This window comes from Acipenser ruthenus, chromosome 1 (assembly GCF_902713425.1).
Source record: "Acipenser ruthenus chromosome 1, fAciRut3.2 maternal haplotype, whole genome shotgun sequence".
Lineage (NCBI taxonomy): Eukaryota > Metazoa > Chordata > Actinopteri > Acipenseriformes > Acipenseridae > Acipenser > Acipenser ruthenus.
This window is the reverse complement of record NC_081189.1, coordinates 62,402,175-62,515,510: the sequence shown is the minus strand read 5'-3', so window position 1 is coordinate 62,515,510 and position 113,336 is coordinate 62,402,175. Positions and strand designations below refer to the sequence as shown.

At 36.8% G+C, this 113,336-nt stretch overlaps 1 protein-coding gene across 7 annotated transcripts; it reads right to left on the bottom strand.

Moving 5' to 3' along the window:
* Positions 1-13,172: 13,172 nt before the first annotated feature.
* LOC117420672 (protocadherin Fat 1-like) lies at positions 13,173-88,267 on the bottom strand. Of its 7 annotated transcripts, none has more exons than XM_059027175.1 (29): positions 86,380-86,533; positions 80,540-83,831; positions 67,048-67,362; positions 53,609-53,670; positions 51,417-51,746; positions 50,998-51,208; positions 50,566-50,634; positions 49,963-50,102; positions 41,659-41,934; positions 41,277-41,487; positions 36,633-40,700; positions 32,806-33,002; positions 32,394-32,547; positions 29,852-30,085; positions 29,008-29,397; positions 28,655-28,869; positions 28,036-28,173; positions 27,719-27,862; positions 27,350-27,547; positions 25,422-26,223; positions 25,193-25,324; positions 24,580-24,737; positions 23,149-23,611; positions 22,670-22,823; positions 22,124-22,234; positions 21,361-21,995; positions 18,545-18,682; positions 16,608-16,643; positions 13,173-14,577 (listed from the first exon to the last, which is right to left on the bottom strand). In XM_059027175.1, exons 2-29 carry the CDS (start codon positions 83,799-83,801, stop codon positions 13,967-13,969), a joined length of 13,854 nt encoding a protein of 4,617 aa, XP_058883158.1. In that variant the 5' UTR covers positions 83,802-83,831; positions 86,380-86,533; the 3' UTR covers positions 13,173-13,966. The 7 variants fall into 7 exon arrangements, with proteins under 7 accessions (XP_058883158.1, XP_058883131.1, XP_033890086.3 ...); XM_059027169.1 differs by lacking the exon at positions 50,566-50,634 and adding an exon at positions 18,182-18,240 and having other exon boundaries at positions 14,475-14,577; positions 86,380-86,534; XM_059027148.1 differs by lacking the exons at positions 50,566-50,634; positions 86,380-86,533 and adding an exon at positions 88,156-88,267.
* Between the last annotated feature and the right edge of the window lie 25,069 nt (positions 88,268-113,336).

Here is a 113,336-nt window from a genome sequence, read left to right as displayed (position 1 = left end):
TCTAACTTGTGAAACTTTGTTCTTGTAACTTGTAAGGTATGAATAGTTGACAAATAGTGTTATTCAACATTGCCACGCTCTAATAAATAAAACTGCTAAGCTATATTTAAACTAATGATTATAGTTTTCAATCTGAATGCTTTCAGAAAAAAATGAAAGTATACACCTTGGCTAACTAATATGACTCTATTCATGTAAGATATGAAAACCTATAAGGACGTGCCGCTGTAGTTCTCCCAGCGTTATCACCCCTATAAACGCATCCTTACCTATCTTGTCCCTAGCTTCGTTGGACAGTTCCAGGTATGCCTTCTGTATTAACATGGTTATATCATTGCCCAGTGCCCCCAATGACTTACCCGGTCATCTCTGTTGCTCCTTCAGCCGTGTCACTTGTGTGAAACTCGATGCGGCCTGTCCAAATTGTTGTTCCACCGCAGCTGCCAGCTTGGTGTAGTTGGTCCTGTCCCCCATTGGTAGAGTTAAGATGCAGCTCTGTACCTCTCCATCTAGCGCAGCGAACAATTGGCCTCCCTTCTCGGCCTCCGTCCACTGGTTCACTAGTGCAATCGCTTCAAAAGCAGTCTGGAAAGCCTCCCAGTTGCCCCGTCCATCAAACCGGTTTGTTTTGATGCGCAGACATAACGTCACCGGTGCACCCCACGTGGTCATTGCCGGCCACGCCACCTTTTTGGCCATCCCCGGCCTCGCGTAGGGAGCCTCCCCCACCTCAGAGTCACTTTGAGCGGCCGCAGCCAGCACCCTCAGGATCTCTTCAATCTGGCGTTGGGCCTCTTTGCACTGACAGCGGACCAAGCGCTCCAACTCAACCGTCTGGCAGCTCCTTAGCCTCGGCAACCCCCGTCGCTCCTGTCCGGACTTGGCGCTGCCACACTGCCCCCCCCCCCCCTTGCTATCTGGCATTTGGCTCAACTCCATAAGGCAGTTTATCTCGGCCCGTACCAGGTCTTCTAGCTACAGGTGTATATAAAGGGTGATCACAGATGTTAGAATTAATGAAGGTGAAGATGCTGTGCAGTGTGGTGTTTTTTTTTGTTTGTTGTTTTGCAATGGTTATAAATAAAATGCGCATGAGCGCTTAAGCTGTAAGCTTCTGGTCTCTGAGTCTCTTTACCGACGCTACCAGGTCACATATGGTGTCAAAGCGGGATAGCGGCCCTGGAGACTCAGAGACAGGTTTGTTTGAGAAAAAAATGAGAATGGAAAAAGGAAGCCAGATGGATGAAGCACTTCTGTGGTGCCTCGCCTATGCAGAGCCCAGGCACTACAACAGGTGCTGCCCCTTTCGAGGCCTCATGTTTGTGCCTCATCTGCGCGGAGTGGGGGCACTTTGTGCTCAACTGCTCCCTCCAAGAAGAGGAGTGCCCAGCACCGCCGCCCTTGCCAGAGTGCTCAGCACCACCGCCACTGCAGGAGTGCCCCGCGCTGCTGTCAGCATTTCCACTGCCAGCGTTGCCACTGCCAGAGTACCCCTCACTCCTGCCAGCTGCACGTCCAGAGGGGCCAGCGTTGCTGCCAGCTTTGTGGCTGCCAGCATTTCCGTGCTATCATTGCCGCTGCCAGCATTCTTTCAATAATTGTGAATTATTTGGACATACTGTCTGGAAAATTAATGAACAACTTACTTTGGTATATTTTCTCTGCTTTGTTTTACATTAAAAGCTATTCTAAAGACCAGCATCATTGGACAGAAAATGTGAACAGTGTAGCTACAAGGCAAAAAAGGAATCTTTACCTTAAAATATCTGGTGATGAACAAAATATGTGTATTTCAGCAACTTCCATATATTTAACACTGTTTATTTGAGCCATATAAAATATTTATTACATATATTATTCTTTATTGTACATGTGATTCAGACCAGCATGTTTCATGTTCAACAGCCTCCATTCTCACACATTATTGGTACATTGTTTTTCCTGCTGTGCTGGAAAACAGCAAGGACAGCATGTGGCTCTTCAAACTCTCCAGGCTATAGTGTTTCACCTGAGAATGCGAATCACCTGAATCAGAGTTACAGATAACACTGCATAGAAAATGTAATGAACTAGAGTCAGGATTATAATAAAAACAAATGCTTTTAAATATACAGTAAGTATCCCCACCATCACTTATATTGCCCTCATATCTTTAAAGAATGGACAACCAAGCAAAGATGCAGTGCATATTTGTAAAATATGTCTAGAAGAGGAAGACAGATCAGCAAACATTTACAGGATGGGTCTTAAGAATGTATTCCAACTCAAGGGATATTCAATTCTCAAACATTGCCAAAAGACCTAAACAGCATGTCGGCAACGCAACAAATTAATCTACTAAGATCAAACAGCAATCATAACATCTTTGCTGGAAATCCACAATGAACAGAGCAATTGTACCCAGTACCAGCATCTGAAATATACACTTGAAGTAACAAGGATCCAAATATAAATTAAACTAACCGGAACCAACCTCCAGCACTAGAGACCCAACAGAATAGCAAGACAGAATATGCAAAACAAATTGGACACATTCACCACAGTAGTACTAATAATAGACAAACATGACAAAGATAAGTTTGTTAATGATTTTCACATTTACCACAACTAAAAACTAAAAACGGGAACCTAGACTAAGAATGAAGAAACAGAACTGCTCAAGAAAATGTAAAAGAGAGAGATGGTGATCCTCCATTCTTTAAATTGTCCTACCTGCCCACAAGTTCATAACACTGCAACAATCAGAAGCAGGATTAGGATCAAGTGGTTTGTTTGACACTTTCTGACCACTCACTCCAGATCAACCACTGTAACAAAAGACATATCTTTCTACAGTAATATAGACAAAGAGAAGGAGATGTGATACCTTTTATTGGACTAACTAAACAATAATTAAACACAAGCTTTCAAGACCTCAAATTTCTCTTCTTCAGGTGAAAGTAGGAAAGAGAGATTGATGTTTACATTCAAAGGTGGCATCAGAACTTTAACAAAGAGAACCCGTTTTGAATCGTTTTGAATAAAAATGTAAAAATTGTAACAGTAAATGGTAATATAGGGAAATAAATAATAGCGAAAACCTAACCTGTCCCAGATTATCATCCAATACCAACAGATGCAAAACCTGTCCCCATATCTCTACACAGAATACCATCCTCACAACACAAGGGGAACTGGAGCTAAAATGATAATTTATCTGCAGATCCAAAAACATAATCTACATGATTAAATGTAGCAAATGCTCCAATGGGAGCTACATAGAGAAACCAAACAACATCTTCGGACAAGGATGAGTCTACACAGACACACCATCAGCAATAAAATTACCAGCACTCCTACTGGCAACCATTTCAACATACCGAACCATTCTCTGCATGATCTGATGGTTCCTGCACTAAAGGGCAATTTCAAGAACACACACAGGACAGGAGAACTTGGGAACTTAAATGTATAAAATTTCTGGACAAAAAACAAGACTCAATAGGGATACTACCTCATTACAATTTATAATACTTTGCATATATGTGCATTTGTATGTATGTGTATATATATATATATATATATATATATATATATATATATATATATATATATATATATATATATATATATACTTCTGGGGTGGTTAAAGACCCTTGGCTTATGCCTCGGTTCTTATCACCACCCCAGGCGTGGTATATATCATGGGAATCGCACAGCCCGTTGTGGTTTATACCTTACATATGTATGTGTGTGTGTGTATATACATATATATATATATATATATTATTTACACTGTTTTATTTATTATTATTTTTTATTGTATGTATTGATCTCATTTTATAGTATCATTTCTTTCCCTATATTAGTATTTACTGTTACAATTTTTACATTTTATTATTATAATTTATTTATTTATTTTGGTCTTTGTTATTGTCATTGTTTATTACGCAGCCACTCATTCTGTTTTCTTTTTCCCCAGCATCCGCGATGGAAACAGAAAGAAAGCGTTATAGCAATCAGCCTTTTGGTGCGTTCCCCTTTAAGAGAGACGGGCTGTGTGCGTGTGTCAGTCAGCTGTGTGTAGCAGTGACGTTTCAATACACCAGTTGAGAAAGCTTTGTGTTGTACTCTTTTTTGTGCAATGTGTTTATGATGGAGTGCACAGTTGCAGATATTGGCAGCGTGTTGTTGTAGCTTTTAAATGCATTTGAATTAAACAAAGCAAGCTTCATAAACACAAAGCTTACAGGCAGTTTGTTTAAAATAGCCGAATCAGTATTTAAACCAAGCTTCTTATCGGCTGTTGGCAATATCAAGAAACAGTGCAAAGTACGGTGACAGAGATATTAAGAAAGCAGGACCCGGGAGGCAGGGACTTCTAGAATTAAGAAAGAAGACATCAGTTGCAGGTTACTGTACATTTACCGTTTGTTTTTAATTTTTTTAAAAATCTTTGCGTGGAGATGGCTTATAGTAAACCACGTAGCAACACTGTGTATTGTAGCCTAATTAATCTTGTTTATGTTTGCTTACTTTAAAAGCAAATAATTTTCCAGTATTTAATAATAATAATCTTTATTTTATATAGTGCCTTTCATAGTGGACCACCATCACAAAGCACTTTACAGAGGTAGGGTCTGAACTGTGCATTATATGCAGAATCACTTACAATAGGGCCTTGATTTAACATCTCATCCGCAGGATGGAGCACAAGGAGGTTAAGTGACTTGCTTAGCATCACACAGTGAGTCAGTCAGTGGTGTTATTTGAACCGGTGAACTTCTGGTTACAAGCCCTGGACCTTAACCACTGGACCACACTGCCTCCTGTTTAAAGAATTTTCAGTGTTGTTTTTGTTCACCAACCTATTTATGCATGTGTAAATGTAATTTTCTATAGATGTTCGCAAATCTGACTTTTTCACATATCCGCCTATACCCCAGTATACTTGCGTCATGCAGTAATACAAACACTTTGTAACCATTTTGTAAAGATATACAAACAACCCATTGATCAAGCCACCAACCTATCCAACCTAAATGTCCTCCCGGCCTGTCTACAGCTGTGGCCAAAAGTTTTGCATCACCCTATAGAATTAACTAAATTTGCTTCATGAAGTCGAATGAAACCTGCTAAATAATGTTACATTAGCATATTAAATGACATACCACTTTGTAGTTTTCCATTTACTTAATGAAAAACTGACAAATATATATATATATATATATATATATATATATATATATATATATATATATATATATTAACTATTATATATTTTTTATTTCTTTTATTTCTTTTTAGAATGATGAAACAGTGCCATCTTGTGATATTATGTTTGTATTGCAATTACATCCAGATATATCTCAGTAGTTACATTTTTATTTTTTTGTGGACATAATATTATTTCCAAGGGTAACACATTGACAACTGAAGCTTACAAAATTACTGAAGTCTTCTACAGGAAGCACATTGTCTTCATAATTTCATTTTTGACATTTCTTTCTTGTCCCTTTCTAACAAAATTTGCTTCATACTAGTTAACTTTTAATTGTTATACATTTTGCATGAAGTGAAAACATTTTATCTAAATACCAGCATGTAGCTATACAAAAGTGTGACTTCCAAATTTTATTTATTTATTTATTTATGTATGTATGTATGTATGTGTTTATTTATTTATTTTGGATAAATACTGTACTGTGGAGCACTGGGTCATCTATCGGCAGGTTTTAAAAGTTGGATTTGGTTCCCACAGCTGTCGCCATTGGGGTCTTTCGAGCATCCTCTAGTGTCATTGGAAGTATCATCATGTGTACACCGCATATCACCAATATCTTTTTTAAAAAGGTCATGGTATAGCCCTTTACTAGAGAAGTGACTTCTAAATTAAAGGTTGGCTGTGGTTCTTTGATAATAGAAACAAAACCTGCATTCAATAAATGCCTCCAACCTGTACTATAAGTGATATTCTTTACTGTACTCACCTCTACTTGTCTTTTGTTTCATGCAAGCTCTACTTCCCCACCACCCACCTCCAACAGCATGTTGTTAATTTTCTTCCTGTCATATAGTCAGTCGAGCTATATTTCAGCTGGCATCTCACCAATGAAGAGGATAGACCAAGTCTTCCAGAAAAAGAGGACTGACTGTATTCCGTGTTTTCTAGTGTATTTGACAATATGTTTTTATTTAGTTAAATAACAATTCCTAAACCCATTCCTTGTTTCTGTGCTTCTTCAAACTGTTATATTTACAGTATGTTCTAGTTGTCTTTTTCTAGTTCCTTAGTTTGTTTCATTTATTTTTTTTACCCAGTGCTGCTATGAAGTCATTTTTAAAGTTAATTTGCAATCATGAGACTAGAGCAGGTGCAGCCCCTTGGATGTTTTGTGAATACATTAACAACAGCGAACAGTATTAAGGATTTACACTAGGCCTTATTGAATCCACTGACATAACACTGCAAAATGATTTGTTCACATTTTTATCAACCTTGAAGGGGGAATTTATACAAATTAGAGCATGCAATGGTACTACTGATTTAGTACAGGTTATTATTTGTATTTGAATTCCCGTCTGTTAAATTTGTTTTAGATATCTCAAAGAAGCTATTTCTTGTATCCATTTACCTGTATGAATAAGCAAGAAGCTGGCTAGTTTACAACTGAAAAAAAACATTTTTTTTTTACCAGAGGACAGCTGAATACCCAAACTGAAGGAAGGAAAAGATAGAAACTTGCTTCCTTTTTAGGAATGCATTTATTAGAAATTCACAAAGCAGGAGCCAGGCCTGCATAAGGGACTACTAGAATAAAGACAAAGTGCTTGTGACTTGGTAACATAATAGGGGTTTCTCCTTGACTACTCGGAGAACAGCCCTTGCTGAGGTGACAAACCGATCGACCTCCAAGGTCAGGAAGCAAGAACTTCCCCCAAGGGGAAACTAAGGAAGGATACTGGCTGATGCTCCGAGGCCGCATGGAGAGCCTCACGATCTATGCAGGGAGAACAAAAGCACTGTAAAAGAGAATAAGAAAAAAACACATAAAGAGGGACTGGGGTCTCCCTCCCCAACTGTAAGAGCCAACTTCGATGTGAGTCAAATGACTAGCTCGAAAGTTGGGAGCAGCTTGCTCTCTGAAGGAGGAGACTGGCATGGGTACAAATGAATAGATTAGCAGGAGAATGGAAAACGAAATATAGTTAAAGTTATTTGGCCGGGGGTCTCCTCTGGGACCCCCGGCTCCCCAGAACTGCGCCACCGATGCAAAGAAGAGATAAAATTGTTAGTTAGAAAAGAAAGTTAGTTATTAATTACAATCTGTATTAATTACAAATAAAAAATATATTATTATTATTATTATTATTATTATTATTATTATTATTATTATTATTATTATTATTATTAACTTATCTAACTGATCAGCGGAGAGGTAAAACCCAGCGTGGTGGAAACCTCTGGTGGTCCTGGTGGAGAGATGGCCCCCACTCTGGGCATGGTACCAATGAAATACTATCAAGGAGAAAAGAGCGAATGTAAGAATCCACTGCTGAGGTAGGACTGGTTGATTTTAACTTTGGCTTTTGATGTTGCTGCACCGATATGGAATGAATGGAAGAATACGATTGGGGAGGAAGAACGGCTTAGAATGAGCTGAGACAGAAGATTGCAAATGTATGAATTTAGTTGAAAACCAGTTCGCTGAATGGAGGAAGAAAAGGTTGAAAACAAGAAAGAGCATCAGCAGTGTTATTAGTGATACCTGGAAGGTGTTGGGCTTCAAAATACAATTATTAATAACTGAAATCCAGACTAGCCGGCGAAGAAGTTGCATAATTATAGGGGAAGAGGATCGGCCTTTATTAATATGAACAGTAGTTTGATTATCACAAAAGATTAAGAAAAGATTAAGATAGATTTTTCTGCAAAAATGAGCCACAAAGATAGGCTGCAATGACAATAGGGAATACTTCAAGTAAGGCTGTGGATTTAAGGTCAGGAGGAATATTTTAATTTATTTTTTATTTTTAATTTCTGGGGCCAGACATCTGAGAACCATGGATTAAGAGAATACCACCAAACCGATAGAAGAAGCATCTGTATAGAGTGAGAGGTCATGGGGGACAGCATTGAAGTTATCGTAAAACAGAGAAAGGCCATTCCAGTGCTGTAGGATGGGTCTTCCATGAGAATCTCTGCTTGTTGAAAAAAGCAGGCAGAGCTGAAGAATGAATAGGAGAAACTGCAGACGTATGATTCCTTAAATAAATAAATAAATAAACAAATAAATTCAAATGTTGTCGAGAGCAAGTGGAAGATAATCTGAGGCTGTGTCCAAAAGCAGCCTCCTCTTCAGTCTCCTCATCAAAGGTAGAAAGGGCGGTGGAAGCACAAACCTCAAGCGTTACCGTAGAAACTACTGAAGAATCTATTAAAGATCAGGCTAAGACTAGTAATCAGTGTATTGTCCAATTCTAACCGAGAAGCTGCTTTGGCTGAAAAGCTTTATGATACTCATAAAAATGGTACCGCCATATCTGACCGAGAGATCAACAATGTTAAATAATATGAGTCAAGTTCTTGTCGTCGGTGAGCGTAAACTTCACAAAGGAGATTGCAAAAAAAAAAAAAAGAAAAAAACAAGCACAGTTCTCCAAGAGTAAGTATTTTACACAGCCGAGGATCCCGAGATTTTAGAGTAACAGACAGATCTCCACAGTCAACTACATTGTGATCCAGAAATTCTGAGATTGCAATAAGAATCGAGACCAAATTAACGTCTTTACCTTCAATAATATTGAATCTCAGTTGAGGAGAGAGAGAGTACAATTAACTACTGAAACAGCAGAGGATCCTGAAGTAGAGGCGGTCACTAAAGTCAAGATTGGCTGCTTGAGAACAGGTGTGGGCGTGGCTGAAGCAATGGGAGAGACGAGAGCTGCTGCTGGTGCTCTACTGATGAGGATGTAATGGCTGCCTATGGGAATGGAGGTAGATAGAGGATGTATGAGTTGGTTTATATTGTTAACCCTTTGCGGTCCATTTATTCAGCGCGTCTCAGGCGAGTCAGGTCCAATTTATTTTCACATGCGCTGTTTAAAAGTGTTTTTTCACAGTAAAACAGGTTTAAAAGGCACTGCATATCAACAGGACACTCAGTACCGCATCTCCAGCCCCGCCCCATCCCTTGTTCGCTGTATTTTTCACATACATCTTCATAGTCATGCATACCGATAAATCATTTCCTGATCACTCGTTTTATCACCAAACTCCTCAATAATGTGATCCAAGTCATTATTTTATTACTATAACATCTCAAAAAGCTCTGCAAATGTCTGTGATATTCTTTGAGCGCTGGATGCAGAAGTAGCTATCTTGTTTGTTTATGTCCGTGTTATCTCTGTGGTGCCGGGGCTGTGTGTATTGCTCAGATCCGCCCCCTTTTTTTTCGGCTTCTCTCGGCTCCTATTGGTCTCACTCAGCCATTGATTGGTTTTCTCTGCTTTTTCCGGAGAAAAAATGACTAGAGACCTGTGTTTTATGTCTTTTTGATGATGTCGGATAGGGTCTGTCTGACATTGGACCGGAAAGGGAAAATTGTAATGTCGGACCTGGTCAAAGGGTTAAAAATCTGATAACGCAAATGGGAGGAAGGATCAGGTAAAATTGAAGGCTGAGGAGTTGTATATGCTGAATCGGAGGTGTGTGACGCTTGCAAAGTAGCAGGGGCGGTGCGTGAACTGACTAGTTTGATCTTTACTGAGTCTTTTAAGGAGGACAGACAGACTCGTCTGATATGGAATTGCTATATGAAACAAATAAAGCAGCCCAATCGCTCCCTGCTTCAATGGGCAATCCTTTTTGAAAAGGCTTTCAAAGTTTGTCGATGAGCCAATCCTTGTAAAGAATGTTGCGCTGGTTTAATGCGTTTAGCGCGGTGAAGAGAAATGACAGCAGGCACAGCTGGATAAGCAGGGATTGAAGCAGCAGCATTATCATATGGAGGAGAAGCAGGGCGGGTGGATTTCTTTGAAAGTTTTTTAGGTGGATTATTTGTTGAAGGAAGACAGCCAGAAGGAGAGAGAATTTCTTCATCTGAGTCAGATGAAAACGAAAGCTCCCTCCCGTGAGTAGTCATTTTATACCGATTGAAAACAAAGGTTTTGTTTTAAGATTGGGTCTGCAAGTCTGCGTGGTAACCGCAAACTGAAAAGCAAGACGAGAATTAGGAAGCTGGCTACAGTTTAAATAGTGTGACTGACAGGTAATACACCAAGGTTCTACTAACAGCTACCTTGAACTCTGAAATGTCATCATGACCTTCCATGCAGACAACATAGCAATCATTGCCATCTGGAGTAAACAGAAAGATTTAACTTGAAACAGCCGTTTTCCATCTTCAAAAGGGTAACTTCAACTAATGAAAATTCTTGACTGACTGCCAAGCTGCAAGCCAAAAGCTAACTATATACGCAAACTCATAAAATCTCAAAACGGATCAAGCAGTCAGGAAAAGTAAGCAGTGGGCCTCAGTAGATGGTTTGTATGTATGGTCTACTATACTGTGATGTAATAAGTGATAAGAACATTATAAATCCTAAACTTACAGTAATGCAAACTGAAATATTACATGTGTAAGAGAGATAACAATGGCTTCAGCGAGCAACATTATCATTTGCACCCTTATTGTTGTGCTGAAGAATGTATATTTTTGCACTGCATATTTCCTATGGACTGGACCGCAACTACTGACCTGTGGTATCTACCTCAACCTATTTGGTTGCCTCTATTTTCCATGTTGCTTTGCTCTATGAATAATTGTGATCACAACAGCAGCACAAACTGACTAAATGGCTACACAGTCCACTACAGTAACTTACTATGAACACATCTTTGTAAATTTCACTGTATTCTTATGTCCCTTGTGGATAATTTTCTTAATATACACACTTTTGTAAATATGTTTTTTTATGCTCCATTTTGTGCCATGTGATGGCACTGTTCTATACTGTATGTACTTGTATACATTTTTTTAAATAAAGGTTGTGATTTTACAGTTCTATGATACAGTTTGCCTACCCCATTGTTAATAAAAAAAAAACATGCTGCTGCACTTCAAAATTGAAGCAATGGATTATTATTTTTCAATGAAGTCACTTAATGTCGACAAGAACCCATCCAGGAGAACCCATCTTCAGACATTCTAAACTTCCATGAATCTTTTAAACTTTGCATACAAGAATGTAAACCCACCATCTAAGCCTCTCCCCCTTCTATTACAACATTTACAGTCACAGACAAAAGTATTGGCACCCTACATTTATTTTACCATAATTCAAGGTAATTGATTAAAGACAAACATTTAGTAAACATTAACCAATGTTTAATGGAACAAAAAGCAAAATAATTTAACAAATAATCTTTATAAAAAAATAAACATATTTAATTTCAAGTATTTGTTCATGAAGTATTGCCACCTCTGCTTTAGTATTCCACGTGTACTCCTTTTTGCTTTCATTACGGTTCATTACAGACATTATGATGATTCATACCATCTTGTTGATGAAATCTGGGTCCATTCTTTCTTACATATTTCCTTCTGCTCAGACAGATTGCATACACAATGCTTGGCTACATCTTTTTTTCACATCAGTTCAAAGCTGGTGATTGTAAAGGCCATTCCAGAAGTTTTATCTGTTTTCTTCAAGAATTCCAGAGTTGACTTACCTGTATACTTTTTAATGCCGTTGTCCTGTTGGAAGATAAACTGTCTGCCAATCAACCGACAAGCAGATGGTATCATTGTACTTTGTAGAATGTTTTGATACCTGGCTGCATTCATTTGATCTTCAATCACATGAATGTCTCCAGTCCCTGAACTGCAAAAACACCACCATATCATGTTAGGTGCAAGATTTTTTTCATTGAATGCTTCCCCTTTTTTTCTCCAAACATACTGTTGTCTATTTTTGGGAAAAGGTTATATTTTGGTCTCATTGGACCACATAATTTTGTTGAAGAATTCTTCAGATTCCTGTTCATATTTCTTGGCAAATGTTTGAGTTTATGAATTCTCTTTAAAAAGTGGTTTGCAGTGAGGACAACATCCAAATAACTCTACTGTGTTCCAGTGCTTTTGTACAGTTCTTTCATGCACCATTATGGCTGATGCTTCTAAATCTTTCTTTAACTCTTAATCTTAGATTTGTTTTAGCTGTTGGGATGATTTTTCCTACCTGTTGTATCGGTACATTATTTTTAGACTTGATTATTGCTGTATGCGCATTTTTGTTTTTCCATAATTATTTCATTCTTTCATGTTTTAATTAGTACTTCAATTAGAAATGGCATATTTTGGTCTTTGTTGTATTAATTAGTGGCTCAAGTTCATAATGCTTTTATTTAACATATTTTCTTCAATGATCTTAAATCTGCGACCATACAGACTCCGGTTATCAATAATCTTGGATTACCTTACCTACGATTAGATAGTTCTAGTCATTCAGTTCTGATCCTCTCTGCCAATTGTGCCAACTCGAGTGGTGATGTTTTCACTCATTCTGAGGGTTTTGTAGAGCAAATTTTGTTATTGTAATTACATTTTTATATACTCGAACGTGCTTTGCCTGCTTTTACCATAAACATATATAACATAGGCACCAGCAACATGTAGTGAACAGGTAATGTATACAGGTACTGTGTATTCACAGCATTACAAAAGCAAACTTGATTCATTTGATGGTGCTGTCTTTGCTGATCTAGTATGTGTTATGGTGAATTATACAACAACTGGATGCTGTTCTTCCATTGTTTTCTATGATCAGGTATTCTGTTTTTACTCAATAACAGAACGGAAATTAAAGAATGGCTGAGAAGATGGCACTAATTGATGACACCTGCTCTAAAACCACTGTTTACTGATTAACTGCTCAAGGCTATCAAGCTCACCAGTTAAATAAATACAAAAAACTTAGGACAAAGAATTAAAGTGAATTAAGTTCATGGCGGGCAACTAGAAGTGTCAGCTTCTGTACGAAGTAAAGCACATTGTCTAAAATAAGAACCGCTGTGAAAAACTATGACATTGTAATTTGGAGCGTCTTACTCTAATCATTAACATGGGTGACAGGTTTTAACCTGTTCATGATTCAATATGAACATCTAGACAAAATAAAAACCAGCAACACTGTTTTATTAATAATTTATTGCCAGTAGGAAAGAGTGAGCTAATGGTAGTATCCAATAAAAACCTTTACAAGACCATTGTATCTCAGACATATACAGACACGGCGGGGGGTCAAATGTATTGGGTGCCATGTTTCTGAAGAAACAAAAAAAGTATACAGTTACAGTTTACAAAAATGCAGTCCCTCATTTAAGACATGTCTTAATCTCACAACCAAAAAGTAGCAAAATGTTACTCACGTTTACACAGTTTGCATTTGGTACATTTGTTGAAATGCTCATGAATAAATTCAGTCATACAAAGATACAGTGAAATCCCATCCACTATTTGTTTCTGGGTGCGGATATAATGTCACACTTAAACACCACTAAAATCTGTTTTGGAAAAAAATAACAAAACATAAAATATCTACAAAACCTACTTAAAACTTTAAATCAGAACTGTACATTAAAATTTACATAAAAATGAATGAAGTGGAATTTTTTTAATTAAAAAACAAAAATAGACTTATCACTTTGAAATGTATGTTTTCACAATTGTACATGTGTTTCTAATTCCTTCAAAGGTTGTGCATGATGCCATAAACTGTACAGTACTGCAAGAGATAGGACTTGTGAAGTAAATAAGCTTATTCCAGTGCAGCCATGCTAGAATTAGGATTACTGAAAACATCTTGAAAGCATTCTTTGCAAAGGAAGAAAGCACAGACCTTGACAATTATATAACAATTTTTAGTTTTTAGTTTTGTTTGTTTTTTGTTTAAAGGGTCCAGGCACTTTACTTTTAATACAGTGTCAGACTTCAGTGTGCTGCTGGGGATCCAGTGGAGGAATGGTCACATTGTCAAAGTGGCCTTCTTCCCCACTTTCATAGTCACTCATCATGACTTCAGATTCCTCACAGCACGCAGAGACGTCAGAGCAGGAGGCTGTGGATGTGTACAAAGACATAGACATGTTGTCCACATTGGCAGCCTCAAAGTCCCCACTGTACCCCAAACTGTACGGCGGGTAGGCTCCCCTGTAACCGCTTGTTCCAATGGCTGTGCTCTGTGGTTCTGACAAATCAGAATTGTAGTGATGTGGCAGGTACTGGTTATAGCGCTGCCTGCTATGAGTGGATGAACCTAAACTTCCAGCTGTGGGCCTGTCCCGAGGATGTTGTATAGATTCAAACTGATCATTATACTCTGGCAATGGTGGCAGCTCCTCGTGGACAGGGAAGTCATCTGGCGGTGGAGGGAAGTCACTTTCTATGTCATAGCCTCCAGGGTAGTAGTCGGTATCAATGGCATTGGGATCTGTGTACAGCTGGACTGGTGCTTCAACAATTTCAAACTGGGGGAATTCTTGGATACCAGGAAGCTGAACACTAGGCATCCAATCAGAGGTGTCCCAGTGATACCCTGTGTCACAAAAACAAAACATCAGGAAAACAGATCACACTCCATCAACACCAATAGTATTAATCTGATGACTCACAAATTGATTCAGTTACAGGGTTAGAATTTTTTAAAAAAAGTTCTAAAAAGAAAACAAACAAACAATACTGTTCACATTTGGATTAACAAAACAAAGCAAGACACAGCAACAATTTTAGCTTCATTAAAAACAAGCTGAACAAAAAAAGAAAACATTAATACAAATGAATGGACTACATTAATACTCCACAAAAAAGTTACAGTTCTTAAAATCAAATTTGGTGGCTTAAAATAAATAAATATTACTGTAAAAGTCTGAATATTGGCATCTCTTAAGATTTACTGGTAAAAGTAAAAATGTAAAAACGGTAAATGTCAGAAATAAACCTGATAAAGCTTCATTTACAGGTAAATCTTAAGAAATGGCAGCATTACAATAACATTGTAATACTTGTGCAGGCATATCACTTTTTAGAAATTATTTTTTGCGTGATAGATTTTAAAGCAGATGCATTTCAAACCCTCATCAATGCTAACGTCTTTATCTAGCACATAAACATCAGAAAACTTGCGTCGCAAATTTTCAAATCACGTCATATACTGTATCTTCCCCAGTTTCAGGCACAAGCGTATAACGCTGTTATATGAATTATTATCTGTGTAGTGTAGGTACAATAAATAAATAGGTCGTTTTGACCAGTACCAAATCTGACAAGGCTTCCTTATAACCTGTAACACCAACAAATAAATAAATAAATGTCCTTGTTTTATTCTCTGTAAATACACAGGCATCCATTTTTCACTCTCAGCTGTGTGTATATAGATGACCCGGTCTGTCAAACACATTTCTTACGGACTGCTGCCATCGGCCAGTAAAAAATAAAACTCCATACACTTTTACATTACAGATTTCTTATTTTTTCCATTGAAGCATATTAAAAAGACATGTTAAACTTTGCAGATGCACATATAAGCGCCAGCACGCTATTTTCACGGGAGTAACACATTTGGACTCGCATGCGCTCCACGTGGAAATCACGGGATAAGCAGCTGGGTGGTTAATGATTATTATGTTAGTGGCAAATGTGTATGCAGAAATCTATTGTTCGACATTAACCCTTTGCGGTCCTATGTCAGACATTACAATTTTCCCTTTCCGGTCATCAAAAACATGTAAAAGCACAGGTCTCTAGTCGTTTTTTCTTAGGAAAAAGCCAAGAAAACCATTCAATGGCCGAGTAAGACCGATAAGAGCCAAGAGAAGCCAAAAAAAAAGGGGGCGTATCTCAGCAATACACATAGCCCCGGCACCACAGAGATGACATGACCATAAACAAAAAGATGGCTGCTTCCGCATCCAACGCTCAAAGAATATCGCGGACATTTGCAGAGCTTTTTGAGATGTTATAGTAATAAATGACTTGTATCGCATTATTGAGGAGTTTAGTGATAAAACGAGTGATTAGGAGATGATTTATCAATATGCACGACTATGAAGAGGTATGTGAAATACAGCGAACAAGGGGTGGGACGGGGCTGAAGATGCAGTACTGAGTGTCGTGTTGATATGCAGTGCCTTTTAAACATGTTTTACTGTGAAAAAAAATACTTCTAAAGCAGAGCGTGTAAAATAAACAGCGCGTGTGAAAATAAATTGGTCCTGACGCGCTGAATAAATGGACCGCTAAGGGTTAATGATTATATTGTTAATTGCCAATTTATATGCAGGAATAAATACATTCCTTGAATGTAAATGTCTGAAAAGCTATTTATTTCTTTATAATTTTGGACATTTACCACCTTATTTGGTAAATATTGACATTTACCGGTAAAACTTGAGATTGAACAGATTCTTACTTTTACCGTAACACACACATATATATACAAATAAACATTAGTCATGTACATACACTTGTGTTGCATCGTTTTTTATTTGCTGTACAGAGCACATGATGCATGTTAAAGTGAAAGATGAGTATGAGCATAAAGCAAACAAAGAAATTCATGCAAGTCACCTCTTGGATTCCTGAGGTCATGAGCCGCAAAAGACTCTTTAGGATGACAGAGAAAGAAGAGAAATAAGAAAACATATGAAGTTAAGGACAAGGTCTTTAAAGGCCAAGGAAGGAATAAAAGAACATCCAAAGTATTTATATTATCCAATCACAAAGCACTACAATCAACTGCCGTTTACTGTATCATAAGGTTTAAGAAGTTTCAGAATTATGCAGACCATTTTAAGTATATTATACTGTTTTGTTACTTGGCAAAGTTAAGAAATCATTAAACATGATTCTAATCCCAAAATTTCTGACTCAGCAGTGTTTTGTTTTTTATTTATTTGTGTATGTTAAAATTGATTACACAAAATAATAATAAACTTGTGATTTATAAATCTAGAATTCAAGTCATCACATGCTTTTAACTCCTAGGTAAGAGGATAATAGAAGTTTTTTTTAAACATGTGATCCTTTCCTGATGAAGTACACAGTATACATAAAAGTTACTGAGTAAGAAATATCTAACATTGTGTATTTGTCTTTTACTACATTAAGTCTTTGAACATAGGCACACTGAACATTGTATGAGCTGTTGCCACATGGTCAAAATAAAAGTAGTTTAAAATTAACCTTGTGAACTTTTTTGCTTATTTTTCCACCAGTGAACCTAATGTTACATTGTACAAGCAAAAAAATACAGTAAAGTTTTTAATGCATAATGCAAGTGTTTGGATATTAACAAGTGATCACAAAAAAAAAAAAAAACCCTTAAAGAATGGGTACAAAATAAATCTACCATACACTTATTACAGTACTTCAATGCTCATACACAGCATGGAAGAAAGAAGCAAAAGACAATTCTCATGGATAAACGTGATGCTTTTAAGACCTATTTTTATATTCTCTCTGTGCTGTGTGTGTTTATGTTCCTTGAGGGATGTAAAAAGCTAAACATTTAAAAGTTTCCATATATTTGTCAACAAATGCAGCAACCTAAATCTCTTTCTCAAAATCAAACATAGGGTGAGCAGGCATTATTAAGAGGTCAGGTCAGCGGGGGGGCAGAGTGCCACGAAAACAAAGTTAACCATTAAAAGGTGAGTGAATGTTAAGTTACTTCAGCCGAGAACCTTCATTTGTCAAACCAGACCAAATCAGAAATACTGTAAAGTGTTAACCATTTTATATGCTACATTTGTTTTGTTTAAACTCTGCATGTGGCATGGAAATTCAAAACTTTGAGAATCTCAAAAGCGGCAGTTTCTGTACGATGAATTATTCTCATGATTACCATAGGGAGATTTTTCTTTGAATATTGCCACAAACACACACACAACCACACACATTTTATACTTCATTTAAAATGAATTGTGTCTCATTAAATATGTACAAATACATTTTAAATGCTAGAATAGAAATAAAGTATAAGCACAGAGAAGGGTTGAGTGTAGGCAGTGTATTCATGTGGAAGAGTGTTTTAAAAAGTAAAAGGCATAGACCGCTATAGAGATAGGAAAAGCATTTTATCACTAGAGAATCTCACAGCCTTTTAGTTGCTTCCTTCTTTACTGATATAAATCAAAACTTACAAGCAGCCCCTAGTTAATCCCTGCTCTCGCTCTGTGGAGAGATTTGATCCATATGGGAGCTGAAGCCGCAGAAAGAAAAAGAAAGAAAAAAAAAATACAAGTAACAAATGACCCTTGACCACCTTTCACACGGATACAAAAACATCTAAAGCTTTGTAGAGGAAAAACATCAAGTACAAAGCACAAGGTTCAAATTAATAAATTACTCCCAATATTTTCTAGTAATTTAAAAAAAAAGGTTGTGTGTGCAGTAGAATTTCTTCACAAATATCGTCCAGATTAAGGTGATCAGACAAAACAAAACTTATGACCCCTTAATGTATTAGATTACATTATTAATTCATTGGAGAATTTTATACATACCATTATCGTCACATGATTCTGACTGAAAAGAACTGAGGGACTGAACTTCAGACATGCTTCCACATGTGTTATATGGATGACAAGCACTTTTTTCAATAGGCTTCTTTGACAAGCACGGACCAAGATCAACTACTTTCGCTAGAAAAAAGACATAGCATTTATTAATGATGCATTTTCATTCAATATGCCACAGAACCGTTTCAAACAAATACATTTAAAATACTTCCAATGTAGGAAACATTTCACACGAAGCAATAAGGCAGGAGAGGGCATGGGTTGTGGTGGATATTGTCACTTCTTGATGCATTGTTAGGTATGCAGCCTGCAACCAACCAAAAAGTAACAATATCTAACACAACCCGTGTCCTCAAGTGCCTTATTGCTTTTATAAAACATATTTATAAACCTTCCATAAAAAAAGAAAGGAAAATGTCTAGTTTTTAAATATTTAACATTTTGAGGTGTAACCTTCCACAACAATAAATAGTCCCCATGAACTAAAAATCATATTTTGGTAAAACATTTGCATTCGTTATTGTTTGTTTCATTAAATGCAATTCTTTTTCTTTTAAAACTTACTATAAAAACCTTTCTTAACCCTTTGCGGTCCATTGTCGGACCTGGTCCGACATTGCAATTATTCCTATCAGGTCCATTGTCGGACGCTGTCCGACATCATTATAGAAACGCAAAAAACGGGTTTCTAGTCGTTTTTTCTCCAGAAAAAGCAGAGAAAACCATTCAATGGCCGAGTGGGAACGACAGGAGCCGAGACAAGTCGGGGGAAAAAAAAAAAAGGCGTATATCATGAATAGTCACACATGGCCCTGGTATCAGATAACGGGGCGGTCGTAAGTAAACAAGCTGGCTGATACTGTGTCAGCGCACAGAGAACACTGACATTTGCAGAGCATTTTTGAGATGTTATAGTAATAAAATAATGACTTGGATTGCATTATTGAGGAGTTTGGTGATAAAACAAGTGATCAGGAGATGATTGGTCGGTATGTACGACTATTATTATTATTATTATTATTATTTATTTCTTACATAGGAAAAAGCTATAGTGAACGAAAGGGTGGGGCGGGGCTGGAGATGCCTAGTGAATGCTTTGTTGATATGCAGGGCCTTTTAAACCCGTTTGACTGGAAAAAATACTTTTAAACAGCGCGTCTAAAATTAACTGCGCGTGTGAAAATAAAAATTGGACCTGACGTGCCTGACACGCACTTAATAAATGGACTTCAAAGGGTTAAATGGTGTTCCAGTTAATTTATTTGACTTTAAAAATACCAGGAATGGATCAAACTGCCATGCAACGGGAGTCTTACTTTCATCCCTGTACCTGTTATACAAGAGGTTTTAAAAAAAAAAAAAAAAAAATCAATAGCGACACCGTTGGTACATCTGTCCTCTCAACCAAAAGAGAACACAAAATGGGAGACTTTCACAAATACATTGTTTGAAGTTGTGAATTCTGTTTCACTAAACTCCAGGATAAACTTAGCGAGGGGCATTTATATGTCTGTTTATTCCAGCATGGAGCCCGACATCACTGACATATTGAAGTTTGATTATATGAGTCTGCATTCCTCAAGTGAGCTGTCTGTTGACATTTCTGTTGTTTCAATGAGCCTGATAGACCATCAATCAGCCTTAACAGCTCACTATAAATCACACGTTTTTCTAAGAAATTTGTTTTTTACTCCAATACACATTGCAAATGGATCACTGAAGATGCAGGACAGAAAAGAGAGTTTGGAATTACTGAAAATTTTACCAAACAAGATTCTGATGCAGCAAAGACAGACAAGTGGTATACTTTGAAAAGCACAGTATCTGTGTGATTTGTGCCAGCACTTACTTTGTACACAATTGCAAATGAAGCCCATTCTGTTCAAATGTTTATTTATTCAAAATGTTGATACTTATTTACATCATTTCAGTTGTGCAGTTTTGTATGTACATTATATAACTGTATATACACACATTTATTTTCAAATATTTGTTTTTATTTCATATTTTATCATTTTTTAAGTATGCGTGTTATGTAATGTTTCTGTATATAAACACATTTCTGTTCAAATGACCATTTATTTACAATGTTTTGGTTGAACAGATGCTTTATATGGCGTTCCTGAATAAAACTACAACTTACATTCAATTGTTTGTCCTTTCATTATAATATTTATGTTGTTTTTAATATGCCGGTCAAATTGACCGGTCATGGTTGTTCTAGGTATGCCTATAAAAGGTTTTAACTGCCCAATTTGTTTGTTTGGAGGTATTCATTTAATTGAGTTTTTTCTAGTATGTCAATATTCCTTCAGTTTTGGAAGAGTTGCTTTTATGGATCGATGCGACTTTTCTGTAAATATTTTTTGCCATGGGCGTAATCAGTTCAAAAAGTGATGCTGTCTATATCTTCCATGACAGCAAGGTATTTTGACAAGTGTTTTCTTTAATGCTGCATAGTGCAGTGATAGGTGGTTAGCACAGGTACAGTGATTTCCCATTGTTGCTAAATAGTTCCTAATCGTAACACATTCTGATGGATATTGTCACTGCTTGGAACATTGACTGACCAACGTTCTAACACTCAGGTTTTAGAACATACATTAAAGTATTAAATTACAAAAGAATCATACATTCATATTCTTCACACATCTCTTAGCTTTACATTCATTTATGTCTATGCAGGGAATAATGATTCCTATATCATTTTGCAGTACCTATCTATCTCATTAAGGCCTGTCCATTTCGTGGCTTATTATTAAGATTTGATAGTAAACCAAAAAAAATAAAAAAATACTTACTTTCATAGTCGTAGTCCCAGCTTGGTTTCCGGATGGAATCACTGTCAGATGGCGAGTTGGAGGGGGGAGGAGGAGGGAGGTTTGGAGCCACGCTGCAAACAGCCACTGCTTTCCTGTGCCCATGCATGGAGTCAGGATTGAAGGTACTGAACTCTGGATGCTCAGGGATAGCAGAACCTTCAAAGGAATTTCTGTCCAAATTGTTTCTGGAGTCACTGGGAATGCTAGGAGTGTATGAGATTGGGCGCACCGGCACCTGGGGAGGAACATCTGAATAGACATTCTTGCTAATTTTTGAATCAAAATATGGCCTGTGTAAGAAGGAGGTGGTTGCTCCACAGTGTTTGTCTTCTTCCTTTGGCTTAGACTTCCTTTGTCTGCACACCCTCTTGCGGAAGACCACAAACAGCAAAACCAGCAGGAATATACCAGCCACAAACACTATGATGCCAATAACTTCTTCCAAACCAATATTCCAAGATGTTGAAACATAATCATTTTTCACCAAAACATCCTCACAAAGCTTTCCACCATATCCTTGGCTGCAGGTACAATTATAAGACCCATGTGTGTTTTCGCACAGGCCGCCATATGAACAGGGATTTTTAATACATTCATCAATATCAGTGAGACACCTGGAAAAGAGAATGTGTGCATGTTATGTTATGCATCTGTTTAATATTTTGTTTTTACACATTTTTTAAATGCTGCATGCCGTCAATGGTATTAAATCAATATCACATTTAGATTTCAAAACACAAACCTTTCTCCATGAAACCCTGGCTCACACTCACAAACTGGACCATCAAGGCTGTCGATGCATTTGCCACTGTTTTTACAAGGATTATCTTTACAGTATGGACCCAACTGGCACCTAGGGACATGACCAATAAGACAAGACTAGACTATTGCTTCTAAATTATTTCTGTATCTAAAGGTTTATTCCATACAAGATTAAAACAAGATACTTTGCAGAGTACGTAAAGACTTCTTTGAAATAAGGTATTCAGTAAATAAGCTGCTTAGTGATTAGAAGGTTATTATTCTATTCTCAGGTTCAATGTTGAACACATTCTGGAACATTAATTCACATCTTCTTTAGTTGTCTCACATATTTCTAAAACTACTATTTCTGACTTAAACACATAAAAGCATATTATACAATATATATATATATATATATATATATATATATATATATATATATATATATATATATATCTATATATATATATCTATATATATATATATATATATATATATATATATATATATATATATATATATTTTACAAGTTTACAAACCATACCTTTCACCAGAGTACTGCCCTCTACACTGGCAAACAAAGTCATTGTTGATAGGAATGCACGTTCCACCATAGAGACAAGGGTTGGAAGCACATGGGCTCTTGCTTATTTCACAATGTGTACCTATAAACAAGGCACTGCATTTGCAGAAATAACCTATATAAAAGAGATACCATTTAGTTTACATATAACAATAAATACATACATTCTCTGTTCTAAAACATTTTAGAGGTTTTATTGTTATCTAATGGGAAGTTGGTGCTTTTGTGTTGTTCTGTACTGATTTGTGATCAATAGAAGGTGGTAGAAAACAATACCAGGAGAACATGGGGGTCATGCTTGTCCACGTTCACAGTACTATTTGGATTAGACACGGAAAAACAAAGTTTATACCCTCAAATGAAGACTGTCATACAATCCAATTGCCTCAATGTATTAATCTACTGCAGGTTAAAAGTTTACAAAACATTATTTGGGTTACCTCCATTAGGAAGGAGAGAGCAGAGCCCACCATTGTTACAAGGACTGCTGGAGCAGCCTTCTGCAGGTACCAGGGAACATCCTGGTGAAACCTCCACTGCTTCTTCCATAACTGCATAGGCCCTCGGTTTACTGTTCAGAGGCAGCTCCTGTCCATTTAGGACCATTGACTCCATGCACCCTTTGAGTCCATTGTTGACTTGTGGGCTCCTGCCATGCCTGGAGCCAAGCTGACGGACATGGCCACCAAAGAAGATGTTATTGTCAAGGTTGAGTGTGCGAAGTGTACCAGGAGCAGTTCCAGACGCAGTGTGGACTCTGTCCAGAACCAGCTTTGCATAATTTCCATCTACCTCCAAAGACACAGAGTGCCACTCGCCATCATTGACCAGAATGCTGTGCACGGACACAATTCCAGGACCACTGCCACAGTCAAACTTGTACTGCAATCTACCATTGTTGATCTAAAATAAATATATACATACATACATACATAAATACATAAATAAATAAATAGGTTAGACAGTCAGGTTGCAATAGGTTTCTCCATTTACAGTATCTTTAAAAATATCTTTTCACAAAAACCCTTATCCAATTTTGGGCAAGAAATTCAGAAGATAGTCTTCATTAGTCCAATTAGAATTCACAATGTATACAGAAGTAGCTCATCATAACCTAGGTGTTGTTGCCTTCAAAAATGTATTGTTAAGGAATGAATACAATCATGATTATATACGCAACTTAAAAAATAATTAACTGGAGTTATTCTTTTAGAATAAATATTGCAAGCTGCAAAAACAAGTATTTATTGCAGCTGCAAAAACATGTATTTTCTTTATTTAAAAAAAAAAAAGTTTTCTGTTAAATGACAAAACAGAAGAACTATACTACCAATCACACAACACATCAATTGTCTCTCTGCAAGCAAAATCAAAGAAAGAAAGAAAGAAAGAAAGAAAGTGCAGTTTGTAAGGAGTGCGCTAGGAAGGGTTACCGGGCCTTTGTTAGTAGATCCCCTAAGTTTCTGTACCAAGTAATAAAGTAGAAATGCTTTCTAAACTGAGCCCAAATCCAAAGGGAGTGATACACCAGAGGGTTAATATTGATTTTAGATAAGGAGAGGGGAAGGGAGGAGCACAAGAGAGCAGAAAGAGATGTCAACTGACAAGAGGCCTCCTTCCTTTTGTAGCCATGCAGGTCCTTCCAGTTGAGGGTGGGACATATTGCGAATGTTGGCCAACCAATAGTAAATTGTAAGTTGGGTAAGACCAAGTATTTTAGATGTGTAATTTTGAAGTGCAATCTTTCAAAGGAACAGCGCAGGGCAGCAGAATTAATAAGTTCAGTCGTGTTCGATTTATATCCTGAAAATTTACCAAATTGCACCAAAGTATTGCGGGCACAAAACATTAAGTATTAGTTTGTTACATACCTCTAGTATACTGTAGTCCGTTCCTTTGGCATACATTACAACTGCATGTGCAGAGTATGTCCTTAAGTTTAGAGAAAGTTTCATTTCTTCTTTATTTTCGTTTTCCATAAGACGGTACTTTACATAGCTATTTCCATTAAATGTCAACGAAAGACCACCTAAAATTAGGAAAGAAAAAAAAAATCATATTTTAAAAAAGGGTTAAATGTTCAAGAGCAAAAACACTGCTTTTCTGGCTGTCTTCTTCGTAGTCTGTGGGTTGCTTCCAGTGCAAAACGCAAAACGATAGAAAATAATTTAGAACCTTCTGCGAGTTGTGATCAGACAGTGTCATCCTATTAAATTGTGTGTGTGAATAAAAATATTGAATATGGCAAAAGTAGTAGTCGGTGCTTATACAAGTCTTAACTGACTGTGCATTGAAAGTAATCACATCAGTCCCTATTTTGTATGATCCCCCTTGAGGTCAGGAATTAAATACAACAGAGAAAGCTTTTCTCTCTTCGTTACATTATGATCAAAACACTTAAATTTAACTCAATATATTGGTGGTGGGGGGGGGGGGGGGTAGGGTAATAAACATTTGAAATTCTTTAAGAAGCTCTCCTCTTACCAAAGCATTTTCCATGCTTGCCACTTGGACATACACAGCTGTATTTTCCTTCATTCTTGTCTGGTACACATTCTGTACCTTCGGGGCATGGATTACCTTCACAGAGCTTGCTCACTGTAGGACATTTTCCACCTTGAACATTATGAAAAAAGTTTAGGAACTGAAAAGACTAAAAATGATTGGTACATTTTTGACATGACATTCATACTGTGACCTGATGCTAGCTTACCTTTACAGAGACAAACTGAAATTCTTTGGTGTCGAGGGGTAACGAAACTGAGCCTGGCAGTGCTATAGGTTGACATGACATTCTTGTCCAAAGTGATTATTTCATCACAGAATTTCAGAGGGCAATCCAGCCCAGAGCAAAGCTTGTTAATGACTTTGAGAATTCGCACACCAGTCATCTCCTCAATGTCTGCCACGGAGGTGTTAAGCTTTCTGAAAAGTACCTCGTGTGAATGGTAAGAGCTTCCAGCTTTTTCTACAGAAAGCAGTACGTCCAGGTTGGAGGAAGGCTTGGAAGGCTGCAGGCTCACAATCTGAATATCATTTCTCTTCACCCCTACAATGTTCCTCAGGGCCCTCTGGAAGTTCCGCCAATAGTCACCTATAAATTCTTCTGGTGCAATATTTGCAAATCTTATAGCAATGGAATGGTTGAGCACCTCTTGAGTGAACTGTCTAACATGCACATTGATGTCTGCAGCCACTGTAAACCTTCCATCTGTAACCGTGACATTGAGCAGATAGTGCCCCACGTCTAGCCCTTTACGGGCAATCAGTTTTCCATCAGTGCTAGAGAGAGAGAACAGATTACCCGATTTAGATGCCAAGCTGTAGGTGAGGGTGTCATAAATATCCTGGTCGGTTGCATGGATCTTTCCAATGACACCCCCAGAGTATTCATCTCCGTGAGTTGTTATGAACATTTCTAGAGGAAGAATAGCCGGAGCATGAATGCTTTCTTCAATAACTCTGATGTTGATGAATGTTGATGAATGCAATTGAGGTTTCCCACTATCGGCCACCTAAAAATAGATGAATTGCAAATCATTATTCCCGCAAGAGAGACACATTTCAAAAGAAGCTCTTTTAATGGCACTCGTGTTAAAAAATAAATACTACAACAAAATTACACTGACATGATTAAATTAGCCCCTACTCCTGGCTTCAGTTGTGCTGCATATTATTTCCCCTTATAATAATACTTGTGCTATTAAAGTTCATAAAAACACAGAAGTACAATAAGCCATTTTCCTCCCATGCATTTGCCTTTTTTATAACAGCTTTTAACAAAACATTCATAGAATATGCAGGGTGTTCAATATACTGTGATATAGCAGCTTTTGGACAGAAGAGGGTGCTTGTAGCATTAAGATTTGCTAGCCCCTGTGCTTTTGTCACTGCCATGATTAGCAATACAATGACCATTCTTCTTTGCCTAAAAATACAAAGCAGCAGCTTATGTGACAGATCTTACATCTGTGACATTTACACAAAAAAACATTTTCTTTAAATTGTGCACCATTACCATGTTCAGTATTGAAGGAAACAACTGTCGAATTGTTCAGTGTCCTTCAGAGTCCTTCAGAGTATTATACAGAATATACATTCTTTCAACTTGAGATTTAACATCATTAACAGCCACTGTTCAGTAAGCAATTCACAACCAACAATTAGATTAATTAATTTAGACAGAATTAGGATGCCTTAAGCCAAAACATTCAAAGAATTTCAGTTTACAAAGTTGTTTCTGGCAAGGGCATGCATGCTGCACTTAGCAGAGTATCCATCCTGCTATACAAACAAGTCCCAATATGGATCTTTTCCATTTGTTTCTAGAGTTACAACTAAATAATTATTTAATTTTAATATGATACATCTTTATTTAAAAAACAAGAAGTCCCAGAAGTACTGCAAACAAGTGTATTGCAAGTGTATTACAAACATGTGTGTAGGGGTATACAACTCAAAAGCACTGTGCTACTGATGGGACTATCATACTGTAAAAAAGAAAAAAATAATAGCCAACTTAGCCATAGACAGGTCATTTCTTTTGACCAAATGTATTGGACAAGTATTGAATATAAAACCAAAAAGAAAGTTGGAGAATATCTGTAATGTTAAATGTGTTTCAAAAGATATTTGTCACACCTGAACATGCAGTAAATGGTGGTCTTTTATTTCACGATTCAGTGGCGCTGAGGCTATCAATACCCCCTGCTGGTTTATCTCAAATGAGTTTTCTTCATTTCCACTTATAATTGTATAGGAGAATGGAGGGCCATTGTGAGACGCGTCTTTATCCGTTACTAATAACTGTAGCACACTGGCACCAACAGGTCTGTTTTCCTGGAAGACAAAGAAGAGATTCCACAGAATAAAAGGACAATCAAATCAAATAAACAACCAACCAATACCTATAAACCAAGGGTGTTAATACAACTGGTATACTTGAAAGGGTTTTAATTGTATAGAAGAGTCACAAATTGCACTATTGGCTATTAACAGCAGCAGTTTTACCTGAATGATGATGCTGTGGTTGGCCTGTGAGAAGGCAGGAGGGTTATCATTAACATCAGACACGTCGATATTGATTGTAGTTGTGTTGGACTTTGGGGGACTACCATTGTCTGTAGCTTGTACAGTAAGTGTGTATCCAGATATCTGCAAAATGACAAATATTCAATTGAAACTATAGCAGTAAATATTCCTAAACAGTAATTCAACATGTTCAAATTATTTACTGCAGGAGGTTTGGATTACATCCAGTTAGAATACCTAGGGGTAAAATGCATAGACTTAAAAAAAGTCATGTATTAAAAACAGACACTCTTTACCTTCTCTCTATCTAACCACCTCGCTACTTTCACTTCTCCGCTGACAGAATCGATGGTGAATGGGCTTCCCTGGTTTCCATTAACAATAGAGTAGTGGATGTGGTTGTTGGAGGGCCCATCGGCATCTTCTGCTATGACCTGAAGAAATTGCACAAGCATTCTTCAATCAGCTCAGAGGACAACTTGCACCCGGTTTAATAAGCACGTCCTAATAGAAAGCACAGATGTTCTAATTCAAGTAAATATTGACTACAACCCCTAGGGAAATTACCCATGTTGTGAACTCACTAGTGTGATTCAAACTCGTATTAAAAACACTCACTTCCAAATAGGTAATTTATATTCAGGCTTGTATATTTCTTTTCCACATTAATGGACATCAATTATAGGCTTTTCCAGGTAATGGCAAAATGTATAAATCATTAAAAAAAAAAAATGCATATATATTATTATATACATCTATATCTATCTATGCTTAGGATTTTTATGAAAAGCAGGGCTATGGGTATATACCACATTCATTTTTTCATACATTTTATAAAAGCTATACATTATTATTATTCATTTGTTATTTATCGTGTATTAAATAATCTAAATGAAAAAACAATACAAAGCATACAGTTATAACTGATTGTCCCAGTACAGCATCTTCACTTATAACTGCAGCGTAGATATTCCGGCTGAACTTTGGCGTGTTGTCATTGATATCTGTCAGATTTATGTTCACAGTCGTCACATCACTAAGAGATGGTGTGCCTCCATCCGTGGCCTCTACAGTTAAAAAATACTCATGGGAGGTTTCATAATCCAAGCTTTCAATCACAAAAATGTCACCTACAGGGACAAACGAGAAGCACATTGGTAGACAAAATCAGGACCTGCAATTCTATGTTGTATATTGTAAAAACACAACAATGTAGCTATTTAAGCCATTAAGAATTGCTAAATTGTACGGTACAAAACAGTCCATACCTGTGCTGGAATCAACACTAAACTTTCCATGTTCGTTTCCACTGGCAATAGAGTATGAGATCTCTGCATTTGCTTCAATGTCCCTGCTTGCTGCAAAAACACGAAGAATCTGTGTTCCCACAGTTATGTCCTCTGAAACAGTGGCAGCGTATTCCCTGTGCTCAAATACTGGTGGGTTGTCATTAATATCCAGAATAGACACTACAACAGAGCAGACAGTGGAGAGCTTTCGAGGTGAGCCCTGGTCGGTTGCCCTTACAGTCAGGGAATACATTGCTTGCACTTCTCTGTCTAGAGGTTTTTCCAGACTAATGATACCAGACAATTCATTAATGGAGAAGTGGCCATCTGCAGAATCCACAAAAGAATAGAGGACCTTGCTGTTGAAGCCTATTTTAAAAAAAAAAATAAATAAATAAATAAATAAATCAATAAATCAAAAAGTTAGATTTAAATAGTACATGGACAACCAATTACATTAAACCATCTATTTAATGTCACAAGCCCCCCCAAAAAATGCAAAGGTTATTTAAGAATTTTGTCTTTGTTCTCCCTTAGTTTAATGGCAGTATACAAACATCTGTTGGAACTGGTCAATTTTCAGCTATTGTATACAGCCAAAATAATTTGCAATCTTTAGTCTCATCAGTATATTTTGTTGACCAATGGCATCCTTTTATCAACTATCAAACATGACGCCCCACTTCACTCCCTTACCCTATCTTTATAAACACTGAACTAAGTTCTAGTGGCGTCTACATTACAAAGTTGAGCACACAAGTACACTACCTAACAAAAGATATAATTGCCTTATATATGTTACAGAAAGAAATTTCTGTCTTACCTGTATCAGGATCTGTTGCATGTATTCGTGTTACAAGGGTTTTAAGTTCAGTGTTCTCAAACACAGTTATGGTGTAGGGATCAGAAGAAAACTCTGGTGCATTGTCATTCACGTCCTCCACAGTTAAAACAACGTCAGCCTGACAAAAGCGACCACCTCCATCTATTGCTTTAACCATAAGGTTATACACTGCCTCACGCTCGCGATCAAGGGGAACCAGGGTCTTGAGCTCTCCTATGAGGGGAAAAAAAATAAATAAAAGTACATAACCTTATAAAATTATTTTAAAAAAAAGAGCATAACACACACACATTCATGGGCTCATCAAAATCAGACAAGTAGCTCTCAACGTATAGCTCAGTACAATCATAGAATGTAGGATATCTTCACCTAATACATCAGCAAACGTTTAAGCAAATTTGAGAAAGCAGTTCTGAAAATTAGCCCTATCAGCCAGATGCCAGGACTCATGGAAAAAGCACTTCTGCACTATCCAGAATCTAATCCCTCCGAGAATTGTGCTAAAGCAGTACTCCAGATAAGGGGCGTAATTCCTGACTAAAAAACAGCCATTTACGACCTCCCAAAAATAATCAGGATTTGTTTTACAGACGTGGAAACACAAATACGACCCCTGCCGCTTTAACGGCAGTACGGAAATTAACAAGTGCGTTCTTGTTGAGCAGATTTCCGAAGTTCTGCACAGATCTGTGTAGTTCACATAACAGAACTGCAGAAATATGCGCTTTTCAACCTCCAGAAGTTTCTATTGGTGCACACACTTAATGGTTACAATTAATTCTCTCTCTCATGTGGTAAACACACGTGTCGCGCAGAAGCCAAAATAAGGTGAAGCAGGCAGTTCACACAAAACGTCACAAAGAAAATTGACTCGTATTTTAAGTGTGCCAATTATAAATGTTGAAGAACCTGAAAATGCTACCCTGGAATTACGCAACTCGAGGTAAAAAAAAAAAAAAAAAGGTTTAAATGTGTCATACAAAACAACACGGTTTTCTTGTTGCACTGTTAAATAGTGTAGGGTATGGTTGACTGGATCGCAGTGTTGTTGGAAATTACAGTATATTGTGTCATATATTGCATGTGTGTAGTTCAGAGTAAATGGCATACAGGTATATAATTAGAAATTTTAATTTTATTTGTGGAAGAATCTAAAGAAATGCAGATGTTGCCAGTACACAACCATGTATGATAAGAAAGTAATGTAATTGTTACACTACTAGTCTATACCACACACTCCATTAAACAAAAAAATAATAATAATAATAAATAAATACAAGATTTTAGTTCCTCCCTTGTAACAACTGTAATGGACTACACATTTTATTTGAGAAGGGAAACCTGAAAACAAGTGATTTTTTTTTTTTTTTTCATGAAAATCACTATAGGGCTATACATATACGTTCTGTTTTAGTGCAAGGTTTTATATTGCAGAACCACTGCAAAAGTTGCAAAATAAACAAACTAAATACATTTTGTTATGATGTATGATTGGTATGTTGGTACATAATAAAAACAGGATGTAAAGCCCCTTGAGGATTCTATACCAGTAGTGACTAAAGTTTATTCAAAGGATTAGTCTACAAAAGAATAAATATAAAAGCCAAGGTAAACCCTGACTTATTTTATTATCACAAAACTGTACTGCTGCAGTTTGTGGGAAATTTAAAATTACTCCTGCTGACAATTCTGGGAGTGATTACTGCTGACAGAAAAAAAATTATCTGGAGCACTGCTAAAGGAATAAAACTGTAGGACACATACAGTACATATGTACATGCAATTCCAGTATATGATCTGCAGGGGGAGAATACAAGCTACATTAACCAAGTATCCTAAAACCTTTAACCAGACTTCTGACTTTACCTTTTATTTTACTGTTTTAAGACTCTTATACATTAACAGTACTCTGGAATGGTAACATTTTAGAATTTAAGCAGGGAGTAACACTTTGAATACACCCATAACAATCCTTCAGTTAAATAAACCATGAAAAATGTTCTCCTTTAGCCCCCCAGCAATAAATGCAGCATATTTACTGTACTATTGAACTGGAGCAATATTTACCATCACATTTTAAATAAGCAAAACATTTTTACGATTACATATATTACCTTTTTTGTTGCACAAGTGTTCTTAAACCGGATGAGATGTAAAATTGATGTCCTACTGTAAGTGACAGTGCAGCAGCAGTTGTGATGCATAGTTCACCCCCTACTCTCTGTAAGTCACTTTGGATAAATAATGACTAAACAATTACATGTTAGAAGAATTAAAAAGTGACACTAATCTTGGTGATTAAATTATTAAATTAATTGTTCTGTCCCTACACTCTCTGCATCATTGCACTTGTATTTGCTGCATGGATGTTTTTATTTAAATCACACCAATATCTGCAGAATAAGGGATGGTGTTCAATATTAAATAAAATAAAATAAAAATAAAATGTTATGGAAACTTTGAAACCCAGTTATTCTATGTTCCCTTTTGTTTATAAGGAAGCAAAAGAGTAGACACTCACCAGTATCTGGGTCTAGATTGAATTTATCTGCCTCTGTTCCAAAAAGCCTGTAAGAGATTTCAGCATTTGAACGGATGTCGGCATCAGTGGCAGAAACCTGTAAAATCAATTTTCCTGAAGGAGCATCTTCTGGAATAGTTTCAGCATACAGCGCCTGCAAAGAAGTGTATTTTAGACAAAATATAAACATTGCTAGCTATAATAAAAGTACAGTAAATAAGTGTATAAACTACTACAAACAACTAGAATTGAATCAGGTTACAGATATTCCAGATCCCTATATTATAGCATGTATTTAAACATTATCCACTTTTCAAAAAATATATAGCAATGAAGGAATTGTAAATCACTTTCGACAAAGCCATCAGAATCCTTTGTAAAACTACACAAACCATGATATTTATAAACCCACCTTTTCACAAACAGGGCTGTTGTCATTGGCATCAAGGACCTTAACCTCTACTACAGCCTTTGCCACGAATGTTCCATCAGTGGCTGTGATATTTAAGAGGTAATTGTCTTTCTCTTCTCTATCCAGGGGCTTTCTGACATAGACCTTCCATTCATTCTGAATGTGTTCAATAGCAAACTGTCCCAGAGGGTCTCCTCCTGAAAAGTCAATGAAAGTGCCATTCAAACTAAATGAACAATACAGCTATTTAGCTGGAAAGTAAGAAGAGAGATACAAGTAAGAAAAGAAAAGGCCCACTTGCAGAGAATGTCTGAATAGTCTTAAAATGCACCTGCTACCTATCAATAATCCATGACTGGCCTGCTGTGAAAATCCTAAACATTAAAACTGAAGTACCATTACAGAAAGCTTCTAACTCACTACTCTTGGCTGGTTGCGAGCCAGTATCCTTTAACAATACTTTGTCAGTGGCATAAATCTGTTAGAAGACTTCCTGACAATCCACTGAATTCTTTAGGATAGAAATTGCAGTTTTCTATATGCAACAATAAAAGATGTTATCATTATTTAAGTTAACAGTAAGTTTGACTAATAACATGTTTGTTAGTCAATTTCATATACAGTCAACCTCGGTTACTTGACACCTTCGCTTAATTTGACAGACAGTCTTGGTCCCGGATTTTCTCCATATAAAATATATGCATCCTGCCTCTTAATTCGACACCACGCTTCACTCGTAACTCGACGCTTATTACTAGGGGTCTACCTAATTTGCGATTTCGCGGAAATCTGGAAATTAAGGGGTCACTGCGAAACTCACCTCTTCAGGGGCCAATGCATACCGGACTAGTATGGAGTGAAAAAAAAAAATACAACTAAATTTAATGAACTACTGCACACCGCAAGCAATGCAAACTACGCATCTTATTTCTGTAGATAAACTTTTTTTATTCCTTCGCCGTCCTGTGCATTGCACTTAGGTAACAATATATAAAAAAAAAACATACCAAAAAAAAAGTCCTTAGACAAATACCATTTAAACAAAATACTCCAAAGCGGTTAACTTTCTTGTTTACTGTTCACATGACAACTAATGTTTTAATCAGCCTGTCAGTGCGTCTGTACTGGCTTTTCTGTGACCTGTACTGTGCAGTAGGGGGTGGGACAAAGTGTTGCATTGTTATTTTGATTTAGGTTGCTAAAATCTAGTTTTCAGCATTGGAGGTAAAATACGAAAAATGGACGACAAAGCAAAGTAGATTTCGGCTGAAGATTGTCAAGAAACGTCCCAAAGAAACTGTACATGCAGATAGAGGTAAACTGTTCTGCACATATTGTAATGTGACTTTGTAGAAAATACGATCAATCGCTACTTAGTAGGGTTGGGCATCGATATGAAAATTGTCTATCGATATCGTGCACGTATTTCGATATCGATAATATCGCAGTCCTCTAAAACACAGAAATATAAGAACACTTTGCAATATAAAACATAGATGTTAACAGATATTTACATAAGAAAAGCAAGTTCACATTTTAAAATTACATTAATAACAGTGCAAGTAATTGCATGGAAAAAATGCAATGAACCACACTGATGCATGCGTACATCTCAAAATAATCCCAATAGTGCTTAATTAATGCAGCATGCTAATAGCGTTTGGTACCTTGCAAGCACGTTCTGAATGGAAGAAAAAAAATGATATATACATATATCAAATTATTTAAGCTGCTTTTCCTGTTTATTATGTTTTTTGTGTGTTAAGTTTTATTTTTATTATGTGTTTAGGTGTGTATCCCTTCAAAAAAGGATGGTCCTGTTTCTTAATTAGTTGATGCGTGCACTTTTTGAAAACAGGATATAGTTTCTGGTAAGGAATTGGCTGGCGAGAGGAAACGGGAGTAGAGCATACAATAGAGGGTACACAGGTTGTGGATTTGTTGTTTTTCTTGATTTATAGCTATTGAATGTTTGAAATACATTTGTTAAAATCAGGTTCTTAGAAAAAAAAAAAACGCCAATCAATGGAATAAAATGGTTAAATAATGCTTTGTGTGTGTTTGCTTAAGACTACACACCAATCATTGTTATAGGGTTTGTTGTATCAATATAAAATAAACTTGATTACAGTGTCTTTGTATTTTTAGCAGTATTAGCAGTCTGCGAGCATACGTGATTTTTTTTTATCTCACGATATCGCGATATGGAAATTATCAATATCGAACGAGATCAATATCATATCAAAATATCGACATTGGTGCCCACGCCTACTATTTAGCTTCAGAATCACACATTAAACAAAAGGCTGCTAAACAGAATGTAAAACAAATAACAGCTTTCTGAAAGCAAACTTGAAAGTCAACGCAGACAAAAAGTATTCCTGTCGGTTGTAGCCAAGTTAAATGAGCACTACAGGTACGATCTAGCACAGCCACCTTGGTTCAAACAACCTGCTGCTTACTTTTTAAATGCAGTTAGAATTTTAGACCCTAATAGGCACGTTTTCTTTCTTTTGACTCGGTAGTAACAAAATAAATTCCTGTATGGGACAACCAACGTGACAACCAACGTGCTGAATATATGGCCTTTATTAAACAATGTCAGATTCCCTTGAGGGTAGCTGAGTTTTGGGACTGTTTCTAATCGATTTCCACATCTGCATAACTTGGCAAAGCGTTGCCTTACACTTCCAACCAATTCAGTTGATGCAGAATGTGCAGTCTCAATGTATGGCCAAGTCTTCACAACACAGGGACAGAGAATGTCGGCAGCAACTGCAGGGGGATGTTGCATGCTTGCCTTTAACAAATGACAGCAGACTGTTTTAGTAAAGAAGCAAGTACCACTATTTGAAGGCTTTTATAGTGCTCTGAAATAAAATCTACCTATTTAATGTTGAACAAGGTCCACAAAATCCTGATTTTATTCCATAACCTACCTGAGAAAAATATGGACATTTTCCACGATTTAAGTAGACCTCTACTTATTACCGTACCGAAGGAATAAAAAGTATTAAAAAGTACTAGTGGATAACTCGACACTGTCATTTCATGTGAATGATCTACTTGACACTCTTGTTTCATGTGACTGACCTCTGACAGGAATCGTTCATTCATTCTTTCCGAGTTGTTATAGTACTGTATACTGTAATTGATTTATTCACTGCAGTTCTTTCAACATTTAACAAAACAAACTTGTAAATACTGTAATACTGTAAACATGTGAGTTCTGTTAATTAGCTGCATGTGAATGCCATGGCTCATGTGCACCCGTAGTTAACTCGACACCTTGGATAAGTCAACACTAAATGGCATCCCCATGTGGAGTTGAGCTAACCGAGGTTGACTGTATATGCAGGTTTTTCTTCTAGTGTTGCAGACCGATCCATTTGTGTTATGCCTCATATAAAAAACAAACAAACAATAAAACAAAAAAAAAAAACTGTAACGAGACATTAACAGTGCACTGAATATGGAAGGATAACACTACTAGCATCCTTAAGAATAGCTAATCATATAAATACAAATGGTGCACAAAAAAATAATTTTCTTTCACCACACTTCTATCTGGTAAACTATAATTTATATTCATACTTAAGCATATAAAAGAACTTTTTTCCTCTTGTAAATGTATTTATTTATTTACGATGGAAAAAATACAGTACTTAATTTCCACATTAATATATTAAAAGGTGCTTTTAGTGCTTTTTATCTGCACTTTAACTTGTCAGCTGCATTAACCAAAGTGCAGTCTAGGTAAACACTTAATTTGTCTTTGCATCAATTACAAACACAAATCGAACCTCTGGGGTGTTTTATTTCTTTACCTGTAACGTAGTAGTTAACTTGTTTGTTGATTTGTTCTGTGTCAGCATCAGTGGTGCTCAAGATTGCAATAACTCCACCAGGTGGATCATCCTCACTCACTGTCCCCTTGTAGATCTCAGCAGTGAAGCGTGGGGGGTTGTCATTCACATCAGCAACAGTAACTTCCACCAAAGCAGTGGCAATCAGCTGCACCTTCTCTCCACGGTCAGAAGCAACCACTGTAACCACGTGCTTCCCTTGTTTCTCATGATCCAGCTCTTTAAGCGTTGTAATCCATCCAGTCTCACTGTTAACTGCAAACAGCTCAATGATGTCATCTGTTTCTTGATTCTGAGCCACGCTGTACATTACTTGCCCATTGGTACTTGAATCTAAATCGGTTGCTTTTACTTGGATTACTCTGGTTCCGACTGGAAGGTTCTCAGCAATGAATGCTCTATATGGATTGGATTCAAACACAGGGCTGTTGTCATTGGCATCCTTTACCTGAATACCGATATCTACAGAAGAGACAACTTCGTATTCTTCATGGGCATACTGCGCTAGTAGTGTGAGCTGGTACCATTTAGCGGTTTCATGATCAAGGTTCTTTTCAAGTTTTAGCTTTCCAGTATCTTTGTCAATAACAAAAACTTCATCTCTGTTACTCTCAGGGGTATTTCCTTTCACTAGGGTGTAAACCACTGTCTGCTCACTCTCTGCCTGGATGACATCTATTTCTGATCCAATTGCAAGGTCCTCAGGTATTGCAAAGGCATAGTGCGGCTCAACAAACTTTGGAAGTGGCACTTCAGGGGTTAGTATTCTGATGTACACTGGGACTACAGACTCCTTTGAAGGAGTTCCAGCATCCTTTGCCCTTACGTAGAAAGCATACAGTTCATTTTCCAGCCCGATTAAGCTTTCTTTAGTAACAATGACACCAGTGAAAGGATCAATTTCAAAGTTTTCTTCAACATTTTCTGAATCTGCTTCAATAACGTAAGCTATATCTGCATTGCTGCCTTCATCAGCATCCGATGCTACAATTTTAATGACTGAAGTTCCCCTTGGAGCATCAGATGCAACATTTACTTTATACTCTGCAGCTCTGAACTGTGGGGCATTGTCATTATCATCTGTAAGTATGACATTTATGCTGCAAAAGCCAACCTTGCCACCTCCATCTTTTGCCATTAGGCCAATTGCAATTACTTTTTCCACCGAGTTCTCACGGTCAAGTTTCTCCAGAGTGAATATCTGTCCGTCTTCATTAACAGAAAATTTGTCTCTTGCAAAGTCATTTATAATGTAGTATGTTATATGGCCGTAAGTTCCTGAATCTTCATCGTTAGCTTTAGCTTTAATTACCAGGGTTCCCATAGGGGAATTTTCAGCCAATTCCACCTCATACTCATTCTGAATGAAAGATGGACTGTGGAAGTTTGCTCCAATTACTGTTACCTTCACTTGAGTTAAACTTCTAAAGACGCCGTCCGACACAGAGATATTTAGATTGTAAAATGGCTCCATTTTCGGTTTGCGGTGGTTTGAGATTGTTATAACCCCAGTTTTCTTACTAATCTCAAAATTCATATTTACATTTCCGTTTAAGATGGAATACTCCAGCTTGCCATTGTCTGAGCTGTCTGCATCAAATGCCTGTACGTGCATTACAAAATGTCCACGTGGCGCAAGCTCACTGATTGTGGCCTCATACAGCTGCTGTATAAAAACGGGTGGGTTGTCATTCAGATCTGTTACATACACTGTAATACTTATATCACTGCTTAGAGCGGGCACACCTCCATCCATGGCTCTTACAAGTAAATTATGCTGCTGCCTTTCCTCGTAATCAAGGGTTCTTGCTGTTAAAATAGCCCCACTGTCTCTGTCTATGTGGAAGTTCTCAAAACTCTTACTGTTATCTTCTACCAACTGGTAAGAAATAATTTTGTTTACACCAGAATCAGAGTCTGTAGCAATGACCTGAACCACTGATGTGCCGATCATTGAAGCTTCGTTAAGTGTGGCAGTGTAAGACTTCTCTTTAAACAATGGAGCATTGTCATTGACATCAACCAAAATTATATCAACAAACACTTCTGAGTGAGCTCCAGTTAGAGAATCTGTTGCTCTTACACTTAACTTATAGGCTGGATGGGATTCAAAATCTAGCGGGCTTGTTACATGTATGACACCAGTGTTAAAATGTATGGAAAACTGACTGAAAGGATCTCCTTCTGTGATACTGTACATGATCCGAAGTCCTTCTGAGCTGTTGGCTTGAACATGTACCACAGGAGTATGCAGTTGGATATTTTCTGGAATCTCTATACTATAGAAAGGCTTTTCAAACACTGGCATTGCTTTGTTCATGACAGTAATTGGTACTTCAACCTCTGCAGAAAGAGCTGGCTCCCCTCCATCTTTGGCTACCACAGTAATGATATATTCAGCATTGAAAGTATCCGTTTCAAAATAATTTTTCAATCTGATGTCACCTGAAGGACTAATCTGGAAATACTCATGAAGTTCCTTTAAGTAGTAGTGAATCTGACCGTTGTTTCCAATATCCAAGTCTACAGCAGTGACTTGTCGAATTGCATGGCCAATATCAGCATCAGCCTGCACTAGTGCATAATATGGCAAATTAACAAACATTGGTGCGTTGTCATTTACATCCTCTACAGTGACCTTCACTACAACATGAGCAACTCTTAACATTTCCTCCCCTGTCACTTCCACAACTATATCATAGACATCCTGTTCTTCACGATCAAAGGGTATGCCTGTGGTTGAGAGGACTCCAGAAGTATGACTAATCTTAAACCTTCGGTCTGGATTTAGAATGTGATAAAACAACGGTTCATTTATCCGGTTGCCTATTGCTGTAATAATTGCAAGCATTTTAGGCTCGGACAAGTTTTCCAAGACTAAAGCAGTGTATGAACTATGAGTAAACTTTAGGTTGCTTTCCTTATTTTCTTTAACATTTATTTTGACTGATGCTGTATCTGCAAATCTTCCGTCAGAAGCTCTCACTGTCAACTCATACCTGCTCCTTAACTGGGTTGTATTTTGAACTGATAAAACACCCATGATGGGATCAATAGTAAATCTTTCTCCTATGTTGCCATCAGTAATTGAGTAAATTATTTTTGAATTTGGTCCAGAGTCTGCATCTGTAGCATTTAATGTGATGATTTTCACTCCTTTATATGTTGGCACTAAAATAGATGCCTCATAAACCTCCCTGCTAAAGACTGGAGGGCAGTCATTGACATCTACCACTTGGATTGTAACATTGGCTGCATTCTCTGCAAATAACTGTAGGTTTCCCATGTCATGGACTTGTACTGTGAAATGGAAAATCCTTTTCTCTTCATAATCCAGACTCATTACTGTGCGAATGGCACCTGTGCTTGAATCAATAGCAAAATATTTGTGGGCAGATGGCTCAACAATTTGATAAATCAGCATGGCATTCGATTCCCTGTCAGCATCTGTGGCTCGAATTACCAATGGAGCATTCACATCAGTTAAAACTACACTGTTCACTGAAGCAGATTCGATGATAATCCCTGTGTATTTTTCTTGCATAAAGACAGGAGCATTATCATTCTCATCAAGAAGATGAATTAGAAGAGTTGTGTTGGACGATAAGCCTGCCATGTTTGTGCCTTGCACGGTTAGCTTGTATGAAGAAATTGTTTCGTAATCTAGGAAGTTTTGAGTGGTGACAACACCTGAGTTTGGATTGATGTCAAAGGTGCTGCCGATATTTCCATCTTTTATTTCATACACCACCGATGACTGACTGGATGCTGTAACCAAGGCAACAAAACTCCCAATGATCACAGTCTCTCTGACTTCTGCCAAGTACTCCTTCATAGTAAACTTTGGCTTTGCATTATCTGATATGGTAACAGAAATGTGGACGGTCGTCATCACACTCATTGGAGGATTTCCTTTATCTGATGCTTTCACTGTGAGCTCATACTGGCTTTTACTGCCACGGTCAAGTTCTTTTGCAACAATTATAGTGCCAAGGACTGGATCAACAGCAAATGAATTTGCAACATTTCCTGTAAAACAAAAAATATATATATATATGTTAAATACCATACAATACGTAGCTTTTTGTGCATAATGGCGGACACATTAAGTCATGTCATGTTAGTATATTTTCCTGCTAGCAAATTAAATTAAAACCCATAAAGAGAGAGCAAACAGAATTTTATACTGCAACAGCAGCGGTCACCGAATGCAAGTAGTTGGTATTCATTTTTTGTTGGCTGCTTATTAAAAACTAAATTCTTAAACTGTTGTATTACAATTAGCTTCAGCCATTCCAGCCATCTGAAAAATGTGAATTCCACGCAGCTATATTGACATTAGCCATACTGTCCACCCCCAACATTGGTATTTATCATCAGCAACAATGGTGGGAAAATGACTATTTCCCATTAACTCCTACAGACAGACAATCAAGTCAAAAGAACTTCAGTACTTGGTCTCAATACCAAACTGTATGCCATGCCATTTTTATAAACCTCTGATATAGAACTGCCAGTGCAGTCAGTAAGTGGAGCATTCTAAACAGTTTTACATTTATTAATATCATTACTACAAATAATAATACACTGAAAACACTTACATACCTGATTCAATAAAATAAACAATTTCTGAATTCTGTCCTTTATCCTTGTCCATGGCTGTAACCTGCAGCACTGCTGACCCAAGAGCAGCAGATTCATACACACTCCCTTTATATGAGGAACTAGTGAACCATGGGGCATGGTCATTGGTATCTTCAACATTGACAGTAACTCTTACAAGGTTCCGTTTCACAGGCACATCTTGATCACGAACCTGAATGTAAAACATAAACCATGTATAAAACAGTGGAACTCATGAATCCATTTAAAAAGAACAAAATGCCATATCAATTTCATAACAAGAGAACATAGTGAATTTCAATAACTTCAACAGTTTAAAAAAACAATTGAGATGAGAAGGGTAGGTGAATAATGTCTACTTTACCATCACTGTCAGGATATGTTTGTGCATGGTTTCGTGGTCCAGCTTCTCAGCTGTATACAGTGAGCCAGTTCCAGGATCAAGGTGAAATTTCTTTAAACTGATGGGATCGGTGCTGCTCTGGAGAGAGTAGATTAACTTGTTTTTCTCATCCTTGTCAGTTGCTCTGATCTGTAGGATCTCTGTCTCTGGTGCAATGTTCTCTGGGATATTAATCTCATACTTTGGTCGTGAGAATTGAGGTCGATGGTTATTGGTGTCAATTACTCGGATGAAAACCTATTAAAAAAAAAAATAGGCAATGCAGAGAGTATGGCTTTTTTCAGTACCATTCAGATTGTGAAACAGACATCCTGAAGATTCTCCCGTACACACACACACACACACACACACACACACAAATGTTAGGTCATTAGGGAGAAAGTAATAAACAAAGAAACAAACAAAAACATGTACAATTGACATGCCTATTTTTTTGTTGAACAGAAAAAAAGGTTATGATAAAGTGGTATTTAGACTAATTTGCTGTAATAAAAATAAAAAGAAAATCCCTGTGATAAACTTATATGGTCTCGGTTGGTACCAAGGCAAAATATCCTATTATTTTGGAAGAAGAAACTGCAATTCTCAACATCAAATTTAAGAAAGTAACATTCAAACTACTGTAACTGCAGATTAGTTCAATTTGAAACTAGATTAGTTTAGACAGAAAAACTATTTAGACAGACTTTGCTATTTGCAGACAGATGCTGTGATGGACCACCACATTTTTATCATACCTAACCTAACAGTGTCTGTGTAAAGTAGAGAGACAGAGTCTGGTGTAACAGCAGGAAGTATTCAGGAGTCCAAAAAGCAGTCAAACAGTGCAGCTTTACTTTGGCTGTCGACCACCGAGCAAGGAAAATAAATACAAATAAACAAACAAACAAACAAACAAACCAGACCATACAGATGAACTGCAGTTCTTCAGGATTCCCTGCTATCCCAGTATGTTAATCTTGGCATTCAGTTTCAAGGCACACTGCTGCCTACGTGACCTCTCCTTCAACTATCAGAAGACACCTCCTATATATATACCCTAGTCTTCTAGTTAACCTTCAGACTAAAACTACCAGAGTAGGGGGGAAAAGATGTTCATAAATTTAGCTGTATTTCAATCATTCAATATATCTTTAAATTGTTTATTCAGTTTATTTAGGGCCATAGCATCTACATTTAAACATTACCTTTCTTCATTAACTAATGTCTATGTGTTTTTAACCCCCACCCACCCATAGACTAGCATTGGGTGCGCCCCTGCCATAGACTTCAATTAAGCGCGTTCCTGTGCTATAACAAGGAGTTTGCGCACATTATTATTATTATTATTATTTATTTCTTAGAAGACGCCCTTATCCGGGCGACTTACAATCGTAAGCAAATACATTTCAAGTGTTACAATACAAGTAATACAATAAGAGCAAGAAATACAATAACTTTTGTTCAAGTGTGACAAACCACAATTCAGTAATACAGCAGATAATAGTGATAGTTACATCAGGATATGATTAAATAGTGATAGTTACATCAGGATATGATTAAATACAAAATACTACAGGTTAAACATTTGGCAGATTACAGTATTCTGAAGTACAGGATTAAATGCAGTAAAATAGGGGGCAGATAAGAGCAAAATAAAGCACTTTTAAATGAAGGGTGATAGTGTCCCAGGATACAAACAGAGGAGTTCTACAGGTGCTGTTTGAAGAGGTGAGTCTTAAGGAGGCGCCGGAATGTGGTCAGGGACTGGGCAGTCCTGACATCTGTAGGAAGGTCATTTCATTTCAAGACCCCGTTAACACGACTCATTTCAGTTACATTTCGTTTACATTGCTAGTCACAGTAGACATGGTTTTGTTATACTGTAGGGATTAGTGAGGGAATACGAGAATATTTTCCATCACAGTCTGAAAGCCTCATTCAAGGTATCAAAGACCATCTCTGCAAAAGGACCAAATCTGTGCAGTGCTTTTAAACACTGGTCTCAAATACCAAGTGAGCCTGATTCAAAAGTGGGAACTGAAGGTTGATATTAACATAGATATTCAAACTTACACTTTTGAGATGGTTTTTAGTAACTGTAAGGCTGGTTTCACAGACCCTGATTGGCACAAATCTTGGACTACCTAATCTTCATCTTAACTTATCAGGGCTTGTGTAAAATCAGACAGTATTTTATAGTCTATATTATATATTGTACAGCCAATATTTTGGTGTGAGGTCTATATCATGCAAAAAACAAACAGATACAAGACCCTAATATGGTGCCGATCTTACGTCACAGGTCAAAGATGTCAATATTATAACAAATACTCTTAATTATATATGTATTGCCAATATACAAAATGTGTTATCCACACAAAATACAGAAAAACATATTTATTTCACCAGCAGGACTGGTTTATTGTTAAAAGACAGAAACCAAACCAAAGAAGGTGTTACTAATAAACCTTTAATGTTGCACACCCGCTCCCATGTCTGTTAAGCCCTGGGAACACAAAGCCACTTTTTCAGGAACAGTGGTTTGAAACCGAGTTTCAGGAGACTGGGAGACCTGTTTTCAAGCCACTTTTCTGTATCAAAACGAGTTCGATTTTTCATGATGTCACCAGGAGACTTGCCAAAAGTAGCCAATAAAAAACACAATGAATAAATAAATCACTTCACTATTTTAAATTTAAAATAATGGCAGTTGGAAAACCGATTTGGGACAGTGTAAGAGAAAATGTAATCATTGATTGGTTTCAAGGTAATTTAAGAAGCAGGTTCACTTTAAATTACACCACTGTATTTTAAATGTGTAAGTTTGCTACTTTACGTTGTGGTTAATTTGATAAATCAGCAAACCGCCGTTTATTTTTGCCAAAATATTTTAGGGAATCCCCGTCTATGACCCTCTGATGTAAAGTCCAAATAAGTTCTCTAGGCCTGCACTTAGTATTACTATTAAGTCAAGCATCAATTCGCCAGAAAAAGCTTACCATACATAAAGAAGATACAGACAATTTGTATTAGCCTACATTTGTAACTGGACTAAGTTATGTAATTTATTACACTGTAATGTATAATTATCTATATATTGTATGTATTTTGAAACTTGTAAACCGTGTAACTTATGTACTACGTTGTCTTGGGTGTCAAATGAATAAATAAACGTATGGAAATTTATTCGGACATTATTATAAATTCATCTTCATTAAAAACACTTCAACTGAAAATAATGCAGCACTAGTGGGAGAGTGTGACAAACAAGTGACAATACAAAATAATTACGTTATAAAAAAAATACACTTAAATTATAGTGAATCCCATTTCATATACGGTAATTACCAACATTGGCCAAATATTTTTAAAAGACTGAATAAATGTCGCCATCAATAAAACACGTGTACCTACCCTGACTAATGGAGCTTTTATAACCACATCCATCCACCTCAGAGCTCTCTTACCAGAGTATTGTAGCATCTTTTTCTTTTCTGCGCAATAGCCACTGTCTTGCCCATTTTCTCCTTTAATTTTTTTTCTGTTGGAACAGTGCTCCAGCAATAAGGAAAACTGAAGAAATTACTACTGCATTTTCAGCGTCCATCTTGCTGTTACGGTTTCTTTTAACTGACTTGTTGTATTATCCAATCAAATTACATGTATTGCCTTTTTAAAAACAGTCTTGTCATTGGTTGGAATGTCACCAAGTCTCCACAGGTGTGCCATGCTGTGGCTTGAAACCTAGTCTCCTGAAACGAGGTTCCAAGCCACAGAGTGGTTTCATGTTCCCAGGGCTTTAGAATGTCATATGTATATCTCTGTGTAGGAACACGATGTGGACTATAAGTAGGGATCTACCTAATTAGTGATCTCACGAAAATCGGGAAATTGAGAGGTCGCCGCAAAAGTCACCTACTTAGGTGCCAATGCACAACGGCCTACTGATTTAAATGAAATAATGCACACCGCAAGCGACACAAACTACGTATCTTAATTTTGTAGAAAATAAAATAAAAAAATACTCCAAAGCGTTAACCTTCTTGTTGACTGTTCACACGACAACGATGTTTAAAATCAGCCTATCAGTGTACTGTATAGTAGGAGGAGGGATAAAGTCGGTGTTGTATTGTCATTTTGATTTAAATGGAGGTAAAATACCAAAAATGGACGACAAATCAAAAAACGCAAAGTATATTTCGGCTAGGATTGTGTCAAGCAATTTCCCCAAATTTAGCTTCAGAATCACACATTAAACAAAATGCTACTACTGGGGCTGCTAAGCAAAACGCAAAACAAACTACAGTAAGTTTGACGTTTAAAAGAACAACTGAAAATAGTGTAGCAAGGAGAGATGTGACAATGGAGCTTGTTGAGGCTTTTGCTGCTGCCAATATACCACTGGAAAAAACTGATAATCTTAAACCACAGGAATATTTTAAAAGGCATGTTCCAAATGCTGACAGTTTTCCATGTGCAAACAAACTTCGCCAGGATGATCTACCTAAAGTAAATCGAATCGCACGTGGAGTCTACAAAAACTACACTCTCGCAATGTAACTCCTTTTCAATAATAGCCAATGAAGCAACAGACGCTCAAGACAACTACATTCTCCATATTTTGTGGGTATTTGGGATGGTGAAAGATGCCGAACTCACGGTTTTTCTTACAGAACCCGTGCACCTTGATACTGTCAATTTTTCTACGGTGGCTCAAGCCATTGTCAAGGCTGTTATAAACTATGGCTTGGAGTTTATCAAAAGTTGCAGCTTTTATTTCTGACAATGCAGTCTTTAAGTCCAAGGCTTTCTCTGATGTGTTGCGAGGAATGATACCAGATGCAATTCATTTAAATTGTAATGCAGGAGGCGCGAATAACTGAAGGCACCGGCGGCAATTGCCGCAGTGCCCAAGCTGCCTCTCAAATTTAAAAAAATCTTACAGCTAAACTTGCCTGTAAGCCCTCCCGTCATTGCCGCCGGTGTCCCTCAGCACCAGCACATCTGATCTAACCCATTCACAAACTTGCTCAGCATCAGCTGGCCCGTTCTCTGTCTAATCTCGTCCTGTGAGAAAATGACTCATTATCATAATGTATTATTGTTGCCATTCTTTTTACTGTGCACCTCCCAGCACTAAGCCACGAGAAAGTACTGTATCACTGGTTTAATGAAGTGCAAACAGAGGGAGCGACGCTGTTAGACTGAGCTCACTCCCACGCGTCAAGGAATTTTTGATAACACATGTTCACTGGCAGTGTCACTGATTTTTCAGTCTGTAAGCACCATGTCAACTCAAAAACATTGAAGGAAGAAGAGCTGTCTAAAGCAGCAGCGAAGATTTCTAGGATTGACCTAATGTTCAGGCAAGCAATGGGTGCATAACAATTTGTCCCAGACAATAATAATAATATTAATGTGAATTTACATTTGTCATACTGCAGAAAGGACGAGATTAGACAAAATTAAACTGAATTGTGACGGAAAAGGCTTAAAATTGCAATACTTTAAAATACAACAGTGCAATACACATTATAACTGCTTTCATGTCTTTAGTGTATATAAATTGCTAATTTATACTAACATTTCAATGACTGTTGCTGTTTTGTAATTTGGTGTTACCCCCCCCCCAAAAAAAAACACCAACGCTAAAAATGCAACACAACAGGTAGATAATTAGTTTTGCTCAAATTCTTACCAAAAAAAAAAACAAAAAACTGAAGAGTAGCTATGACATGGTTCAAGTTGCAGCTTCCTGCATTATGAAACAAGGAGAGAATGTAATTAATAGTGAACAAAACACAATCTTTAGAAGTGCATCGATTTCTGTTCTCATTTATTTTTGTGTAATACATTCTCACTACTGTAAAACTATATAGTCTCTCAAATGTAAACATCTAACAGTATGTACATCTATCTGTTTATCATTGCGATTCAGAGCACTCTCCATTGCCTGATGAAGTTTCTATTTCAAGTTTTTTTTTTTGTTTTGTTTTTTCAAAGCAGCATTGTTTGTACAGGTTTTGAAACAGCAATTAGCAAACTACAATAGCGCAGACACTGCAGATCGAACAACTCATTTGACCACTATCATTATTAAATTCCAGCCATGGGTACATCTTCAGCCAGTTTGCCTGAAAATCTATCTTTCTAACTTTCCCTTCACAGACATCGCTTATTTGTGCAGTTGTATCACGAAGGCTGTATCTAAGCCTCTAGTCTAATCTATGTATTCAGTGGTGTTAATTGACCTATATTTTATATTTGTAATAATTCGTGTGTGAATCACTCAGAAAACATTGTGTTTGTTTGAATTAAAATTTCATCAACATAATAGGCTCTCTGTATTTCTTTTTTGTTGTTTTATGAATGAGTATGAAATCGCCTTGGTGCCCTTGAGTTGGACTTGTGTTTTGCCTTTCCTTGGTGCCCCTGAATCTTCACGCCCAACGAAGGCAACACTGCCTGGCCCTTCATGACCTTAACTTCATACCCCGAAAAAACATACCATTTCTTTGGCAAGTGATATCTTGCACACAAGTTTCACTGTGTTCAAGCATTGCCCAAATCGCAAGTTGTACAAGGAATCTGTTGCAAATCAAAGTGAAAACTACAACGTTTCAGTTCCGCTTTCACCTGAACCAGTTATTACACGGTGGAATTATTTGTTTAATTCTGTTAGCTACCACACAAAGCACTTTTAATTCTACCAGTAATATATTTGTGACGAACTTGAAATTACACTGGAATGCAATCCTTACTCAAACCCTAAGATCTATTAAAAATGGCTGACATTGAAGAGCAGCTCAGGTTCGTGTCGGAGAACGCCACTAAATTCATGCAGCTGTTGACATGGTTTGAAAGTCGACACGTTTTGATTTATGAGGCATATAGCAAAGTGATGGATCTGATAAACTGGACAGAGGATATGGCAGTGCAACAGCTTTCAGAAAACCAACTTGAAAGTCAGCGCAGAGACAAAGTATTTCTGTCGGTTGTATCCAAGTTAAATCAGTACTACCGGTATGATCTAGCACAGCCGCCTCGCTTCAAACAACATACTTTTTAAACACAGTTAGGATTTTAGACCCAGAAAGGCATGTTTTCTTTCTTTTGACCCGGTACTAAAAAAATCATTCCTGGATGGGACAAACACCACAACAACAAATGTGCTGCTTATATGGCCATTATTAAAGAATGCCAGATGCCCTTGAGGATAACCTAGTTTGGGGACTCTGTTTCTAATCGATTTCCACATCTGTAAAACTTTGCCTTACAGTTCCAACCAATTCAGTGGATGCTGAACATGCAATCTCAATGTATGACAAAACTTCACAACAGAGACAGAGAATGTCGGCAGCAACTGCTGGGGGATGTTGCATGCTTGCCTTTAATAAATGACAGCACTGTTTTAGTAAAGAAGCATGTACCACTATTTTTAGGCTTTTATAGTGCTCTGAAACAGTATCTACTTAGGTTGATTTCATGTTTAAACAGGTCCGTGAAATGTGAGCGAAATCTTAATTTTATTCCATAACCAACCAGGGAAAAATATGTGAATTCTCTGCAACTTAAGTAGGCCCCTAGCTACATAGTTGTAAGTAAAATGTTATTTCTTTATAATAAAGGTCTACCTCTCAAGGTGGATTCAAAAGCTAAACATGTTAACGCATTGGGTGTAGTGTGGTACTGGAAAATAATCTAAATATATTGCATGCATAAAATAGCTTGAATGACATCTTTTTTGACAGGTATAAAACACAAATCAGGTTTGTAGCCTAATATTGTGTGCATTTGTTTGTATATAGGATGGGGGGGTGTAATAATATCTGCTATCTTTGAAAAAAAATATGAATAAAAAAATCTGTAAATATATTTCTTCCTAATATATTATAATCCACTGTACATGTATCTTCATTTACCAGAATCAGTCACATCTGGTTCTTTTAAAAACCACAGCACTTAACACATTTTCATAAAAGGACATTTTAGCAAAATAAATGAATTAGATAAAGAGATACAGCTTGCAAAAGATGAGAAACTGGGGACAAGGGCACGCACTTCAATATTTGTTTATAAAATAAAACATCCATCCATTTTTCCTGCAGTTGCCATGTACCGCAAGAAATACCTCCTGCATTTAATGCATACGGATTGACAAGCCACTTTTATGCACTTTTCAGATTATTTCCAGCAGTACCCACATTTCATGGTATTAATGTCAAAAGAAAGAACAGTTACTAAGTCTACTTTCCATAAACATTTCATTAGCAATTCAATTACCTGGGTGCTGATAGATCTCAATCCATCTGTTGCCTCCACTGTCAGGTTGTAATTTGATTTCTGTTCTGCATCGAGAGGTCTGGCGACAATGATGGTTCCGCTGCCCTTGCCCACATCAAACCGGCTGTCATAGTTACCACCTGGATTAAATAATAAGAATTGACAAAAGTTTATAGAGATTTTTAGTTTTTCTTCATTTGGTAACATGCAGGTATGGTATATATTATATATTTGGTATACATTGATATACAGGATCTAAAGTTCTACCATTCAAACTTATATACAGTATATAGCAGTGACTTTGTTCCAAAATGTTACATTAAAACTAAACAACTCGTTTCTCTAATTATACTAAAGCAATATTTTCCCCACATCATATACAACTGTTGACATTTTCCAGGTACCCTTTTATCTTAGAAATGTATACAATTACTTGTATGCACCTACAACATACATTTTAGGATATCTACTGCCAAAAGGGCTTAAATAGCATCATGTCAATGACCAGTTTGCCCTTCATGAGTGTTCAAAGGTGTTACAAGTCAAAAACACTCAGATCTCATCATGTTCAACATCTGTACAATATTAAATCTCAGCAGCTACCTTCTGCTGTACAGTTCAGGTCACAAGCCATCTGAACGATGTAAAACACTTCTTTAGCTTGATTGCCTCCTTGCAAATCCAAAAACATTTGAAAGAAAGAAAAGGAAGATAGAATAGAAAACACAGACAAGCATGTCAGTCACAGGGATGCTGGTTAGGAGCAGAAACAGAAAAGATAAGTTAAAATAGAAAGAAATTATTCAGAACAGAACTGCAAAAGGTCATACCATGCGAAGTACAAAAAATGATTTGGAAGATTAATTCTAGTTATCAGAGTTATGATAAATACAAAATATATATATTAGGGCAGAAAGTCACAGACAGGCTCTTATCTTTAAAGTGTCTACAAATTAATCAAATTCATTTTATATAGAGTGCAATTAATAAACAACCTACAGTACAGCATTCTTTAAATAAACAAAAATGACTCACCAGTGATGTCAAACCAGAGTGGGTTGTCAATGGGCTCACATGTTATTACACCAACCATATGAGCAACTGGATCACTCTCCATTACTGAGAATGAGAAGAATGGTTCATCAAAAGAAAGCATCTTTGTGGATGGCTTAGGTTTTGGGATCCATTCAATATGCAGCCGGGTAGTGGAAGACTTTTGAGGTCGACCATTGTCCACAGCTTTAATCTACAAAAGAAGAACATTATTTAGAATACAGACTTAGAATAGACAACTATTATTGTCTATTCTAACCTACTTGTAATGGCCACTCAAGAGAATCTCAAAGATTTAACATGGAAATGTATATTAGGCTAGCCATAACAAAAACATTGCTTCAGTGCAGAAGTATGGTCCTGTATCAAATAGCTTTCAATCTACTACAGCATCAACTTACTGTAAGAATATCATACTCTCCAGCTGCAGAAAACTTCTTGGACAAAACTACTCCTGTTTTAGGCTCAATAAAGAATTTTCCATGTTCATCACCCTCCTCAATGCTGTAAGAGATTTCAGCATTAGGGCCTTCATCCTTATCTGAAGCAATAACACGATAAATGGGTTCCCGCTTGGCAGATCTCTCTCGGTCAGGTTTCTCACGCTCAGGAAGCTTAATTTTATAGGTCTTCTCCAAGAATTGTGGTTTGTTGTCATTTTCATCCAAAACTTTCACTATCACTCTAACAACAGTTAACTTTGGAGGAACACCATGATCAATGACAGTTATCTGTGAAAAGAAACAAGGTAAAATTAATAACTATAGAAAAAAACAAACACATTATGTTGGATACTCATAGTATTTTTTACCACTACATTATCATAATCAGTCATAAAAAATACAAAATATATCCATTGGAACCAAACATTGTGTTATCAGTTCATTAATCCATCTCCCTACATGCCCATTTGGGTTTTGTTGTGCTCTGAATGTCGACGTAAACAACCAACAATAAACAAACAAACAAACAAACAAACAAACAAACAAACAAACAAGAGGCCATTCAAACCATCTGGACAGCTTTTCAGTGTGTACAATTAATTAGTCAAATAGTTGCACACCATTTGGCCTAGGCTAGGAACACCACCACTTTGCACTTTTGTTTTGGAACTTTCAAAGTCTGACACAGAACTAATGAAATGCAACAGCAAAACCCCTTGCTTTTCTTTTCTGTAGCAGGTTTCACTGGTGCATTTCATTTAAGAATGTGATTACAAACTTCAGCTTTGTAGCAAAAGCTACCATCTACAAAAAATGTTAATCGTTTAATAAATCCAAAGTTAGCTCATAAGCTTTAGAAAAGCCTGATTAGTCCTAAAAAATTACCTTCAACTAAGTAAAGCACATGCAACCAGGGGACATGGCTTGCTAGGTTAAATTGTCAAACTAGTCCTAATTCAGCAACATTTGGGAACTGATGGAAGTTTGCTTTTTAAAGCAACCTCTGATAAACCATTTCATAATGACCCATGGGACATTTCTAATATGAAAACTCTTTGACATGTTCATAATTCTGGTTATTATCCAGGAATGTCAGAATTAGTCATGAAAATCCAATGTTTTTCTCATCTAAAGTTCAATAACTGTAATGAATTTCATTGGTGTAGAATGATATTTCCTAAAAATACAGGCTCTGTAGAGGTTAAAGTAATAAGTTACTTTCAGTAATGAAAACATCAAATGTTGCTGTAGAACATTCTGTGTGTCATACATTTAGTATATCAGTTTTAAAAACTACTTTAAACAGTCATAAAATTCCACATCAGTATGACTGTATATCGCAGTCATGGTACAAACCCAAACTGAAGCTTCATTATAAAACAGAAAAGCATATCCAAAGAAAGAATAATAATAAACCAAAACGTTTATCATAAATGTTCTTTTTTTTTTTTAGACACTATTATATTTTGATCTACAAGCACATGGGTGAAATACCCAAAAGCTTTGAACTAAAAGCTTTTAAACTAAATCAATTCAGTATTATTTTATTAAGCTTTTAAAAACCCAGGAGGATAGATTTAGACAAATGTTACACATTATTTGAGTAATGCAGAAGAAATAAATCCTTTAGATTCCCTTCTCTGTCTTAGTTTACAATTTAACAAAGTTACACTGAACCATTAAAACCCCAATGATAACAGTCACAGCCTTAAACACTCTAAATGCATTTTTAATTTACATCACAAATTAGATTAAATCTAGACTCCCTGTCCCAACTCCTTCACTCATCAGACGGATAATTAGAAGAATACACATGAGCACTTAGTTCCAGCTTCCTTTGCAAGCTCGGAAATACTTCTGTCGCTTATCAAACCTCCCAAACAGACTGTAACCCTTTGGGGAATTATATCCACTGGATAACCCAAACACTTGCAATACTGTTAATTACATGAAATATGTATTTAAACAAATGTCAAACTGTCTTGGCATCTTGTAAGAGCGTTGCTTGATTCGCACAATTTCAAGGATTCAAATATTAACTGTGTAATATAAATGGTAATAATATACCAATGGCAACATATTCATTTGTAAGTGCAGTTGGTTTATGCTTCAGTCTAAAGTACAACTTCTAAACGAAGTAATTAACTTACTTCAAGAATGTGTTCAGTTTGTTGTTCTCGATCTAGCTTTCTTGAAGTAGTTGTAACCAGACCTGCAAAAAAAAAAAAAAAGTACGATTAGGTATTGGTACAATTTTGGTAAGAAATGTCACATAACAAAGCATTATTTCTAAATTACTGATTTTTCCGAGCACCTAATCTAAAAAAATAAATCTGTTTAGGTAAATTTTTACCACCTTGGTGTTATTTCATACTAGGGGTGGGAATTGAGTAATTTAGTGCTCGAGTACTCGAGCGTTAAAAATTTCGAGTACTCAAGTACTCGAACCTAATGCCATACAATATTTTTCTACACATGCGCCACAAAAATTACCACTTTAACACTAGAACCGCCACAGTTATACTCGTACCTAAAACCGTCGCCGCCAGTCATTGTCACGGTACATTTTAATCTTTTGAACGTCGAGCCCGAATATTTTGGGTCCTGGAAAGTTTACCTCAGGGCCGAGCCCAAGTATTTCGGGCCCCTCCCCTCCTTCGCCTTGCATGGTTTGTTTATTAAATTGCAACATTGAAAATGCCACTGCAACGTGAATTATGTGTACTGATAGGCTTAAAAGAGCCACATGAACTGAAGAGAAGGCTTGGTGAACTTAAAATCAATTTGTAGTAGTTAGGAGTTTTAGCAGAGAGAAGAGTTTTTGTGAGAGTAAAAAAAAAAAGTTTCCAAAAAAATTGAATTTGGAAAGCAAAAGCGCAGAATTGATCCCCAGACTGCCTTGGAGTTAATTTTGGAGGATGAAGGAGACTTTGATTACTCCAGTGGTTGTGAGGATCTTGATTTGGAGGATGAAGAGGTTGATCCGTCTTTCATTGTCGATACTGAGGGGGATTCAAGTGACACTGAAGGTAAGACGATTCATTATTTTTTTTTAAATGGTCTTTTATTTATGTGCATCTCTTACGCCATCAGTAATATATTTATGAAACAATTTATTTATGCAAGTTGGTTTATTTACTGTGTTTATAGTACCTCAAATTGATGGCTTGCTGATCCTGTCAGACAAAACTTTTATAAGTACATAAGTGTGACGAAGGGTAGTTTTTTTTTTTCTTCCCGTGAAGCATCCACAGACTTGGGCTTTTTTGTGTGCATTTTAGGAGCACTACTGTTTATTAGTTGAGTTATGTGGGGTATTAGCATACTTCGCTATACTTTACAATGAAGCTAGTCAGAATTACTATGCTTCGCCACAAAAAAAAGTTAGCCAAACTTACTGTTTCTACTTATAAAACGTTTCTAAAACAAATACATTTTTATAAAAATAAAAATAAAAATTGCCTGACAGGATCAATAAGCCAACAATCTGAGGTAATTTACATATAAACATAGTAAATAAACCAACATACATAAATTGTTTGACAGCTATCCATTTGAAAAGGACGATACCCTTTTATAAAAGGTGACGTTACTATAATATTACTTCATAGTAAAACATAACACCAGAACAGAAGCTGTAAATGCTTCAAATGAAAAAACTAAATGCATATTGCTTGAATATATAAATGCAACTCGACTAGTAAATAGTAATGTACATAAAATGTCTGTTGTGGAAAACACAGTATGAACATAAGAACATATGTATTCTTATGAAAGAGTAAGTGTTGTTTTTTTTTTTTTTGCAAAGCATTGTACAGCCTAAATCATTGAACTACAGCGGGTTGCACAATCAAATCAGCAAAACACACAGTAAATGTGCAGTATAGCAATGGTAAAAAGGATGATAAACTTTTTATAATAACATTTAGTAAAACAAAAAACCAATACAAAACAACTAAGCCATATAAACACTTACCTTGCACCTAAAATGTCTGTTGTGCAAATATGACTACTAAAAAACAGGTTCAAAAGTACCTTCCAGATGGAAAATTACAAATAAAAATACAATCCAGAATTTGTATTTATAAAGTAAATATGTTTGTACCACAGAAGGCTTTTGTAAGAATAAAGTTAGTTGGTATGCATCAATGCAGTTATAATACATAATGTATTATTATAATGATAATTATTACATTTATTATACACTTGTCAGTAACTGTTTCTCCCTTTTGTAATACTGCTGAAGGCTGCAGTGCACAACCAGGGGTATCTTTAGGGGAAGTAGCCGAGGAAAAGCATCATCCTCCATCTCCCACGACCTTACAGAAAATGACACGTGGTGCACAGAAGAGAAGTCGTCCCATGCATTCCCATTCACTGGTGTTCCTGGGACAAATAAAAGAATGGGGGAAGAAGCAACTGGGCTGGAATATCTGAAGCTGTTTCTCACTGATGATGTGATGAATGACATTCAGATACAGACCAATAAATTTGCCCAAGAACAAGTTGAAAAAAGACCAGCTGATAAACTCCAGGCACGAATGAGGAGCTGGAAAAATATCACGTTGGATGGCCTGTGGCGGTTTTTTGGTCTTTCATTTTTGATGGGGATATTGAAAAAGCCCTCTATTGACAGCTACTGGTAGGGGGACCCCACCATCAGCACTCCCTTCTTTGGTAGCATCATGAGCCGGAACCGCTACAAGCAAATACTTCAGGCGCTGCACTTCCAGGATAACCAAGCTGTCAGGCCTTAAAATGATCGCCTCTGGAAAATCCGCCCCTTCCACGACCGCATCACATCCTTGTTTACAAGTGTCTATACACCAGCACAAGACATTTCAATTGATGAGTCTCTTTTGCTGTACAAGGGAAGGCTTCATTTCAAGCAGTACATTCCAAACAAAAGGGCACATTTTTGGATGAAATCATAAGAGCTGTGCGAGGCGAAGACCGGCTACACATGGAAACACATGTTGTATTCTGGGCAAGACCAACAACTGCTTGATGGCCAACATGGTTCTAGTTTCTGTGTTGTTATGGAGCTTATGAAGGGACTGTTAGATAGGGGGTATCAATTAGCTGTAGATAACTACTACAACAGTCCTCAACTGTGTCTGTCTCTGTATGACCGGAAGACTCATTGCCTGGGAACGGTGCGTGGTAATCGCCGTGGTATGCTTAAAGATTTGCGCATAAAAGCAGATGCAACACCACTGCAGAAAGGAGATGCGACTTACCGCACCTCTGACAAGCTGATGGCACTGTGCTGGCGTGATAGGAATTAGGTCACCATGCTTTCAAACTGTGACCAGCTGCTGAAATACTACAACTTTCTGCAGAAAACAATTAAGTGGTACAAAAAGCTTGCCTTCCACCTTACTGATGTGTCCATCCTTAATGCTTACATATTGTATTCAGAGAAGCAGCAGAAACCACCAACTATGCTGTCAATTCGTATGAGCCTTGTGAAGCAAATTCTGCAATACAGCAGTGCCGCCTCCAGTGCAAGGTATCAAGGAGGAAGGCCAAGCCCCACAGTGCATCCTATGAGGCTGACTGCTCGGCATTTCCCAAGCCTCATCCTCTCAAAAGAGAACAAGTCAGTGTTTCGGCAGTGCAGAGTTTGCAACAGCAGCCATGGTCACCGACATCAGCAGGGCGAGTCAAGAAGATGGGTGGAGATGAAGTACCACTGCATATCTTGTGAGAACATTCCACTTTATGCTGCACTATGTTTTGAGCACTGGCACACAACATAAAATCAATTGTGGTGCAATATTTATTTTATTTATTATTTGACCTCAAGACATCAATCATTGTTTTTTATTTAATTTATTTTTATTGCTTTCTTTTTAGATTTTGTTTTTCATTTGTAACCTTTATATGCTAATTCTGTACTTTATTTCCTGCACTGAATTGTCTAAATAGTTTTAAAATCATATTGTGTTATGCATGTTTTAAGCTTTAAAATTGTATATATAGTTTTATGGTGACTTGATCAAATTTAAATGATTCATGACTCTTAACAACTAAGTGCATTTGCTTTCAAAATTCCCCAAAATAAAACCAATATTTGAATGTTATGAATTACTTAGGAACAGGGCAAAAAAAGGGTCTTCTCACAGAGAAATACAACTGTATCTTTTAGGGGACATTCCTTCCATCTGTAGCAGCACCATGTGTTGGGAGTTAAAACACTAAAATGGGGGAGTTGGGGGATAAATTGTGATTGACAATCTTTAAAAAAAAAAAAAAAGTTTTTTCTGCCAATTTTGTCCTTTCATATTTTTACATTCTGTGAATTCTGTAAACTGTTTGATAATCCTATTCTTCATGGTCTAAGCTTTAAAATGATATATTAAAGTTTATGGTCATCTGATAAAGCTTGAATGATTTATGGTTCTTAAAAACAAGTGTCTGCATTGTCCTTAAATTCTAAAAAATAAACCGTGGTCTGATTTCCAGTATAGTGTTCTAAAAACAGCCTGGAAAAGGGAAATACTACTACTGTATCTTTTAGGGGGCATTCCGTCATCTGTAGCACCATGTGTTGGGAGTTAAAACACTAAAATGGGGGAGTTGGGGGATGAATTGTGATTGACAATCTTTATATAAAAAAAAAAAAATGATCAACCTTTTTCTGCCAATGTTTTCCTTTCACATTATCTGAATTCTGTAAACTGTTTGACAGTCATATTCTTCATGGTCTAAGCTTTAAATGACATATGTTTGAGGGTAATTTAATAAAGTTTAAATTATTTATGCCTCCTAATAATAAGTGTTACCATTTTCTTTCAAAATTCAAAAATAAATAAATAAATAAATAAATAAATAAAAAAAACACGGCTGAGTTACAGCATAGAATTCTAAACCCGGCTAGAAAAGGTTAAACATCAATATTAAAATGAAAGACAACTATCCCATACAACTCAAAAGTTTTATTCAAGCACACCACATCAAGCATCTGCACAGCCGAAACACCTTATTTAAACAATTAAAACATAAAAGGGTTTATTTTAGGGATGCAACGAAGAGTGCATTTTGACCTTCAAAGGTTCGGAACACATTACAGAAGGAAGGTTCGAAACTTTGATGGTGCTCATTTGCATAATTTACTAGTGACGTCACCATAGCTACTTGTTTATATTTGATTGAAAATCTTACTATTTTACAGATAATCCATATAAATGGAATAAAACATTAACATGTAGTTAAATATGTTATATAGAACAGTAATCATGTTTTTATAATTTAAATAAAAATACAGGTTGTTTATTTACACGTAATTGAGCCTGCTTGCAATCTATACAATAAGCTTGCATTGCACCAGTACCGGACAAAGCCTTATTTAACAGTCACCGTTCCAAGCAGGTTATCAGTCACATTTTACTACTCCTAAAAATAATAAATAATAATAAAAATAATAATAATAATAATAATAATAATAATAATAATATGAACTTATGCTTGTCAAGTGACCCCAGAGATTAGTTATACCTCCATGACACGAGTTGCTTGCACAGTTTGCATTCAACCTTTTTTTGGTTGTCTGGGCCTTTCCAGAAAAAGGCATTTTTAAAGTTTAATGTCGTATGAATTAAATGATTTGACTATGAAAAAACTACATCAGTGGTACTCACTTGTCACTCTCTCCAGCCATTCCAAACAAGGCCCACAATTGCTTAATTCAACAACTAGAATCAATTAAACAATTAAAAACACTGCTGCAAAAAGGCATAAACTGAAAGAGCCACAAGTGAGTATCACTGCACTAGATGCATGGTAAAGCTAAAACACATTTATACACAACATTGCCTTAAATTTCATCGAAACTAGCCTACTACAGACACAACTTAAAACATATGGCTAGGGATGGGAGATATCAAATGAGTTAGTGAAGGATATATATGGTTAAAATTGTTGATGTGCTTTTACTGCAATATGTGAAAAAAAATCCTACCTGCTTATGGCAAAACAGTAATAAGGCATTATTAATAAGGCAGGGTATTAGGGTTGTGATAGAGTAGCCGTCTGCCATGTGGGTGTATGCATTCGCTGTTGAGTGACATGTAGGAGATAGAGACGGAGGTTGAAATTGATGCGCTCCGTAGCCAAACAGGATTTATTTACATAAACACACTGAACAGCTCACGTGACACTACCAGCAATGGCAGAGCACGGAGCACATACAACACAGTGTACGACAACTTTGGTAGGATCTACAATCTCTGAACTAATCTTCTCTGTTCAATAATAAAGTAACGTTGCTGAAGAGATTGATCATGGTGGATAAACGGTTAGGGCGGACATATGACAGGCGGATAAATCTTTAAATGAATCTGTCACTTGTCCAAAAAGCCATACAATTTCATGTAAAAAAGAATACGGTAGTAAATGCCTTGGCAAACAGGGTAGGAGTTTGTTATGTACATAAACACGCACAGACGATGCTTCTTTCAACAACCACGTATTTATTACACTCGCTCTGACTCTTGTACCTTCAACCCCCTTACGGCAGTTAGACTCAGTGTTCAAAACATGCTGTGCCGTACGACAGCCATAAAGCAGGAGCTCAACCGCAACTGCTGTGAAACCAAAACAGATTAAACAACGGCTGGCTAGAATGCAGTCAGCACTAAACATCAAAACACAGACATAACAGAGTTTCCTTTGCATGTGACGTAAAACAATAAAGGTGTAGTCAGCCACTTTGTGAACTTTCTAAATAACACCAGGATGAAGAATGCGAGAGGTGAATAAAGTCAAGATCCAGTATTTATTATGTCAAATGAGAAGTATGAGAGAACATCCCCTCCTAAAACATGCAAGCTTAAATGATATCCATGCACATACAACAATAGAAACAAGAGGAACTACTTTCCCATAGCACAAAGTAAACATCCACAAGAGCAAAATGAGTATTCCATCTTTTCATTGACATATGCGAAAAATTATTTTCCCCTCTGGGTCTGGAATTACTGTTTTGTTTAAACAGACAAGCTACTCCCAGAACCGACCTAAAGCTGCAGCTAAAACTATAAAAAAAGACAACTGGAGGCAAAAGTGGAACTTGAAAACGTTTTTACAGTCCTAAAATAAAGAAAAAAAATAAAAAATAAAAATATTCTACAATACCTAGAGCAGTGTTGTGCAAAGTTTTTAAATGCCGCCCCCCTTTTTTAGCATATTTTGTCATGCCCTTCCCCCCCCCACCCATATTAAAACTTTTGACCATAACTTTATATTTTAAGTTTTTTTTTCCCCCCAATTGTGTAAATTGCATATTTTTTCCTTAACCAAATAAATCAGTGAACTTAAATATTTTGTTTACACTTGGCAAGTCAACATTTAGCTAACATTTCTAACAAATAAATCCGGGAAAAAATACATGTAACAACTCTCTTTTTTGTTTGTTTTGTTTACACTTGGCGATTCAACAGTTACCTGACAGATACATCTGAAAAACATTATCGTTCAGCAATTAAATCTTAGGTTTTCACAAAATACAGTATGCACATCGGGAGCGAAGTGAACGACACGAATACAAAAAAATGTAGCTAGTCATGAAAAGAAAAGACTGTCTTCTTTTGCTCCTTTTGTGGAGACGAAATAAAATAAAACACAGAAGAGCATGGGAACACCACACACTAAAAAAAGGAAACAGTTTAGGGAATACCACCGGCTTGTAAAAGAGCTAATGTGATTATTATTATTGGTCAACATTATTAAAACAAAGAAGCATCATTTTATAGAAATACAAAACCAGTGTGTGGCACTCCCCGTCACTTTGACTAAAATTAAGGTGAAATAAAGAGAGATAGACATACCATCAATTTCCAATTGTTCTGCTATTTCTTGACATGTGCATCCTTTTTATTGTCTTTATAAACACAAACACTGGCATCATAAAGAACATTATATTTTTTGACTTTAATAATTAAATTCTCATTGATGTAGATTTTTTTAATTATTTCTGTGGTAATCTCTTGAGTGAGCGAGACACTGACAGTCTGACAGAAGCTACCTTTGACCTTATTTCTGATTGGTCCACTGTGACACGAACAGCGCACAGAAAAATACAAATAAAACAAATGTATTTCTATATTTGCTCGCTTCATTCACGGCGTTCGCTTCGCTTGTGTTGTACATTACTCCATTTAAATCAATAGTTGTAATTATTTTTGATTTGCAAGCTCGCGTCCGGTGTGCATAGCTCTTAACATGCAAGCCCATTCCCATTGAAGTGTTTGATTTGGCATTGTATGTTACAGAGCTTCGTTTACACTCAGACTTTTAAGACTGTGTTTGTTAACATTTATGTATTTAGCTAAATCTGGACTTTTTTTGTTAAATCTCTGAAAAAATACGCGATTTACATTAATACAGGAATTTTATTTTTTTTACACTTATCGTCACTGTTCACTGCAGTTTCACTGACACACTCACCACTTCAAACTTAATTTCTCCGCGTCTACAAGTCCTAGAGTAATCGTCAACGGCTCATTTGAAAGTTTAAAACTTGCCCTAATTAGCTGTCATTTATGTATTTATTTAAAATGTTTTATCTTTTTTAACACAACTGCCTCTTTAGTTATTCGCGCCCCCCTTAGTGACAACGCCGACCCCCCCCCCCCCCCCCCGGTGGACAGAGTAAGAAAAGGTGAAACTCAAGCAGCAGTTTCAAAAGATGCAGAATCTACACTGCATGGATGGCAACGATGAAGAAACACAAAGAGATTTTCTTGATAAGACTGACTCCAAAGAGGGCCGCTCTAGGAAAAAGAGTGAGACAATATTAATGTAAATCATTTTGGGAACAAAAATGCCAATATATTCGTTATAAGGTGAAACACAAATAACGCGGCCTCCTAATTATGGGCCCGACAACCGCATTATAACGGGGTAGCATTGTATATGTTTTAGTCATTACAAAAAAAATTCCCCCCCCCCCCCACCAAAAAAAAAAAAAAAAAGTAGACACATTAGCTTATGAGCAGCCATACCACAAAAAAATGTTCAACTGCAGTTCTACAAGCTCTTAAGATTCTCTCAAATGACTATGAATACACCATATTGAATTAGGTGCAATGTACAGACACAATTTGCGCAACAAATAATTATGTAGAACCCATGTGTTTAATACATTTTTTGCCTTTTTTTATGCCAGGAATTTACTGGTGTTATTTTTGCAGTCTGTTAAATTCTATAGATTTTAGGTCTATGCAGTAAAAACCATCCCCAACACCCAAATCCCAAAATAAACATTACTGCATTTATGTTTTCAAGAATGATCAAATTCTCTTGACCGCAGTGTCTGAAGCCTGAGGTTGGCCTAAATTGCCGGAAACTCCAGGAAGTTGTTTGAGGCAGTATCTATTTCCTATTTGGCTTTCCCTGCTCTCTGTGGGGTCTTTGAGAAACTGCTAAGGCTGTGTTGAACAGTACAGGCGTTGTTGATAACATATGAGAATGGGGAGTGGATGATTTGCTGTTAAACCCACAGGCTATAAGCAATGTATGATCCTTCATGTTACTCAAGGGATTAGTAATGCATATAAAAATGTGAGATGAATCCATCCTCATAAGAATTATGGAGATATTTATTTTCAGTTTAATAGAGATTTCAATAACTACTGAATCCCCCAGCTTGATCTAAATTTAATTACAGTAATTTTTCAAATCTAGAACCTTGAGTATAAAGTATTTGACTGAGTAGGCTTGGGTTACATTTCTTGCATAATAAATCACCTCTTGTACTACACACACATCTTCAACTACACTACCAAAAACACAGACTAATAGGATACAATACTAATTATACAGTGCACACATGCTCACAAGAATGTTAATTCCACCAGATACAGGGGCACTAATGTAACAGAGAAAACAGGCAGAAGTGTTCCTTCACGCCATAAATTATGAATGGCAGTGGAATAGACTTTTTTAAACTTTTTTTGGGGACTTAAAAGTGCAAAAAATATTTTTTCAACAAATGAAGCAAACAGCAATGCACTGCACACATTCTTCAAAACCACATAACAGCAACAACATTTTACTGCCCTTTACTTTGGTAGAAATGTTTACAGCATTAAGTCAGTCAATCAGAATTCCACAATCCAAATTTAAGGTTACTGAGCAAGTGCAGCACTGCCCTCAGTTTATCCTCATTTTAAATGCCAGGATTCTCAAACAAGGTTTCATTTCATTTTGGTATTCCCCCCGACTGTAGCTAACTAATAATTCACTGCAATGTTTAGCCAGTTAAAATCAGACCCTCATTTTCCCAACCCTGTGTTTAACATCACAGGGCTTCCAAGTAGTTGTAAGTTATGCTGTATCATAAGCAGGAAGAATACATCTGAACAAAATGATTATATGTTAAAATGGCATTCTTTTTGGTCGGGAGTTAACTTATAGAAGTTAAATACTGAATTTATAATTTGTTTAATACTGAGGGATTCGCTGGACGAACTTTCAGCCTCCTTAAGGAATCTGCATTATTTTATTTATTTATCTATATATTTAACTGCAGTAACGCTCCTCGGTGTAAGGATGCCAAATTCATATTTTAAACAAATACATAAGTAAATACATGGAACAAATGAAGAAATAAATAAATTTAAATATAAATCATTAATTTTTCAAAACAAAGAGAACATTTACTTTAACAAAATGTACTTTAGGCCATTTACTTCAATCATACTTGAAAATGGGGAAATTAGAAATACATTTTCCAAATGAACATGAAACATATTATTAAAACTGAAGAAAATAAAATTTAAAAAAATATATATCAGTCTTCTGAGTTTCTTTGGTGCCTTGTGTAAAGAAGACTATCACAACTTGCATTGGTAGCAACAGCACAGCTACTTTTCATGTCATGAACCAAAAAAGGAAAATCCCAGGACAGAGAATTAAAAAAACAGGTAAACATAAAACCCAGCATCACACTAACCTAACTGGTTCATGTCTGCCATGCTTCAGTCATCAGTTAGATGTCTCACTTTATTTAGAAGGCATTGTATGCTACCAGCTTTAAGCATGCAATATTATGTTTTGTGAATGGTGCCCAATGGAAAATTGACAAGTTATAAATACTTAGAACATTACAATTTCGGTCTTATGGCTCACTGTTCATCCGGAAGTGTAAAATATAAAAGCTGTCAGTTCACAAAATTAGATTTAGAAATGTATTGCCGGGGCTCCCGAGTGGCACATCCAGTAAAAGCACTCGCTAGAGCCTGGATGTCGCCGGTTCGAGTCCAGGCTATTCCACAGCCGACCATGGACGGGAGCTCCGAGGGGGCGGCGCTCAATTGGCCGAGCGTCGTCCGGGGGGAGGGAGGGTTAGGTCGGCCAGGGTGTCCTCGGCTCACCGCGCACCAGCGACCCCTGTAGTCTGGCCAGGCGCCTGCGGGCTTGCCTGTAAGCTGCCCAGAGCTGCGTTGTCCTCCGACGCTGTAGCTCTGAGGTGGCTGCACAGTGAGTCTGCAGAGTGTAAAGAAGCGGGTGGCTGACGGCACACGCTTCGGAGGACAGCGTGTGTTCATCTTCGCCCCTCCCGAGTCAGCGCAGGGGTGGTAGCGGTGAGCTGAGCTTAAAAATAATTGGGCATTTCAAATTGGGGAGAAAATAATAAAAACTGACTGGCAACGACTAAATTAAAAAAAAAAAAAAAAAAGAAATGTATTGCCAACCAAAGATTTCTCCCATGCTACACCGCTGCTCCGCTCCCTCCACTGGCTCCCTATCACTGCTCGCATCCAGTTAAAAACTCTCCAGACTATAATTTCTCTCTACACCCACTCTCGCCCCCTCTGCTCCTCCATCACCAGCAGATTAGCTGTACCCCCATTCCGCTCCCCCGCTTCCAGAGCCTGCTCCTTCTCTTACCCTTGCCCTCAGTGGTGGAATGACCTATCCACGGATATCAGCACTGCTCAGTCCCTGCCCACCTTCCGGCGCCTGTAAACCTCTCAACTCTTGACCATACTGGACTATATGGCACCCAATTGTACCAGCACTTGCATCAGCTTATACTTGCACTGAACTGCTTCAACATACCCCATTGTATTCTACTACTGCCCTTAATTATAACTATTTCCTGTATCTTGTACTTGATTGTACTCTTATAGGTATCCGTATTCATGTTTTTTGTAATTGCTCTTATTTGAAATCATTCTCATCCATTTATCATACTTACGATATGATCTTAATGGACTTTACTCATATAAGCAAATATTTTTACCATAAGTTAACTGCTCTTAGTCAAGCTCTTAAAAGTAATTACTTACTGTATTCTTAAATTTTGCTGTTATTTGACTTCTTATTTTCTACTGATTTCACAGTACTTTATAACTGCTCTTATCTGTAATGTGATACTTTGTACTGTGATATTTTGTAACAATTGTAAGTCATCCTGGATAAGGGCGTCTGCCAAGAAATAAATAAAAACAATAACAACAACATCATCATCATAAAAAACAAACAATTTTAGGTAACAAGAAACCTCCACTTCTAAAATGAAAAAAAAATGTGTAAAAGAAACCTCTTCTGAAAAACTAAAACAAAGCTATATTAAAATAAATGTCTCCCATTTTTGTCTTTCATTCAAATTATTTATCAGTCTTCAGCTTAATCTAAATACTGTAGGTTTCCTGTGTGGGGTCTGCATCACCTAGGCAGGAAATATCATTATGAAAAACAGGGCAGCATTGAAGTAAAACTCTCTGCAAAGCCTATGAAATCTCCAGGACACACTCTAATCTACTTAATCCAGACCAGACAATAAAACATAGTTTGAATTCTGTTACATTAATCCTCTAAAGCTTGAGGACAACTACTATATATATTATACATATATATATATATATATATATATATATATATATATATATATATATATATACATATATATACATATATACATATATATACATATATACATATATATACATATATACATATATATACATATATACATATATATATATATATATATATATATATATATATATAAAATACTTAATTGTTTAAAATTAATTCTGATTATTTGAAATCAGTAAAGAACATAAACAAAAAGAAATCTCCTAGCACTGTGCCCAACATATGTACAAGCCAGCTCTGATTTTGATATTCAATGAATCCCTACTAAATGCAACCATAATCAGAAGAGGTTCTCCACATACGAGTGTGTAATTGCATAATACATGTTCAAGATGCATAAAGAAACTCATACCGTAGAGTTCAAATTCCACTGAAAGATTACAAGGTTTCTTTACTTCAATAAACAGTGAAAGGCACATCATAAATACATGCAAGTTTCAGTAAACCATTAATAAAAATAAATAAACAAAACTAACATTTTGTTAACGCTGTAAAATTGTAAATATGTAGCTTTTATGTAAGCTTTTTAAAAGTAAATTCCATTACAGTTGTCAAAATACATTCATCTCAGAATACGCACTTATTCTGTAGGAATTTAAAATCAGAGAAATACACTGCATTATTCTAGCATAATGTCAAGTCATTGAAATGTATTTATGCTAAACATATATATATTACAAAAAAAATAGAGAGTGCTTACCAGTTTTGGGATTTACATTAAAAAATCCCTGCGGGTTTCCACTTGTAATCTTATAGGTTAGTTTGTCACTGGATCTTGAGTCTGGGTCATAAGCTTCAATCTGGATGACAGGCGTATCCTTAGGGGAGTTCTCCATAACTTCTGGGTAATAGACAGGCTCTGATGTCTGTGGGGCATTATCATTAACATCCTGAACCTCTATGTAAACCTCAATGAAAGAAAAGAGAGGAACAACCCCTTGATCTGAGGCATAAACTGTCAGCCAATAGTGGGAAGTAGTCTCATGATCCAAAAGCTCTTCTGTTCTTATGATACCTGCAAAAAGAAAACAAAACCATGTTTTAACCCTCCCATCAGTAAAATACACTCTTAAAAGTGCATCAGAACATTAGCAATCCTAATAAATCGCTTTATTTTTTATTATAAATATTGTTTAATATTGTGTTTGAGCCATAGTATGGCAAATCAATGTTATATGGGTTAAAACTTAAGCCTCAAAAAAAAACAAATAAAAAAAAAAACTGTGGGTACAGTGGTATTCTGCAGCACAACAAAGGGCAGTTAAAAGATTGCTATTATGAAGACAAGATCTATAAACACAACTATAATCTATAACACAATTAGATAAGACACCACAGTTGTTCCAAAGACATATTTTCAATTTTGTAGGAAGACTGATGCCAGGGCTGCTTAAAATGTTAAAGAAAAGTGTGTGTGGGGGGGGGGGGGAAGAGTATAAAAGAGGACATAAAATTAGCACAGCAAGTTTCCATCAACAAACAGTTGCTCTTTTTAGAGTGCATTATGGTTTTTTGACATAGAGTAACCACCAAGTTAAAAAAAAATAATGGTTAGAACCTGTAACATTCAGTCCCATAAGGTGTTTATTTATCACATGCATAAGAGCATAATGACATATACTTCAATTTAAGATATTGCATATTTAATGTATGTGTTACAGTAAAAAATACATTTTGGTAAATGTCCAAAAAGCAATATATTTCTTCATAATTACAGACATTTACCACCTTACTTGGTAAATGTCAGTTTCCGGTAAAACTTAAGATTTACCAGATTCTAACTTTTACCTTAACATATATAAAATTTGGCAATTGAAGCCACAATGAATATAAACTGCCGAAAGGGGATTGTTTTGTAATATCCAGTGCATCATCTATATTCACTTTTCATACTGGAATGTGGGTATTTAGTCTTTAGAAATCCATAAACAAAATGAATTAAACAGATTGTAATGTTGCACATAAACATTGTAAGTTCAATATACAAATAAACAGTACAAAAGTAGATAGCCACTCAAATATATTACACATATTTGTTATGGGAAAAAAAACAAAAAAAACAAAGTTGCACACTGCTATTTAACCCAAAACACTCTTCTTAACTTCGTAAAATAGCCAGACACAACTTTGAACTAATGCCGTTAACTTCTGTCAATAGTCTCTGTATTCCACAGCCTCTACTGGCCTCATGCTTCCATAAACGTTCTGGTCAATTCTTCCAATATAAGCAAAATAGCTGAAATTCCAATGCTTTGGAAAGCTTGTAGTATGAAAACTGAGCTCCTAAAATGATTATGGTTTGTATTTATATATATATAAAAAAAGTTTTATTATCTCACTGGTCAACCACAGAGAACTCAATTACATAAACCATGTGTAAAATAAATAGTAGGTTTCTAAGTAGGTTAACAATGGTTAATCTTATAGGGTAGTGCATAAACTACACACCATCTTAAGGATAAGATTTTATTTACATGAACAAAAGCTTTTCTCCTCTCAGATCATTTAATAGAGTCATATTTTTCTTCCAAAAGAAATGAAGGTATAAGGAAGTTGACAGGTAAATCCATATTAAAATCTCACTTTTTCTCTTAAAGTAAATGCAGTATTGTATGGAAAATACAGGCTGAAATGTATTGGTGAAATGCTACATACTGTCATTTGAACTACATCTAAATTAAAAAGCAATTGTTTGCACGGGCTAATTTTATTCCACGATTGTTTTATGAACTTACAGCAGGGAAAAGAGAAGGTGGGTTTTCACTGACAACCTTCACGTGTAGGCGAGGTATTCAGTGGATTTGTCAGATTAAATCAATTAAAATATTCGTTAGGATATTTGTTTGTTTTCAAAAAGTAATAAAAGCCATTATATTGCTCAGAACACAGGCAGAGACAGCATAGCAGCAGGGGCAGGGGGGGCGTGGCCCGTGTGTGTGCCTTTATATCACAGCAAGACCTTACAATATGTGACACGTTAAAGTAGAAAAATATCCCAGGAGTAAAGAATACATTGTGTAGGCCTTACTTTACTCCAGTGAATTAAATACAAAATAAAAGGAGGCCAAATAGCAGTTCAAGTTAAAACATTATTTTATTTCTTCCCGACATAAATAGCAGATAAAGTTGACACCGCATTTTATTATTTTTTCATTCCTTGCCATTTCTCCACAGTAAACAGTGGCCATAGACACGTTTTCATAAAGCAACAACACGAGGTTTACTTGTGCCTTTTTGTAGCTGAGCAAAAAACAAAAAACTGAAATTTAACTTTAAACATTTCAAATAAAACAAACATGGAAATGGCGTAAAATGAAGGGGAAAAAACTCACTGTTTTGGTTCTCGTTTATTACATTCTACATAACAAAGTCGGAACAAAAAATATATAATATATAAAAATCACTACAGAACATTTCCAGCAAGTTGGGTACTGTTTAAGCGAGGCATTTCAGAATGACGTGCTTGCCTTTATGTCCCATGAGATTCTGACTTGCTCTAAAGCAGCACAATGCGTTTTTGGCGCTGATGGTCTTCCATAGAGATCACTATGTGTGCACGCGCATAATCCGGTTCGTTTACTTTTTTGATGTCTAAACTTTTAAATAGAGGCTCAAGAGCTGCTGTGTTGATCCTGTGTTTTTTTTTTTATATACATATATTAATCTCACATATCACACAGAGCTCTTTTTCATTTGCCATTTTTGAAACTGTTGTGCAACTTCTGGTGAGGAAGTAAATAAGTGCAAGGTATTTCTCATTTCTATTGAATACGAACATCTGATTTTTGTATTGGAATACATGTCAAAAGATATGTGTTTGAATATTTGTCCCAGCACTAATTTATAATATATATATATATATATATATATATATATATATATATATATATATATATATATATATATATATATATATATATATATATATATATATATATAATTTTTTTTTTTTTTAATGGAATAATTGTCTAAAACAAAAGTCTGAGCACTCACCATATCATCCTCTCATATTCAGAATTTGGGCCAAAATCAAGACATTTGAATGAGATTGAAACCAATATAAAAATATAAGGTGGCAAAACCAGTTTGATGGAGAGGGTGGGGAAATGGCAGTCTGATCTCTCAACTCATGTTTCCTTTGGAACCATGCTTCTCCCCCTTCTTCTAAAGAGATCACAGCTACATAAGTGACTGCCAGCATTTTTCCAATTGATTTTAAATTAATAGAATACATTTCTGCTCAAGTAACAAACATTTACCATACCGGTAATGTATATTTTCGGAGTAAATCGAGTTTGAGTACTCTGATTCACACATTGTGAACAGGGTGATACAAATATAACATGCCTGATGGAACTGCAGCAGAGTTTAGCCCATTACTTCCAGTACAAGAAATCTTTTGAGACCTGCCCAGACAGCTCCTATTGTCATCCCAATGAATGTTATTTTAACAGCTCCAGTGTATGTCTGTCAGCTAGGCTGTTACACATGTCAAAATCTCAGTTTTAATGTTGTGCTTTATTCAAGAGCAGTTACCTCTTATCCTTTGGGATTTCACACTAGCATTATTTTTTTATAAAGACTAAAGCCAGTTTGTTTTTACTTTACTTCGCGAAAGTATACAAAAAAAATATATTGCCTAAATGGTAAAATGATAAATTAACCCTTTGCGGTCCATTTATTCAGCGCGTGTCAGGCGCGTCAGGTCCAATTTATTTTCACACGCGCAGTTTATTTTTGACGCGCTGTTTAAAAGTATTTTTTCACAGTAAAACAGGTTTAAAAAATGCACTGCATATCAACAGGACACTCTGTACTGCATCTCCAGCCCCGCCCCACCCCTTGTTCACTGTATTTCTCACATACCTCTTCATAGTCGTGCATACTGAAAAATCATCTCCTGATCACTCGTTTTATCACCAAACTCCTCAACAATGCAATCCAAGTCATTATTTTATTACTATAACATCTAAAAAGCTCTGCAAATGTCTGTGATATTCTTTGAGCGCTGGATGCAGAAGCAGCTATCTTGTTTGTTTATGTCCGTGTTATCTATGTGATGCCGGGGCTATCTGTATTCATGAGATACGCCCCCTTTTTTTTCCGGCTTCTGTCGGCTCCTATCGGTCTCACTCGGCCATTGAATGGTTTTCTCGGCTTTTTCCGGAGAATAAACGACTAGAGACCTGTGTTTTGCATCTTTTTGATGATGTCGGGCAGGGTCCAACATTGGACCAGAAAGGGAAAATTGCAATGTCGGACCAGGTCCGACATAGGACCGCAAAAGGGTTAAAAAAACACAGGATTTTAAGAAAATCTAGCAATAATGCCTTCTTTTAGACATGCAAGTTGTTGAAAAATGTGTAATGCTCCAAAAGTACCAACATTTCACTGCCCCTACATTTTTAACCATAGTCTTCAGACCAGTGACTTGCAGAAAGTTCATATTTACAGTAGTGACCAAAGAAACACAGCAGTCATCCAACAAGTAAGGCAAGTATCCCTGGAAGTAAAATGATTTAATGGTCTGGGAAAACAACAAGCTTTAACTGAGGAAAGTGTGCTTTGCATTTCGCACCCCACAATCAACTTTAACCTACTGCACATTCCTAGTCTGGTTGCTCAGGCAACACTTCTGAAGCAAAGTCCATTTTGAGTCATGAGTTTAGAACTTCTTAAAAGTCACACTTCTGGCTTGAGCTCGGAATATAAAAGAAAACTTTGGCTGGGCGGATCCTTTGGTACTATCAATCTGCCAGGAAGCAAGCAAGGCCAGTCTGGATTTTCGCAGCCAAACACAGAAAGACAATCAATTCAGCACATACCAACCTTATCTAGCATCAATAAGAATCAGCCTACTGCTCTCATTCACAACAGGAAGGGCACTGCAAGTGCATTTGCATTTGATGAGGGCAACCTGCCGGCAAAACTGTGTTGCTACATGTCAAAGTATTTTATTTGCCTTCACAATGAAACTTTTATAAATCACAGCCTCTGTATGATACAGAAATAAAAATGTAAAGCCTCTCTGTGGAATCATTACAGCTTTATAAATTGTTAGCTTTCATAAAGTTTCATTTTATTGCCCACATGGTTACAGACATAAAAGTTCTATATGTTTTCTGTAAAACCAAAAAACATATATAATCTAACTGCTTCTACATTTTATTCTTTTTTTATTTTATTTTATTTTTTTTAAATTTAGTCATTGCCAATTTTTTTACCCCGGTTTTTCTCCCCAGTTTAGCATGCCCAATTATTATCTGTATCCTCAGCTCACCGCTCGCAACCCCCCCGCCGACGGAGGCTGGAACACGCGTCCTCCGAAATGTGCTCCTGCCAAGCCATCATTTTTCGCACTGCAGATCCACAGCAATGCCACCAGACCTATAGTGCCGGAGGACAACACAGATCTGGCAGCTCCACTGCAGAAACACAGGCGCCCTATCGGCCACAGGGGTCTCTGATGCGCGGTGAGCCGTGGATTCCCCTGCCGACCTAAGCCCCCCCTACCCGGGCAGCGCTCAGCCAATTGTGCTCTGCCCCCTAGGAACTCCTGGTCACGGTCGGCTGTGACACAGCCTGCATTCGAACCTGCGATCTCCAGGCTATAGGGCACATCCTGCACTCTGCGCGGAGCGCCTTTACTGGGTGCGTCACTCGGGTGCCCCCTCTACATTTTATTCTTTTTAAAACAAATTGTATAGCATTGCAGCCAGTGCATTAGCCGTCCCAAATATTTTAAATAATAATATATTTTTTCTGATATAGCCGCGCACCAGTGTAAAACGCGCTCCAATGTATTCCACAGACTTTGTCATTCCTGTAATGAGTTTCTTGTATACCAGGGCATGAAATTAACGCTGGCCATGTGGCAATTGCCATGGGTGCCCCTCAAAATGTATGTCTATTCTCGACCATTATGGCCACAGTGCCCTTTCAGCTGCAGCAACTAGAGAGGCACCTGTATTAGGAAATGGATTCAAACAATAACATCATTACGTGATTTGCGTGGTTAAGTGGCCCCAATTCCATACACAACACTTGTGTTAATATTTATGAATGTTGTAGCAGGGTGAAGGTAAGAAGGTGGGTGAAACCTGGCTTCCCGTCAGGTGGTGACACTAGAGCCATCTCTCACGGGTCTGCACCAAGATGGAACATAACTTAACCCTTTGCAGTCCTATGTCGAACCTGGTCCGACATTGCAATTATTCTTATCCGGTCCAATGTCGGACCCTGTCTGACATCATCAAAAAAAACGGGTTTCTAGTTGTTTTTTCGCCAAAAACCATTCAGTGGCCGAGTGGGAGCAACAGGAGCCGAGACAAGCCCGAAAAAAAAGGGCGTATCTCATGAAGTCATACTTGCCCCTGGCATCAGATAGGGGCGGCCATAAGGAAACAAGCTGCCTGTTACTGAATCAGCGTACAGAGAATATCACAGACATTTGCAGAGCTTTTTTGAGATGTTATAGTAATAAAATAATGACTTGGATCGCATTATTGAGGAGTTTGGTGATAAAACGAGTGATCAGGAGATGATTGATTGGTATGTACGACTTATTTATTTCTTAGCATATGTGAAAGCTATAGCAAACGAAAGGGTGGGGCGGGACTGGAGATGCCTAGTGAGTGCTTTGTTGATATGCAAGGCCTTTTAAACCCGTTTGACTGTGGAAAAAAAATACTTTTAAACAGCGCATCTAAAATTAACTGCGTGTATGAAAATAAATTGGACCTGACGCGCCTGACACGCACTTAATAAATGGACTGCAAAGGGTTAAGTCAGCTTGCGGCGGCCATCTTGGGAAGGACAGTCACACAGGTGTTTCGAGTTGCGCATCGGTCAAAGCCAGTGTTTTTTCACGGCTACAATCGACTAGCGATTGGTCATGGAGGATTGATGGGGCTTGGTTTTGAGCATAAAAGGGAACTGTGTTGATTAGATGTTTGGTTGTGCTTGGAAGACAGAACGGGGAGGATCGCAATCCGATAGTTCCATCACAGATTGCTGCTAACCAGATGCGTGTTTTCAACCTAGGTTTCCAGGCAGTATTATTATTATTATATATTATTTTGTTTATTCAGCAGACGCCTTTATCCAAGACGACTAACAGAGACAAGGGGGCAATCAGCTGCAGAGTCACCGGAAAGATGTAGAACAAGGAGGTTAGGTGACTTGCTGAGGGTCACACAATGAGTCAGTAAGTGAGCCGGGATTTGAACGGAGGACCTCCTGGTTACAAGCCCTTTTCTTTAACCACTGGACCACACAGCCTCCTAGTAGAAGGAAGTGGAAGCCGTGGAGGATCCGAGACATTGCAAACTTTACTGCACCTGAATAAGTGATTGTGTGCTTTTATCTACACACCAACCAGGGACAAATGCGCTATGATGTCAGTCTCGGTTGTTAACACTACAATCCTCTGTATACTTCTCAAAGCAACAGGCAGTATGAAGTCGGCTACTCACTGCCTCAGTGCAATAAAAAGCAGATCAAGTTCAAAGTCTGCAACACACTATGGAGTACTTAGATTTTTGTTCTGCAAAATGTTAGAAAAAATATATTTAGCTTAAATTTGACTTTAATAGTAGATTGTGTTATCTCTCACTGCACGGCTTCAGGTACTGGTAACTACCAACTTCTGGTTGAACTTTTTTTTTGATTTATTTTGTATTTAGTATTTCATGAAAAATACAAATCTGGTTAAATGGAGCTCTATAATATCCATTTTGTTATCGCATTTGAAACAGTAAAATACGATCTACATTGGGGCTGTGTTCGAAGGTTTGTCAGACATATTCACGTACTGTATGTTTTTTTATGTTAACAGTATATATATATATATATATATATATATATATATATATATATATATATATATATATATATATACACACATACACATATACACACACGCATATGGAAAGAGCTAATAAATTGGCACTATGTTGATGTGTTGTAGAATTAAATACAAGGTCACTGAATTTCACAATCACTAGGGATGGCAAACCAGGGGTCTGGCGATTCTGCCTATTGAGAGTTCTTTTTGTGTACTTTTACCCTACACTTAAATCCAACTAAGTTATGTGTATCGGTCCATTATCCACAGATTCATTGAGTTTATACAATAGGCTATACAGCGTGGTAGCTTTCTCTAGTGGTCTGGATAAATTTTAACATTGTAATATATTAACTCTCTCTGCTTACTTCACTATAAAATACCTGTCTATTTCTTTCATGTCACCAGTTGAATGGGAGCTACACCTGTGCCGTCGTACACAAAAACATAATGACAAGTTTTACAAGCGACGAATCCAGTCACATTTTCATTTGCTAGAATTCCAAAAGAATTCCACACTTCTGACTTCTCTAGAGCTAGTATCCACTACATGATATAAACCCAGCGCTATCTTTTGTTTCACCTTGTCCACTTACATTTTTAATATCACCAAACAGACGTGATAAAAGGATCTTGCGACATATCAAACAAGCAGCAATACAAAGCGAGAACACTGCTTAGTCAGCTGACTTGTCAATAACAATGACTGTGTTATTAAAACGATTTTGTCTGTAGCATACATTAACGAATAATTTCAAGTAAAAATGTAGCTTTTAATAAAGATTGACAACATTTATGTTTGCTACACTTCACAATTTTATGGAAAGAAACGTAAAACGACGATCAGCCATTCACAGATAGAAAATGCCAAATGCCAATATCTACTTTTTTCACCACCTACCAATTTCCTGTGACGCCGTAATAACAAACGGGAATGCAATTTCCTACCTTGCCGTCATTATTAGTCTATAGTATAAAAGTCAATGTAAATACAAAAGACCAAGATCAGCGTTTACATCCAGATTTATTTGGAAGAAAATCCAAGCACACAGCAATACATTAAGAATTGCCATTAGTCTTCTAGTTCCCACAAGCCATTGCATAAGAAAGGATTAACTGATCCGAATACAATAGAATGGAAGTAAACAATTGTGAACACTCCGTCTAAACATTCAAGAACAAAATACGCGCACTACAGTTTAACACAAATCTGGAGCATCAAAACCTAAAAATAAAGGCCTTTAAAATAGATCCATTCTAAAACTAGCAACGTACACCCCACTTTCTTCTCAGGAAAGACTACACAAACATCCCTCTCAATTCATCTCTTTTGACACTACATAAAGTCTCAGTGTTCCAGCAGTACGCTGTAGTTTTGTGGTTTCCATGGCCGTTTAAGAATTCTAAATTATATTCAAGCAACATCAATAATAAATAGCTCCAGTAAAATAGAGCACATCCACGTGGGCTTTTAAAAGAACAGGCTCCAGATAACTTTTTCCAAATGGCAGAGCAATCAACCTTCAAAGTAAGCTGTAAATATTATCTTGTAATTTCCACATTCCTCTTAGCTAACCTCGCTTGTTGACCTCACAGTCTGCCACGGAGCTGAAAAAAAAAAAGAAAAAATACCACACACACACACAAACATGAGGAAAACATATGCATTGTGCCTGAAACCTAAAAGATCCATAGAAAATTCAATAACTGAACGAAAAGTTGTTTGCCAACTAAAAGCCACAGTGGCTTCTGGCAGCCAACATCATTATTTGCTCCTTTTCTATGTTGTTGCCCAGAAAGCACTTTGCAAAATAAAGCTATGTCTGTGCAAACGGACAGATCCTGGATGTGACCTCACCCTCCCAGATTGATTTCTTGGTGGACGGTAATCTTGAGACCACATGTGGTAATCTCACACCCTTCTCTAAATTCCCTGTAGGCTATGCCCCTAACAATTGAGTTCAATGCATGACAATCCCTTCATTCAAAGTCATAATGAAAGGGTGGGGGTGTGGGGAAAGACAATGTTTGCACATCTATTTACTTGTTCCTAGTTTCATTTTCAATATCGTATTCAGCATTTTAACACCACCATAAATTAAAAAAAAAAAAAAGTGTTTAAATAAAAAATAATGGTTCTATTTAAAACTATAAACCAACAGTCATTCCTCACCATAGGAATTATAGCATAATAAATAAATAATTTTATTGCTATTATGTAAAGTCAAGAAATGGTGCAGTGTGAATATAGAAACTAAATAATGTATCAAATGTTTTCTTCAGGGTATTGGTGCTTCTGTTGTGTCATCAACGGATGGCACAGGAAAGAAAATGTTACAAGCATGCTCAACCTCTCATAATTAATTTAAAACAATTAAATGAGGGCTTTCCCAAAGATTAATTAAGAATGTGTTGTTATCCATTGGGATACCTTGTCTGGTGTCATTTTTTGTATAGCACTAATCAGAGACCAACAGAGAATATTGCACCATACTTGAACAAATCTTGTCTTACTGTACTGTAGTAAATATTCTTTAAAAAAAAAAAAAAAAAAGACAGATACATTTAATGTCTATTTCTACCCAGTCTTCACAAGTAAATACAGACTTGAGAAAATGTAGTTGGATTCTTCATCATTTGGGTGACCCAGTTAAATCTGTGGTATTTTGCAAATATTGCATCTTCTCTTAAAATGTGGCACACAAACAACAAAAAACCTTAAGTGTACTTCTTAACTGGTTACACATCTCTGCCACAGAATGTTCCAATTGTGGAACAAACTGTGTGGCTCAGCTATTTACCAACATACATTTACAAATGCATCTGTAATTTTAAAAAGGACCAAAGAAAAACAGTTAATGATTGAGGTATCAAAAGCAAAGATACAGCCTTTCTAGCAAGTTTGCCCTTTATGTGCTCATTTTCAATTAGTTTAGCTTGCAGTCATGTCCTACCAATGTAAAGTGCAGACAGACAACACAAATGCAGTCACACACACTTTAATATATAATCACTACTAAAAGTAATAAATAAACATTGACTACCTTACTGTGACACAACACACAGAATGTCTATCTTTGCAGCCAGAGACATATTATATGGTGAATGTTAAACACCACCACTTAAATCACAGCAGCTGCTGGTTCACCCTACAATTTCAGTACAAAAGCTGACCCTGAAGTGTTTTCTTAAGCTGTAGTTATATAGATATTGAAAATGGAAGGCACAACTTTATTCTAAACGTTAAATAGTGTCTCAATTTCAAACTCCAAAAACGCATTCTTACTACAAACTGCAAGACAATCTCTATAATTGCCATTGATTAGAACTTTAATTCTTGCCCTTGCAAAATACTGCACTTATTTTAGGATTTATCCACAGGTGTTTCAACATGGGGAAAGGGACAGCTGAGAGTACATTTACTATACAAACAAAAGGACAGCCTCAAGTGATTTTATGGTGTCCACCACAAAAGAAAACCCCAAAACATTTATTAAGAAGTCTTTTTAAAATTATTTCAATATATAATATATAGTACCAACAGTACAGCTCTTTATTTATTATATTTGTAAATGTATTATTGTGGACCATCGTGCTAGTGTCTGCTGAAAGCAGCTGAAAGGCTTTTAGATTTCAGGCATTTCCACTGCCAGACGATACAATTTATTTCATCAATAGAAGCCACTGCGTATCCATGGACTGGTCTCAGTTCAAACTTTATACTCACTTAAAAGATTGGCAGTCTGGTTATAAAAACTTTAAGTGCATCATCTACAGGGCTTTCGTTTTCTGTTTTTATTTTTGGTCATGTGGTGTTCTTTTAATGCTGTACTGAGCCAGCTCCATTTCTTAATTAAACTCTTGGAAAAGCATTGATTGTGAAATAAGTTCACTTTAGTTTTTATCTCCTGCAACTTGATTGAAGCTATGATTCTGTTTCATTGATAATGGTAAAAAAAAAGGCAGCTCCTTATTTTTTATTCAAACCGAACACAAAGAGTTCAGTTAAACTGCTTTTCCTGGATTTAAAATCTCAACGACTCGTTGCAAAAATGGTATAACTTGTTTTGCAAATAATAGTTCCCTCTTAATTACAATTCAATTAAATCAATTTAACTTCACTTGCCGTTTGCATTCAGTTTGAATTAAAAATAAGGAGCTGCCTTTTTTTACATTATCAATTAAACAGAATCATAGTCTCAATCAAGTTACAGGAGAAAAAACTAAAGTGAACTTGTTTCACAATCAACACTTTTCCAAGAGTTTAATTGAATGGAGTCAGCTAAAAAAAAAAACATTACATAATCAAAAATAAAAAATGAAAACAAAGAGCCCTTATCTAGACCCACCCCTGATGGTGCATAGTGATCTTGACTGTGGAAATCCTTTTTTTCTCACTGGAGTAATGTTTATTTCATGGCAATACAGCAAGGGCTGGAAAATGTCTGGATGACCATTCGTTGCCTATCTGGTTTGATTCCAAGACAACTAGCACTGGAAACAGAAACACCAAGCATGCTGTTGTGACAGCTGGCCCATCTGCTGCAGTCATCAAGTAGATTCTTATTCAAAATGGGTGGAATTTATGGACCTTGTTCTTTCCCAAATTGTCACAATTCACTTAACACAGGCTATTAATCAGGATTGATGTCCCCACTCTTCTTTACTTCAAGCCTTCAGCCATGCTCCTTGTTTTTAAGCATTGTATTTTAATACCTTTGCTACAAAGCTAGTCATCTCAGTGTGCCATTCATTTCTAAACCTGTAGATCATTCACAACCCTGCTGTCTGTTATCTTGTATTTAATGCATGTAACTTCAATGTCGTCTGGCTTCTTATAGACCAAACGGTTACTACAAGACCTTAGTCCTGGCTTGGCCCCCCTATTAAATGTTGTCTGCTTACAAATCACATGGCAGAACCTCCTGACCCTCTTGTTTGAGTGTGCTCACCCTAAGGATATCAGGGATGCCAAGAGACTGTTTAATAAATACTTAACATATTTACTTTTAGCAAAGCGGAATAAATCACAGCCATATTACTGTGCAATGTTTGGGGATTATTTTTCTATCAATGAAAATCAATATATCTGTGAACAGTGTAAACTAAAAACACTACTGTTGTATCTTATGGATGGACAGGTACCAACACTAGAAATCACATTTCATAAAATAGGTATAGATATATTTAATGAACTATCATATATATATATATATATACACACACACACATACATACACACACACAAACAAATGTGGTTTGAAAGACAAACAACGTGAACATCATGGTTTATAAAAAGACAGAAAAACAGACTTAAATAAACAAATAAAAATGGACCAGATCTTACCACTTTCTTCATCAATCTTGAAGACACCCAAGCCAGACCCATCTCTTATGGAGTAGCGGATTTCCCCATCTCTACCTTTGTCTTCATCCTGAGCAGTTACTCTCATTACAGATGTACCAATTGGTGCATCTTCTTTTACAGAACCCTTATCGACAAAGGAAGAGAACCATGGGGCAAATAAATTCTCATTTATGTCCACTATCTCCACCTCAATGTAACAGGTGGAGGACAATGATATAGGTTTGCCTTTGTCCTTGGCCCTTGCTGTTAGGTTGTAAATCTGCTTCTTCTCAAAATCCAGATTCTGCACAATACGTACAGCTCCACTCAGTTTATCTACATCAAAGCTTCCATCTCCATTGTCGATCAGGCTATATCGCACCTGACTCGACTGTCCTAAATCAGAATCATGTGCCTCCAACCACATGATTACAGTGCCAATAGGCAGGTCTTCTCGCACTTTCACATGATAATTTGAAGGAATAAATCTGGGTGGATTGTCATTGACATCTTCCAAAGTCACTTTCAGTAATACGGTTGAAAGTAGCTGTGGCTCCTCCACAGCTTGATCTCTAGCCACAATCTTCAAAAGATACGAAGGATGCACTTCTCGATCCAATGGGCGTATAACTTTCACAACACCCGTCTCATTATTAATAGCAAATGTATCTGTATCTGCAAGTAACAAGTACCTGACCTCTCCATTTAGACCTAGATCTAAATCTGTTGCTTCAATGTGAATAACATCACTACCCACTTCTTTATTTTCACTTATTTCAACTGAATAACTATCCTGAAGAAACTTGGGCATGTTATCATTTGTATCCAAAATATTTACATCCAAAAGACGGAAAGCAGATTTCTGAGGTATTCCCAGGTCATAAACTGTGATATTTAGAGTGTAGTGATTAGTTGTTTCTCTGTCAAGTGGAGAATATACCATTAGCCATCCAGTTTCCATCTCCACAACAAAACGACTGTCAGTATCTCCTCCTGAAATTACATAATTCAATTTTCCATTGAAACCACCATCAGAATCTGTGGCACTAATAAGAATAATCCTGGCACCTACTGGAAGATCTTCCTTTACTTCAATTACACTGGGGAAGGAGTCAGAAAATTGTGGGGCATAACGGTTATCTGAATGTACATCTAAGAAATGATCTTCAGGTTCAACATGGCTGTGGAGCCTAGTTGTCTGGAGAAGCTTCTCAGCCAGCATTTTGGCAACTCCGGTGTCAACACACTGTAACTGAACAGGTTTCCGACTAGTTATCACAGTGATGTTAATTACCATTGGTATTGCAACATTTTCTCCATCGTTAGCTGTAATTTGTAGACTGCGGAATGAGACCTTTGCACCATCACCATCAGTTAGAGGCTGCTTCAGAGAAAGCACACCAGAGTTTGGGTTTAGCTCAAAGAGGTCTAGGTCATTTCCAGCCTGTATTTCGTATCGTACCAGTTGTAACTCATCAGCATCAATAGCAGACACAGCAGTAATCTGCTCACCGACTCCAAGATCCCGAGGGATGGTCACTTCACAGTCAATCTTCTCAAACAGTGGTTTGTTGTCATTCAAGTTGTTCAGAGAAATAATTACTGAAACCTCAGCTTCACGGCGATATGGTGAACCCCAGTCAGAGGCTCGAATTCTTAAACTATAAATCCTTGGCATCAACTCGTAATCCAAATCCTCTGAGGTACTGATAACCCCAGTAAAATAATCAATAACAAAAGGCTGCGGGTTAAGATTGGCAATGCTGTAAGTCACATAACCATTTTCTCCATCATCTAGATCACTGGCACTTACAGTTAACACACGGGTACCCACTGGCACATGTTCATCGACAGTGGCCTGATAAGATGTCTTGTGAAACTCGGGTGCATTATTATTCATGTCTAAAACATCAACTACAACTTTTGTTGTTGCCTTTCTATCACTGGTCATGACTTCCAACTCAAATCGTGGTGCATATTCTGCTTGTATTGGTCCAGCAGTTGTAATTAGGCCAGTGATAGGATTTAAAGCAAATCTTTTCTGGTCTGGGTTGTGTCTGAAAACATACTTTAACTGAGGGTAATTTGGCACTGCTTTTACCATAACAACAGGGGTATGTAGAGGTGCAAATTCACTAAGATTGACTCTGTACATATTTCTTTCAAATGCAGGAGGTCCTGATCTAAACTGTGGCGATGTCACATGAACTACCTTTGCTGAGGAAAACTGGGGTGGACTTCCTTTATCCTTGGCCTGTAAAGTAAGATTACATCCAAATGGTTGACTGTCCCAGTCAACTTCTCCAATTCCTTTTATTCTGTATTCTTTACTGCCAGGGCTGGATCTCACTGCTTTAAACTGCTGAAGAGAATCCCCTGCTACAATGCTTAATGAAGCTATTTCCCCATTTGGTCCATGATCATTGTCTTCCACCGTTACAATTGCATATGTAGGATCCTTATCAGTGTCTGAAGGAACCAGTGTGACAGCTGTGATGACAGGTGCATACTCGTTTGCCTGTTCTACACGAACAGTCAGCTTAGCCATGCTACTAATACCACTACTACCGTACAGTTTCATTCCACGGTCCACTGCAAAGATTTCCATCTCATACTGCTTATTCTCGGCGTAATCCAGTTTACCCGTCAATGTTACAACACCACTGGTTGGGTGAATGGCAAACAAGTCTGTCCGATCTCTAAAACTGTAGTAAAATTCTCCATTGGTTCCAATATCAGCATCAGTAGCAGTGACTCTGGTAATACTGGTTCTTAATGCTGTGTTTTCAGGCAGGGAAACACTATAGGAGGTTGGTGAAAATAGAGGTCTCAGGTCATTTGTATCAAGAACCTGTACTTTAACTTTTGTGCGTGATTCAGCGTTGGTGCTTTTTTCAACTGCTTTGATGGTCAGCATGTAGTGGTCTTTTACTTCCCTATTAAGGATTGCAGTACTCCCTCCTTTGGTCCTTATACGCAAGAAACAGAAATCGCCCAAGGTGTAATCTTCAGCCTTAAACAAGTTTTCATTATCTCCAGAAACTATTTTGTACCGTATTTCCCAAGATGGGTGTGTAACGTAAACACCCATTTTCACTGGGCTTTGCAAGTAGGTTTTGGCTGCAGAGTTCTCATATATAGTGGCATTATAAAGTAAGTGGGAAAACTGCATGGGCCTTGGTTGCTCCATCCTTTGGTTTCCTGTACAGCTGCTAAGAAGCTGCAACAGTACTGAAAGCAGCAAAGCTGCGTGTTTCCCCATAGCGGCACGATGAAATTTTCACCAAACCTCCTAAAATAAAAGGAAAAAAGGGACATTTTAATACTTTGTAGTCAAACACAGTGCATTTATGTTTCATTTAGAACTCAATTACAAACAACTATCAGTCATTTCTGCCCAGGCAATACATTTAAGTACCTTTTTTACTTTTCACTGCCTGTTTGTTCACAGTAGGCGACAGGCTTTTGGTTTTTACTGTGCTTTTCATATCAAACAAACAATCTAAAGTCAACATCTTAAAGCAACAGAGATGTTTCTATGAGACAAAGTCACTCATTATGTAAATGTTGCTTTTATATGCTGGCGATTCTAATACAAAATGGGAAATTAATGCTGAATTCCATATAGAATGATTCAAGCAAAGACACTTCAAAGTTCTTAAGCAAGGCAAGAAACAAGTTAACAGAATCTTCAGTTTTATTTCTCAACTACAGGTATTTTGATCATTATTGCAGTATGCAAATAGACTAAGTAGATGCATAACATTTCAATATGTTAATTAAACCATTCAGTATATTGTACAAGAACCTTTTTTCTCACTCACCATTAATTATTTACAGATATAGCATAACAGTATAATATGCAAAGTGACAGTTTTATAAGCGACAGCTGATGTTTATTGTAGTTCCGGTTTTCTTTTTATTTTACTTAATATCAAGAAAGATGTATGCATTTTTAAATGCGTCTATTTGTGGGTATTTAGCTGGCCTAGCATGCACATATCAACCTATTGATTTGCAAAAGATGTGTAGAGTTTCAGCAACACTTATGTAATTTTACTGTGATAATCCATAGAATTAATTCTTCAAAATATCCTGCCTAACCTTTGGGGGCTCAATCTTCCTGCACTGGCCTTAATACATCACCCTTTCCTGATTTATCAAAACCAGCCGACCTGAAAAACAGACCTGTTACTCCAAACAGGTGAAGCACACATTGAATTACTAGAGGAGTAACCTGAAGCTAGTTTTGTTGTATTTCTGTATTATTTGAAACAAAATAAAAAATGGTCTCTCTGTCAGTATTACCATTTTAAAATGTCTGCTCACTTTGAGGTTAGGAAATATACCTCTTGTCTCTGTATGCTTCATTGTGTCTGTGAAAATAATGGGTAATGTAACACTAATGTCTTACCAACTAGAGCTTTTGGAATAAGTATCTCATAATCGAAGTATTCCAATTTGAAACATGACAAATCTTATCTTAATGAAACACTGGCAAATAAATAAATAAATAAACTATATCCTTGAAATTACATCAAACAATTTAACTGTTTAACCTGCAGTGCAAGGTAAATTAAATTCAAGTAATGTCCTAGGGTCAGTAAATGTTAACACCATTCTTGATATGTGGATAACAAGTGTACTCTGTCTACCTTACAAAGATAACATTTTTTATGTACTTTGTATCGTTTTTACACGTCATAAATACAGTAAAAGAGCAACCAAGAAATTGACATTACTATCTCAGAAGTGTCCCTTAAAACAGTAAATAATGTATATAAGTCGCTAATCTTTCAAGTGTTTGTTATAAAAAGTATGTGGGCAGAGTTAATAAGTTAAACTTCCTTTATCTCATAAGTCAGTCAGTTGCCACTTAGTAGCTTTCAGAAAATAGTATTACTTTTAGGCTATTTCAAAAAGTTCACCGTGTGGATACATTTATTTTCACCTCTAAAGTTATCTGTTCGGGGGAAAAAATATAATATGTCAACTAAAACATTGCGCCGAGAGAGAACTCCGTTGTTCTCTCTGCAATCCTAGATTGTAAGTATTCACGCCTTCAGGGCAAATATTTGCAAATACGTTTTCTCTCTCTCTCCAAACGGGCTTAAGTGTCGCTATGTGTTGTTCTAATACAAATCTGACTAAAACATAATACTAACCAACGGTTTAAGAGTTATGTAACATTAGGTAACAATTTTCTCAGCAGATGAAAAAAAAACCCCACCGATTTCGCCTCCCCGTAAATTAGTTAAGTACTACTTAAAGTAGGTATCATTGTAATACTCGGTAGCTATAGTCTACAGTTGTACGCAGACAGAATGAATGTGTATAAATGAAATAGAAAAACAGGCTTAAATTAAATCCAGAAAATCGCATTGATCACAAAAAAGATGTACCTAAATCACTAGACAAGCATGCAAAACTAACACACACACAGCATGTACATATCCGTGATTTGCTACATAATTTCTATTCAGTTCACGTACTAGTCGCCGCTACCATGAATGAACAAAGCAGATTGTACACATAAATTATTCTAAAAAAAAGTCAGATTATAAAAAACATCTACCAGAAAATATAAGCACACCCTCCCTTTATCTAAAACGTAAAATATTTTGATTTTTTTTTTCTTTCAGACTTTCAAAACTTTGAGAATAATGTCTGTAAGGCGAGAGAAACAGTCATGTTTTAAAACTACAAAGCAAGTTCTATCTAGACAAGCCCCAGCGAGTATCTACAGCGCCCCTTATCCACCACCTAAACTTTCGTAAACACTCAGAAACTCTCGAAGAAAACAAAAAATACATTTAAAAACAAAGCAACCAATTACGCACCTTTCCCAGCATTAATTTCTTCGACTTGGAGGTGTATTGGCTAGTTTGCAATGTCCCAAATCCAGCATGGTCATCACTAACCCTCTTCCCTCTGTCTCTACCTCGTTCTCACTATTTGCTTTCGTATCTCTCCGCGCTGTGCTGTGCACCGCCCGGATCTACTTACAATTGGCATGAAGATTAACTCGCGACTGCTCTGTTCTCTTTCAAGATAGTTATACTTGAAAGTGTTGTACTGCTTACCTAGTGTTGCAGAACGTTTTAAATGTTACATACAGCATACTCTTAAATTTGCACTATCGATAATTAAACTGGAGAAATGTATATTAAACGTTGCAAGGGCAAATTCCTATTGTGTTTTCTTATATATATATATATATATATATATATATATATATATATATATATATATATATATATATATATATATATATCTTTGCTGACGAGTTCATGTAGGCCAAGTAACGTGAGAATGATTTAATTTAGCCACATAATATAGACTGACTATGATGTATAAGAGAGAGAGAGATAGTTTCTTTCAGTATTTCCAGATCCAACGCTTTTACTACATCAGTCTTCTGTAGATACATAAAAGCAGTGGTCTGAGAACTAGATTAGACTGCGGAGTTCTAAAAAGCAATCTGTTAATTGTTATGCGCCTCTCAATAGGAATCGCCGTGGACTGTCTGCTGAAGGTTTCATAATTCCCTCAGTATAGTTCTAAAACCTAAAGACTGTGTTTTATTTATTTATTTATTTATTTATTTATTTATTCGTTTAATAAAATATCATTTTTTATATAAAAAAAAACTGTGTGTAGTATTACTAGTAGTATTATACTATATATTGTGCAAACTAACGCCTCAAACTACTACTTTTGAAAATAAATGTCTTAGCTTTTTTTAAAACTCCTTAAAATATTTTAATAGCCTAGTTATATCTTGTTCTTCTCCACAGAAGACGCAGTAAGGACTTGCAATGGCAACAACAAGAAGATAAAGAACGTGGCAGAAAGTATACAAAACTTAAATCTCTACAGAACAGAAGAATGCTTTACGTGGATGTACATTTGCTTTATTACGCTTAATTGGCTATACAAAATAACTGGGGTTTCTCCAAAACATTTTTTTTTCAGCGATGGCAAAACTAATACCTACATAATAACACTATGTAAATATACTATGTGTATGCATTTGATGAAGTAGCACAAGCAAATAATCAAATTAAGATGAATCCTTAGACAGTGTGCGGTGTAACTCGTTTCACAAAACGTCAAAGGTATCACAAATGTAGTTTTTAAACGTTACTGTTGCTGATGGAAATGTGTACACTGATCAGATTCCATACTACTTCTGCAGGCACAGATGGCGCTGTCCCTCAACTCAATGCTACACAGAAATCATTATTTAACTAACCAAAAATCTGACTACCAATATTCACATATTTGTGTTGTTATAATTGTAATACTTCAAAACTGAGTCATTTTCAAAACTGACAAGTTTTGAGTTATTAATTATAATTAAGTTGTACAGTATCATTCACAATTTTCACCACATTAACAGCAGACAAAAACATGTAGTTTAATTTTTTCCCCTACACATAAAACGTTTTCTTTTCTTCTTTTTTCATTTTTTTAATTATTATTATTATTATTATTATTATTATTATTATTATTATTATTATTATTATTATTATTATTATTATTATTTATAAATAGGTAAAATAAAGGGAAGCATGTTTAAAATAGAATGAAACTATATTTGCATTGTGACTTACCAGTCCAGCTGGATCGCAAGCTTCTGATCTTAAGTTACAACAGGTCAGATATATCCCAAGGGTTGTTGGCAAATTATGTGGACAGGCATTTCTTTAATAAATGAAGCCACATCTAACATGAAATCAGGTGCATGGAATTCCAGTCATATTTCCAACGCTTCTAATAACCCCATCCGCCCACCCCGCCCCCCCTCCCCCCAAAAAAACCAAAACAAAAAACACACCTTTCAGTAAACCTGTCGGGTAAATTAGAATCCCGTTGTTTCACTGTGAGCTTCACTAACTCTAGCAGAACTGTAAGTAGTTCCTCTTTGGAATGCCTGAGCTCTGGTATCTGTGATGTCATGAATCCCTAACTCGAGTTAGGTCAGCCCTTGCTTTTCATTTAAGGTAATGTTAAATACTTATCTTCTTGTTAAGGGCAGACAATAAAACGAATACTACATTACAACGTAGTACAATTTCTAGATTAAGATAAAATAGTATCCAGAATGTATTTCTTTACCATTCTTAAAAAAAAAAAAAAAAAAAACTGCAACGTGGGTGGAGCTATAGCCTACTGTTCTTCTATTGAAGTTAAAATGAGGGGCGTCATAAGAGAAGGTGACTGATGGAAGACTATTATCAAAACAATACATTATTATTATTATTATTATTATTATTATTATTATTATTATTATTATAGTCCGTTACGAATTAATTAAATTATTATTATATTTTTTTTTAATAAACATTATAATAAACATGTACTTTAATTAAAACTCGATTCTTCTTCTTCTTCTTCTTCTTCTTCTTCTTCTTCTTCTTCTTCTTCTTCTTCTTCCTCTTCTTCTTCTTCTTCATTTGGTATTGTTATTATAAAAACATAACTGTGATAACTGGGATTAACTCAAATATCTTTATATGCATTCACAATACGTTTGTTGTGGTGTGGTTAGAAAACATAGTTTACGTAGAAACCAGATACATTTCGAAAGTTTTGTAAAATGTACTATGAAATACAAAATGTTGACATTATCCTCATTCCTTATACTGCATTATTTAACATTTCTTATATGTTTGAGATCATTCACATATAATTCAAATCACCACTGCCAATAATTAATTTATAATGTATTATTCTTTAAAGTATGACATTGCAGCAATACCTGTTAAGTGGTTATCTGTGGTAAAAAAAAAAAAAAAAAAAAAAGCAGAACACTTTAATCTAAAAAATAATTGAAAGGATCCACACTTAGAATGTAAGGGGTAATAAATTAATTTCCATGCAAATACATTTGAAAAGCAGATATTTGCTTAGTAATTCTAATTCCCTGGACTCGATTTTTAAAACAATTGCAGAAATTCAAAGGCTATCAGGCCATGAAACATACTTGCTGCTAAGCTCCCCTATTTCAATACGCACTTTTAAGTTGGTGTCACTATATTATGGATATCTCCTATTTAAATTTTTTTTTTTTTTTTTTTAAATCTTTAAAAAGCATTTTCTTGGGAGTTCAATTCAAGAACCATTGATAGAGTTCTATAGAATGTGTTGGATATGCGGCCAAACAGTAATAAATAGAGCCAGGGGTGAAATTCTGCCAGTACTCACCGGTACTCCATACCGTTAGTTATTTTGATGTTGGTACTGGGTACCGGGATTTATTTAATCTGCTTCTCATCCAACGAGGATGCATTCCATCCACTCACACAGTCCACTAACGCAACGTTTCTCAAATACGCTTTCATTCAGCACAGTTAGTGCTTCTCCCTGTTTCCTCATACTGCTTCTGTTTCTGTTAGCTGCTATTGGCCACCATTAACGTCAGTATAATCACTGCATGTTGATTGGCCAAGCTTTCATTCTGATCAGATTTCATTTTGGTGTGAGTCACAAGTCTCCCCCTATTTTGCTTTGTGTCAGTGCTCGCTCATTTGTTGATCAACGAGAGAAGACTTGAGCGGTGCAACGTAAAAACAGCGATATGAAGTAATTGTCATTATTATGAAGTAATAATTATTTTCTTTTGTGTGGCAGAGAAAGTATCTGAAGTATCACTCGCACTTCTTCCACGACAGCGTCGGAGAAGTACGAGTGGACAAGTACAGCGCAGTTAGAAGCAGAAAGGAGGAATTACATCTTTAAATTAAATTTTGAATTGCTTTAATCAGAAAACATTGCAGCTTAAAGTCTAAAAGTTGCGTGTCTTTTTTCTGATAACACGCTTTAACTTGGAGCAGCTGATTCAAATGCCGCGCCGTTCTGAGACACGGGGGAGGGGCGGAGCCAGCAGCACAACTCACAAACAAACAAAAGGCAGCCAGTATTCAGAGCGACAGCGAGTGAGGCGACAGCGTGGGAGAAGTATGAGTGGACAAGTACAGTGCAGTTAGAAGCAGAAAGGAGGTTGACAGCTGCAGTAGCTAAACTGAACTTCCAAAAAAAAACATGGTCTTCAATCCAGTAATCTGTGACAACTGCATGATGTGGGAATTCAGAGAAAACCCAACAGAGCTCAACCAAGTTTGTGTAAAGTGCTGCATGATCCAGGACTTGCTACAATGAGTAAGTCTGTTAGAAATGGAGCTGGAGGAAATGAGACAGCAACAGGAGCTTGAGGAGCTGACACACCCACAATTCATGGAAGTCTGCACCCCTAGCAGACTGAAAGCCACCAGGGAGATGGAAGATAGTCGAAACAGCTGGGTTCAGATAGGCAGAAGCAGGGAAAAAAAGAAACTTCATCAAGCACAACCACCAGAAGTCCAAACATCCAACAAATTTGAGCCACTTCAACATTTAGATGACCAAAACCAACATCAAGAGAATGAAAGGAACAACATCCAGGACCCTATAAACAGTGCTGGCCAGGCAGCAAAAAGAAGGGAGGTCATGATTGTTGGGGACTCCATATTGAGAAACACAGCAAGTTCAGTTTGCTGTTTGGACCCCCTTACTACAACAGTGTGCTGCCTTCCAGGAGCCTCAGTCAAGCACATCACTGAGAACGTGGACAGGCTCCTAGAACGAACAGGAGACGACCCGGTAGTAGTCGTCCACATCGGTACAAACAACATTGGAAGAGACAGACCAAAATCCCTGCAAAACAAATTCAGAGAGCTAGGAAGGAAATTAAAAGACAAGAACAAAACAGTGGTATTTTCTGGGATACTGCCGGCACCTTGCAAAGGACCATATGGACAGCTGGAAATACAAAATCAAAATGCATGGCTGAAATCGTGGTGCACACAGGAAAGCTTCACCTTTCTTGAATATTGGAGCACATTCTACAACAAGGACTATCTATATAGGCAGGACGGACTGCACTTAAACAGAAAGGGAACCAATCTACTCGGAGAAAGGATCCTTGAGGAGGTCCAGAAGTATTTAAACTAGAAAGGAAGGGGGGAGAAAACAAAAAAACAGAAGGGAGACCACATTAAAACAAGGGCAACAACTCAGGTAAGACAGCTATTAAATGTATTTATCTTAATGCTAGAAGTCTCAGAAACAAAATGTTAGAACTTGAAGCTACTGCACTAACAAGTAACTAGATGTGATAGGTGTTACAGAAACTTGGTTGTCTGAGAGTGATGGAGACGAATATAATATTAGTGGGTACACACTGTATAGGAAAGACAGGCAGGACAGAAGAGGCGGAGGGGTAGCGCTATGCATAAGAAATAGTCTTGAAGCCCAGGTGTTAAATCTGGACAAAGAAAACAACGCTGAATCAATATGGGTCAGAATAATGGACAAAAATTCAAAGGGCATAATAATAGGAGCATGCTATAGACCGCCAAATTCAGACGCTAAGCAAAATAATCTGTTATACAATGACATTTGAAATGCGTGTAGAAAAGGAGAAGCCATACTAATGGGGGATTTCAACTTCCCCCATATAAAATGGGAGAACCCGGTGGGGAGCATGACGGACGAAATTGAAATGGTGGAAATGACAAATGACTGCTTCCTAACGCAATTTGTCAAGGCACCGACTAGAGGGGAGGCATGCCTTGATTTAGTCTTTTCAAATAACAAAGACAGAATAACTAAAACAGAGGTCAGAGAGCCATTGGCAAACTCAGACCACAACATGGTCTCATTTGAATTATTTTTTAAAACCCCAAAAGTAATGACTAAAGCTAAGGTTTACAATTTAAGAAAAGCAAACTATGAAGGTATGAAACAGAGACTAACAGAAGTAGATTGGAGTAAAATAGAGAAAACATCCACAGAAAAAGGATGGCTGTTTTTTAAAAATGTAGTACTAGGGGCGCAAAACAATTACATCCCAAAAGTAGACAAATCTAAATCTAAAACAAAATGGCCAAAATGGTTTAATAGATCAATTAAAAAAAAAATATTCAGTGAAAAAAGGCACTTTACAGAGCGTTTAAAAGGGACCAAAAACAAAGTACACAGAAAGAGTAATTGGAACTGCAAACGCAAGTCAAAAAGGAAGTTAGAAAGGCCAAGAGAGAGATAGAAATCAATATTGCTAAGGGGGCTAAAACCAATTCCAAAATGTTTTTCCAATATTATAACAGCAAGAGAACATTCAAAGAGGAAATAAAATGTCTAAGAGACACAAATGGCAAAATCATAGATGAAGAAAAAAAAATAGCAAATATATTAAATGATTACTTTTCACAGATTTTTACAAAGGAGGACACGAACAACATGTCCCACATGTCGACCTGTTCCTATCCAATTTTAAATAACTTTAGCCTAACACAGGCAGAAGTGTTAAAGGGACTAGGAGCTCTTAAAATAAACAAATCCCCTGGGCCGGATGAGATCCTCCCAATAGTACTCAAAGAAATGAAAGAAGTTATTTACAAACCGCTAACCAAGATCATGCAACAGTCTCTTGACACAGGGGTTGTACCGACAGACTGGAAAATAGCAAACACAATACCGATCCACAAAAAGGGAGACAAAACCGAACCAGGTAACTACAGACCAAGTCTGACTTCTATTATGTAAACTTATCCTGGGAGACAGTCAGCATGGTTTTAGAAAAGGGAGATCGTGTCTAACTAACCTGCTTGACTTTTTTGAGGATGCAACATTGACAATGGATAATTGCAAAGCATGAGACATGGTTTATTTAGATTTCCAGAAAGCTTTTGACAAAGTCCCACATAAAAGATTAATTCTCAAACTGAACGCAGTAGGGATTCAAGGAAATGCATTCACATGGATTAGGGAGTGGTTAACATGTAGAAAACAGAAAGTTCTGATTAGAGGAGAAACCTCAAAATGGAGCGAGGTAACCAGTGGTGTACCACAGGGATCAGTATTAGGTCCTCTGCTATTCCTAATCTACATTAATGATTTAGATTCTGGTATAGTAAGCAAACTTGTTAAATTTGCAGACGACACAAAAACAGGAGGAGTGGCAAACACTATTGCAGCAGCAAAGGTCATTCAAAATGATCTAGACAGCATTCAGAACTGGGCAGACACATGGCAAATGACATTTAATAGAGAAAAGTGTAAGGTACTGCACGCAGGCAATACAAATGTGCATTATAAAAATCATATGGGAGATACTGAAATTGGAGAAGGAATCTATGAAAAAGACCTAGGAGTTTATGTTGACTCAGAAATGTCTTCATCTAGACAATGTGGGGAAGCTATAAAAAAGGCCAACAAGATGCTTGGATATATTGTGAGAAGTGTTGAATTTAAATCAAGGGAAGTAATGTTAAAACTTTACAATGCATTAGTAAGACCTCACCTAGAATATTGTGTTCAGTTCTGGTCACCTCGTTACAAAAAGGATATTGCTGCTCTATAAAGAGTGCAAAGAAGAGCAACCAGAATTATCCCGGGTTTAAAAGGCATGTCGTATGCAGACAGGCTAAAATAATTGAATCTATTCAGTCTTGAACAATGAAGACTATGCGGCGATCTGAGTCAAGCATTCAAAATCCTAAAAGGTATAGACAATGTCGACCCAGGGGACTTTTTTGACCTGAAAAAAGAAACAAGGACCAGGGGTCACAAATGGAGATTAGATAAAGGGGCATTCAGAACAGAAAATAGGAGGCACTTTTTTACACAGATAATTGTGAGGGTCTGGAACCAACTCCCCAGTAATGTTGTTGAAGCTGACACCCTGGGATCCTTCAAGAAGCTGCTTGATGAGATTCTGAGATCAATAAGCTACAAACAACCAAACGAGCAAGATGGGCTGAACAGCCTCCTCTCGTTTGTAAACTTTCTTATGTTCTTATGTTCTTATTAGAAAAGAACATTGATGCAAGTGAATTTGAAGGCAAAAATTCAATCTGTGTTCGCCATAAATTACATAGTTGATAAATATTATTAGAAATAATTATTGTAACGCGTTTTGCCTTGCACGGATTTACCACATTGCCAGATTAGCGTGATTTTTTTCTAAAATGGCAAGTGATGTGTGGGACATTAGGGATTACAATATCTTAAAAAAAAACAATCAAAGTGCAGCTTCAGATTTGGTAAGCGAGTCAGAATCGGAATACAGATGGAGGTGTGCTTCACGCTTTTCAAACACTGGCCCAACTTGCAAGGTACATGTTAAGTGTAGTGATCAACGATTTGTTTTGTTGTGATCCTAGTATTTTCTGTTATGAGGACTATAATAAACGAAAACCAAAACGGTGAGGTGTTTTTTCTTTGAAAAATGCCCCCTCTTCTAAAAACATTTTGAAGGGTATATTTAAGTTAAATGTGACTTAGTTTTTCTAAAAAAATAAATTAAAAAAGGCAGAAATAAACCACAGACATATTACTTTATGAAACTGTGTCATAAAGTAAAGTTTTTCTTGTGCAGAAACCACAATACCAGGGATAAAATAAAATAAAAAGTCTACTTTTATAGTGTTTGTGCCTGAAAAATCTTTTTCTGGAATAGATCATGGTAATTAATCTGCACAGAAACACAACAGAGAAGCGCACAGAACATATTATTGTAAGATAAGTAATACGTACAAAATAAATAAAAGAAACATGGATATATGTTCTAATCCAAGGCTATTATTGTAGCATGGCCAGGTCCTGTTGTAGGTGAGTACCCAGGGTCTGGAAAGTATGGGGATGATTTCAGAGAATACTGTGGAGATTAAAATGGCCAAGTACATCATTAGTAGTCGTAGTGCCTGTTACATAACAAATGTGAGGGGTATTTTAGCCCCTATTGTACATTGTTTGACTTAGACCTTTTTGCATAATTTTTTCATAGCAGTTTTTTTAATACCTATTTTTATAACATCCCTTTTTTAGGATATCTTGAAACAAAACTCTCTATAGCAGTTAGTGTAATATTTCTTAATGCTTGTCATTTAAGGTTTAACTTAAGTGTTATATTACAGTACATGACTGAGTGATACAAAAAGAGGGTACAAAGCTTTCAGTATTTTCAGCTTCTTTGTTTATGGTGAATTTGTTATAATTGATCAGTTATTTATTTATTCATTTAAATTTTGCCAATTTTTATTATTTTCTCCCAGTTTAGAATATCCAATTATTGTTTAGGCTCAGCTCGTTACCACCCCGCGCTGACTTGGGAGGGCGAAGACGAACACACGCTGTCCTCCGAAGCGTGTGCCGTCAGCCGCCCGCTTCTTTACACACTGCAGCCACCTCAAAGCTACAGAGTTGGAGGTCAATGCAGCTCTGGGCAGCTTACAGGCAAGCCCGGAGGCGCCCGGCTAGACCACAGGGGTCATTGGTGCGCGGTGAGCCGACCTAAGCCCCCCCCCCCCCGGGCGGCGCTCGGCCAATTGTGTGCCGCCCCCTGGGAGCTCGCGTCTGTGGTCGGCAATGGAATAGCCTGGACTCGAACCGGCGACGTCCAGGCTATAGGGCGCATCCTGTACTCCACGCGGAGCGCCTTTACTGGATGCGCCACTCGTATCGTGTACGAATATGTATACATTTTTTAAGTATTTATTCATTGGCACTCAAATTGTCTCAATTTTTTTAAATGTTTGTTGAGAATTTCACCCCTGAATAGAGCTATTATGATGCTTCATATTTAGAACCTTATTCATACATTTGTAAGTCGCCCTGGATAAGGGTGTCTGCTAAGAAATAAATAATAATAATATTACTTTCACTATACCATGAAGAAAATGCTACAGAGAAAATGTCTGTTATTTTTGTACTAAAGGGTCATTTAAAATTAATCTGGCATTTCTGTTATAAAGTACATGTACAAACCATTTTCTTTGTGCAGAGATGAAATACTTGCCTCTTGATTCACTTTGTCACAGTAGTCTAATAATGGGAGGATTCAGGTAGGAAATACAAAGTCATATGACTGTTTTAAGGCATCCCTTGATGTTCATAAATAAGACATGTTGTGGTCGATATATACGTTCTTCAAAGTACTAGGTTGAAAGGTATAATATGCTGTACGGTATATACCTTAATAATTAAAATTGTCTGAATAAAACAATATCTGCAAAGTCGTTTTCATTCATTTAAATCTGATTAAATTGAAACCACCCTATAATAACACTACACCCTTGTAAACCATTGTAATGGGTTGATATTTTAATTATACTGAGGTAGGGCATTGTAGAATGTAAAAGAAGAACATAAGAACATAAGAAAGTTTAAAAACGAGAGGAGGCCATTTGGCCCATCTTGCTCGTTTGGTTGTTAGATCCCATCAAGCAGCTTCTTGAAGGATCCCAGGGTGTCAGCTTCAACAACATTACTGGGGAGTTGGTTCCAGACCCTCACAATTCTCTGTGTAAAAAAAGTGCCTCCTATTTTCTGTTCTGAATGCCCCTTTATCTACTCTCCATTTGTGACCCCTGGTCCTTGTTTCTTTTATCAGGTCGAAAAAGTCCCCTGGGCTGTCAATACCTTTTAGAATTTTGAATGCTTGAATCAGATCACAGCGTAGTCTTCTTTGTTCAAGACTGAATAGATTAAATTATTTTAGCCTGTCTGCATACGACATGCCTTTTAAACCCGGGATAATTCTGGTTGCTCTTCTTTGCACTCTTTCTACAGCAGCAATATCCTTTTTGTAACAAGGTGACCAGAACTGAACTCAGTATTCTAGACGAGGTCTTACTAATGCATTGTAAAGTTTTAACATTACTTCCCTTGATTTAAATTCAACACTTTTCAAAATATATCCAAGCATCTTGTTGGCCTTTTTTATAGCTTCCCCACATTGTCTAGATGAAGACATTTCTGAGTCAACATAAACTCCTAGGTCTTTTTCATAGATTCCTTCTCCAATTTCAGTATCTCCCATATGATATTTATAATGCACATTTGTATTGCCTGCGTGCAGTACCTTACACTTTTCTCTATTAAATGTCATTTGCCATGTGTCTGCCCAGTTCTGAATGCTGTCTAGATCATTTTGAATGACCTTTGCTGCTGCAACTGATGCTTAGCCTAAAGGTGAATTCCAAAATAGTAACAGATAAGGTTTTGTTCATATTTGGATGCTGGTGTGTTTAGTTCAGTTATTGTAGCAGACTAGAAATCCTATTTGTTGACCAACCCCCCCCCCCCCCCCCCCCCTTTGGAGCTATCTTTCAGATTCAAACATGGTCGATTGAATCATGTGTGATATTTACAAACACCATACAGAGCACTTAAACAGTAATAATAATAGAAACAAAAAGCTAAATACAGTGGATGATTCCACTGGCAACAGAACCATTTATATTTCTGAGTTTGACAAAACTACAAAACAATACATTGTTCCACAGTCTGCAAGTGACAGACCCATAGGGTGATCAGAGTGGGTTACAAGTAAAGACTTACAGAAATACAGAGTTTATAAAAAATACAATATCCCCAAGAGTTCAGGAAAGCCTTGCAGTATTTCTTTCAGCATCTGTGTCATACTGCCTGCTCATTATGAGTACCCAAGTTATTGAAATACTAAGCCTCCACAGCTTTCTGTTACAGGCAAATACAGTACATGGCTCCTAGTATAATACAAGTAAAGCCTTTTGTGAGCAACTTCATTAGGATTGTAGACTACTGATAGAAGCGATAGCAGCCACAGTTTGTTATTGGAATGAGATGGAGACATGGCATAAGTCCCCAGTGCAATATGTGAAAACAGCGACAACAGTGATTTGAAAGAGAAAATAAAACTCCAATAAACAATAAAGGGAGGGTTTAGGTTGGCCAGGGTGTCCTTGGCTCACCACGCACCAGCGACCCCTGTAGTCTGGCTGGGCGCCTGCGGGCTTGCCTGTAAGCTGGCCGAGAGCTGCGTTGTCCTCTGATGCTGTAGCTCTTGGGTGGCTGCATGGTGAGTCCGCAGTGTGAAAAAAAAAGTGGTCGGCTGACGGCACACGCTTCGGAGGACAGCGTGTGTTCGTCTTCGCCCTCCCGAGTCAGCGCAGGGGTGGTAGCAGTGAGCTGAGCTTCAAAATAATAATTGGCCATTCCAAATTGGGAGAAAATAATAAAAATAATTGGCAACGACTAAATTTATATATAAAAAAAAAGCGTTGCTGTTTTGTACCATTAGAATTATGCCATATGTTCTATGCATATAATTACATCTATACAGAAGATAAGATGTTTGACAAATCCTTAACACTATTGTTTCATTATTCATGCAATTTCTAATTGAATTTACAGCCATGTTACTGAATAATGTGTTTATTACCAATAAAGAATGACTGGGTGGGATAATTGTTCTTCATTTATGTAAAAAAAAACAGATTTTTGCAATACTGTCCCAGACTGTTACCACATTGAATGATACAGCAGCCCAGTTACTGTTGCAGAAACATAATCTTGAATTGCTTTTGGATCACACTATTTATTCTGTAGTTACCTTATGGGGGTTATACAAAAAACATTCAGTCTGTTTTCATGTGGTTTTAAGGCTGTTACTGTCTCACTGTGCTTCTTTTCAGTTCATAAATAGGGTTTAGTGTCATGGTAGTTCCATTATCGTGACTGGGGCACTACTGTCACAACAGCCCCTTTATCCTCATTTGCATACACTTCAACTGTCATAAAATTACTTGATGACAGTAAATTAGTAAATGGCTTTCACCAGCATAAAAAATACCACATACTCAACTGCTGTCAGTAGTAATATATGATTCTCAATGGGAATAGGTTTTATTCTATTTTAATTTGACAATTTGCTTGATATATGCCATGGTCATTTTTTTTTTAATCAATTTTAATTTAATGTATATTTTTTCTGTTGTATTATAGTGAAAACTGAAGGTAATTTATTTCTGACCATAACTCGGGTATATAAAACACCTGATTGAGTTCAATTAGTTTTTCATTTCCAAGAATGGCATTCTTGTAAAAATTACCAGTGCCCTTGGACACGATCTTGCATGGATTTGGAAGATATGTCATGTCCTCCTAAACCAATAATGGTTTCAGGTGGAATTGTACTAAATATAGCCTCTTCTGCTGGTGTTAAAACAGCATCGGAATAGCCACCACCAGTACCAACAGCTTCTTTTGAGATGTGCCGATTTTTAACCTCACATCTTTTGTCCTGACTCCCAGGACTATGTCAGAGCCTAGCATCCTCTTTCAGATGTTTTGCAAAGGATTTTGCACAGATCACCAGGCCCTTGCACTGACAGAAAAGAGGAGCCAGTTCTGCTGAGTCACATGTCACACTGCTGGAGAACTGTGGGAGGCCCTTACTAAAGTGCCAGTTGGCCTTCCCCGATCCCCAGAGTCCCTTCATCTTGGACACCAGCAATGTTGAGATTGGGGTGGTGCTGACTGGCAGTGTTGATGTTCGGAAGAGAATTGTTCACCCCAGTGAACCTGCTGTTCAGACGGTCACCAAACTGACTGTACCAGTGTACCTGCATCAACTGCAGGAACAGTTGGATGTTGCTCATGAATTTGCCTGGACACACGTCGTTGAGGTTGGCAGGCAATAGAAGTGGGCATATGATACCCGTTGCCGAAGGCGGGACTTCCGGCGAGGGGAGGGTGGCCAGGACGGGCCCAGTCCCATGCGACCCTCACCTAGACGGAGCAAGCACAACTGTCAACCGCCACACAGGTTGCAGGACTGTGTTGGGGTGAGCCCCCTCAGCCCACTGTGTTCAAGCCTTCTGTCTCCTTTTTGTTGCTCTTTTCTGTTAGAAACATTACACTTTAGGGACAGAGACCTTCCCCAGAGGCACTAGTTCTAAATATAAGGCTGGGGCTGTTGTCTAATAAAAGAGCATTTTTTTTCCTAAGAGCAATTCCCCTGATCCATGGCTTCATTATTGACCCGGCAGGTGGTGACTTTTTAAAGATTACTACAATAGTAACATGGTTTTCAATGTATCCTTTGAAGAACAAGATGGTAAAAATACTTTTATTGCAATTCTCCACTTCTCTGGGTATTTTACAAACACAAGGATATGTATCAGGTGATGTATCATGTTCTAACAGTCATTTAGGGTTTCCTTTGATCTGCATCCTATAGTAATTGTGTAAGGATTACACACAAAAGGAAAACGTTATTAAATATTCTCTACAAGTATTTGCATGTTTGGATTCGTAAAACTGGGTAATGGAGCAGTGTGTTTTCAGAAGACTGCAAGCCTGTCTGGATACTCAAAATGAGAAGGATTCCATTTTAGATAGATGTATAGCAATCTGTCAGTCTGTATGAATTCAGACTCATTCCCTCCTAAAATCCCATTAGATTTCTGTATCACAAACAAACAGGCACTAAAGGCTGTATATCAGTATTTATTTATTTTATTGCTTGAACAATCTATCCTTAACAGTGCATTCCAAATTCTACCAGTGTACTCATTTGCATCTGAGAGGCATGTGGAAGAGAAAGCTAATCTTGAATATGTTATTTGTGCTTGGGAGTGCTGTTCATACTTGTGAATATTTTGCAGCTAATAATAAATGCATTCTAAGAATTAAAAACCTCTAACATTAACTGGTTATTTTATTTTTTTTGTTTGATTGTTTTTTTTTTTTTAAATCCAGAATATAATAAATATGCCACTTTTGCAAGGTTCCATATGTATCCAGTTTTTTTACTGGGTAATTATGCATCCAGTAAAGTGTTTTCCACTGTGTTCAAAATGATCTTTAAGTTTCCTGTATTTAGCTGTAAATTAAAGCAACATTGAAGAAAGAAGCTACAAAAGCTAAAAAAAAATGGAATGGGGAAAGGAATTGTACCAAATGCCTCTGTTTTAATCCCAGTAATGTTGGGACAATCCTGTTACATCCAGTAGGCTAGAGTTGGCTTTATTTAAATTAACATAGTATCCATGGTCTGTTGTGGAAGGTTCCATGAATATTTTATTGGAAGTCAAGTGACAGAGGTAGCCAAGTCACCTCTACTGAGATCCACATCTATCTAGAGATTCATGTACACATGGACTATTTGGGCTAAGTATCTTGCTGGAGCACAATCCAATTAGTTCCACCTAGAAGAAACTGCCTGTGTTTGCAAGATGCCATGATGATGATTTTAGATAATTGCTTTAGCTTTGTATTATATCATTGGCACAGTCAAACAGAGAACATACTGAGAGTGTAGTTTTCTAACAAAAAAAAATGGAACAATATGATGTTCCCCACACTGTTATCTTACAAATTCAAGATATTTCACGAGGCCCAATTTTAGCAGAAGGGGTGAAATGTATTTATCCTGTACATTTTATGTATCACACATCTATGACTTGTTAAAAACAGGTTTATAAAGTATTTAGATGGTATCATTACTACTCAACCCAGGACAACTCTTGCCAAGGTACTTCTAACTCTTCAATGGTATGAAAAATATTTTATTTTATAAGAGAGATGTGTGTGTGGTGTATTCGCTGATTGATGGGAGAGACTCGAGGTCAGAAGGTTGGGATTGACACGCCCTGCAGACGTGCATTATTTTTTTTACATACACAAATACAGACACCTCACGTGACACTAAAAACAATGGTAGCTCGCGTGGGACATACGACCCGGTGTACAAAAGGCAAAATAAAAACACTACACAAAAACTACAAACAAAAGATGAAACCCAGTCCTTCAGCAGCACAGATGGTTCAATGGTTTTGCAGCAGCAGCGCTCTGGTCCCCATGGCTTTGCAGCAGCTCTGAGGTGTATAACTGGGACCCTTTTATTCATGACACCACTGGACCACACCCACCCGCTGGTAGGAATCAGCAGCTGGTAATACACGCTGCTTCTCCCCACAACCAAACACAGCAGGCAGGCAGGCTGCTCCACACAGAGTGTCAAGTTCCCCATTAAACCTTTCTACAAATAATCCCACAATTATTTACATGAATCCAATACTAGTTACAATAAATAAACACAGAAACCCCACTTTTAATGCGCAGAATGTTGGGCTTGGTGCGCCCCACAGGCGTGCAGGATTTATTTACCTGCACACATACAGACACCTCACGTGACGCTACCAGCAATGGTAGTTTGTGTGGGACATAGGCCTGGCGTATAAAAGGTAAAATAAAAACCACAAACAAAAGGTGCCATGAATACGGCGAGCGCTACTTTGCTAATACAATGGAGGTCCTGCTTATACACCTGTCTGCTTATATACTGATTGTAACTATGTTGCATACTTGTTGCGAACTAAAACGTCAAATCTGATCAAAATTGGTCAACCTCCCACCCCCAAATCAAAATGATTTTCATTTATCAAAAAATTAATAAATAATGTTTTAAAAAGGACAAAGATAAAATAGGATGATTATCATGAAAGGTATCCAAGCATCCATCTACAATTAAATGTATTTTCTGGATACTGGATGAAATGCAACCAAGGCATATTAAAACATGTTATGAATACTTTTAGAGTATGTATATGTTATGTTTGTTTTTAAAGGGATTCTGAATGATTATTTAATTAGTTATATACTGTTATGTAGCCTTTATGAAGGTTTTAAGAATGCCATATAGTATACAATTCAATAAATACAAGCAATGCCATATTTTTCCCTCACAAATTGAAAGGGCCTCTGGTGGGCTTCAGGCATTGTCTCGAAATCTCTTCTTCAGTGATTTGTTGCCTGTTTAAAACATGTATTAATTATGAATTTATAGTTGCTTTATCTCCTTTCCATTTACAATATTGTAGGACTAAGGTCCATATTTGTATGCAAGCTGTTGCAAAGTTGTTTATTAATGCTTTTGTGAACTCAAGGATACTGTTTTAATGCTTAGTTTGCAGACCTCTGTTTCTTTCTCGAGAACACTTCAGCTTAGACAAAATGCTGCATAAAGAACTCTTAATCCAAAGTCCCCCAGCATTTCATTGCTTGACAGTTGGTTTCAGAATTGACTTTAAAATACTGCTTTTGACTTTCAATACATTTTTTTGGCTTTGGACCTTCTTACCTCCCTGAACTACTTGCTCTTCCTGGTATGTGATGTAATCTTAATGTTTGCCTAAAGGGTACTATATGAATAAAATACTAATTGTATTGTGGTCTCAGTAATCTCCATAAAGAAAACAAAATAATATAGTTATTTTTATTGTTTCTTTTTACTATTTGTTTAAGACATCCTTTTGCAATTCCTTTATACAGTATGTAAGTTATAAATGGTTCATGCTGACATAATTGTAAATCATTGTCAGTTTGCATTGATATTTTTTGGGAGATAACTTAGAGAGTCTCCTCCATCAAGCCTGAGATAAACAGGGTCAAGCTTGAGACCCTTTAAAGTATTTAAAAGAGAATAATGCTATGGTATATGCTAATGAAATAACAAATGAATAGATATCACTTTGCAGGGCTTATAGCAAGCTGTGTATTGTATAATACAGCTACACTTTTTCAAATAATTTACATACAGTAGTTGAATTGAATGAACTGCATAGTATTACAGTACTTTACATTAATTTATTTCACCATTTCGTTCTCCATTATAACACTTTAAATTTGACCTTTATTGCTGCAGAACTTTTTCATATGTTTATTTTTTTCAGAATGGGTCTGTAAACATGCACAGTGAAACTTGTATAACAAATGGCTGATTTCCTGAAATGGACTGACAGAAAGTTGTTTTTATGGTTATCTGATCTTTATATCACACTGGTCTAAAATGTTATCTAAAATAATTACTTACGTCTTCTGTTTTCTGCAGTTTTTTCCTTGGTATTTCTATTCTGTTTTCCAAAATAACCGTTAAGCATCTATCTTTGTTCTTGTGTTGGTAGCTGGCATAGTGACATTGTTCATCAACTTCATCTTTTCAGTGCCCATTCATTTTAATTTCCAATTGCTTAAACATTAAACATGGTTCATATCCCCAAAAAGGTAAAGTATAAACACAACTCATCAACAACAGAAGATCTCTTTAAAAAGGAAAAAGGAACATGCTCATACAGAACAAACTGCCTAAAGCTCTGCCCATTTCTGTTGTGTGCATACACTAGGAATGTAAGGCAGGAACTTTGGTGATTACATTGTGCAACATAAAACAGAGGTGAAGAAGATTAACCCTTTGAATGTAAATGAAATACATAATGTGATATGTTTTATATGCTTTTGCCATATACTTTGGGAATATATACACTGATATGTTTTAGCAGATCCAGCTTTCCAAATCAAAGACCTTGCACCACATATACTGCACAAACACTAGTTAATTAAATTACTTCCTGTGGCAAAGTGGATTGCAATGTGCAGGTGCAGTGCTCAGGAATAACACACACAAGACAGTGAAAGTTCAATAAAACAGCTTCTTTATTTGGCTGGGTTGCGTGTCAACAACATGTAAATAATAAGCACGGGCATTACACAGCCATGTGTATCGCTCTGTGCAAAACAAGGGTTTCAGTCCCGTAATAATATGACACTTTATAACAACACCAAACACAGACACGGTCACTTCTCCAGACAGTGAGTGCTCAAGTGCAGGTAACAGTGGTGAAACAGTGGTGCAGTGTAGACTGGGCTTTGGTGCTGGCTAATAGTGACAGCTCCCGGTTTGTGCTAGCCGTCTAACAGTGACAAAAGACAAACAGTTAGCACAATCAAACAAACTAAACACGAAACACTCACGATAATTTCTTCCGTTTCCTAAATGGGTAATCTTAGTAACCATAACGAAGGAACAGATTACATTGTCAGACCCCCTGTTATACCCTTAGTCATGAACCCCTGCGATAGCTAGTTCAATCCTCCAATCCATGACTGACACATCACATACCACATTAGGGTGATGACTTCGGGCATTGTGACTCCACCCCCTTCCTGGATGGCTGGCTTCGACTGACCCTGGAATGAACTGCCAGACCATCCAGTACGAGGCACACTGTTCCTGTTAAACAGCACTGTGGCAAAGTGGGTTATAGTGTGCAGGTGTAGAGGAGATGCAGTGCTCCAAACAATGACAAACACAGTTCTGATGAAGTGATGGGTTTTTAATTGTAATCCAATGGTCGAAACTGACCAACAGAAATTATAAATGAAATACAGGCAGTACACAACAATGTGTACTGCTCTGTATAATTAATGCACGGGCAGTACCAAATGATAATACATGATAATCCACAAAAAGACACACACACACACAATACATACACGATCACCAGTCCTCAGTGAGTGCAGTAGTGCTCGTGGTGAATATACAATTTATCGTGCTCTGGTGCAGTGATGTTCCGGGTACGTGCTGGCCTCTGATGACAGCTCCAGAACATGTTTAGCCGTCTAATAAATAACAAATAACAATTAGACAAACAAACAAAACACTCATGATACAACAATACAGGTCCTTCCGGTTTCAATGCTTTTAACCAAAAGAAGGAAAGATTTACGTCGCTTCGTCCCCTACTTATACCGTCACTCATGACCCCTTAGTAAACAATTGCAGCCACTCCGCCAATCCATGGCTGCCACATCATTTCCATTCCGGGTCGATGAGTTAATGCACCAAAGCCCCGCCCCCTTTCTAAATGACCGACTTCCTTTTAACCCTAGGAATGAAGTGTCAGGCCAAACTGTGCAGGGTACTCTGTTTCCATTACTAAGCACCCTCACTGGTCGGGAGGGAGATTTACCAACAAGAATCATGGTCTTTCTGTCACAAGCACCCTCACAGGTCAGGAGGGAGATTGCTGACTAGGATTTATTCGCTCTCTGTCACACTTCCCTTTAAATATTTTCAATTGCCTTTGACAAATATTTCCACTCAAAACTGTACATAATTACTGTTATTTATATGAAATTGCTTAAATAGTCTTTTTCACAGAAGATATCAGAACCATTAAATTGCTTTACTGTTGAAAGATTTTGATGAAAACAAATGTGTTTTTTTTAAACCCTATTGTATTCCTTTTGACCTTTTTAATATAAAAGCATCTACAGTATAACATTTTCTTGATATAAAACACCAGGTTGTTTATGAGCCTATGTTCCATTACATTTAAATGTGCACAAATTAAATGCAATACACACTAATTTTTGTAAAAAAAAAAAAAAAAAAAAAGTCAGTTCTTTTCAACTTTATTTATATGAGGGGAAGTAGAAAAGTTTTAATTGGAACTAACTGAGAACATGACAAATCAGTGCAAATCATGATAAAGCATCCATGGTTTAACATAGGAAAGTACAGCATAATCGTGGGGGAAACATAACTAGGATATTACCCTCACCTCTACTGATATGCAAAGAAGCAACAGATAAGTTGCAGTCAGCAGTGACAAGCTTCCACCAAGTACCTAAAAAGCAGTTTAAAATGATCTTTTTCATTATTAGCAGACAATTCATGGAAATATGGAAATATTGTGACTATATGCTCTGTTCAAATCACTTTGTGGTGTTTGCCACTTTGGTTATTTTGTGACAGAATAATGTATCTCACATAATTTTGTGGGAGAAAAGATCTAACAATGTAATACCATTATCTTATATTTTCTTGTCTTTTAAAAGTAGGATGCCACTGAGAAAATGTTCTAGTTTCTTGTTAAGTTACTTTGCAGTCAACATGTAGTTGTGCAGTTTACACAATTATGTGTCATATTAAAATACTTTTTACATTTAAGAAAATTAATTTACTTAAAATTATGTATTAATTGTTCCCAATTAATATCAACAGGGGATCCACTGAAGAGATTTTTCTGAGCTTGGTACATTTCTAATAAAGTGGAAAAGGCATGATGTTTTCATATAATGCTTAATTAACTTATATTTATGACAACAGCCATAAAAACTCATAACAGGGATACTTTGTTTCTATGCAATTTTGGAATAAAGGATTGGATGCCTTTTCCAATGCTTTTTGTAAATGCAAATCATTCATATATATGCTGGCTGATTCAAAATAGGATTCACTATCAGTCAATAAATACAACAGCATGGTTAGCGTGCTCCTTTACTGCTGAATATAATCATATCAATGCATATTGTTTTTGGAATGAAACACTAAGCAATAGAAAAGTGTAAAATATATTTGCTTGGCAGGAATATTATTTATTAATTATGAGTTTCTTTGGCATAATTCTAGCTTGGTCTGAGGCAAGTCATTGTGGCAAATCAGTTCTATTATTTTATCATCAAAACCTTATGATAAATATGGCTAAAATATTTAATGTTTTCTTGTACCTCAGGAGTTAACAATATGACAATACTCAAAAACACCCACTCGTACATCCCAGAGGCACTCATTGTTGTCTGTTCACTTTCACACAACTATGAATAGAGCAGCTGTGGCAAACAACTGCACTGTAAATCATGCATGTGGTAATTTGTTGGAGTGCCAGTACACTAAAGCATCCTTAACCAGGATCCCTGTGATAAATAAATAAACTGTCATTCTTCTACTAATGTTCTAATTGCACAGAATATTTTGTTAGTTATTACGCTTTCAAAGCTTTAGGTAAATTAGGTATGTTCTTTCTGAAAAGTACTTGATACTTGGCACATTTTTCCATAGCAACAGCCCTATTTTCTCAAAACCCATTTCTAAATGAAATGTTTTTACATTTTTTTGAGGACACGGATAAGTACATATTCTACAGTAAATGGTACAGACCTCAAGAGTTGATTTTCTATTATAACTTCTCTCAATTATGAATTTATTATGTCTGATTGACATGTAGGGTAATAGAAGAAGGGTTATGGAGGACAGAAGAATACAAGATTGGGAGAGTGGAGTTTATACGGCTGATTTCACAGACCCTTAGGTAGTTAAAAATTAATAATAATCAGGGTTAAATCAGACAAGGGAGTTATGAGCTCCCCACATAGAAAAACAAGGAATCTGTTTGCAGTATCCTAAACCCTTCCAGAGACCTGAGCAGTCTTAATTGACCAGGGCTCAGCAGTCAGTAAAGAAATAATGAACCCTTGTGTATATTGTTGTAGTTTTGAGGATAGCAAGAGGAATTGTGGGACAAAATTGCTGGTTGATTCCTTCAATCTCTTGTCATTCTTAACTTCCCCCTTTATGTACACCAGAGCAGTGATTTTTCTAAAACCCACAGCAGATATGTATTGGTAAAAAAAAAAGGAAATTAAGGTACAGTACCAGTTTGATTTGTTCCATTAGAACTCTGAAAACAGTTTTAAATCAAACTTACCAGGCCAGACTGAATTTTATGAGCACCCTCTCACCAATCAGAGAGCAGATTTGTGTAACCAATCCTAGTCTATAAAGGTTTATGATGGCCAACATCAAAGAAGAAATATGGTGTGCTTATAATTATAGTGCCCAGTTTAGCAAACTGGAATAGCTGCTTAAAATAATAAGAAATCTAAGTTTGTGATACAATACTAGGCAATAGCTTATAAATAGTATATGTTGTCTTTAACATTTTAGACACAGCTGACAGGTGCAGAAGCTTCTGTCCCTCAATACCAAACAGACACTTTTGTTGTAATTGAAGTACCGTACCTCGAGAAGACAGCCTCCCCACTCTTGTAACTGATCTCAGAGTCACAGTTACAGCATCTATTTCAGGCAGTTCTGGCATTGATATAATGATAAATAATAAACAATTTTCTGTGAAACATTAGATAGTAAACTGCACACATTTAAAAGACAAACTATTAAATCTGAGTGTTCCCACATAAGAAACCAGTTTTAATGATGTACACAAACACATTCAAAGTCTGCCTCATTCAATAATAGTTGTTTCATTTTAGGCAACTTTTTTTTATTGTTTTTTTATTATGGATTTCAGATTCTGCTATTGGCTTATATAATGACTTCTTATTCGACATAAGTAAAGAACATCAAGGCATATGGTTTGTGCTGGATGAGGTTACCAGAGGGTCAAACACTCCAGCCCATCTTGCTTCCCCACCAATTTATCACCTCATTACTAAGTAACACTTCACTGAATCAGTGTTTACTTACACCACAAGCACCTCGAGACCTAGTGGTCTATCAAGGGTTATTGTTTTTCTAAAACTGATTTGGGGCTTTGGGATTTTTTTTTTTTTAATTGACAAGAAACCGAAAATAATACAGTATATACATCAATGTGTTCTACATTTAGGAACCAAGTTCAGTAATTAATTAATTAATTAATTAATTAATTAATTACACTTTCAATACTGCCTAAATATACTGTAGATTGGCCTATATAGTAAACACTTGGCCTATATAGTTCTAAATATGTTCTTAACTACTGAACACTAACTGTAGGTTCAGTTAAAAATCTGGTTGAAACAAGCCACTGGACTGCTCAATTCATTAACAAAGGACATGTTTGGAACCTGATCTGGAATGTACTGAAAGTGAGTAAGTACCGCTCTTCTACAGCTACATTAAAGGCCAGTGGTTTACTAAAAGAAGATATTGTGATTCATATAGTTAACTCCCTCTCTCCACCAATAGGTTCTGTTATCACCTCATTATTGGTTATCGGCATTAAAGGGTTGTGGCAGGATGACAGAGGTTTGAGGCTCAGAGACAGTGAAAGGGGCAAAATAATGATCTTTATTAAACAAAAATAATCAAATAAATAGGCACAAGTGCCCAAACAAAACGTTTAAACAAAATACAGAAATGTAGGCTGGGCATTAGCCTTCACTAGTTTTTCTGAGAAAGAAACTGTAAACAGCACAGCACACCAACAAACAAACTCACCCAAAAACCCCCACACAAAGGGTTTCATCTGCCTTTTATAGTCTGCGGCTGGAGCCCAATTAACTAATAATTAACAATTAAACACTTAAGGCTCCAGCCACATTCTCACATGTATTTTACAGGGAGGAATTTAACCCCCTCCTTGCCAATCCAAAACAAACAAGAATCACAAAAAACATAATGAAAACAATAAAACTAACAACAATAATAAACACATATTTATAGGGGCGAGCTAGCACCCCATCACAAGGGTCAATACACAAGTAGACCCCTCAGCTCACACCAGAGTGCCAAAAGCATTTTGCAACCAATGAGAGCTTGGTTGTAAATGAGATAGACCAGATAGTTTCATTAATCTTTATGGAACACTTATTGTACTGTATCAGTTCACAATAAGATATTACCATGATTATTTTACTTGATGAGCTGGATATCCACTGAGAGCGAGTTAATCCAGTACTTACATGGACAAATCCATACCTTACTACATCATCATCTAGGCTAGGGTGCACTATTAGTCTTGACTTCACACTAGACCCTTTCAGGCTAGCTTGCACTGATGACATTGCAGGCTTGGTTACTAATCCATATTTACATTTGTCGTTTGTTTTTTTGGTTCACAAAATCAGTGCAGGTCTGCTTAAATAGAACCGAATAAAGAGCACTCAATCTACAATCCCATGCATATGTGTTATATGTTCTAACCAATCAGGACCAGGAATCTTTTATAAAACCTTGTGGCCTGTATGAAATGTGTGTTGGTGTAGGGAACATTGGGTTGGCAGGGAGGGGGTTCAATTCCTCCCTGTCAAAACACGTGGGAATGTGTATAAAACGAGTGGTCACGGGTGTTAATATTAGAGTTAATGTTGGTGAGGTGGAGGTATGTGTTGCTGTGTTGTCTTTATGTCCATGAGTTTTTCTAGACCTTTTGTTTTGGCCCTTGTGTCGTTTATTTTGTTAATGTGGTTTTTGTTTGTTTAGTGTATTGTTTGTTTGTAATAAAAGAGCACATTAGCACTAAACTTGCAGCTTTCTGTGTCTCTGAGTCTCTCTACCTGCCGGTAACAGTTTGGCCGTGTCACATACCTGCTTTTTTTGTCAGGAATTTTTTATTTGTGTGGAACATAAAATAAAAAATAAAATAAAAAATTATACAATAAATAAATAAATAAATACATACAATGAATATGACACAATAACACTAACATAAGTACACAAATAGACATCAAACACAGACGTAATGATAGAAAACAATAACAATAATAGCAAAAGTATGAGTTATATAAAAGTTAGGACATGGAGGGTGCCTCCTCAGAAAGCACAGCATTTCAAGTACTTGCTGCCAAAGACCAAGTATTAATTGTGGCTGAGCTGGCAAAGTGCAACCTTGCTGTAGTTCTCTAAAATAATATGATATCAACTAAATAACAAAGCCACATAATTGAAAGATATTCCAGACTCAACCCATCCCTTCAAAATAGTTTTCTTAGCTGCTCCCACACCCGCTGGAATATTCGCCTTGACTGTAAAGAAAGGGACAGTTGGGAATCATCTGCAATAAGGAGCATTCCAGGACACTGCGGCACCTGTATTCCAATTAATTTGGCCATGACCGAAGTCATACATTTCCAGAAAATCCTTGGTGCAAAGGATCGGGGACAATTTTCATTTGAAATTTCGGATATGGGGGTTTGTGGCAGAGACGGCTGCAGTGGGTGACGTCAGACCAGAAACAGGAAGTAATACACAGAGACAGCGAGGTTGGTGAAGCTGAGCACTTGGTTGTGCTCAGCATTTAATAAACAAAATAGGAGAACACAAAAACAGGACACGGCACTTGAGCCAAAATAAACAGACAAACAAAACGCACTAACATTAACAAACGGTGGATGCACAGACAAACGAACAAACACGGTGAGTGAAAACACTTACTATTATTTTTATTATTCTTTTCGTTTATTTTAACTCCTCTCCACACCCGTTCTCCACTCACCGAACACCCAACCCCGAGTGAATGAAATGTGCATCTATTTATACTGTTGTGCTGGGATTCAATTACTAATTAATTATTCAATTGAATCCCAGCACGTGAATTAATTATGTGCAACCTCATGCTCGCATATTATATGCTTTAACTGCACGTGAAGTGATGTGCCATCCTCATGCCTAAATACAATTACACATTTTAAATACTCGTGCTGCACACACCCATTTATATCCTGTGTACCAACTACAATACACCAACATTAACACACGCAACATACAACATATAACACACAAATGCACACAGGGGCAGGGCACATTGCCACAGGGTTGCATAAAATCTATGTGTCAATTTTGAATTAATCAATTGGTGTGCCAAGTTCATGGATGATGTAACGATGTTATCCCAGATTCTATCCCAATTGGGGGTGACACCAAGCTTACTAAGTTCTCTGTCCCAAATAATAGTCACCGGAGAGCCCATCAACGGAAAGGAATTATTCCAAATGGGTGAAAGCTCGTGAAATTTAAGAGAAATGTCAAAAAACCATTCACTTTCTTCCATACATCCAATGCATTAGTTATAATTGGGCAGCAGTGTGGAGTAGTGGTTAGGGCTCTGGACTCTTGACCAGAGGGTCGTGGGTTCAATCCCCGGTGGGGACACTGCTGCTGTACCCTTGAGCAAGGTACTTTACCTAGATTGCTCCAGTAAAAACCCAACTGTATAAATGGGTAATTGTATGTAAAAAATAATGTGTAAAAAAATAATGTAATTGTATGTAAAAATAATGTGATATCTTGTAACAATTGTAAGTTGCCCTAGATATGGGCGCATGCTAATAAATAAATAATAATAATTGGACCCATTCAAAGAGAGAGCGCTCATTGACCACAAAAAGGAAGATTTTGTAGTCTGATTGGCGTAGCTATCGTCTCTTCCACTAATCTCCATGCACAAGGGGCCTCAGTGTTCATCCAGACTTTGAAAACTCTCAATTGGAAAGCCCAGCAATACAATTTAAAATTTGGAAGGGCTAAACCTCCAAGTATTTTGGGGCGCTGCAGTGTTGCTAATCTGATTCTTGGCCGCTTACCATTCCAGATAAAACTAGAGCATGCAAATTAATTTCTTCTATATATTTATGTGGAAGTGAT

What these genes read in the sequence shown, in the direction of transcription:
- LOC117420672 (XM_059027175.1), bottom strand. Translation starts at nt 83,801, where the DNA reads ATGGGGAAACACGCAGCTTTGCTGCTTTCAGTACTGTTGCAGCTTCTT. An exon ending in TAATGTAAATCCCAAAACTG is followed by an intron (nt 53,671 to 67,047) that starts GTAAGCACTCTC and finishes TTTTTTTTGCAG; the next exon opens with GTCTGGTTACAACTACTTCA. An exon ending in GGTGGTTAGATAGAGAGAAG is followed by an intron (nt 27,863 to 28,035) that starts GTAAAGAGTGTC and finishes GTCATTTTGCAG; the next exon opens with ATATCTGGATACACACTTAC.